This window comes from Psittacula echo (assembly GCF_963264785.1).
Source record: "Psittacula echo genome assembly, chromosome: 6".
Classification (NCBI taxonomy): Eukaryota; Metazoa; Chordata; class Aves; order Psittaciformes; family Psittacidae; genus Psittacula; species Psittacula echo.
In genome coordinates, this window is record NC_137743.1 from 77,615,377 (window position 1) to 77,759,555 (window position 144,179).

Sequence of the window (144,179 nt, forward strand, 5' to 3'; positions counted from 1 at the left end):
ACGAACAGCAGCTATCTCGGCTTTTTTAGCTTCTCGTGCGACTCCCTGTGTGCAGTGTATGGGAAATGTATGCCGGTATGCGCTGTACCCGGCACCGTTACAAAACCTCCATTTACAAACTGTCCACACGTGTGAGCATCCCTGTACGCTGGTACATAGAAGGCTGAAGTGGGTTGCAGCCTGCACAGGATCTTGCCTTTTTCCCTGTCTTTTCTTTAGGTAATAATACTGAGTTTTCTTACTAATTTTTTTAGGATATCACATTCACCAGAAATTGCAATTAAAGTCACACTAAATGTGAACAGGCTTACAGATCTTCATTTTATTTCTGAGTGTTATTAATGCACCATGACTTGGTTCCTTGCACCTCAAGAAATGAGGCCTGTGGTTCTTTATAACTCCCAGTATAGCAAGGCAGACAGTGAAACACTGCTATATACTACTCCTTTTCAGCAATGCAAAGAAATGGGGTAAATGTTAGGCAATATATTTTCCTCTCTCAATTGAGCTAATAAAGAGGAGAGAAATGTCACTGGGCACATTCCCACTGATGTTATATACAGTGTCCTTCATACCACACACAGAATGATCCCATTCAGCCTTCGTTAAGGAGAAACTGAAACCTGTCACCTTTACTTTTGCATGAGTAAGTACTGAGGACACTGTTACACCTTGATGTATTTAATGATTTTATTTTTTTTTCCCCTCTCACTTAAGGAAAAGCAAAATGAAAGACCACAGCATTAAAAATGTGATGTATTCTCTACTTCAAACTGTTGACATTCTGAAACTATGATTCAGAGTTGGAAATAGAAAAGCTGTTTATGGAAAGGTCAGCTTTCCATAAAAATGTCAATTTTGATGAAATCTCATCTTATTTTTTTCTCCAGAAAAATTCCTATGAGAAGCGTTCAAACAGATGTAATATATTTGGACAGAGCCTTGGGTGACATGGTTTAGTGTGAGGTGTCCCTGCCCACGGCAGGCGGGTTGGAACTTGATGATCTCAAGGTCCTTTCCAACCCTAACTGTTCTATGATTCTATGTTGACCTACTGCAGTGCAATCTTTAGACTATAACTGGATTCCGTGTAGTTTGTTAACACAAACACCCTAATTAAAGGGAATACAACCTCTGGCATGGGGGTCAGGGTGGGCAGAGCTCACTGGAGGACTGAGATCCCAGGGCACAGGCCTTAGGGCATCCCTCTCCTCTGCTCATCCGTGATGGACTGTTCTCAGCTCTGACTTTTTATCTGCAAGCCACATCTAGAACTACAGCCTGGTGTTGCCTGCCCTCAGGCAATGTGTTATCTTTAGTCTTTCCTGCGTTGAAAAAATCACAGTGAAAATGGTGTCTTCACCTGTAGGATTAATGATGGGTGACCAGGTGCAACCCGAGATTGCAGGTACCAGGAAGGTAATGTTCTCCTAAGTGGAGAGTGTCATTCAGGCTGAGGTGTCCACGTGGAGAGCCTGCTCATCCAAAACAATCTACTCCATGGAGACAAACAGGTATTAATTCAGCCCAGCTAATATCTGGAGCAACCAAACTCCTAACTCCAGTGTCTCAGTGAACAGTCAAAACTTGCTTGGGATAGTTTTTCCAGTAGAATTTCAGAGCCTGTCACTGGGCTATTTATGCTACGCTTAGTACAATGCTGCTCTTGCTTTTCTTAGTTTTCATATGACTTCACATTTCTCTTTTCTTTTTCTTTCTGTAACTTCAAATCTCAGAATTCTGTGGCAATTAAAAATGGAAAAGATGTACTAGATAAACAATTTACGTTGGAAAACGAACAGTACTCTCCAAACAGAATCTGTGGAGTTCGAGGAACAGCACAGTAACATACAACTTTTATGGCTTCAGGAAAAAATGGAGTAATATCACTATATCGCAATGGAGTAATATCACTAGGAAGGGTGCAAATTTGTTGCTTTCTACTACTCTTTCATAAGAATAGTTTTACCTGGATTTGAGGAGTACAATCTTAACCTTTTTCTCTTGGTGAGAGATGCTGTATAAATCTCCCTGTTTTATAAGCATCATACAGTACCCCAAAATATTTGCGTTAAGGAAGGAAATAGGCAGAGGTGCCCATTCAAGTGTAAGAGCTAGAACTTCTGTTAATGGTCTTACTCCCTCTTCTCTCTCTTTTTTTCCCTCTCTTCTCCCTCTTCCCTCTCTTTTTTTCCCTATTTTCTCCCTCTTCCCTCTCTTTTTTTCCCTCTTTTCTCCCTCTTCCCTTTATCTGGGTAACTTTATTCAAGTACTGTCTGTTTCGAAAGACAGAATAAACAGAAACATTAAAATATATAACAAGAACTACCATGAAAGCGATTAATGCACTTTGGATTATTAATTCATATTCACCTTTCAATGGCAAAGATGTTTTATCTTCTCTTTTGCAGTATGTCCCAATGGAGTCAAGTTCAGCAACTGGAAATAAAGTTTTTGGAGCAGGTAGACCAGTTCTATGACGATAACTTCCCTATGGAAATCCGGCACTTACTAGCACAATGGATAGAAAGCCAAGATTGGTAGGATTCAGTTTATTCCCTCTCATATGACTTCAGTCAAGACTAATTCTTTCATTATCTGCCAGATTTTAGGGTGCTCATTTGTGAACTGTGCAGGCCTCTGCACCCCAAGAATAGTATTCCACTAGCAATGGATTTAGCCCATTGAACTGTCAAGGTTTAAATCTAAGGAATGTCTGGAGGGGAGGTTTCATTTGAACTTAATCCTAAACAAAATCCAGTAAAAATTGTCTAGCAAATTAATGACGTTACAGGTTTCTCATAGGAAAAAAAAAAAACCCACCAAAACCAACTCAAGTTAGTTTTCAATGGAAATGTTATATATTAACCTCTTACAGCATAAAACTCCTCACTTGTCTCTGCTGAAAGCTGGACGTCTAATCTCGGAGAACAAGCCAGCCATTCGCAGGAATTGTTCTCTAGAAGATGAATTTATGAACAAGTTTGCATCAATGGATAGATATCTTGAGAAAATTCTGAACTACATGTCCAAACAAAGTTTATATTAGTCATGCCAGAAAGACGCATCTTAATTCTTCATGCTAAATCCACAAGACTATTGGAGGACTATTGCAAAAAAGGCAAAAAATCTGGGAAGGAATATAGTCTTTCCTTACTGTTTATAGCTCAGTGTTTATGGGGCTATAGAAACATGGGAAACATTAAAATCTCCTTTTCGACAGATTTAGCATGCATATCTCAGAACCAGACATCTGCCATTTGTGGAGCAAGGAGACAGACTATCCCAAGGACAAGGATGCCATGCAGTCCAAAGTCTATCTTCCTCTATTTAGCTCACTAATGTTATTGCCTTTCATGTTCCATAAACAGCAGAACCAGTAAAGCCTGATTCTTTGTGTGTTTGTGTCCTTTGTCCCCTACACACCCTTCACCAGTAGCTGCTGAGTCTTTCCTGTATCCCCAAATATTTTGGCCGGGCGAAGGCTCATCTGGTGCCTGGTGTGAAGATCTATATCTGCTGACTGGCCATCTGGCTGTTGCCTCCTGCATCAAGTTATTACTGCCATTTTCCTCAGTGGAGGCACTAATTTGGATTCCTCCCCTCTACCAACCTGCCAGTTTTACATGAAATCTGTGAGAACATACTATCTTTTGGACTTCGAGCCCACTGTCAACTTTGAAATGGTATCTGTGTGATTGGCAGAGGCAGAGGGACAGCATGCATAAGCCCCACGTCCTCTGAGAAGTGGGCTAAAAATAATTGAATATTCACTGGACCAGAGACTAGAAAACCCTGGTTGTCTCCCCTCTGGCTGACTCCATAGGCTGTGCTAAGAACATCCTCACCCTGTCTTTATAGCTGCATATCTACATGAATACAAATAAAAATCATAAAGATCATAAAGTCAGTCATTCACAAACCCTTAACTATATGCAAGTCACCATATATTTAAAGCCTTTCTTTTCCTGCCTAGGTTTCTGAATAGATTGTAGTTTTCTGTACAGATAGATTGACACTCGATGACATATTAAACATGCGTGGTTCTCAATTGTTGATTCTTTAGGGAGGCTGCATCCAACAATGAAGCAATGGCAACCATCCTGTTGCAGAATTTGCTGATACAAGTGGATGAACAGCTGGACCGGGTTTCACAGGAGAAGAATCTTCTCTTAATACACAACCTGAAAAGAATCAGGAAGCTGCTGCAGGTGGGTCATTACTGCAGATGACAAATTACACACTGATTTCTAAAGGCAGTGCCCAGCCTCTGCTGAGCAGTGTGTTCCTATGCACAGCTCAGAGCTGTCCTGATTGCTATGGACTCCCAGCAGCTATGGGAAGACCGAGCCTTCAACAAGATAATGCAAAATAATAATTCCACTGGCTGTTACTTTGTGGAACAATCATTCACATTTTAATGCATGCTGCTCATTTGCAAGCGCTGTGGCTTCTTAGCTCTGTGTGTGTCTGTTTCAATGAGACTCTGCAGTGCTTATGGATGTTCGTGTTTATCACCAATGTAGTTACCACCTTTCAGACACAGATACTTAACTGTGGAAGAAAAATACAATATTTGGGGCTTAAAGCAGCAGCCTGAAAAAGGAACCCCTGTAAATCATTAGCATGTTTGCTGTTTTATGCTTAGCAGGGATTATTTGTTATGAATAGCTTAAAGGATTTTCCGTTAGGCTTCTGCAAAATGATATTTATTTTGATTGGCTGAATGTTTCTCTAATAATTGTTTATCTAAGGCAAGGATTCTCAGAGTTCCACTTCATTAGTCACTTACTTCCTGACATCTATCTGTCTTCTGCATAAAACAGATATTCATCTAAGCTTAATGAAAGTTTGGGGTTTTTTCTCTCCTTTGATGGTGTTTTCCATACGTACTTAAATGACAATTATATTGCTTGCAAAATATTTTCTTTATTTGAGAGAGATATATATACTGGTCTGGAAAATCTTAGCATAACCTTACCAGTTTTGTTTTCTTTATGGCTCTGTGTCTTTCTATTCTTCATCCCTAATGGAGGTCTCTTAAAAATGTGACAGTATTTCCATTGTTACCACTATTTCTTCTGGTGTTATGCAAGCACTCTCATGAAACTTAAAACTAAAGTTGCTTTTGTTTCTTTTCTGATTTGCGCAGCAGCACTATCCATGATTTCAATCCTGCTCAAACACCAGATTTACTTAACTGCTTCTGGAGCTAACTGCACAAAAGGTTAATCCTGTTATTTCTGGCATGGTCTTGGCATGCTTTACCACAGTAGGGCTAAGAGAGAGCTGTATCGCCTTAGTAGAGGCATCCTCCCACAGCAGCATACACATAGAAAGAGCATTTCAGGTCACTGAATTGCATTGGTGTATTCCTGGCTTAAAACATTGTGCATTTATGATTATACCACCACAATGTGCACCAGCAAAAGGACTGGTATATATTTACCTACAGGCTCCACAAAATTAAGGTCTCTCACTGTTCCTTCTTCTCTTCACACCATTTATTTTACCCTAAAACTTTTACTAAAGCTTGAAGTGGCAGCTCTGCATGCCCTGTGAGATTGGGCATACCAATGCAAGTAATCAGGCCTTGGGCACACATGGCCAAGTTTACACAATAGGCAGTGTGAAAATGGACAGAATGAAAACCATTTCCTTTAAGTCCTGGCACGTTTGGAAGTTGTATTGTGATGTGCTTCCCAAAAAGCATGAAGCAAAGCAGGCTTATTCCAGAAAAACAAAAGAAGGGGAGTTTTAAGTGATTTCTGAGTAAGTGGTTACTCAGGTGGCAAGGACCTGAGCACAGAACAAGCCAAAACACTCAGGTGTCTCCATCACAACTGTACAGCTATAGTATACAACAGAGCTAGTTCTCTAGATAAAGCAACAGAAAAGGTCTACATGGGGTGTCCTAACCCATAATTTCACTTGATTGCTGGCTCTGGAAAGAAATGCCACACAAGTTGCAACGTGCACCAACGTGCTCTATCACCTTATATCACTGCAAAGCCCTGATTTAGCAAGGTTTCTCAAGCAGCAAGGTCTCTCTGCTGCCTTGGGTAGCACAGGTCTGTAGCTTTGCAATCTAAAGCATGATGAACTTCCTGACAGGACGTGTGTTATGCTGGAATTACACCACTTATTAAAAAGGATCTCAGTCTTGAGAGAAAAATAATGCAACAGCTCTCTCCATCGCTAATAATGTTGGCTTTTCTCTATTAGATCAAGACAGCAGATAACCTGTATTTAGATAAAAAGCTAGTCCTTCAGTTTCAAAATACGGGTGCGAACCACCAGATACTGAACAGCACTTTCACTATTAGAGCTTTTCCTGATTTCCTATGACCTTTCATGCTATCACCCACAGTCTGTTCTTATTGCCAAATAATTTCTATAAGCTGGAGTAGGGCCAGATTGGGTTTTTTTATTGTTATTTTAGAAAAGACAAATCACTTAAACTTTGTCTTAAGACATCCGTGACACAGGTATTTTGGATTTCTGTGTAAAATATTATGTTATGACTTCTAATTCGTAGAACATAGATGGTAAATGCATTTTTAGCTGAAGTATCACAGTATCACAGTATGTTAGAGATTGGAAGGGACCTCAAAAGATCATCTAGTCCAATCCCCCTGCCGGAGCAGGAACACCTAGATAAGGTTACATAGGAATGTGTCCAGGCGGGTTTTGAATGTCTCCAGAGAAGGAGACTCCACAACCTCCCTGGGCAGCCTGTTCCAGTGTTCCGTCACCCTCACTGAGAAGAAGTTTCTTCTCAGGTTTAAGTGGAACCTCTTGTGTTCCAGTTTATACCCATTACCCCTTGTCCTATCATTGTTTGCCATTGAGAAGAGCCTGGCTCCATCCTCGTGACGCTCCCCCTTTATATATTTATATACACTAATGAGGTCACCCCGCAGTCTCCTCTTCTCCAAACTACAGAGACCCAGCTCCCTCAGCCTCTCCTCATAAGGGAGATGCTCCACTCCCTTAATCATCTTAGTTGCCCTGCGCTGGACTCTCTCCAGCAGGTCCCTGTCCTTCTTGAACTGAGGGGCCCAGAACTGGACACAATATTCCAGATGCGGTCTCACCAGGGCAGAGTAGAGGGGAAGGAGGACCTCTCTCGACCTACTGACCACCCCCCTTCTAATACACCCCAGGATGCCATTGGCCTTCTTGGCCACAAGGGCACAGTGTTGGCTCATGGTCATCCTGCCGTCCACTAGGACCCCCAGGTCCCTCTCCCCTACACTACTCTCTAACAGGTCGTTCCCCAACCTATATTGGGACCTGGGGTTGTTCCTGCCCAGATGCAGTATGGGCTGTGTGTTCTACAGGGTTGCACAGGAAGTCTCCTAAGCTTCAGCTGTCAAAATTATTTCTTTATTGGTTAGGGAAGTACATCAGGAAAAAAATGCTATAGTGGTTGTAATCAGCTGACATCCTATTCTTGTTATTAACTATCATTACTGTGAGGGTGCTGAGGCACTGGAATGGGTTGCCCAGGGAGGTTGTGAATGCTCCATCCTTGGCAGTGTTCAAGGCCAGGTTGGATGAGGCCTTGGGTGGCATGGTTTAGTGTGGGGTGTCCCTGCCCATGGCAGGGGGGTTGGAACTGGATGATCTTAAGGTCCTTTCCAACCCTAACTATTCTATGATTCTATGAGTCTAAGTATTATTAATGGAGTACGTATGAGCTGTACATGACATAATATAGACAGTATCTGCTGTAATGTCCTCAAATTTGGGTATGCAAATTATGTATTTTTTTTAATGCATCACTGATTGTATTTTATTGCTGGAACTGGGAATTTGGGACTGGGCATTTGGCTCCCGCCCACAGCTGGATGCAGGTACCCAACTCTTGCAATCTGAGCTAGTTTGTGACTGTTTCATGAGACCACACCTTTAAAAGGTGACTGATGCACACAGTACAGTGCCATGGTCCCTTTCGTCCCAACACGCCATCTAGAGAAAGGGAGACTGGTAGGGTACGCTGTAAAACTAGTGAGATATTTCACAGTCTTGGATGGAGGGAAGACCGAGTTCCTAAGAAGAGAAGAAAGCCGCATTTGTGAACACCTTTTCCTTTCTGGTGGCTCTGCGAACAGCGGTGGTTTGATTTTCTCTGAAGGTGAGTTACCGTGAGCCCACCTTTATCTCTGCTCTCTAGCGCAAGCACTTCTTTGAAATTTCACAGTTCACTCCCCTTCCTTCCCCTCCGTTACCACACGCACACACACATACAGACACATGTACAGCATGCACACACACACACACAGCTGTTTCACCTCAATACGTGACCTGAGTGCAATATTTGCTCGTTTATTTTGAGCCCAGTTGTGTTACCGTATTGAGTAATACTTGTCAAACTAGATAATGCTGGAAACCAGTGTTTATCACTATTGCAGAGCAGTATGTTGAGCTCTGGTATAGGTTCTTAAATACTATGACAATAGCAATAATGCAGTAATTAAAATTGGAGAACACACAAAAGCCATTCAGAATGTGTGCTAAACCAGGACAGACACAATCTGTAGTTCTTTACAAAAGGCAAAGTGAGGGACTAATGTTTAATTAGAAATATATCTAGATTATTAAGAGCAGCCTCAGAAGAGGAAGCAATGCACACTTTATAAATGGCTTGTGCAGCTGTTTTCTAGACAGCAAAGGACTCATTAAAAACAACGTTCCTGATGCTGTTATTGAATCTGGAGAGAATTATGCCCATAAGTTACCAGCACCACCGCCAAGGACACCCCATTTAAAAGACCTCTCTGGGATTAATTTCTGTTATAAAATGGAGAAAACATTCCGTTCTGAACTTCACCTGAAGCATCTTTACATGAACACCTTAGTTGCTCCATGAAAATAATGATGGAAATAATGGAAGAAGTGAGAATTTGCCTGCTCATACTTGCAACACAGCTTTGGGCCATTTTAGGTGTTGTGAAGGGCAAAGAGTAGAAATCTTAGCAGGAAGACTACTCTGCCTGGCATCGTTGCTTTTAGACCACAGGGACCATCCCTATTCTCTCACCATTAGAGAGTAACTATGGAACATGGCACTTCTGCTCAGGCTGCTGACATTCCAAGATTATCTTGAGGCAAAAAGAAGACATGCGATTTGACGAAGTTATGAGAACTTGAAAACAGTGCTGAGAAACTTAGCTGAGCAGCTGAGGTTGCTGCTAGCTCTCAGTAATTTGCTTCTCTATGTCTTGCTTTCATTGAAATATCGCTTCTTGACATTAACCTGGTATAAATGCACATATTCTGTTAAAATCAGGGCCAGCATTTTAGGTTAAAATCCTTAATATTTACTTCTTACATTACTATTCCTTCTTTAGTTAGTAGATGGGATTCATTTTTATAGCAAGCAGCCTTTTGTTGCTGTGCTTTTCCGTGGGAAACGGTACAGCGCAGTCACTTGCTAAGGTTAAATCTTCTGTCCATCTTCCTACAGAACTCCTGCCTCTCCCGCAGCACCGGTTCTGGAAAGGGATGAGGAGAGAACATGTTTGGAGGCAGTGGGGAAAAGAGGGGGGAAATTATGCCTGTGGTTCTTTCTCCTGCTTAAAACCTAGATGGAGAAAAGCAAAGCAGCTTAGTGCTGTGCAAGGCAACGGTTTGTGCTGATGCCATGACAACAAAATGTGAAGGGCAAATGTTCAGCTTGGATGAGCTGCCTACCACTTCTAGGAGCCAAACTGCAGCTGCAACAGTCTGTGCAGCCTTAGCTCATGAACAGTTTCATCTTAGTTTTCAGAAGAAATGTTTTTAAATGACAGCTAACCTGTCCCTGATGTAAGCGCCTGTGCAATACAGGAGTAGACTTGGCACTGAGGGACAGCCCGTGTCATATAGAGACACACGTGTAAGATGGGCGCTGTCCATCTTCCTGAGCGACGTGCCAAGATCTTTGGTTAGGGGATTGCAGCTGGGCTGCAGCACACCAGGGGAGGTTTGGAGTAGCCTGGGAATCAGAGGTGGTCACCAGACCCCGGTGTCCCACCGCTCCATTTAGGATCAGTGCTAGTGGGCGATTGCCTGTCAGTCTCTGTGTAATCCCGGATGTCCACCTCAAGGATGTTCTCCCCCTTTCACACTCCAAGCTGGAAATCGGGAGCACTCAGCAGGTACCTGCTAGAGAAGACGTAGCCCTGTGGAAGCAGCCTGCCCTGTGCGAGGGCTCAGGTGAGCTCCCAGGAGCTGAAGAGCCATGGGCTGTTCTGCACACCCCAATGGGTGCATGGCAACGACAGCAGGAAAAAGCAGGAATTCCCAGAATCGTCCTACTCATAATCGAAGCTGTCATTTATACTGCGGCCTCAAGACAGCTTTTGAAAGCAATCCCTTCTCATTAATGGCAACATGCATCCGTGTCACATCACTGTTTACGGTATTCAGGGGAAAATCTGATTACATAAATCTTCTTTTATAAAAGTGAAATAACAGATTTCAGGAATAATAAGAAGGGCTGCTCTGCTCATTTGCTATTGAAGCCTGAGTTAATGAGTCTACTGTGTGCTCTGGGGAACAATTTGCTGTAAATGATGTATATTCATGATATTCATTTAATACTCACAGCAGATTCTCAGGTACTGGTGAACTTTACCCACTCACAGCCCTGCTAGAGCCTAGGATGAGGGGAGGGAAGGCAAGAGGGATTCTGCCTGAGCGAGCAGGTCTGAATGATACCATTAGTACCTCGGGGTGTGCTTACAAAGGGAGAGATGAGGCAGAATAACCGAATTTGCCAATTCACATCACCAGTTATATCATAACAAGCTTTTGGAAGCACTATAGTTACACTATGAAGTTAGGAAATAATACTTTAGTCATATTTCCTTCTCCTATACAGCCCTAACTTTTTTATGGAAAGGTCCTGAATAGCACCTGAAAGTATCTTCTGTTATCTTAATCAACGTATATTAACATTATGGCACTTATTTCTAGATAAAATTTACCCTGTTTTGAAGTAGTACAAACAAATAGCACCTTACTTTACACAATGCTGTTTGAAACATGAACACACTAGTGTGTTCCTGTTTCTGTTTCAGATTCCTAGTTACACTACCCAGCTTGTTTCCATCTGAAATGAGAACAGACCATCTTTGTGCTTCTCCGGATAGATCTAAAACAAACACATACAGGCTTTTAGTTCACATGACTGTTTACGCAAGTCACTGTACTGGAAAGGTACATGCATGAGGGATCCTAATATATATCAAAGAAAAACGACAGAATAGCATTAGATCTGAAACAGGACATTCCAGTCGGTACTTTAACAAACAATTCTAATAAGCACTGTGCTGAGAAACAGTTGCAAAGAATGGAAACATAGCCATTGATGTTAAAGTTGCAGTTTCCTGTTAAAGCTTACAACAGGGTGAGAATGGAACAAAACAGAGAAAGTTTCTAATACGCCACAGGAGATCCATTTCAAAATGTTATTTACACGTACTTGGTGCTCAGGTTACCTGCCAGATCAACAAAGCAACAACTTATAGTAGGAAATGTGTTTTGAACCAATTGTCTAATGCAATTCAGATTGATTTAGTATTAGCTTCTTGCCCCCAGTGAGTTTTCCAGTTCAACCATTAAAACTGATCACAGAAAATTCTGGCCTACGAATGGGAAACTCCACACAGAAGTCTGTGCTAAAGCAGCTGTCTGCTGTTTGCCTTCACGGGCTGGAAACTGCACATCAGCTAGTAAGGATTTGTAAAAATTACTGCTACAAGAGCCCAAAAAAGGTCACTTATTAAAAGCAATGTATTTTTGAGTTCCTAGTTATTATGTAAAGAACACAACTCTAACAGTGTATAAATATTTCAGTTTGGTTTTGTAGAACAAATTAAGTGTTAACTTCGAAACAGAAGTAAAAACACAAGCAGACAAATTAAACAACCTCTTGTGGGCTTTGTTCATTGTGGAGTATTAAGGGCCCAGTTGCAGTCAAACATGTGCCTGAGAGGTTAGTTAATAATACCCAGCTCTTTGTGTCCAGAAGATGGAGTGGGAGGGGGAAATCAGTCCTCTGTCTTTTCTGCTGTTTTATGCTTTTTCATAGGAAACACTCTACTTGTATTTATGCTGAAACAGATCTCATTTAAATAAGAAGCATCACTGCATTGTTCATCCCCCCCCGGCAGCGCAGCTCTGCTATGTGATGATCAGGCCTATAGGCATATATTTTCTATAGCTGTGTCTCACCCTATGCTTAGAAATCTGCTGTTTCTATAGACCGTTCCCTGACTGGGTTTAGTGTCTGCTGGGAGGGACTCAGCAGTGGAATCTGGGGGCAAACTGGGAGATGGGAGAAATATCTCCGTCTTCACAGCTCATTCACTGTGCTTTTATAGCTCTGCCTATTGCAATTTGGTTGCACGTGCCCTAAAGGTATGAACTTTTGGAAATTACGTAGTATACGATACCAAAAAAGCAAAGTACAACACTACAGACCTATGTGTTAGGACTTCCCACACATCACAGGAGTTGTCTAAAACAATGAGGTTTAATGCCTTTAAGTTCTCTCACGTATTTTGAGAGGAGGAAGGGGAAATCTAAAAATAAAAGTCAACAACAGCAGTCTAAACAGTGTCACAGTCACTTCCTCTTAAAGACCTAGATAAAACAGAGCCATCTTCCTAGTAGAAAAAAGATCTTTTAGTAAGAGTATTACTCTTAATAAATCTTAGTTAAATCTCTTCATAAAGATTTTTTTAGTATTTAATCCTGTTTAAATACAGGATTTCAAAAAACTCCCAAGCACTTTACCTATATCAGGGTAACACAAGGACAGACTCTGTATTCTAGTACTGTCTTCACTGGACTTTCTGCCTGGATGCATAAACAAAGGTAGAAAACAAATCAAGGCAAGATGTTTGTCATATTTGATGGTAAATAAGAGAAATAAGTGTGGATGGAGGATGGACATGTCTTACCACCCACACTCTTCTTTGAGATACCCAACTATAGCAAAGTCTTTTTTCTTTCAAAAATAATAGATAAAAGGGGTTTTTTCTCCCCCCCCCCTTTTTTAATTACATGAAAGATGAAATATCTGCTTATCTAGAAAGGTGCGCAGTATCAGACTTAGTAAAACAACAAGCATGTTACAACTGAGCAAGAGGGGTGGAAATGTAGTTTTGCTTGACTTTGTAATCCTGTCTCCTATCTCTCTGTGCTCCGTCTGCCTTCTATCAGCTGCTTTAAATACTTGCTCAACTTCAACAAAAATACATCAACAGTCATACTAGTTAACAGTTCCATGCCTCCTTACTGTATACAAGTAAAAGGCTCAAGCAGGGTTTTTCTAGCAGAAACAAGAAAAAAATACAGCTGATGTTTTTCACAGCTTAAAAAAAAAAGGGGGGGGGACTGAATAAAGAGAAAATAGGGGGAAAATAACTGAATTCTGAAGAGCTTTTTCAGAATTAGAAAGCACTAAAACCTACTCAAGTTCCTTTTAGGTCATCTTGAAAAGCAGGGGGTAACCAGGTAAACCCCTGACTGACTTTCTAAAGGTTGCACAGCACATACTTCTACATTAAAGCATCTTAACATATTCCAAGTAGCTCAAGCTGCTTTAAAAATTTGGCTAAAGGGCCTAAACTGGGCACATTACAATGCATAGGTTGTTTTTTGCAGAAATGCCTCTTTGTTGTTCTTCACGATCTAGTCAGATAGTACGGCAGCAGATGTCTTTGGGGTAGAGAGAGCGCATGTTGCACGGTGATAGGGAGGTTTTCTCCCAAGGAAATGTCATCAGCATTCAGAGAAAATCTTCAGCTGTTCAGAATGAAAGCTTAACCTCCCCGTTTGCTTGAATTCAGTGTCATGCTGGCAGTTATTGAGAAGAAGCAAGTCCAGAATAAGAGCATTGTTGTTTGTTGTGAATCGTGGTATGAAAGACCTCATCAAAACTGAAGGGAGGAAAAAGAAAATTTCTAAGAACCACAGAATTACAGTAATGTTTGTTAGCAGATAAGACTGATGCTTCCAATTGAAACTTCAGATGAAAAGTGAATCCTCAATTTCTCTTTATTGGTGTTTATCGAAACACAGTTATAAGTTTTCTGCCTAAATATGTAAACTTATTAATACAATTCTGCGTAACTACAGAATTCTCACCCTTCCCTCCTTTCCTGGCTGTCAATGCTCATGTCACATTAAGTTAGGATTCCTTCATCCCAAGCTTTTTTGCTGTTAAATTTCCTTTATATTCCAAATGATACTGTCTTTCAACGATAGGAAATAATTTTCAATTAGTAATTCAGAAGTGAAGGTCATCTTGAAAAAATTCTGCCCTCCATCAAAGACAAAATGGAAGTGCAGAAGAGCAGCAGCTGGCAGAAGATGGATAAAGGAATACGAAGTGGCATGTTCTGAAGTGTAATTACCTTTGAGAAGCATAAAACACAGGGGGAAGATACTCAGTATTATTCTTTTGACAGTCGGTTACTGTGGCTTTTAGTAATTACTGATATGTAATAAGTTACAATTATTGAGATATTTAATGTTACAGTAGATTATCTATCAATTTTTATGACGGAGTTGCAATCCAACTGCTAGATTACTGCAAATGAAGCTATTGATAAGATCCACCATTATTCCAGTCTGAGAGACTTCTGCTTCAGGAGAGCAGGTGGCAGTTCTCTGTTGACCTGCTTGGTATCTGCTCAAACAGAATCATGCTGAACAAGCACTGGACAGGCACAAGTATGGGAATCACTATGGGCACAACCTGTTATTAGAGCTTTACAAGTTAGAGGAGAAATAGGGGAAAAAACCAAGTGAATATTCACTTCATCTCTGGGTTCAGATGGTTTTCTCTTAGTGAAACAAAGAAAAAAAGGAGAGAGTTTTTGCATATGAACAGTATCTAGAAATGCTAGGAAAGTCCCGCATACCTGGCATTTTTTGTGGGGGATTTTAAAACATCCCACTGTTAGAAGGTTTTATGTAAGTGTCTTTTCTACATAAACACATTTTCCAGCTCCAAGAGAGAATTTGTATTTCTTCTTGGCTTTGGTAAATAGCTTTGGCTTGACTCCTTTTGGTCACAGGGTAAAAACAAAAGGCAACCATCAGTCCTTTGAGGGCTTGAATTCTGTTGGGCAGTGGTAAGCCAGGACTAAACACTTCTCAAGCTTTGTAGCTTCAGATAGCCTACAGGTACCAGTGTGAGGTATAGTCCTCATACAGTAGCCATCCGTGTGGAAGGTGAGACCCTGTTTTACCAGCAAACAAGCAGAAATGAGCAGACATTAACTGAAGAATTAATATGCACATCCATGGATTTACACCAGATGTCTCACCACAGCTTTCATCCCAAGCCTCATTAAAAAGGTGACTTTGTCCCCTCTTTAACGTGCAGATGAGACAGGCTTAGCGATACAACTGACTGCAGAAACAAGGCAGGCCTGTTCTCCCCTCTCCCAGCAAACCTCTGCTGACTCCCCATGTGCTAGCCCTTGAGAACCACTTCATCCTTTGCTCACTGAGGAGCAGAAAACCCATTCAGCAAAAAAGCACCAGTGGTTTCCATCCCAGTTAGCAATATGGGTTGGCTTGCTAAGGAACCAGACGGGCATGAAACAAGGGCTGGCACTGCACAGCCAGGAGCATAACCATTCTTTGCAGCAGTTACTTTTCTCTGGCTGTTGCTGTTGGACCCTACCTTTACCTTACTTCGACATGAAACTCCACTCTGCTCTTAATCTTTTGCAGGAAAAGCATAGCCATCTCCCATGTTCCTGTATTCCTTTCCCAGAGTTACATCCTGACATAAATAAAGCAGGCTACGGATATATTCCTGGACCCGAAGTTGAGTTGTGCTGACGGAAGTGTGCAGTGGGAACATAATTACTGCCCCTATAGCCAAGAAGCTGGCAGGGAGCAATGAGCAACAGCAGATGTTTGGCATTGTTGTCTGACATGGAAATCAGCAGCGTACCCTTAACGTTAAAGTCCCCCCTCACTGCCCAGCAAGGGCATGCTTAGTTTCATCTGAGACTGCATGTCTTGGTGTAGTATTTATTACTCACCACTTCTTTTTTTTCCAGAGAAGTCCTAAAATCACAGTCTAGTCCATCCCTCCTGTCCTCAGGGTAACTGAAACAGACGATTGGTGGAGTAAAGCACCACCCTCAATTGCTTTTAAAGAGATCAAAGGGGGCACAGCTGTGGTTGCACTGTGGGGCATGTACTTTGTCTTGAGAAAACTTCAGAAAACCTAGAAACATTAAAGAGCGAAGTTTCATTGCCAACAGTTCCACAGCAGTCAAAGCTTCTTTACAAGCGAACATTTCGCACACTAATTACTTAGTCTTAAAAGTCCTATGGCTTTCACCTTAGTCTCTACCTGGAACCATGGTATCACCAACAGCATGGTATTTAACATATGCAGCTCTAACCAAGTCTCCATGATTAAAATTACCATTTTTAATATAATATTTCTTTACCTTATAATAGAAGTCAAAACATATTATGAAAAAGCCTTTCAGATTATATAGATATCATAGAAAAGCATCCAGGAAAAGATTCAGTTCTGTTTGTCTAGTAAAAAGTGTTAGAAATTCATGTTCACTGTCATCATTGTAGTTGGCATATAGAAGCAGTGTGTTCACATTTCTATCAATCAGATGTGTGCATACGCTTGTTTCTAATGCAACAATTGGTGTGAGATACCAAAGGAAACTATAGCATCAATATAAGTACATGCAAACTTATTTTGTCACATTTAGAGAAAGCAAAAAAAAAAAAAAAAATCAGGTTCTGAGTGGAAGCAAAATATGATGAGAATAAAAACTAATCAGAATGAGAGGGAAAAAAACCAAGTCCAAAACTGGAAAAGATTAATTCAATGAATGGCTAAAAACCGTATGAGCACTGAATAGAGGGCATCTGAATGAATATGTGAATACTGAAGAAGAGGCATGAAGAATATTGAGAAATGCTATAAGAATACATCACCATGCAAGAACCTGCTTGAGAGTCCTCAATCATTCCAATTTGATAAATACAGCACAAACCAGTATCAATTCAAATTGTGCGCAGTCCTCAGTGCATCAGCAATTCTACACCTTATTTTATGGTGGTGTAAAAATATAGACCTTTCTTGGTTCTCAGGCTAAGTTGTTCATAGACATTAAAATTGAAGTCTTCTGCTTTATGCTGAGGAAGCTTTTCTGCTTGCATCATTACCGTATTGATATGCTTACCATTTTTTGTTGGCAGAAGTGCTGCATGCCAACAGCAGCATCCTATTGACAATGGAAGACATGATAAAATCGTGCACAGAATAGGCTGACAGGAAAGCCCTTTCAAAACAGCTGTGTTAGCAGCACAGCAATTTGATCTTCAGATGATGGATCTTCACAATCTCTTGTATCTTTATAATCTCTGTAGAACACTATTAAGAATGTTTTATGGCAACAGCACTAACTAGTGCTGCACTGCAAGGCTGAACCAGCACCAACAAAGGTCGAGAACAGTAGGAGAGTCTTTTCCAACTGAACCGAACCGTAGTTCATGGACACTGAAGCACATTGTGATTTCAGAGTGACACCTTGAATCCTGAATTTTGAAATGGTGTATTTACTTGTGCTTGCAGGGCAAATATCATGGTAATCCCATGCATATAGCAGTGATCATCTCGAACTGTTTAAGAGAAGAAAGAAGAATACTGGCTGCAGCTAGCATGCCAGTACAGGTAATGAATTACATTTCACTAATCTGCTCCATGTTAATCTGCTCACATGCTTTTAGGACCAAATCCTGTCCTTTCATTTCACTAGAGTGATTTGTGTGTGCTAGGGGTTGCCAAAGGTTGCCCTTTAAACTCATATTTGTACTTCATTAGTGGCTGTACTGCTGCAAACATTGCTATAAGTGACTTCTATGTCACAGCTAATCTTCAAAGAGTCTAATCTGTGGGAAAGGCTTTAAAGAGATTATTCTTTGCAAAACAGATGTGTATATTTTAAATTATGCAGTGCATCAGTTCAGATTAATTATGCAATGTAAAAGACATTCCATCTGATTTGCAAAGGCATTGATAGGTTTTATATAATATTTCAAAGTTTTTTTCTTCAAACGACATAAAACCATCTGGGGAAATTGTTACATGATTGAGAAACAGATAGAATTTTTTAGTCATATGTATTCTTTTTAATCACCTGTGGATGTAATAAGTATTCTTATATGAGTATCAGGTCTTTTTAAGAAATCTAATCATCTACGTTTCAGTTTCTTTAATTGACTAGATATTTAATGTTTCCAGTATACCCACACCCTTTCACTTTTTGGATTTCAAAGTTAAAGCAGCATGTTCTTCAGATCAGTGGAACTGAACAGATTTGCCTGTTTACACCAGTTTCCAGCTGAGTTCCCTCTCTATGCTAGACTTGCAGTACAGTTACTGTCACTCATTAGTATTACTCATCCACCCATCATCTGGTTCAATGTGTTCCAGGGGCCGCTGGAAAAGTCTCTGCAGAACTCTGTGGTTTCAGAACGACAACGAAATGTGGAACACAAAGTTTCAGCCATCAAGAACAGCGCTCAGGTATTATGTTTGTCCTGTTTGCTGTTTACAGAGCCACGATTTTCACACAGACACACTTGAACTACCTTTAAGCTGGGTAGCTCAAATGCTTTTGCTACCAAGCTGCACCAACCATTTTCAGTTATTCTGAGGACCTCAGCACAGACTGACTATTCAGGACATACCTGAATCCCCAGGTTTTTACAGCTGCTCTGGGTCCAACCTATTTTAAAGCGATCCCACTCATGTGAGCTGCAGGCAGACCACTGAGTGCAATAAGAACATAGCTACTGTCTCTAAAAAGACATGAGGTTCAGTAAATGTATTTCTGCAACTTCACCTCTTTGAGTCAGGTCAGCACTAGCTAGCCTTTGTGACCCCTGAGTCACATACCAAGGACTTTGTAAAGCTGAAGGCTACGTGACATAATTACATGTTTAGGAGACATAAGGGGAGAACACTGGGAGCTGATGGTTAACAACTCTCCAGGAGTTTCCTATACCATTGCAGGGCAGAGCTGGGCTGAGCCAAACCTGTAGCAATGTCCCATAAAGACCTTGAAAGCTCAGTCAGAGAATACATGCCTGTTCAGTTTAAGGCAGGGTAAGGATTCAGATTACCTACAGTCTCACCTACTACAGCCCCACTTTCAGCCCTGCAGTCTTCATGTAAAAGTTACATTTGACATGCCTGTGTCTATACCATTCAAGAGCAACACTTCTTGTATAGCAGAAAGAGGTCCTAGTAGCATTTTCTCATCAGTGTCCCCCCCCACGTGGGGAAGAAGTGTTAGAGAAATTGAACCCTCATAAGGATAAAGCTAGTTTTAGAAGAATGTGATACTAGATCTCTATATATGTATTAAGCTAAAAGAGTTGCAGAGCAAAAGCAAAGCTGCAACACAGCAGGCTACCATGCTGCTCCTTCTGCCTGTGTGGGGATGCGCAGCCAGCCCTGAAGACCAGTGAAAATGAGAAGGTTTTTTAGTAGGTAATTAAGTTGGACACAGAAATCAGCCAGTTCCTTGTGTGTATAATTTCATGCCTTACACATATAATTTGAAAGTTTAGTATCCCAAATAAAAGAGGAAACCAAAATGGCTAATTCTGCGTGTCCTCATTTAGCAAACAAGTGTTTGTATTTTGACAGGCACTTGCACATCTCGGGGAACTAAAAAGTGGTTTTTTACGAGTTGTTGGCAGAAACAAGGCTTCCTATAAACAGCATAGAAAAGACCTTGGAAGTAAAACAGATGATTGCCTACAGTTTTTCCTGTTTTGATGTGTCTTTTTTTGAATTATCATTGTTCAGTTACTAGAAAACACCTCCTAAACTTTTTGCAGTACATATGGAAACAAACCCTTACAAAAAGCCAAAGCAGCAAAAATGTTTCAGTTCTTTACCCAAATTCCTAAGTAATTCTCCAAACGAAGTCTCTGAGCTCTGCTGCTGTCTCTGGCTCCATCTTACTTGGCTTTGCACACCCCATTCCAGTTCCATTGAAGTCAATGCAAAATAATCCATTTGACCCATTTTAAAGCTCCAAGAAGAGTGTTACGTTATTGGCATAATAACTTTAATTTAGATCAGGCTAAATGGAATCATTCCTACTTTCACTGTGTCACTGAACTAGTAAACAAGTGGTTAAGCTGTATCAACTACTGTTTGACTGAGGGCAAGAGAGTAATAGTTGACTTTCCGAACAAGTAAAATGAATCTGTATTTATAAATGTGCATTTATAATTCAATCAGCTTTTTTAAAGCTTACAAGATAGTAAACGAGAGTTCCGAGAACTGATTAGGGGTTTTGAAATGGTAGGAAAGGAAAAATACTACGTATGCATTTGCCCATTACGAAACAAATTCCTTTTTATGTCACTGTGAAAACCTGAATAACTTTACTTTTGTTTTCCCTGGGAAAGATGACTGACCAAGATGTCAAATACTTGGAAGACTTGCAAGAGGAATTTGACTTCAGGTATAAAACAATACAAAGCTTAGGTAAGATGTTTTGTAATAACTTTCAGCTTGTCTATGAAACGGCTGATTCTGCAGCTAGACCCCAGTATCAGGGAGGTTTTGTGTATTACTATTGTGGTTTATCAACAGCCAGCAAGTAAGCACCACACAGCTACTTACTCACTCCTCCCCCCTCCCCACCTCCCCACCCTTTAGTATGGGGAACAGAATTAGAAAAGTGAGAAAACTCATGGGTTTAAGTTTTAAAGACAGTTTAATATGTAAAACAAGAGCCATGCTCACAAGCAAAGCAGAACAAGGAATTCATTCCCCACTTCTCATGGTCAGAAGGTGTTCAGCCATCCCCAGGCAAACAGGGCTCCATCACGTGTAATGGTTACTTGGGAAGATAAATGCCATCAGTCCGAACATCGCCCCCTTCCGTCTTCCTGCAGCTCTATAGGCTGAGCATGACCTCATATGGTCTGGAACATCCCTTTGGTCAGTTGGGCTCAGCTGTGCTGCCTGTGTCCCCTCCCAGCTCCTTGTGCCCCCCATCCTGCTCGCTGCTGGGGTGGGATGAGGAGCAGAAAATGCCTTGACTCTGTAAGCTCTGCTCAACAATAACTAAAACATCTCTGTGTTATCAACACTGTTTCCAGCACAAACCCAAAATACAGCCCCATTCTAGCTACTACGAAGAAAATTAACCCTACCCCAGCCAAAACCAGCACAGTTACTCAGATAATGTATGTAAACATAAAAATGGATTTTTTTAGTGTTTATAAAGTCTTGGAACATAATAACTTTGTGGGGTTAACAAGGTAAAGAAGATCTTGTCAAACAAGTATAAATATTTTCTATAGATAAGATGCATAATGGCATGAACAGTGGTACTTTTCTTAATTTAAAGAACTTTTCCATTTTCCTCACTTTTGATGAGGCACTTCCATGGATGCAGAAAAGCCTCTTCTTTTCTCTAGTAGAGTTGTGCAGAACTGATTTTTTAGCCTCTAAAGTCTAGCTTTAGCCTCTAACTTGGGTTTCTATTCTTTTTTTGACTACAGTGGTGATAACCAGCTGGTAAGCACTCAATGCGTGTTTGATCAGCCTGTGATGGTTGAGATCTGTGCATGCCAACAGTCCTTGCATGATCTCTTTCAGAAAAGAAACTGAGGTCCACCTGTGTCTGCTCAGATATCTTCATATTATCTCCCTTTTACCATGCAAAGATATTGGGCTTGAAATGTCTGAGTCCTTAAACGTGTCAGTCCTTTATGATTAAGGCCCGATGTGGCCAGACAATCAGAAGAGATCAAGTTGATATGATTTAATGAGTTGTTAGTCACCAGGCCAATGATAATTATTGACCAAAGATAATTGAAGCCTGTCCCACTTTCAAAATGAAACGTGCTTACATAAATGACTTTCAGGGCTTAAAATTTCACTGTGTCAACAAATGCTCGACACCAGCACAGCCAGCTTGTAGTACCTTACAATTCGTGTGAGCAACTGCTGCGGCTGAGCTGACAATCGCTTACTTGTCTGCCTCTATTGAAGCATCTACCCTAACATAATAGGAAGATGTCAGTCCGGAGCTTAGTGGAGGCACAGCTGGCACCCATTTCTTTTTTGAAGGTGGCATGAAAGATGCGGAGCAGCAAAAGGTGGGGGAAGGTGAGGGTGGGGGAAGACCTGCATATGAAGAGCATGGGGCAATCTTGGGGAAGCTTGTAACTAAATGCATGATCCAGAGAAGGGAAAGAGAGGGGGAAATACCCAGTGAGATCAGTACTCTTGGGTGCTGAAATCCCCACGGTGATGAACATTATCTCTGTTTCAAATGCCTAACCTCCGTTCTCTCAGCCAGACACATAATTCACATCAAGTCCAAAGAGTTTTAGTCTGACTGCTGACACCACAGGCATATTTCAGTAGAGTACAGACCCATCACTGATCCAAGACAGATGTACATAATGCACATGCAGATGCACTGAAGACATACATAGATTTCTAGGTATCATCTGTATGCTGTCTACCTTTTCCTGTTCCACATACGCACCTAAAGTGTGGACTCATAAAACCTTACCTTAAACTTGTACTAAAGTTAGTCCATTCAAATGAAATATGCTATTACATAACCTATTGATGTCTGCAGTTTATTTTTCCACTAGCTCATGCTGCACTCTGGTCGTGGTTTCTTTCCCTCCTTTCCTTATAAACACTCACACGCAGCCACACATGCGTTTATAGTGCTTTTTTTTCATCCCCTGCAGAGCAGAGCGACAAAAACAGCGCCCTCATTAAACAGGAAATGTTGGCGTTGCAGGCGATGCTCAATACTTTAGACTACAAGAGAAAGGTTCGTGACATGTTCTGTGGTCCCTTTGCTTTCTCTCCTTATTCCTACGCCAAATACTCAAATCCGTACATGTGCCTTTTTAGATTCTCCTCTCAGAACAACAAATAACACAGGAGTTACAAATCCACATAAAGTTTGGGTGGGCATGGGTGATTTTACCTAGCACTTAAGAAACTGGCAATTTAGTAATGGCTCTATAAAGGATATGGTTCTACATACCTTAGAAGTAAAGTGAGGGCATCTCATACATGCTGTACAAAATGGATAACTTAGCTGGCAATCCGTAGCTTTTAATGTAAATAAGATACATTCAAAGTAAACGTAATCTAATAATTGCCAAGAAAAACAACAACCCACCAATGGTATTTGCTCTGTTCAGCAACTGAGACTTGCAAATATGACAAATATTCCCCTGACCACTTCTTTGCTGGCATGGAAAACTGTACGTTTAGGCAATTTGTTCAAGTCCATGTACTTTTTACGGTTAAAAGCAAGCAAGCAAAAAAACCCAATGCACTGGATGTGATGCAAATCAAAAGGAGAACTTTTTGACCTTGAAAGTGCTTGTAAGTGTCAGCTTTTTGGAGGTGTTATGCCCACAGAGAACGCAACAATCCTCCCTCCCACCCCCCAGAAAAGACGGTTTACTGAGGAAGAGTTCATGAAGATTCAGGATTTGTTTCAGTTACAGTGAGTAATGAATCCAGTCATCTCTGAGTTACAGACTGAAGTGTGAGAGAACAAACACAGTTACGTCCAAAATAATTGCAAACAAATGCAATCAGCCTTTACGATACTTGCTGAATGCTGTGGCTGCTCCCTGTGGTCAGTTAGTGACACCTCTCCTATTTTACAGGAAGTACTCAGTAAAATAGGGCGTGTGATTCATGAAATCGATATGCTTATGAGCAACATGCTGACTGAAGAGCTGCTGGACTGGAAGAGACGGCAGCAGATTGCCTGCATTGGGGGTCCTCTCCACGGCGGGCTTGATCAGCTCCAGAACTGGTAAACGTGCCTTGAGCTTTTGTTTCCACTGAAAACCACAGGAAGTCTGCTGCACGTGAAATGATCATTCCTTTAGATCAGCTGCAACAGCAGCAAATTCATGAGTAGCTAAGAAAGTAAATAGCTAAAAAGACATTTTGTTCTGGTGGACAGTATTTGCTATCCAGAATTAATAATATTAGTGAACTGTTGAGGCTGACCCACAGCTATCACTCATTTTTTGGCTTGACAGTTGTTCCAGATCAGTGATACATGCCCTCCTGGGGGTTTTGCTTGAGTAAGAACTGCGCTGACTGAGTTTATCACTGAGGACAGTGAGAGTTTTGTCTAGGCAGGAGCCGGGTAGACACTTTATGCTTTGAGTCACTAGGTACATCACTTCTCCAGACTTCAAGCTATGCAGAAATTGAATGGCATTAGTGTCTGATGGCAACTTGCACTTTTGATTGCAAATCAAAAGAAAATAGCATTATGTTTAAAAAGATAATGCGGCCAGGGAACGTCAATGTCCTGATCATTTCTTTCCCATCAAAATTCTCTCCTGGCAAAGGTGAGGTAAAAAGAAAAGAAGGAAAACAACCAAAAACCTTTTTAGGTTGGAAGAAAGAAGTAAATTTTGCCTCCCTTCTTTTTTTCCAGTTAAGACATTAAGAATATATTTTAAAATGTGATTTTATACACACATACCCATTAAACTGTTAGCAAGTGTGTTTGCATTTGATTCTCCTCACTGTTTTTACATTTCCTCAGTCTTGGTAACTTGCGCATATTATATAAATATTATCCTTTTAAATAAGAGTGCATTTCCCAAAACTACTGAGCTACAGGAAAGCGTTACATTGGCACAGTTTCTCGGCATGTAAAACATCAGCAGCATGTATAGATTTCTTCCGGATTATCACACAACATAGCATTGCTGTTGGTGACACCCAGTGCGTAACTATTTCCTTTTGGAATGAAGGAGTTACTTTGCCTGATTTATCCATATACTCCCGTGAACAAAAGATGAACGGACGTGAGTTTGGATAAAGCTAGAAAGCACCAGTCAGCACTGATTCTGATTTCCCCAAGCAAGAACTTCAGTGGCCATTATGTTCTAAGAAATGGTTTACATGGAAGATTGCAAACTAATCCTTTGTCTTGCTGTAGTTTCACGCTGTTGGCAGAAAGTCTCTTTCAAGTCAGAAGGCAGCTAGAAAAACTGGATGAACTGCTGACCAGACTGACTTACGATGGGGACCCAATCCCAGTGCAAAGACCTCAGCTGCTGGAAAAAGTCAACTTTCTGCTGTACAATCTCTTCAGGAAGTACGTAAGCTATTGTCAATGTACCTAAGTTTATTTGACTTGACTCAGATTTATTGGCAACAGTGAGACCATATGGTTAAGAAGGAAGAAAATGAAACAAGTTTGGGTCCCTAAGGATCTTGCAGACCAAGTTTCCAATATAAAAAGTATGTACAACCATCATCAAAACTCCTAGGAGCTGAAGGTGCCAGGCAGATTCTCATGTTCAGCAGTTAAAGGTTTGTGATCAAGTTCTGCCTCTAAGTGAACACACAAAATCCACTTATTTCAGTATGAGTTATGTACATAGTGCTGAGAAAAGCTGTGGTTGTTGGCTGTGGTTTTTCAAAGTGGCAGGTGCCAATTTGTTTCTTGTCTTTCCTCTTCCCCACCAAGACATTCTTCCGCGCCCAAATCACCCTTCTATGAATAGGTAAATTATCATCATCCCTCTCACCTTTTTTACTGGCTATACTGGAGATCCACCACAAATGACTATCTGAAAACAAAACATGGCTAACTTTTTTTATAGAAAATGAAAAAAGAGAAAATGATTGTTTAATCCCATTGGAGCCAGGCGCTGTATTTTCATGCTCTGCTTTATGGTTCTGTTAAAAGTCTTGGTCTTCCAGACATTTATCAGCCTGGTACTTTAGGACTACGGAATTGTTGGTTTGGGGGTTTATTTTTTAATGTATACAACAAGTCAACTCTAAGTTAGACCACTGGATCATTCTGAGAACTGGGAGTTGGAATGCATACCTCCCGCTCCACATCTGTGGAGAAATAATCTCTAAGAGATACAAGCACTTCCCTCCCTACCCCACCTGATACAGCTCCGTGTTTATGCATATTCCTCACAATCTACTGCTTCACTTCTTTTCACGCAGTTCATTCGTGGTTGAAAGGCAGCCCTGCATGCCAACACATCCCCAGAGGCCAATGGTTCTTAAAACATTAATACAGTTCACCGTTAAATTAAGGTAAGGAAGGGAAATCTGATATAAACTCTTTCATTTGCATACTGCATTTTATGCTAGTTGAATCTAGAAAGCAAAGCAGACCAACTTGTGCTAGAGACCCTTTTGACTCCATGGAGATTTTCTGGAATGGGGATATAAGGGCCACAGGACTTGTCACTCGTAAAAGTGGCAATAAAGAGTAAATCAGTGAGGAAGGAAGGCAGATTGTGGCCAAAAGTCAGCAATTTCAGGGTTCTGTAGGCACTGAAATCTTGTTTTAATGACTTTGCACAACCCACATCGTACAAGCCAACATCAGAATACTCAGAGCCACTTTTGAGAAATTTCTGCGTTTTGGGGGGCTCGGGTGAATCAATGACAAGTTATTTCTCCCCCACTACCTCCTTGCCTGACTTTGTGAAAAGAGTGAAGACTGGAGAACTCGCATTGTCACCTCACAGCAAGAATGCATGGAGGGTTGGGTGGTGTGGAAAGGGTACATGAAGGAAAATACTTGTACATCTACAGTGCAGTCAAATTAGATAAATCCATTCCTTAATGTTACTTCTTTGTTGTCTCTCTAGCCATTCACTCAAACACGTACTTGCAGGGAGGGTAGAACGCCTGCCACTGGAACAGCCCAGCTCCTCTTATTGAGTGTACAACCCTGTAAATCACAATATAACACTGTATGCCTGATCTGTTTTCAGATTATAATAATTCCAGACACTTTAGTGAGAAGCAGCTGGTCTCCAATATCTTCTGGTGAGAATTTTATTCTATTAATATTCACTTTTACATTTTCTGTTTTGAAGGTTGCTGATTAAATTGCCAGAGCTGAACTACCAGATCAGAGTGAAGGCAACTATTGACAAGTAAGGAACTTTAAAGTGAAGATATTCTCTCCCTCCCTAAGGAAACATGGGTTTTTTAATTGCTACTGGATCAGATTTAGAAGTTGCTCTAAAAAGGAAAAAAACAAAACAAAAACACCCCCCCAAAAATAGTTAAAACACCAAGGTAATGTGTTTCTGGTTTTAACGTGGAAGACTTGTCTTTTTCTAAAAAAAGCTGCTATGTCTAATTGGTATTTTCAAGTTGGAGGCAGGAAGTCATTTAAGATTTGTTTCAAGACTTTGATAAAATTCATTGGTCTGAAATAGTAGCATCACACAAAGTTTTAAATTAAACCATATTGCATAGTTAGCTTTGAAATACGACTTAATTCTACTCGTGTTAATAGGCCCAGTAGCTTCGATTCAGCTGCTCCAAGCAGCATCCAAATCTCGTGCTTGAAAAGCTAATGCTGTTATTAGTAACTGGCAGCTTACAGTTTTACCCCTGCTTGAAATTAAGGCTGCTACATAAACTCCTCCTTCCTAAAGTGTTTGGTTCTCCTTTGTGTTCCCATTATTTCTTACAGTAGACCCAAATGAACAGGATCCTCAGCTTCTTTGATTATAATTTCCTAAGTAAAAAGCATCTCAGAGCCTGTCTATACTATGTGAAAGTAGTGTTAATGCTGCCTGGTGTCTCTTTGAGTTGATGCATCTTCTCTCAGCAAGGTGTATTATTTTCAGCAATACCCCGTACCGTAGAGCAAGCTTTGTGACAGATAGGTCACGGCACCCTAGCATGGTAAAACACAGGACAGAAGACTTGCTGTCAAGGTATGATTTCAAAATCAGCAAAGGTGATCCAAAAGGCCACTAAAAACCACCGTGACCACATGAACATAGATGTTGGCCCAAAAGAAGGAAGGAAGACAGTAGGAGAGAAGCCAGGACTGTTTCTCTCAAAAGCTGTGTACTGCCTACTTTGCTGCTATGCACACATTCTCCCCATACACCATGAGCTAAATACATAGGCTTGTACTGTCCCAGAACACAGGCATGCAGGTAGTTAGATAGTACTGCAGCTTTGAATACCCACATATCATTTCGGTAGGAGGCAAAAGCTAGATAAAATATACTACTTGCATCTGGCCAGGTGCAAATTTCAGTTCTTTAGTTCAGAAATTGTTGCTTGGTTTTAGTGGTGCTACAAGTTAACTTTGACAAGGCAAAATCTACCACCTCAAGATATATTTCTCAGTACAAGTTACGGCTTATATATTTACTGATTCGCAATCTGTTCTCCCCTCTCCCCCTGCCCCTCTTCTATTTTAGGAACGTTTCAACAGTAAGGTAAGAATATAAAACATCATATTTCTTAGATTAACCAGTATTACATCATTGGAGTACGTAACTGTAATGTCCCCCATAGTAACCGTAGATTCATTCTGTGTGGAACACACATGAAAGCAATGAACATGGATGAATCTGCAAATGGAAGCCTGTCCGTAGAATTTCGACATTTGGTAAGTTTGACTTCTTTTCCTGTCGTGTACCTTTGGTATAGAAATAAAAGAGTCTTTAAAAACTACGCAGGGAGAACAGTATTACTGTCAAGTATACACACTCATTTTCCTTATACAGAAAGTTTACCCCTAGAACCTCTTTATCCCATTCCATACTTTATACATTCCATGAAATAAGACTGTATATTTCCACTGAAATGACAAAGCAAATCCTAACTAATACCAGAAAAGGAGAAGCCTAATTATGCTGAACTACAGTTTCTCAGAAACTGGGTTTTATTTATAAGAAAAAAACCCCAAACCAAACATCACCACTGTCTAGGGGAAATTATAATTGAATGCTCTAGATCTAGTTGAAACTAATGCCTGCCTGCAATAACTGTCTTTTGAGAGACTACAGCACTGCTTCTGTAGCTTCTCTAATATCCCGTTGAGCCATGCTTTCTGACTGTACTCGCTCCCCTATGGTATTTTCTAGAGCTTAACCACAGATGCAGTGAGTCAGTGTAGGTTTGCAACGGGAGATGGAAAGTGACAGTCATTGGTGCTTTTTCTACTATGCATTTTGCAAGCACCCTAATTAACACTTTGTTACATTAAGTTAATTACTTAAAAAATTCTTTAAAAATATCAAAAGCCTATTCACTGAATAGACTTCCCAAGGCATAGTGTCAGAGCCTTTGTCACGGAGTATGTGTACATTGTAAATAAAACCTTATCACATGAAGAACATCATGGTTAAATATGTTAAATATTAAAATTTAAATAATTAGAATGTGTTAAATATGAATATGGCCTTTATATGTATTTCTGTCTATAGCTTCTTTGGCACATAAACATTGTTTTGCTTTATACAGCAACCCAAAGAAATGAAATCAAGTGCTGGCAGCAAAGGAAATGAGGTTTGTGCATTTATTTTTCATGTTATTCTTGATTACTGTCACAAATATTTAAGATTGAATTTTATTTAAATCAAAGATCAACCATAGGTCTTTTCCAACCTAGTTGATTCTGTGATTCTATTCTATTCATATGTTGTTAGATTTTGAAATATATATTATCCTTATAATAAGTATAGGACTCAATTGTCATATGATAGTATAATGAGAACTTTTCAGAACTACTCAGAAATTTTAATTACATGCCTTAGTATTGTATATTTTAAAAGTTACAATAGAAGGTAAGAAGTAATAATCTGAATATATGCATTCCTCTTGCAGGCTTCCTTTTCAGTCACTTACGTTTTGGGAAAAAGAAGCTTTTTGAGTTTTTTGTTGAAACAATTTCTCCTATAGGAATGGTTCTTTTTCTGTTCTGTTGGCCAAGTTTACAGCTGAAGTAAGGGTATAAATATATTTGCCCCAACCAGGACCAAAAGTGTGCTTAGTTTACCAATACTCATTCGACTCTGGTCGTAGGTTCCCCTCTTGTGGTGACACATATACTATGACATGTCAGCCCTAACAAACCAGCAGATACTTTGCAGTACCCAGATTTCAGAGATATGCACGTACCACCCGACACGCAAGGTGAAAAGGTATTGCAAGTGCTTGCTTTCTAGCTGGGGAGTTTAAAATGCACACATTCTTGCTTTGCGGAGAGCAGAAACCAGAAGTATTGACATCAACACACCCAGAACACTGTGTCCTTGCGATCACCTGTATCGTAGAGCACTCTTTCCGTTCCTGTGTTACCTTTTAGCATCCCTATGCATCTTCCCCTGTCCAACTCCTAACCTCTTCCCCTTCCTCAGCATCTGCACAGCTCTACTATGCGTCCTTCTTCTCTGCTCTGGGGTTGGAACTAGATGATCTTAAGGTCCTTTCCAACCCTAACTATTCTATGATTCCCGAGTGCCTCAGGTGTCACAGACAAAACCAGAATCCCAGTTAGTGCATGCCTTCATTCACCTTCTGCATCTCTGCCAGGAGGGGAAAGGAGAACCACCCCAGCAGGGGAGAAGGCAGGATTATTCTCATCCATGCCATGCTGGAGGCAGCAGGCAGGGAGGGGGAATGCACAAGGACACACAAGCACTAGGGTGGCCCATCACTGGAAATTTAGCATGGCTCTTTGACAGTGAAAATATGCACATAAATCTCTTACTGAAGCAAGAGTCAGAAGCCTGCAGCCAATGATACAGTCTCTGCCAGTGCTACCACAACTGTGTTTCCCAAGGTAACTGCAGCCATAAAATGCTTCTATGAATGCCACCTACTTACCTAGGAAGGCAAGTAGCCTATACTGGTTTAAGGTATCTCTGTACACTTTTTTGCAGAGTGGAAGTGCCGAGGGGAAAGTTGTACTGACAAGTTAAAAAAAAATATTTAATAATAAAATCACTCATCACAGATGTAGTTGTACAAACATAAAAGTTATTACAAGTAGTCTTTAAATACAAAGCAAAGGTGTGATCAGAATGGAGAATTTTAAGCAAGAACCTAAAGCAGAAGATACTTGTGCATCCTTCACATGGTGTTTCTGAATGGAATAACTTGCAACCTGATTAGCAAGACTGAAACTCAAAGCTGGCCTCCCAATTGCTTTGACCAAGTCATTTGCATCAAGACAAGCAAATGCAAAAATGTAGGTGTAGAAAACTGTTAGTGTTCTACTTCTGGTAGCATTTTACTCCCACTTTCACATACTGTGCCTTTATAACTATGTAAAACACAGAGCTGTGGAGAATTAGGACAGCTGAGCTGCCACACTGCTGACTTCCTCAACCAGAGCTTCTCCTTGGTCAAAATCAGTCTGTGAAGTCATTGCTAACATAAGCATTGGATTGATTTTACCTGTTTTAAAACATTTGAGTTCACTAGATGGATAATTATCTCGTGTAAAAGCCCTCAGCTCTAAGCTGGATTTTCCCTTTGCAAGGCAGATTTATTATTCAGATACCTGAGGATCTCCTGCGGTCTCAATCCCTTATTTATACAAGTACCTTTGGTTGCAGTGGCCTGCATGTGTCTTGGAGGAGGTGTTCCATGGGAAAGATAAGGCCACAAGGCACTTTCCCAAGGAATAGTTTTATTTTACCTTGACTGAAACCAGAGTAGTACAATAACTGGGAGCGTCTTGATATGGGATTTTTGATTCTTTTTACAAGTCTGATAAAACAATTATGTGATGGGGAAGGGGAAAACAACAACACAGGAAAAGGATTTTACTTATGGGGATGGAAATGTATTTCAAAAGACTTGTTTCCCAAGGGGCAGAGATTTGGATCTTTACAGAGTTATGCTGGTTTGTAATCAAAATAAAATGCTTGTATTACAAACTTTAATCAACAGATTCCCTACCCGGAAAAGCTTGGCATTTTAATACCAGATTTACATTGGATTAGTGATTTAGGGCTCTACTCCTTCAGCTAGTACCATCTAAGTATACTTATGACAGGCCTGTGTTCCCAGAGGCAGCCTACTTGTCTGCCTGTCATTCAAGTTGTGGCTTATTGTTTCATTTCGAGGTTGTTTCTCCTTGAAGTTTAACCTCTCTTTTTAAATTGGAATTGTTATTCAGTAAAGAAACTTTAGGAAAAGAAAAGTTGGAGACAATCTTTATCAGACACAAAAAATAATCCGTTAACATCTTGGTAACAATCTGTGTTTAAAAGCACCCTTTTAGAAAAAATTAAGGGCAAAAGTTTAAAGTTTAAAAGTGTTGCTTTAACAATGTCAAGGGGGTTTTTTAGATTCATCAGGAAAAAACACCCCAGACTTCTGGACTAATTTAACATCAGACTTTAACAAACAAATGATTTCCTTCACTGCCTTCTTTTCCTGTTCTACTTGTATCTTGGATATGTGTTTTCTTGCGAAGTTGTGTCATGTCAGCAGTCAGATCACTAGAACAGTGTTAAATGCCATCTGTGCATTCACAGTTTTATAACCTATTTACTCCCTCAGGGCCCTCACATGGTGACTGAGGAGCTGCATTCCATCAGCTTTGAAACACAGGTCTGCCTGTATGGATTGACTATAAACTTGGAAGTGAGTATTCGAGCCAGATTTTTTGAGGCAAGAATAAAAAGGGTTTTCCAGCAGCTTACAGAAGAACAATCGTGTTGGGCCAAACCACAGGTCTCTATCCTAGATGTTATCTTCAGCGGTGAGCAGAGGCAGACATAATATTCCAGAACTTCTGGACAGAACTGTATGCTTAAGCAAGAAAGAGGAGGCTAAAAAACCAAAGTATAACACAGCACTAAAACTTTCCTTGGCAGCATTTACATACTGCACTCATTCTTTCCACCAGACCAGCTCCTTGCCTGTGGTGATGATTTCCAATGTCAGCCAGCTACCCAATGCGTGGGCTTCTATTATTTGGTACAATCTGTCGACCAACGATCCTCAGGTAGGTTTTCAGTGTGCAAGTACTGACTTGCTGCATTTTCACATTCCTATTAGTCAGTTACCAAATATATTCATTATAAAAAGGCTCTGTTTCCCTCAAACTGGACCTATTTTCTTCACATACACTGTTATAAACATCATAGGTTTATGTTTGCTTTATCCTTTGTTCCCTGCCCAGATACAAAACCATATGCATGCTTAGCCTTCCTTTTTGTAGGCTAAAGTAGTAGTTCTTAAACTAAAGACAGGCGATAGCCTTTCTGCACAACTTAGTTTCAATTTGTCTTTTTTGGATGTGATTGACCAAAGTTGTAGATGGTACAAAATAATTCTACTAGTACAATTCAAAACTGTCAAAGTAGGTGCATAGGTGGGTCTGCAATGTACTCAAGTACTGCTTTCCCACATACCTTTTATAGCAGCTTTCTGTGGGGAAGATAAATGTCAAGTAGCATCTTTTAGGGGCTCTAACTGTGAACAAAAGCAGAGTTTCAGGCTCTAGACTCAGTCTACAGTGTTTGCAGACTGTAGAATAGTACTGTCAGCAGCTCTCATGCTTTCAGTCAGGGATTAGTGGCAATCACAGAGTGTTTGGAGGAGAGAAAGGGTGAGAGCTGACCACGGAGGGTGCCTAAGGATGATGGCAGGCCAGCCTACCAGCAGCCTGGGCTTCATTATCACTCTGTGACGCTCCCAAAGAGCTTTTGCACAGTCTTTAGTATGTTTATGGCATGTACCAGAAACCAAATGAAAAACTAAGATGAGCCAAATGATTCAACAGCATATCACTAGGAGTACATGATGGTTTAAGATTTCCATGCACCAAACATACTAAAGTACGAGACTATCTGCATTAATTGGACAAGATTTAAGCATATTTTCACTGTCTTAATATACAATGCTATCAGAAGCATAGCAAGAAATTTTATCATCCAAGATGCACACACGGACTCTCTCTCTCTCTAGGAGTTTCCCCCTACAACTCTCCTCAGGCACCAAAGTGGTCCTTGCTGGGTGGCTGCAGGAGGAAGGGTCAGCCTTTTGGCCAATTTGCCCCAATATATCCCCCTCTGCACACCTCACTTTTAACACTTCCAGATTCTGCTCAAGTACTTGCAGCCTCTTTCACAGCCTGCAGTGTATTTCATGCTTGCTAACTGTCTAAACAAAGCACTAATTCCATTGCAGAATTTGTCTTTCTTCAATAATCCTCCTGCTGCCACTTTAAGTCAGCTCTTAGAAGTACTGAGCTGGCAGTTTTCCTCGTATGTTGGTCGTGGACTCAATTCTGAGCAGCTCAACATGCTGGCAGAGAAACTTACAGGTAAGAGTGTAGAAACATACAGGTTTTGTTTGCTCTTGAGCTCTTATATTTGACAGTTGCAGGTAATGACTTCAAGCATATGTTGTAGCCTAATGCCAGGCAGCAGCTAAGCTCACCACTTCAGGAAGGTGTTCAGCCATCCCCAGGCAAGCAGGGCTGCATCACACATAAATGGTTCCTTGGGAAGACAAACACCATCACTGCAAACATCCCCCCCTTCCTTCTTCTTTCAGCAGCTCTATAGGCTGAGCATGACCCCACAGAGTAGGGAACATCCCTTTGGTCAGTTGGGCTCAGCTGTGCTGCCTGTGTCCCCTCCCAGCTCCTTGTGCCCCCCATCCTGCTCACTGTTGGGGAGGGGTGAGAAGCAGAAAAGGCCTTGGCTCTGTATAAGCTCTGCTCAGCAATAACTAAAACATCTCTGTGTTATCAACACTTTTTCCAACACAAATCCAAAACAGCCCCATTGTAGCTACTATGAAGAAACCGATCCCAGCTAACCCAGACAGCATGACCTCCACTTCCAGAGCTGACATCAAGAATGCCACAGAGACATTTGTTTCTTTAAAGAAAAGCATATGTCAGCTTATTGTCACCACAAACTGATTCAACTTCTGAACTTCCAGACTGCTAAACTGAAGAGGGCATCAGCGTCATGCTGAACTGTGATGTTATTTTGTTACCTTAGCAAGTAATTATCTCATGCATCTGAAATCAAAAGGAAGTCTTTTTGCTTGCTTATGTGGTTTGGTTTAGGTTTTGCTTCAGTTTTAGTACCTGTCTGTGCGGCCCTGTTTAGTTCCGGGACCCATCCTTCACCAGTGTCAGCATAGCAAGGGGGCCCTGTAGCTTCAGAGAGATGGACTACTGAACACTTTGATCTGACTGTCCCCCAGAAGAGAAAGGCCTTAGAAGAAAGCTGGCAGAAGGAAAGAAAGCTTTATCTGTTTCTGGAGAAGAAACAGGTATAAAACATGTGGTGAGCTGTAAGAAACTCCACACTGAGGGTGTAATAATATGTCTAATGTCAGGCAAGAACAGAAGCATTTGTCAAAGATCAGGGGGAATCTTTACTTCTATTGTTTCAAAGCTGTAAGCAAGGACTGGTTTCCCTGTGTAACGGTCACTTCCCCTGCTGGTTTCTTGGAGATTCCTTGCTTAGTGGAGGTAGCAGAGTTCAGAGGTGCCATTGTAAATTCACAGAAATCATAAGAAAAAATAGCCTTAAAATGTGGAGGTTCAAGGCAGGGCAAATGCCAAGAGAAGTAACGCTTGGGCTAAAAACTGAAACTGAGCATAGTGTTGCAAAAACAAAGTCTCACACTACTTCAGGCAAATATTCCCAAAACTACTATTACGAGCTGCTTCAAAAGAATACAGAAAATCTGATCTACATCCCCTTAGCACACCCCTCTCAACCCATCTCCAGGTCTGGATGTACTGTACTTCTCCCCCCCCAACCATACAGAATATCAAGGTTTATCTGTTTCAAGACTTCAGAAACACAGGCTCACCGTTTGTTTTTTCCCTCTCAGGACAACAAGTTAGTTACAATGATTATCAGCTATCGTGGGCAAAGTTCTGCAAGGTAGGGTTCCAAAAGTAAAACTTAATTCTTCTTTCTCTTACCGCTCGTGTGTGTGCCTGGCTCCCAGATGCTACTGATAAGATTCCCACTTGCGGTATGTGGGACTTACAGCACAATCACATTCCTTGTAAAAGTTTAACTAGGAAAATAGTATTTCCAAAAGTTTAAAGTTTGGGCTAAGAGACATATTTACAATGTAGAGTTACATTGCTACGGATATTGGAAACTGTCATTATAGCATGCCCTATATACTTCTGAAAATGGCCAATAGATTGTGCTGGCAAACCATACAATATATTCTCATAATATATTTTTCATATATATAACCACACAATATATTTTTCATAAAGCACACAGTAATTTTTTTTCATATGGTCAGCTGTGACCTAAATTATTTCAAGTCAGGTGATATATTCAGCAACTTTGATGAAGAACAGATAAATTGTTGAGAAAGAAGGGTAAAACCATTTTATTCTCATTAACTATATTATTTAAATAAGTATGGAACCTTGGAAGAAAGCTCAACTTTCTCGTCATCATTTCTGTCAAAATGGAATTTCATAACCAGGAAGAAACAATGACTGTGATTTTTTTTTTTCTTGCAAAACAAGGTGCTTCCAATGCATATCTTAAAAATCAATTGGGTTTATGTCAGGCTGAAAGAGAGACATTACTCAAAACAGCAGTTCGAATTGGTAATTCTGGCTTGAACAAACTAGATTATTCTTAAACTACTGAGACAGCCATGTCATACGGATGCTGGGTAACACCTCTCACTTCTCTCGTGGTTGGTTTTTTTTTACCATCAGGAACATTTGCCTGGAAAGTCTTTCACCTTTTGGGTTTGGCTTGAAGCTATCCTGGACTTAATTAAAAAGCACATTCTTCCTCTTTGGATTGATGGGTGAGCAACAAGGAAACTGCTCTATATTGATCTCTCCCTGCTTTGTCTTTTTTTCTCTTTGCTAATCTCAGTTTTACCTATGCAGAAGAGAATTTACAGAGTTTAAAACTTCTCCCTCTTCCCATTTATAACTTCTGGAACATTTTGCCAACAGGGAACACCACTGAATCTCTTAGAAACAGCAGAGATAAATTGCATCATGCTTCATAGTACTCTGCACTCAATGCCATTGAGCTCCACCTATAAATCACATGAAGCTTTTGTCATAGTTTCAAGACCTTGTAAAGCTTTTGTAACCAGCCTTTGAACATCTATATAAAGTTTGGCCAGTTGCACTGAACAGACTGAAATCTATACTTTTTTCCCAATAGTAAACCCATGATTTTTTTTTTTTGTTATACTTCAGGTACATAATGGGATTTGTAAGCAAAGAAAAGGAGCGAATTTTGCTCAAAGACAAGACACCAGGAACATTTTTGTTAAGGTTTAGTGAAAGCAATCTAGGTGGAATTACCTTTACTTGGGTGGATCAGTTAGAAAATGGTAAGTATAGTTTTCTAAAAAATAACATAAACCTCAAACTTTGTGATACACCTGTAATACAGAAGCTATGGTTTCTTCAGTTTGAAAGTAAAATTCATGAGTATCATATCTTAGTATGGTTTTGGGCAAGATACAAGTATCATATTTTCTGAAACATAAAACTCTGAAAATCTACCTCTCGGTTCTTAACTATCTTAAGTTCCTTAGGAAATGAACTTCCTTACTGCAGGCTTTAAATTTGCATACACATGCGCAGAATGCGTATCTTGAAAGCTGATCTGAACAGGTAAAACCCACACCAGTGTAAATTGCAAGAGAAAGGCAAAAAATACATTCCAACAATAGATGCTGATCTACCAGTTATCAGTGGTCGCGATGCCTTTGTATTTTTACAGGAGATGTTACATTTCATTCGGTGGAACCCTATAACAAAGGTCGCTTATCTGCACTGCCTTTTGCTGACATACTGCGTGATTATAAAGTTATTATGGCAGACAACGTTCCTGAAAATCCTCTGAAGTATCTGTATCCAGACATACCCAAAGATAAGGCGTTCGGCAAACACTACAGCTGTCAGCCAAATGAAGGTTAGGCTCTATTTCTCTATTTACCCTTTCTGCAAAGCAGCTGTAAAGTCAAGAGGCAATTTGAGGAATGTGGGGAGGGGAGAAAGAGAACAGATTAAGATGCCTCCTGTAATTGGCATCAAGATAAGTGTTTTAACATGTGTCTATCATTTAGACAGCTTCATTTTGTAAATACATTCCTGGTCTTAGAGGTTATATTGGAGGAGACAACAACAATATTTCAGAGAAGCTAGGAAATAGATCTTAGGGTACAAACAGTCAAAAAAATCAGGATTATTTCTTTTCCTGACCAATGCACTACAAAATTCAGTGCTCGAGTGTTCAAAGGAGAAGAAACTGAAAAGTCATTCTGCTGATTGGCTTTGTAATTATGTTACAGTAGTATGCAGTCTCTTCAATTTCAAGGGAATTCTGTATTTTCCAAACAGCTTGGAAGACCCGTTTTATTTCATTTCATTAGGTGGAACTCTATAGCAAAAGGTCACTTACCTACACTGCCTTTTGCTGACCTACTTTGCAATTACAAAGTTATTATGGCAGACAATGTTCTTGAAAAACCCTGGCAACTGAACTGGAAAATACAAAAAGGTTAGACAAGAATGGCTTCAAAGATGTCCAGGCCCACACTCACTCTTGCCTAAGTTACAAGTTAGGCCATTTTTAGACCGAACTTGCTCTCGCTCAAAAAGCCCTCAAAGCCTTGATTTTTTTAGTAGATAATACACATCCTTCTAGACTTCCAATATTAAAGGTTACAATTCCATCTGAGTTCAAATTCCTACTCTACCCAAAAATATGTGGAGGCTACAAGTGGTTTTCCTCTTCATTTTAATTCAGTTTTTGCCTAATGCTCTAATCCTCTAAAAATTTATGTGTGTGCTTCATTTCATGCAAAAGACATTGCTGAAGCCGTATCTGTAGAGAGCGAGTTCCACACAAGCATTTGCAGAACTGAAATCTAGAGGCTCAAAATTACCAAGCTTGTAGAATTATGGTATATTTGCTTTTGAAACCCTACCAGGACCTCTTTCACCAGTTGTGGTCTTATATTCTGATATGGAAATTCATATAAAGGGAGCACAGTCAATTATGTGACTAAGACCTGAACCCAAAGACCAATCTCAGGAATTCCCCTCATTTTTATGGCTGTTTATTCAAACATGAACAGCAACATTTCTGTGTTAATATATTATGGTCTGCAGCACTTAAAGCAGATATCTAATTTCAAATAAATAATAAAACTACTAGGCAATATTTAATTTCTAACTTTTTTTTTTCAGTCTCAAAGCCCTCAGATGGAGGCGGCAAAGGTTACGTTCCTTCTGTATTTATCCCAGTCTCCAAAATGTAAGTATTCTTATGGATGTATTACATTTCAAATTATCTTTATTACATTTACATACTGCTTCAAAGTTATCCCTGCCTCCCTTCTCCCATTCTAATAGTTCAGGAAAGCAACACATTGCATGTTTTTGTTTGGCCAAGGACTGCTAAAGACAAGAAAGGGAGGTAAAGAACTTCACTTTGACGGTGCTTTTCGCATCCATGTGGCAAACCATTGTAAAAATTGAATGAAGGCTTTACAGTACTCTGATCTACTAATCTTTCATTGCCTACTTTTTCTCTCCAGCAACTGATATTACAGTCAGGTTTATCCTCTCTTCCCTTGGTCCTATCTCTTACATTTTTAAGTGTACACCAGCTTGTTAGAATGTGCTTATAGGGCAACCAGCAAGCCCAAGTATAAGCTTAACTTAAGCTTAACTCCACTGCTGTGCATTAAGCTAGAGGGATTTAGGTTGCTTTTAAGATTATTTTTGTGGTTTGTTCTTTTTCCTTTTTTTTTAAGCTTAAATGATTCTACAGATCCACATTCTCCATCAGATCTTCTTCCAATGTCTCCAAGTGTTTACGCTGTGCTGAGAGAACACCTGAGTCCCACTGTGATCGAAACTGCTGTATGTTGTAAACTTTTCCATTCATAATACTGTACATACATAAGCAAGTTGAACATGTACAGCATAGATGCTGTTTATAAAAAAGGCTGCTTGTAAAATTAGTAGAAAAATCAGTGCTCTTTCATCACTCAATGCAGACATTTCCTATTTTGAATGGGACAGGATGTACAAGCATATTTGGAATCCCTGTATTATATGAAATTGTCTGACACTCTGGCCAGTGAATCCTGAATGTCATAATTCAAAGATCCCAGAGTTCTTGCACAAATGAAACCTTTACACTGACAAATACATAATGATTACACTAATTCTGTAGATAGCACAAAGGACTTGATTTGCGTAGGGAAGCTGCACAAGGAATACAAAAATTTGTGATTCAGCAAACTTGCATAACTTTTCTGTGCTGCAAGTTTCTGCTTGAGGTACCAAAGTCAGAAATTAGAAGTCAACTAAAATCTTCTTAGCAAATAAAACTAATATTCACTAAGTATATAGAAGGATTGGGAAAATACTGTACTAACATCCTATGTGAAATATTTCCCTCTTCTACCTACTGACTAGAAATTGTGTTCTGAATCACTGCAGTCTAGAATACTTCGAGCACTGATGTGTAGCCACTGGAGATTTGCCCAGCAGACTTCTATCAGGAAACAAAGTAGTGGTTTGGCTTTGACAGCTTTAAAAGAATACCTCCTTTTTTAATACTAGGTCTTGGTTTTCTCTATGCTCAATGATTTATGGTCTTAAAATACTTACGCATTTAAATGCCTGTCAACTCCCCTTCAAATGCCTCTCTGTAAACACTCCTCCTCACCCACAGACCAAAACTAAACAAGAATCCTGACTGCTGACGATTTGCAGCACAGTTAAACTTCATATACAAATAGAAGAGTTCTTTAATATACACCAAGCTGAAGATCTGTTCAAGAGCAAAGTATCTTTTTCTTGCTTCTTCACCTTTTTCTCCAATAGCAAACTAGTTCTTCACTTAAAACTGAAATATGACCCTGAATGGAAATTCTGTGTTAAAACATACACACCCAATTTGAGACATGACCCCACTCGCTTGTTGTTTGGTTTATGCCGTATGAAAACAGTTCTGATCTAAACTGCATTTGTGAACTAGTATGCATTGGCCTTTCCCAAAGTTTAGGGAGTGCAAGTAACAGTTGGCTTCACTTCTGTTTATCATCAGGCTCCAAATGTTTTTGGTTTCTTTTAGCATTCAACAGTAATTCTCAAACCACCTCTTTCCAGAGCTTATAAATGAGCTGTGACCATTGCCATCTTTTGGAGTCATAACTGTACAAAAAACCCCATGTTTGGTGATGAACTGGGAGGGTCAAATACAATCACATTGCAGTTTTTAAGGGTACTAGAGAAGTGGTTCAGTGCTGCTAAATGGTAGGTGATCTTCTAGAGGCTCTTAACTAGAAATATTTTCTAGAAATTAGTTGAGAAAATAGTTTTAGAGGATTTTAAGTATTCCCTCCTTACTTTTAACATTCTATTTAACTTGATAAATGGAAAAGAGGAAAATACGGAGGTTTTTTCTTTATCGTCCCAAATTCACATAACAAACTACCCTAGTGAAGAGCTGGCCAAGTAGAGCAAGCAGACAATCTGCATTATTAAAGCAATACGTTCTCTCACTGAGATGCCAGTGAAAAAGCACTGTGTGAGATGCGGAGAACACGGGTGCAATCTGCAGTGGGACAAATTATCCTGTAACTCCGTAACTCAGTCTTAGCAAGATACACTTTCTGTAGTCTTGCTGAATTCCCTTCTAGTTCCCACCTCTCCAGGTTTCCCTACACATCAGGAAAACAAGACTCCACTAAAACCCCTGCAATACATAATCCGTAGGCTGCAAGAATCACAAAAGTTCATATAAAAATGTCTCTTTTATTGCAACTACCACACAGTGTTTTCTAATGAGCATTCCAATATTTTGTGAAGAACCAGAAAGGGGATCCTCAGTTTGTATTATGTTGTCAAAATGACACTGCAATTACATGGAGCCAAAGAAGGTGTAATGTGCGGTTACTTTTGAATGAACAGCAGTAACTGCCATGAGACTAATCTTTTCCTTCTTTTCTTGCAGCTGAGTTCTCCTTACTCAACTGACTGAAGTTCACAAGCCAGAAAAATCAGTAATCATGTGTGGGTTAAAGATGCAGTAATTTTTATAGTCTTCCCCTCCATCATGTTTGTAAATCAGCATTTCCCGGAAACCATTAGAATGTTATTCTTGGGCCCCTGTTACCAGTATCACGTAAACCAGGAATCTTCTCCCTAGGGATTACAGATAGCCTCCTGCAAGTCAGAATTCCCCTTCTCACTGATAAAAGGCCAAATCCTTTCTGGCTTGGAGGTCATTTGACTTCAGCAAGATCCAGCAGAGATAATTCTGCAAGTAAAATTTAGCATCTATAGAACTGCTGTAAATAAGAGTACAAGAACAGAATGTTTTCTTCTGAAAATAGCAGGTAAGGATAACTAAAGACATTAATGTGAGGAAATGATGATTTATTGTTCTAAGTAGTTTCTGTTTAATCATCATCTTGCACACTATTGGTTTAGCGACTATTTTAAAGCAAAGATTCTCATCCCCCTGAGTTGAGATTTCCCGTAGGTGTTTGGGATTTGCTTTTTCCAGAGATGAACTAGCTTCAGCATAGATTTTTATGTGCCACCACAGCACAGTTTGTGGAAAAAAAAAAGGTCTGCAAGACAAGGGTGTCCCAGAAAGGAAACAGACACAAAACTTGTGGTGTCAAAAGGCTGTCTCCATTTTGCTGCTGAAGTGCAGAAGTAAATCTATTTGTGCATAAAGCACTCAGATACTTCAGCAAGAACTATCAGAGTTTAACATGGAAAAAACCTGATCTGTCAGAGTCTGGATGCTATCTGGTAAATGTGGACTGAGAAGCAGTTTTAAAGAAATAGTTACTGAAGAGCTGCAACATTTGCTGATCACTGGACAATTTGTGCTACACGACAAAGTATTACATGCCTGTCAGACTCATTTAATAAGCAGAATAACTAGCTTTTGTATAAATGGTAAAGTGCCTTTTTAAAATATTCTCTTTAGTTATTATTTCAGGCACTGTGTAGTGCTGGGTTTGGGTTGTTTGGTTTTGTTGTTGGTTTTGGGTTTTTTCATTTTCCTACCAATATTATCGCCAAAACCCCTGTTAATAATAAACATGCAATTCCAAGGCTGCTGTATTTCATGTATACAGTCTCATTCAAGATTTAAATCTTGTCTGCAGAATACGTGGTTAATGCATGCAATGTTCTTAAAATACATGCAAACACTTGCACGTTTGCATCTTGCGATCTTCTGCAAATTAGGTTCAAATTAGAGATCTGGGATGAAAACAACCTCCTTGAATCAGTAAGTCCTGAATTTTGCTTTCATTTTGCCTTTTTTACTCACTCCTCTCATGCATACTATTAACGTTAGTCGAAAGCAAGTGAATGGAAACAGAGTAATGAGATATTTCTGTGCTACATAGGACCATGAACGAACATGTCTCTGTTCATCAGAATGAATTAAAGCAAGCTGCAGATAAGAAGTCATTTTCCCCTCAGAAAGCATCATGTATAAATAATTTTCCAAAACAACCATTGTGTATATAGTTTGGTAACATCTGTAATTTATATGATCAGCATAAATAAAAATGGATTTTAGCTTAAAGTTGGATACCTGGGCTTCTGTGGAAATTTTTCCAGATAGAACAAAAAAGAGTCAAGCCTTCCTTGTGCTGACCTCAAGTCTGAACTACAAGTAGTAACAGACTTCTAAAGCAGCAAACATAACTTTACCTCACACTGGCTAATTGAATGCCTCTTCATTCTAACCTCAATACAAATGAAGTGGGGGGTAACCTCTCCTTTTGACCTTCTAAACTTCATGGTGAGTACGGTGAGTACTGTTTCATGTGCTATGGCACATGAAACAATCTTCCCTCTCCTTCTTCCCTGCTCCCTGTGCAATGCAACTCTTCAAGCCTCTCAAGTCTTGACTTCAACACAATACACTTTGTGTTACTGAATAGCATTGTGGATAAGGTTTTGGCATTACAGTTCCTATTATTAAAATCAGATTTCACAAGGGGTAGGTTTAACATTTAATTGAAAGCCACGTGACTTTAAATCAGTCCACTTCTTTAAAGGAACCCTGGGGTTATTTTCTGTAAGATATACAGTCCAAGCCTCCTTCCATTAAAAAAGTGAGAATTTTGTCCTTATGCCACTTTGAGTAAGAACAGGGTTCTCTAGTGAAATGATGGGGGGAGAGAGAGGGAGGAGAGAAAAAATCATACTGAAAGGGATGCCTCAAACACTGCCAGATGAAATGAAACATCTGCTTTTAAGTACTTCTACTGCGGTTATGCTTTCACTGTGTTTTGCAACAGTAGAGTCAAAAATAACAGGAAAATAAAAAAAAAACCACCCATGTGATTGTTCTGCATGTTTTGCCTTGCCACATCACAGTAATGATTCCAATCAAAAAAATGTGAAAACAGTTAGTTACCTTCTGCTACAGCTTTCATTTTCAGCCACATTTATACCCACTACTTGGTAGCATTTCATACCATACAAAAGATACCAAAAAGGATCTAAGTATCTTGCAGACCTGCATCAAATCCTGGACTTAATTCCTTACCGCCTTTGTTGACACATCATACACAAGACAAAACTTGTCACAGCAAAGTAGCACCAAGCATCCTAGCAAATAACACAGTTGCAAGAAAGGTGACATGAAGGAAACCGAAACTACTTTTGTCAGGTTTCCTTCCTGGGAATGAAACTCTCAACTGACAAACGCTGGGAACTGTTAAAAGACACTCAGCCACCTGCAGTTTATAGGCATTCTTAGTTTCTGTAACTTGGATGAAAATCTGGGTTACAGTTCATAATGGTTTCAGCTGTGCCTGTACATCCCTGATCGCACTGGCATGCCTTCCTTCGGCGCAGTCGAGACCATGGCCGCCCTCACAGGCCTCTGCCTCAGCTCCCGCTTTCCAGAGCCAGCCCACTGCTCCGCCAGCGAATATCCCACCAGCAGCACTTGCAAAAGGGTAATTTTCTCACTGCCACAGACGGAAGGGGTGGCGAGGGGATGGCCGGGGCTGGAGCGGTGGAGGCCCGGCCGCCTCTCGTTTCAGTTTCGACTTCCCCTCAGCCGGCCTTTCCGGACACTTCGCTGCCTTCTCAGAAGTCACGTGGCGCGGCTGTTCCCAGCTCGCGCTCCCCTCCCGCCTCCGCCGCGCCTGCGCACTAGGCCAGGCAGCCCCGGAGGCGGCGGTGGTCGGAGCCCTTACTCGGGAGGCGAGGGGAGGCGAGGAACGGCGCTGGGAGCTTTGAGGCGGTGCGATAACTGCACCTCAGGGGATAAGCCCGGTGTAACTAACCGGCGGCTCCCTGAGACCAGCCACCGCTGGTCAGCTCGCCGTCCTTGGTGCTGTGTAGGGATCGCCCTTTGAGCTTTATGCTTTACTGTCTCTCTTGCTGGGGAAACGGGAGCCGTCTGCTAAGAGTCTTCACTACAGACAGGGTCACCTCCTTCCTGCGGGGACACTGTAGCAACATCGCCACCCTCCCAGGCGGCGGCCCGTGCTTTCCTTTCACCGTTACACCTGCTCATAGCTCCTGCTGCTTAAACGTCCTGTAGCCGCTCGGCGGCTGCACGTTCCCTCGCACGCTTCCACACAGCTCCCCGGGCGGGCCGGCGAGGACCCGGCGGAGACCCCCGGCACAGCTCAACGGCGGACGGGGCATAGCGCAGGGCCGGGACCATCCCCTCCCCAACGCGGAAGGGAAAGGGCTGTGGGCGGGGCATGCCGGCATCCCCGCGAGCCCATTGGCCAAGGCCGCAGGGGGCTGGGCTCTGATTGGCCCCGCGGCCAGCAGCCGGTCCGCGGCTTCCCGGGTATTTCTGGACCCAAGCGAGGGTCGCGAGTGGAGTTTGGGTGTAGCCTCGCCTCACGGGTAAGTGCGGGCGGTCGAGGGCGGACCGCGGAGAGCTTTCCGGCCCGTGGAGCCGCGGTGGCGGGGCGGGGAGGGGAAGGCATGGCATGCGAGCTGCTAGGCGGTGGGGCCGGCCGTCCCCCGGCCTTTGCTCCCGAACTGCCGTCGCAAGGCTGGGCTGCGATCACCCGGGAGGGACGTGAACTATTAGGAGACGGCGGGGTTAAGTATGGTTAAAGGGCAGCCAGGAGCGAGTGCGAGCTTGGTGCACGGGTGTTACCGAGGCCCCTACAGCTACAGATGAGACACCCATTTAGGGGCTTCCAGCAGGGGCCCTTCTCTCCAGAGACTGCAGTTACATTGCTCTTACCCAGGGCAAGGCAGACCAGCAAGGTGTCCATCCTGCACCACCTCACGTGTCAGTGGCAGCCTGTATCTCAGTGTCATATACTGGGATCCCTATATCCCAGTACTGGTCTCGCTAGTGCCATCTCCACAGAAGGTGCCGTCTTCCTGCTTTTTAAGTGTTTCTCTGCTTGCGTCCTCAGGGATCACACTTGCTGCATTATCGTATTGCTCTGTAACCACCTCTTTGGATGGTTTCTGCCACCAACCCTAAGTCCTTTCCCAGTCTGATTGCTTTAAGACACAGGAAGATTGGAGTACATTTTCATTTAAGCACTAGAAGAAGAATAATCAAGTTCATGCATTTAGACAAAAGCTTCCAGCTTAGCTTTCCTTGCCAATGTCACATTAAACTGTTTGCTTTTGTGCTGCTACAGTATAATCAAATGCTGTGTTACTTGTAATCCGAATCCCATGCTCAGTCTCAATCCCGTATCGAAATCTTCGGAGCCCTCCCTCACATTAAACATAATTGCATTTCAAACTCTCATTTACTTCTCGCACTTAGCATGTGCCACTCAGCAGCTGAGGGAACTGGCATGGAAGCACGGACTGGCAGGAAGCTGCATGCAAGTTAGCCCTTTACCCCCATGCTGCCCTGTTCTTTGAATAGGTCTTATCACCCTTTTAAGAAAAAGTTGTGGATGGGAGAGAACTTGCATCCCACCACCCATGTTCTCATCCTGGACTTTTCCTTGGACATATCTTTATATGCCATTTCCACTACAGAATGCTAACCTGCAGCCCAGTGAGAGGTCTGTAACTGGTCTGCAGCTAGAGACATATATCAGAACATAAAGCCACTCTATCATAGAAGTGTCATTGTATAGCTTGGCTTCTGTCAGTCATGTTGATATTAAGTAACCTTTGTCTGCTGCACAGATTACTTGAATTTAACCTGAAAATTTGATCTTGGGACCTACGTATCAGAAAAAACATCTTCCCCGTGCTTCTCCATTTTAGGTGATTTGAGATCGGGTCCATATTCAGAGCAGCAAATAGGGCACAAATAGTACCTAAAAAAGGGCTCCCTAGAGGTTTGGGTTTTGTTTTTTTTTCCCACTCACACTCTTGGTGGTCGGGAGTTCATCTGCACCAACGGAAAGTGAAATTCCACGTACAGGATCTCAAGTCAGTCAGTGTACAGGATCCTGGTAGGATTGGGAGGAGAATTCAAGGAGTGAAAAAAAGAAAACTAATGGGTTGGGATAAGGCAGTTAATAAGTAAAGCAAAAGCCATGCTCGCAAGCAAAGCAGAGGAAGGAATTCATTCCCCACTTCCCATGGTCAGGCAAGGGTTCAGCCATCCCCAGGCAAGCAGGGCTCCATCATGTGTAATGGTTACTTGAGAAGACAACTGTTTACACTGTTCTTACTCCCACTTCTCTTCAGGATGGCTCAGTGGTATCAGCTACAGCAACTTGATTCCAAGTTTTTGGAGCAAGTTCACCAGCTATACGATGACAGCTTTCCTATGGAGATCAGGCAGTACTTGGCACAGTGGCTGGAAAACCAGGATTGGTAAGCATAGAAACTGGCCTTCAGATTATGTGCTAAGCAGTGTTCTCATACACTCAATTACAGGCAGCAGAAGAATACTGGGGAAGCAAGCTGCTAGATTAAGCTTTGCTAGTAGGACACTTCAGTAGCTGCGTGGGTGCTATAGCCTCTGTTCCTGCCCCTTTTCAAGCCCCCTTTCTAGAGGGGACTGACACCTAGAATAACAAGTGTACTATCTATCTCATATTTCCCTTGGTTGTTCTGTAACAAAAGTGGCTGTTTTAAGACCCATCAGTGACTACCTTGGCAGTTCACTCTCTTGCTGTTCACAGACTTTGAACTTTTTGCCAAGATTTTGTGGAGTGTCTTCTCTTTAGATGTGCATGGAATGAGTAAATGAAGTTGCACAGAACATGGCAAGAATAGAGCAGACAGCATTTTGTATTAAGGAAAGTCAATGAAACTGGTTTATATTGGGAGGTAATTGTTACTGCTTGCATATACTACAACTGGAGTTGGGGATTAAAAATAATTTACTCCTCTATGTGTTTCTTGAATGCTGTATTAAAAGTGTATTTAACACAAGCATGCCTTAAACTATTATAGGGAACATGCAGCCAACAACGTTTCTTTTGCTACGGTGTTATTCCATGACCTGCTGTCACAGCTTGATGATCAATTTAGCAGATTCTTGATAGAAAACAACTTTCTGCTGCAACACAACATAAGGAAAAGCAAACGTAACCTTCAGGTATGCCTGGGTTATATTCCTATACATTTGCTTGAATTGCTTCAGTAGTGCAATTGGATGCCTCTAGGCAAATTACAGTGCGATGAGGGATCTTCACAGAGAAGGTGGGAATCCTAATTTAAAAACCAGAATCCAAGTGTTGTCCTACTTTCGGTTTAATTTGCTACAGTTAGAAAGTTAGTTTCGTTACCAGTACAATTACAGTTTCTGAGAACACGAGGAAAAAGAAAGTTCTAGTTTTTACAGTGTTTACTGTATGCATGTGGAGCACTTACTTGAATGTAGTTTCACTTTTTCCACCCCTTCCTCAGTCAGTTTCCTGAGCATCCTAATAAGCTTCTGATGCAAAACAAACACAGGGTAAGAAATCCTTCAGATGTAACCACAGAACTACAGTTAATAGCAAAGGACTTGTCGTTAGACAGCACTTCTGTGCCTTGTATTGTACTGACAAAGAAAAGGGCCAAAGCAGTTGGCAGTGAGTGGCAGTGCAGAACTTAATCCTTAGTGACTTACCTACTTCTGTTAGTTGGTCCTCCCCTCCTCCCTTTCGGGCTCTACGCCAGATGGTCTTCCATAGAGTCACTTTCTCCACAGCCTATATTCCCACACACCTAGCTTCTCCTCACCACAAATTGGTGACTAGGGACTGTTTTCTGAACAAACATGACCAGGCTGTACTTACCTGATAGTAACTACAGACCACCAGTGAAAGATCAGTCAAGAAGGCTGCTACAGCTCAGCAGCACCATCCCAAGGGGAGCAGGGTAGTACTCAATCCAGAGCATGTTTCAACTTTGTATGCATGTAAAACCCTAAGGTTGAATTTGTGTCCAGCCTTGACTGTGTGTTCATAAATGGCAGCTTCACACATCTCCTTTACATTACTGAGCAAGAGCTATACCTGCCAAACTAGAACCACTGCCCTTCAAAACCAGCAGCTGTACTTCAAAGGTGTGGGGTGGCTCTCAAGAGAAGATACGCTCTCTCTGGGACTGTAGGGTAGTATCTCACTTCTCCCAGTAATATCTCTGACCCTTTCCTGTTGTTTTGTGCCAAGTTCCATCTCTTCATACACTGATGAACTAAAATAGAAACTCATTCTTTGAGATGGTTGCAGCTGTCACACCCCCTGTAATGTTGGAGCATGTTATGCTATGACCAGTGTGTTTCCTCACACACACAGTCACCCACTAATCTTTTTGCCAGTCCTTTTACTGAAGTATAAGAAATTACAGGTATGAATTTTAACAACAGACTGTCTCTAATGCCAGGATAATTTCCAAGAAGACCCAATACAAATGGCAATGATCATCTGTAGCTGTCTGAAAGAAGAGAGAAAAATTCTAAGCAGTGCCCAGCTGTCAAATCAGGTAACAGTCTTGGAACATACTGCGGTTGTATCTACCCTTTTCTATTGTTTGGGACAGAGGGAGTGGAAGAAAACTGAAAGAAGAAACAGGCTGTCTTCTCTGCCCAGCAATATGTTTCTGAGAGATGAAAGAGTGAACACTGATACATGCCAGCTGGACAGTGTGCCTTGTTTGTGCTGTATGAAGCATTTGGAGGGGAAATGGCCAGGAAGTAGTTGCACTCTAGTGATATAAAAGCTATGCTTTTTTTTTTCCTTAATTCTTCTGTATAGTCTAATCTACTCATCAGATTTTATTAGAATTTAATAATTAGTGCTTGCCTTGTTTCTCCAGCAACATTCTAGCTTTTCTCTCCTAAATTTCACGCCTGCATTTACTCCGTATTAAGCAGCTGAGCCTTGGTGTTCTCTGGACTGTCGCTGTGGGAAAATGATGCATCATTCCCCTTTCCAGTTACCTCCAAGTATTTATTTATTATTTTTTTATTAAGTGGAGCCCATTTCTTTCCTCTGAACTATGGGTATATTCTTCTCCTTCCTCATTTACTCTCTTACTTTTCATCTTTGTTTTTATCTTTGCAAGGAGAGCTGTTTTGCAATAAAAAAAATTCTGAAGTTGGGAAAGGCATGTAAGCAATATAGCTAGATGTAATCTACTTCTGTAGTAATAAAGTGATGACTGACTGAGCATGACAAGTTCTGATACCAAAATACTTCTCCTTAGGGCAGGTTTTTGAACGTGTGTTGGTAGAGCGAGAACATTAAGGCATAGGGTTTCAACAAGGGGCCTAATGCAACTCTGTCCAAAGCAGCTCCTCTAAAAATGTGACTCTTACAGAGCCCTTGTAGCTGCAGCACAGCCATTCAGTTTCTGTTTTGGCCAATGATACATAGCACTCACAACTGCCAACTGCATGCGATACATTCAGGTCATCGAAAAGGGAAATAAGTCATCCTATACTAACTGTTGGCACTAGGTAAAACACCATGCCTTACCTCTGCTTTTTGGTAAGTGTTCTCATTTCCCAAAGCTGAGAAGATAAAATGCAGAGCAAGCACAATTATAAGCATCATAAAAAATAAAGGAGAATCCCAAATGCACGAGTATGCTCAGATTGCCTTCATAGTCTGACTTAAATCTATGATGGGGGACCTTTGGCAATTTACCAAATAAGCTAAGGTTATCTGAAGTATTTAAGTTGAAGCGTTAGAGCAACAATGCATTTGTGACTGTCCTGTAGTGGAGGAACAGCAAGTTTCTAACACCAATAGTACTGTTAACATGCAGAATGAAAAAATCCTGCCTTTTAAATTACTGCAGCTCTCTCCAAGTGATGTCATGTAATAAAATTCCTGAATGTTACTGGGGTCGGCTTTCAAAAAGCCTATACAGAGATCAAAAATGTGCTTGAATGCTCAGTAGGAAAGAAATTACGTACCAAGTTACCCCATTTGCCTGTACACAGACATATCATGTTCTCTTAGCCCATTTCTCTCCATATGCCGTATGGATGAATGTAATACTTGATGTAGATGTCATCCAGCCTTCAGGGCTGCTGTTTCCTTGAAATTCATTTAGAAGATACATGAAGATGAGAAGACTGTATTTGTGCAGAGATAAAATATGTTTATAGGTTTATATTGCTATGATGAAAATGCATCATCACCACACAACTGGCAGTTTTTAATCCTCCCTTGTTTCTGCAGATTCATCTGAACCCAATTCTGTATTATGAAGCCTTAGCATGATCTGTCAGAACCAGCCAGCTTCATCAGGTTGATTGTCAACAAAAGCCACTAACTTACATTAATGAAAAAGTATTTGCTGTCATCAGTCACTCTGGTTTGACTTCTGTTATTGTTCTGTTTGTTTCTCAGATGGAGGTAGGGGGCATACAGAACACTGTGATTGGGATGCTGGACAAACAGAAGGAGCTTGATGCAGAAGTTAAAGGTGTAAAAAACCGTGTTATAGTAAGTATAGTATAACTTTTTTAAGTAGTGTTTGTTGATTCACGGATGTTGAAAAACTTTCAGTACATAAGTTATTTTAAAATAAAAATAATGAAAAAATGGTTTGGTTTTCAAGTTATAACCAGTGATTGAAAATAGAAAGTGATCATTTGTTAGTAGTACCATAATACGGGTTGGGATTTGACTGGTTTAGCCAGATCAAATCTCTTGTGCCTAAATTTTAACAACAACATTTTACCCATCTGAAATACTAGCGACTGAGGAAAAACTCTGAAGAAGTGATATAATGACTAATTTGGGATTAACTAGAAAATAGATTTTCATTTAGCATATGTATTTATGGTCTTGTCATGACAGATATTGCTTGGAGAAAAGATTTCTAAGAATTTGAGGTTTTGTTTAAAATGCTGTGTACTGTTCCAAGGTTTTCCACTGTAGCTTAGGTTCTCATGAACTCCATATTTTCCATACTTTATTAATAACAATTATAGTTAGCTAAGAAGAGGAAGGGAGAGTCAGTAAAAGGTTGTCAAGTTTAGGCATATTTCCTGTTAGGGAGGTCCAGGAAAAGCCATTGCTGCAAAATTAGACTTCATCTCTGTAAAGGGTTGATACCATGCAGTTCCTAATCACAAGTTACGCATTGCATAAAGGTATTGAATAATTGTGGCCACCTTAATTTGTGCTTTGTAGGATGTGGAGCAAGACATCAAGACATTAGAAGATATGCAAGATGAATATGACTTCAAATGTAAAACCTTGCAGAATAGAGGTGAGTAATTTATCAAGGACATATCCCATTGCATATACTTTGTCACAGTAAACTGCTGTCTTATGTCAGGATTCTAAACCTAATGAGATGTAGCCAAACTTATTGGCAGTGTACCTTCTTTATTAATTCTGCTTTCATAATGTCCCTCCTTCATTAATTCTGCTTTATGCTGAAACCTAAATTCCTGAAAATACATTCTCTGCATCTGTCCTGACAAGTAAAAGAGCCTCTTTATTAATGCAGTGTTCTTTCGTCCTTTACATCCTTTTGGTACTAGAAGTAGCAAACCCTATAGACTCTGTGATCATTCAGCCATACGCCTGAATATTCAAGTTTAGGCTTCTCTTTGCTATCTTGTATTTCACAAATGCCTTCCTGCTTCAAGTTTTGTAGGCTTTCGTCTACCAAGAGAAGCGCATGCAGCTGTAGTCCACGCTGGTTTCATTATATAGGTCTGTCTTTTTGACTTTGTTCTGGAAAAGGCTTCAGTTTCCAACACAAATTGGCAGTTGACTGTCCCTCAGAACAGGGATGTGTTCAGAAGATATTAAGGGGAGCATTGAGCCACGATCTTGCTCTTTGTGTCTGTGGGCAGGTAGCACTTCCATGAGGCAGATGGGAACCTCTAACCTAAGGTCATTGGCAGCAGAGGTAATAACTAGAGTGACTGCAGGATCTGTGAGCCTGGGCTATCCTCAGGAGGCTGTAAACATCCTCCCTTAAAATAACAGTTAGCTGCTGTTGCAAGGTTAAATACTAATTATTCATGTCTGAAGTCAGCATGAAAACAGATTGCTCAGCATGTATCTTTATGCAATATAATTATTTTAGATTAGTTTCTTGCTCTAAGAAGTAAGCAAACTCAAATCTCAATTACTTCACTAGGATAACAGTTTTCCCTTGCATTAGTGCTTCAGGTGTAGACTGTCCTTTCAGAAGGAAAGGAGGAACCAAAATAACCTAGAAAGCAGTAAACATTTCCTCCCTCAAGCTTTAAAGGTATACCTTCACTTGACATTAGCCAGGCAGGTCGCCTCCTCCCCTCAGTGTTTTTCCCACTCATACTTCAGCACTCCACCAGGCTCGCCTTCTCAATTTGGACTTATTTTACAGAGCACGAGTCCAACAGTACATCGCAGGAGGAATATAAGAAAGAACAGATGAATCTCAATAAGATGTTCTTATCGCTTGACCTGAAGAGAAAGGTAGCACTCGAGTTTTCTTTCAGGAGGCACCAAGACTTCATTTTGACTGCATTTTCATTGGATTTTCATTGGCTTGACATACATTACGTAAAAGAAAACTCTTCTACTACTATTAATTGTATTAAGATTTCATTCTTTCCACCCTGACTGAAAATCTGGGATCTCTGTAAGCAATTATAATTCTCTTCAAGGAACCTTTATCAAACTCTCAGGTAAAGCTAAACAATAAGAGGGAAAAGGTGTCCTATCAATAACATTAGAGTTAAAAGTGCCCACTCTTCTTGTAATGCTCAGAACTACAGCAGACACTGGGTAATCCCAGATATACACCTGGGACATCCATAAAACATTGGCTCTTCAGAATTCAGCAATACTGAATATGCTTTGTTTCTCCATTGTTCCTTCACTTAATCTAGCAACTCCAGTTAAAACGAAGTGGGTGTTTTCTAAAAACCTCTGTTGACATAAGTTAGTACTTTGAGATGCTTGCAGAGTTTTGCAAGACAGAGCATTAGCTAAAACAGTACTTAGTTTTCCTGTATGAAGTATTTTTAATAAACAGGGTAATTTTATACTCTCTGTAGGAAGTGGTGAACAAGATAATACAGCTGCTGAATGCCACAGAGCACACACAGACTGCTCTTATTAATGAGGAGCTGGTGGAGTGGAAACGCAGGCAACAGACAGCGTGCATTGGTGGCCCACCCAACGCCTGTCTTGACCAGCTACAGAACTGGTAAGCCTGTATGTAGTCAAGGGCTGCATTGGACGAGAACTTGTAATGTTTTACGAGAACACCAGATCTGTGAAATACCCTGGTGATTTGTATTATACCCTTTCGTTCTGTCACAGTATAACTACACTTCATTGATTTTATTACCTTACCACATTTCCAGTGAGAAAGAAGTGTTCTCTGTACACTGCCTAGTCCTTAGCACAATCACCTGCTGTCTCAGCATTATTACACTGCAAAAACATGCTCAAAGTAATAAGATTGTGTAACTGTAGGTTCACCATTGTTGCTGAAAGCCTACAGCAAGTTCGTCAGCAGCTCAAAAAGCTTGAGGAGCTGGAACAGAAGTTTACCTATGACCCTGATCCCATCACAAAAAATAAGCAAGTTCTGCAGGACCGAACACACAGTCTTTTCAAACAACTCATCCAGAGGTAACAGACAAGAAGTGTCTTTTTGTATGAATAAATGGATGGAGAGCACCTTCTCTTCCGTTCCCTCAGTATTTCCTGCATGCTACCTTTGCATTTTCTGAGGTTTTCCTAGGGTTGTCACAAGCATTAAACTAAATGACCATTTTTGAGATTTACTCCATCTAGGGTTTCCACAGGTTTAGGCCCATGGAAAGGGTTGTGATCAGTCATCATGTAACTTGGCAGGAGCTATGCTACAACATGCATTGATTACAGAATCAAACTCCTAGGCTGCTAGTCCTTTTCATGCTTTAAGCTTCAGCCCTGCAAAGCTCCAGTAAATGGAGGCAGGAAACTATCTGCACCAACCTATGCCCAAGGTAAATGCACACTAGATTCTCCCTTTGTCTCTGGGCTTTTCCTTCAGCTTAGGGAGATCAGCCCTATTTCTACCATCTCCATGACGCAAAATACTGTAGCTGCTAGTTGTGCCACATAAGATCGAAGTCCCATTCTGTAAACATACAGTAGACAAATTGATGCTGCGGAAGACTTGAATCTAGCAGATAAGAGAGGGGCTTTGATACAGTAGGTAACACTCTGTTATGGGATGCTAGAACTCAGGTTTTCTGAGTCCCATTCAGATGCCTTGACCCCTAATCTTCAATTGGAAAACATAGGTACTGTGTTTTAAATGAAGTGAAGGCAATGAGGAAGAGCTGTAGAAATCCAGCTGCTGTTTAGTTACCTGTAAGCTACTATTTCGTTATCTTGCCTGTAAGTGTAGTTGAAGGAAAGGTCTCCATGCTGCATAGGGCTAGGTAACAATTTCAGGATATAGATCTGTGCAGCACAGTGCTACACAGAAGGGCACCTAAAAGAGCATCAGTTTGGAGTATCAGAACAGGTTAGCCTCAGGAGGTTCCTTCATGGGGTTAGCTAGCCATTATCAAATCCCCAGCTACTTTATCTGGCTCTTGGGCATGTTGTTACATAGCACTGTAGCTAAGTGTAGCAGGCACTGGGATTGGCAAACAAAGCAACACTCTCCTCACTTGGGTTATGCTGAGTTGCATCAGAGTGTTTATACGCCGTTTGATTTTAGGGAAGTTTGAGGTAGTGCTGTCCTTCCACAAGCCATCGGGATATTTAGGAAAAGCCAATCCTTATGAAGTCACTTTATACTTGCAATATTTGTAGCCCCATTGATACAAGTGAAAGAAACCAACACACATCCCTCTGTAGATTGACACTGAATAAACAAAGTGTGTAGTACTACTGGTAATTCACTGTTCTTTTGAAGTTCACTTTTTACCTAACTTCTTATTCCTTGAGTACAACATTGATAAATAAGAGTTCTTTTAATCTGTTCTTTCCATAGCTCCTTTGTGGTAGAGAGGCAGCCCTGCATGCCAACACATCCTCAGAGGCCACTAGTCCTGAAGACAGGAGTACAGTTCACTGTAAAGCTAAGGTATGTTTTCCCCTTCCCCCTTCCTGTTTTGTGGTAAGCCTTTTGGGTCACCAGCTTCCTACAGCCGAGAGGATTGCATATCTTACGCTGTAGCCCCGGTGCTATGGTCAAGAGGAGGAAAGTGCCATGTGGCAGGGTGTCTATCTTCTAGCAAAGCTTAACTTGCATTAACAGAATTGAGGGACATTGAATATACAAGAAGCACAACCAGAGACAAGAACGTGCAGACAACACAATGTGCAGACAACTTTGCCAGCAAAACCAGTAACTTGTCCATCTGCTTTCCTCTCTAAACGCTATCTTGTATGGAGCAAGCTTGGAGCTTGTATGCAACCCTGAGTTGTGCATCTTAAACATGTATCTGTGATAAGTAACATAATAGAAGAGAACCTGTCTTTTGCAGTTGCAGTCACTTAAAAAAAAATTCTCTTTCCAGATTGCTGGTGAAATTGCAGGAATTGAACTACAACTTGAAAGTGAAAGTCTTATTCGATAAGTACGTTGCATTTTTCTCATCCCTGTGTACATTAATGGTAAGCAGTCCCCATCTTCAGACATCCAAAAGGCAGTGATATTTTAAGTGTTGAGTTGACCAGGAGCCGGCTGGTTCTCCACGGCAGCAGGTATACCCTCCATTTTTTATGCTCATGCCCTTACTCTAAATCTCTCTGTCATTGGAGACATGTCACAGAGTACAGACAACCTCATCTCACCACTAGCTCCACTCAGGTGCACCAAGGAGAAGCTCACTGCAGCTAAATCAGTCTAGGCACAGAGCAGCACTTGTGGTGTTGCAGAGCACATGCTGCCCTTCTCTGTTGTGGGAGTTTCACTTGGGCTAGCACTAGATGAAAGCAGAGAATTGAGCTCCAGTTTCCAGTTGCATGGAATTCAGTCATGTCTTTAAAAAGTCTTACTTTTTGGGTAGTCCCTAGTGAATAATAGCTATTCTAAAGCTATCTCTGAATTAAGAGTATAAGCAGTCTACCATTAACATATCACATGTTCCCAGTTAGTGAAAAACTTAAAGCAGTCTAAGCTGATTACTACCAATGTTTTGTAAGCAAGTTGAGTTTTTTATAAGCAATACAGTTCAGATGAATTTAACACTTACTGTAAGGACAGGGAAAGAAATGTAACAGGCTATCAAAATAATGACAGTGGCCATGCTTTTAAGAAAGTAGGTGGGTTTTTTGTCTTGCCATTCAAGCCTTTTGGGGGCATTCTGTTCATTTGAAACACCCCTGGGGTCCAGAAACTTGCATGGAGTGGGGAAAAGGAAACCAAAAAGGAATTCTTATGTGGGTGGATGTGGGGGCTGAGGCTTTGAGAAGTGCAGATAAAATGCAACTCAGTAAAATCCCAAGGGTTGCGAAAACAGATTGAAGTGACACAGCAATTTATTCGGTAAGTTGTATGGCTTGAAAGCAGATTTAGAATAACAGTACTATATAATTTCTCAGACCAAGAGTTAAAACCTATCCAGTGAAAGAAAGGACTTTGATTATAAACCTCCCATACCAAAATTCAAGCCTCAGTACAAGACACCCTGTGTAGCACAATATTGATGTTGATTGCATGAACCAGTTGCTGCTTCTTTTACACTTTGTGCACTTTTCACAGAAGCATTTACCAGTTCTCAGTCTGCTCTGTCAGTCACTAACACACTCACACACATTTCCTGTCTGTGGCAGAACCATTACTTTGTCTTTTTTTCTTTTTGACAGAGATGTAAGCGAGAAGAACTCAGTCAAAGGGTACGTGGCATCAGTTTGGTGTGTTCGTGTTGGGTTCTTTCAATGAACTTGAGGCTCAAATCGTTTCTCTCTCTTTGTGAAGGTTCAGGAAATTTAATATTTTGGGAACAAGCACGAAAGTAATGAACATGGAAGAATCCACTAATGGAAGTCTAGCAGCAGAATTCAGGCACTTGGTAGGGGATTTTTTGCCTTTTATTAACACATCCATTTAATTGTGTGGGTAGAGGGTGTGGTAGGAAGGAGACAAATAGTTTTTATTGTTGAAGTTATAGTTTCCTTTTGCTTTAGAGGAACTGTGGTCATCTCTGCTTTTCTTTGTTCTTCTCTTTTCAAAATCTTTAGCCTGTTTCAATTGAAAAGCTACTGCTTTTGTCACTGAAATAGGGCCAGAAATGAAAACAAGAGTATTTGCTGCCGTACAGTTTATGTTGCAATGAGTTCTTTGGAGGAGTAAGAAAAAGCCTAGAAATGCTTTTCTGGGTCCTTAAGAGGAAGGGTCATAGGTAGGAAAGCTTGGAGTAGTTTAAAGAGCTTTGGATCTGGAAGATGAAATGGACAGCTACAAGAGAGTCAGTGCTTTCAGCGAACTATACAACACTTCTGATCTGCAGATTGTGAAATAAGTCAAATTGGTTCCACCATTACAACATGAAAGGAAGAATGCAAGTCCTGACAAGTGAACATGGAATTTCCCCTTTCTCCCTTCATTGCCCAGGACGGATGCTGTGTGGAGCTTATTGTCCATTTCAGAGGGGTACTTCGATAAACCAGTATTACATCTAATCCTTCCCAATTTCACACTACTTCTGTTCTTATAAGGCCTCTTACATAAAGACATCACATCATAATGGTGCAATATCTATTTTCACAGCTGAATGGTTTATAAAATAGTAGTTACCTACAATTTAATCCTTTGGCTTCCACAGCTGAGAACCAAATAGAGTCAGACACTAGTGCAGCAAGTTTGCATACAGTTGAACTACCAGAGCATGCAAACATTTCCATCCTCTACCACTTTCATTTGTGGCTGACATAAATGATAGGGTTGGTTTTTTCTGTCTGTTTGCAGCAACTGAAAGAACAGAAGAACGCAGGAAGCAGAACAAATGAGGTAAGCAGCACTCACCTTGTTTGTAAAGCTTTTGCATAAAACTAAAAAGGCATTTAAGACAGTGCTCTGCTCAACCCCACAAGGAACCACACGGGATGACAGATTAATGGGAGACAAGTTGAGTGTCTTAAGAAATTGTCTGTGTAGAAGGTGCCTACCAATGAGAACTGCTGCCAGAATGGTGTCACCTCAGGGCTCTCCCTCACTGGCATCTAGCTTTAGCAGGACTTTCAGGCAAAGACAGATTTCTCTATGGCTTCCAGGTAGGAGCAAAAAAGTGCCTAGAGAGTACCCATTCTAACGGGCAGTTTTAGGAAGTCAGCATCGTCACTTGACTTTGACCTGTAAACTGTTTCTGAGGTCTAGAGCAAGTCATCTTCATCAGAAAAGGTTTTTCCCTTGTGATAAATCCTCTTACCTTCCCCATAAACTATTTTCAGTCCCTGAAAGGTTTGTTGGCTTTGTTTCTTTTAAAGGGTCCTCTCATTGTAACAGAAGAACTTCATTCTCTGAGTTTTGAGACACAGCTGTGCCAGCCCGGCTTGGTAATAGACCTAGAGGTATGTCTTAGGTGATGCAAATGGACTTAAATTCCTGTATGTCAGTCATGCTGACAATCTAAACTTTCTTTTTCTTTTGTTTTTTTGAAGTACTGGGGTATCAAGCACTTTCAGTTATTTCAAATATATGAATGACACTTCACAACATCTCTGTATAGACAGGTACACTGAGAATGCTGTCAAAACTCTGGGTAGATAGGAGTAGATGTTCTTTGTAAAGTGTCTGATAACCAACCCTGTGTCTTAAGCTCTCTAAATATCAGTTTTAATTTATTTCAGAAGCAATAGGCTATGAACTTTACCATTACTGTCAGTGCTGTCATAACTGACACTAAATGAAAGTCGATCAGACAAAACCATGTCTTTCTAATAATTCATCATAGTAACATTTTCACTCCTACACACAGACTTTGAAAAGTTAAGATGATGCAAGCAAGGAATTGCAATGGAATTGAGTTTGTAGGTAGTCTAGAGGAGGACTGCAGGAGCAGTACAGGGTAGCCCAACATGTTTCCTTTCGTGTCCCTTTCAGACCACATCCCTCCCCATTGTTGTGATCTCAAATGTGAGCCAGCTTCCAAGTGGATGGGCTTCTATCTTATGGTTCAACATGCTGTCTACTGATCCCAAGGTATTTAAAAAGAAAATGTATGAGAAATACTATTTGCTGTTTTCAAGCATTGTCTGTATACAAGTGGCTGCTGCGTTTTTTTCCATGCACATGACTTTTAATGGCTTTTAGGTACAAAGAGCAGCACAGTGACTTACTTCCCTATGCTAAACAGAGCAGTGTTTGAAACCCACATAAGGATACTACTATACATTGTATTCAGCATATACAATACACAGTGAGAAGCCAAATAAACATCCAGGAATTCAAATATAGCACACTTGAGTGATCTAGGAGTTCTGCCCACTGTGAGAAGGCAAGTCCAAAGCAGAATCATCATCCCAGAAGTTGCTTTTCCTGGTAAAGAGTAAGAATAGCAACTTGCTTTTGCAGAGTTGTCTATGACTGACATCTATTCTTAAGCCTGCATTTTGTTTCAGCATTACGCTTCTGTAAATTCAAATGCCATTCCAAAGTTAATGTTTATTGACTATAGTTTGTATTTTTCCCTTCCATTCCAGAACTTGTCCTTCTTTCTGAATCCACCTTATGCAAAGTGGTCTAAACTTTCTGAAGTTCTGAGTTGGCAGTTTTCATCTGTAACAAAGAGAGGACTTAACGCAGATCAGCTGAGCATGTTGGGAGAGAAGCTACTTGGTACGGTCTGCTTCCGTCACACATGGCCTGTTCGAACTGAAGCTAGTTCTCTGTCTTTTCTGCAATCTATTTTAAGTTGTCATTTCCTCTCATACCTTTTCCCCCTCATACAATATCACTTTATAGGACTGAAGTGTTTTCGGTATGGTAGAGTTTGTAAAGGAAGCTCAGGTCATGACAAAATCTGCAGTTGTAACTCATGAGCTCTGTTCATTAGGGAGTGCAGACTGGGGATACTTTTGCCTTTGGAAAAGCTACTGCATGTGTTTAGCCAATCTTTGAGGTGGCTGTTTGATGTCTTTATATTTTGGGTTGTTTTTTTTAAAATCGATCTCCATTCATTTTAACTTTATGCATGCCTTCAGCTACAGTAGAGCTTTTCTCTGCGTAAACAGAGTTGCGGTATCAAAATGCAAACAAACACTATGAAACTGTTGAAGGATATAGAATTTATCATCTCCCAGATAAAGCCTAACCATCCATGAGTTGTTTCCAAGCTCTTTGTCAGTTTGCCTTATAGGCAGGGCACTTGACACTGCTACTGAGTGTGCACAGTAGACTCTAGATAAAAATGCTGTTGATTCGGTATATTCCACTAACCTTAAGTTTCAGGAAACATTTATACTTTAAAGAGATTTGACATTAGTGGGTCTAGGTGGCAAGTACAGCATTCCAGTGTCTAATTCCCTTCCTCTGATTTCCCCAGGACACAAGATGTGACAAAAAGCTTACTGATTTAATAGATTACTTGTCAAAATTCCACAGGGAAAGTAATTTTTTGTTTAATTAGCCATCATGAAGACAAAGTGACCACTGACATATTTTGTGGTCAGCTTGCATTTCAGAGCTTCAGAGATTTTGTCAAGCTCTGGTAACAGTAGGGATGCTATTTAAATCTTATCTCTACAGCCAGAAGTATTTCACTACTGAAAAAAATCCAGTATTTGAACATGACATATTTGGGACTCCTTAACGGAAGCTAACAGGGTGCCAGCATACAACTCACTGTTGTTGTAATGTGAAAGTTGACAGAATCTTGGTCTCTTAAATTAGCAGCATCAGAAACAAGCTTCCCTAACCCAGTTTACTTCTAGAGAGATGAGAGGAGAAAGCGGCGTATTTCTGACTTACTGAAATCCATAGCATGATCTGTAATGGAAGGAATCTGGCTCCAAATACAATCAGGGTCTGCAAAGCTTTATCTACTGTAGTCACAGCATAGTATTCTCTTTGTGGTTTGGCTGTGGTTTATGAAACACTGTTGGCATAAAAACAAGGCAGGGAGGAAACGATTGCAACAGGAGCAAGATGAGTCTGTGGTAGGGCAGACCTAGGAGTCAAGAGTTACTGGGGCAAAAGCCTACAAGTCACTGGAATTGAGACAGTAGAGTGCTTAATCTAATAAAGCTATTGTAGGGTCTGCTGAGCTCCTACAGAAGAGCTTACAGGTTGCAGTTTTCTTGTTTTGCTGGAGAGATGTGCAAGATTTCAGTCCCCTTTCCATTTCAAAATGGAAGTGGTTTGTAAGTGGCAAGTGTTAGGTATAGTGCAGTGTAGAGAGTGTCAGAATGAATTGGTGCCCATAATCAATACATTTGTATTGGAATGCGTACATTTGATTATTCTCATGCCGTGAACTCCAGAGGGGAACTTTGCAAGCTCTCCATGCATGAGCTGTGAAAATACAGTAGCCTTCCATTTCATTTTAGCCCAACAGCTCAGAGTTGTAAATTAAGTCGGAACTTGCTTCTCCAAGTACTTTCCCTTCAGCTTTACTAAGTAACTTATGGAACATGACTGAAGTCAATTTATTCTGTCCAGGACCAACAAGTGGAGGATCTCACGATTGCCTTATTCCTTGGACAAGATTCTGCAAGGTATGAACACAATTTAAACATTGAGATGGAAGAGGGAGCTTTGTCTTGGTTTGTTTGGGGTTTTTTTCCCCGGGTGCTTTCTCACTAGTGTACCCTAACTATTCTGGAGCTTACATGGCTGTGGGAGGTTTTGGTGGTGAGGTTAAGGTAGCAGCAGAAAGAGGAAAAAGGGCTCATAATAGCAAGGAGTAGATGATTTTGAGATTGCTTTTGAGCCATGTAAACTACCCTGAAAGATGCATTTTCCTAACACAATTATTTTAATTACAGTTAAATTACTTTTAATACTTTTAAAGTTAAATACAGTTAATTACTTTTAATGCAGTTGCTCCATTTTAGCTGTTACAGAAAATGTAAAACCAACCAAACCAAAACCAAACAGCAAGATGGTCATAGGGAAGGATGCTTGTGAGACTAGGGACAACGGGACTAGGGTGAGAATTAGCACAGGATGGTGAGGGGGGTCAGCACAATGACAGAAAAACACATCATTAGATTTCATAACCCCAGCTACATCAAGACAGGATGACAATTCACATTTTCTTTGGCTTTAGATCCTAAACTGGTATAGATAAACAGGTGATGGCAGCAGGCAGGAGCAGACTGGGGAAAGAGCAAGGCTCTTGTGACCTACAAGCATTCAAATGCATTAATACAGGTGTCTCATGGGGAATTGAAATCAGGAGTGTGAACAGAAAGTGTCTCTAAGCTGTTCTGCTAGCCAGCCTCGTTGAAAGTCCCGTGGGATGGTTTGGATGTCCAAGAACTGTGATAAGGCCCAGGCCTTTGCTTTTAAACCAGAGGTTTTGCATGAGAAGGGATGGATCACGTTTGTGGGTACCGTAGGCTTAAACAGGCATTTCTGTCACACTGCCTCTTGCCTTAAGATTCAGTACATGCTTCATTCCCAATAGCTTCTGCCCTGGAGTAGAGAAACAGAAAGTGAGGGGGGAAATTGTAAGAGAATATGGGGAGGGTGGGACAGAAGAAAGAGGGAAGAAAAACGCTAGAAAAGTAGATGCTGGCAGGATCGAGAGCTTGCGTCCTCTCTGCTTACCAAAACTCATGTTTCGTTACCTTTGTTCTTCCACCCTTATCTTGCCATATTCTGAATTCCAGGAAAATATAAATGATAAAAATTTCCCCTTTTGGCTGTGGATTGAGGGAATCCTGGAGCTTATTAAGAAACACCTCCTGTGTCTCTGGAATGATGGGTAAGACCTGACTGAAGTTAAAGATCCGGTCATTGCCTCCTATCTCCATTTAGGCTAGAAATTGCATTATTTCTAGGTTATTTATGCAGATCCAATAAAGGGGAGCTTGGAACTAGGAAAGTCTGAGGCAAATGAATTCTAGTAGTGAGGAAGCTCTAATGAGGCAGCTGCTTCAAGCAAAACCAGCAGATGACCAAGCTGTCGCATCTAAGTCACAGAGCAGGGCTTTGAATGTTAGCTATTGTTTTGCCTCGGCTCCCACTGTAAGTAGGGTCTTTTCACACCCTAGAACCCTCTTCTCTGACGGGGAAGACTGAAGTACAAAGTCGTAAAGTCATCATCCGCGTTTAAACCGAAACAAAAACCTTACCCACAGGCCTACTGTGAGCGTCCTGTAGGTGGCAGCAGCCACACTGAACATCTGCGTCTGCAGTGAGTCCAGGAAGTAGTCTGTATTGGTGTAATAGAGTATTATTCATTAGTAAGACCCTGCCAGAAGGAAAACCAGTTCCATTTGCCCTTTACTACAGGTTTAGTAAACTTTCAGTTTGGTATTGCCGATTTCAGAAGTAACTGCTGCCAAAACCAGGACAAGCCAAGGTCACAATCCTGCATTTTAGGTTTAGCCACATTATGAAACCCTGTCAATAGCACACTCACCGTGGAGCATCCTTGCATCCCACAGTTTTCAGGATCTACAACAGCAGGGTTCTGTCTTGCTACGTTCAGCTGCAAATGATTACCCCCTAGTTTTGTCAAAGCCTCTTTGCACTGCCTAAACCCTACATATTTCTTAGCTAAGCGGACTCCAGTGCAGCAGAAGCTTTTGTCAGCATTACTGAAGCAGAGTTGCAGTTCTGTCTTATTCAGTGTTCTGCCTCAGCATGGCTGCGTGCCTACAGGATTGGTTTTGCATGTGGCTTTCACAGCATACAGTCTTGAGTAGAGCTCATTTCTCTCAGGTGTGAGGAAAATCCCCTGCTTAGGGTTTAACAGAAAGAGGTGGTGCAAGTCAAATCCTGAATGTAATCAAAACCAGAGATTTAGTGCTGTTTGTTTTTCCTCTCTCAGCTGGCTTTGTTGGATAGAGATCTTTATTGCCTAGAAAGGCAAAAAGGGAAACTGAAGGGAAAACTTGTCAACTGCAAGGATACTTTAGTGGGAAAGAGACAAATCTATATTATTAACTAGGATAGAGACTCCCTTTCTTTACAAAAGGGTAAGTACTACAGCCTTAAGAACTTGCAAGATGGGAAGGCAAGAGACTTTCATTATACATAGGATATTTCCTACTGAACACATTTATTACCTGAAGCATACCATTAAAAACCAAAACAAACAAGACCCCATAGAACAGGCCCCCGGAAGTTCTAAGCAAAACCATGATTTAGTAGTTTTTGTGCAGAAAGCACTTTCCTTAATTCAATGCACAGAAGGCCAGCATCAGCACTCAAAACTTCATTATTGATAGAGTATTTTGAGGAATAAGCAGCATTATAAATAAATTCTGGCCGTTTATAGAAGCAGTTGGGATATGAGCAGGGTTATGCCCTAGTGCTGCTGGCTTGTACAGCTCCCTCCCCAATACCTGTTCAGACCAATAATCCATTCCTTACAGTAACCACACTGGCCGCCTTGCCCACACAGTTACATCTGCTGACCATAGCGATCCTGGGGGGTTGGAGTCACACAAACAAAACAGTTCACCTACAGAATATGAACCATACCTGTATGAATGCAGTCTGGTAGCTAGCAAAGATTGTATCAGCCAAAGAGAAACGACTTGTGAAGTTAAAAGTGCTGGCTGGGATCTGACTGTATTACATACGTATAGCTTGACTTCTGCTTCTACCTCCCAGCTTTTATTCTGAGCTCAGAAAAACATCTGTATAAAGCCACCAGACTGAAGGAGGAGTGCAAGGGGAAGCTGTGGCAACTCATGGCTTCCACACAGCAGCTCAAGCTCTCGATCCTACTGCTAGATTTCCAGCCATTCCCAAGACAATGCCTTCTGTGAGGCTGTCACAAGTACTTCAGCACTTTAAAGTGACAAAAGCTTTTTAGTTCTCCTAGCTAGCCCAGCATAGGTTTTACATTGAGGAGTAAACTGAGCTTTGTTTTCAACGTTACAGTTGCATCATGGGTTTCATCAGCAAAGAGAAAGAACGTACTTTATTGAAGGACCAGAGTCCAGGAACATTTTTGCTAAGGTTCAGTGAAAGCAGCAGAGAGGGAGCAATCACGTTTACCTGGGTAGAAGGATCTCAAATTGGTAAGTCAGCAACAGAGAGAACATCTTTGTCTTCAAAATACAAGCTTACATCAGAAGAAGTCATGTTTATGCTCTTCTCTTTCACACTGAGAACCAATACAATGCACCACCCTAGCAGTCCCAACCCTTATAAGCAACAAGCTGCAAGCAACAGCAGGCACATACCTTAGTGTAGCTCGTAAGCCACACTGTCAATTAATTGTTCAAAGTTTCAGCTAGGACTAGTACCACTTCTCAGGTACTGCTTCTGGCCTAGAAGTCTGTTGAGGACATACACTGCGTAGGCAGCCTCTCCTGCATCCACGGGTTTTTTCTTAGCAAGACACCTTTAGTACATGTGCACCTGCATCTCCCTCCAAACGCATAGCACCTTATCCCTCAGATTCATTTTGTCATTCCAAACACAAATTACACCAAGAGCAATAGCAATAGCACTGTATGCTATCCCTGCATGTGCCTTCCTCTCCCACATTGAACAATTTTGCTTCCTTTGATGGTCATTAAATACTGATCTGCAGCACGAGTAGTTTGTGGAAGTGGCTGCAGCTTTACTGGACAGTTACAGAAAACAACTTTGAAACCACCTTTAAGAGTTGCTGCTTCTCTCACCTGCAGAGCCCCAGTTCCACTCGGTGGAACCATACACCAAGAAGGAGCTCTCTGCTGTTACGTTCCCCGACATCATCCGCAACTACAAAGTGATGGCAGCTGAAAACATTCCTGAAAATCCACTGAGATTTCTGTACCCAGATATACCCAAAGACAATGCCTTTGGCAAATATTACTCCAGGCCTAAGGAGGGTAAGTGCTATAAATGACTCACACAGTGTAAGTGCGATGTTTGTTCTGGAGGTACTTGTGCACTGTGTAATAGAAAGAAAGGGTGGCAATCGGAGTGAGTGTCTTGGCAGCCTATCCCATGTGTCCCTTGAGAGCTGCTCAGCTGAAAGGTGAGAACAGGCACCCAAGCTTTAGTAGGTTAAGGAAAGGTCTGGTTTTAAAGAGGCACAACATGAGATCTAGTCAGATCAAAACCTGAAAACGTTTGCTGCCGCTGGCCCTCTGATTCAGCTTTCAAGTGAGGCTGTGAGACACTTCAGAGATGCAGGTTCCCACTAACAGCTGGACCCGTGATTCATGTTTGACTGTTACACAGGACTGATCCTGGCTGTGTGGGCCTGGCAGGATGTGTTGATGCAGCTTCATCAAACTTAAGGAGAGGTTTTGTTCTCCATTTTCTATAGGGGAAAAGCAGACTAAAACATGGAATAAAGTCATCTTAGTGCTGTACAATGCATAAGGGAGAGACTTGCACGTTATCTGGGTCACAGGCTTTATTTTTGGTACAATAAAGATGGCAATGTGAAGTAAACTTGCTAAAAAAAGCCACCCAAAACCAAGCTTTTTTTTGTTTTTCCCCTCCTTGAAGCACCAGAGCCTATGGATTTGGATGGTCCCAAGGGAAATGGCTACATCAAGACTGAGTTAATCTCTGTATCTGAAGTGTAAGTTTCTACAGAAATGCTGGGATTCTAGGAGCTGATCATAACTTTTTTGCTATAGTTTATGTCTCTTCACAGTGTTTAAAGTGAAGGTGCCCCTGTCAAATCTGTCCTCTTTCCCTTTGAGGATCTGATCACACCACATTCATGCAATGCTGTGTTTGAAAGACCATTTTTAGGTAAAACCCCAAGAAACTTCCAGGTAGTTGTACTGGCAAATAATTTCATGAAAAGCAAGTTCTTAAAGACTTGTTGGATTTGCTTGATCAGAATGTAGATCACTGAGTAGTCCCAGGTTTCTTTTAAATCCATGCTGGCTTTGCAAAGCATGGCGTATTGCTCACAGGCTAGGTCTTCTTCACAGGAGACATCATTAGTAGCCCTTCTGGACTCCGAGCTAGACATGATAGCTCAGCTGTGTCTCACTTCTTTAGTGAAGGTTTGTCCTTACCCTTCTCCTTCTGTTAGCCACCCGTCCAGGCTCCAGTCCCCAGAAAATCTGCTCCCCATGTCTCCTGAAGAGTTTGATGAGGTGTCTCGGATGGTGGGCCCAGCAGAGATTGACACCGTGGTATGTATCAGAACCCAGCCTTTTGCAGGAGGGCGCAGCCAGAATTTGCTTTCTCCTTTTGGTGTTTCTTTCAAATGCATAGGAAAAGCTGGGAATCCAGAGTTAGGCTGGGATTGCTATCAGTTGTTGTTTCCACTTGTTTGTGAGGATGGGGATAGGGATGAAGAACAAGAGAACAAAGCTACCAGTGTATATCTTGCAGGGGGAGGGAAGGCAGGAAGGGATGAAGGAATAATGCTGTGGTCCTTCTTGCAGGGTCTGGGTGAGGAGGAAAGCTGGAGGAGGTGTGCAGCTTGGCAGTGTTGCCTTGCCAGTACTGCCTGTTAACAGAGCAAAGCAATCCCTTCGGGGTGCGCTTCAGAAAAAAACCCAAATCAAAGCTTCCTCCCTCCATGGTAGTTTGATCCTAAGACGCAAACCTGGTGCTACTTGGTGAAGACTGTGGTTAGCAAAAACGAGAGCATTAGAGCTTTACTTGGCTTCTTTAGTTGACATTTACTTTTCTTGTTGCAGATGTGTTCAGCGTATTCAAGTTAGAGGTTGAGCTTCTTACTGCATCATTAACACTGCTGATCAGCTTATGCATCCTGCTTTGCAGCCAGTCACTTGGTGACATGCTTCACTTCAGTTCTTTGGTTTCTCCACCTGAAGGTCCAGTAGCAATTTTTAACTTAACAAGAATGTAGACAGCAGTCTGAGTAGCCTCCTTCCATGCACTTCTTTTGTTTAGAAATTCTCTGTTAAAAGACTTTCCAGTTGGTGAGATACCATACCAGAGTGAAGACAGGAATGAGAGGTCCTCAGCAAGAGTGAGAAGAGTAACATGCATTTTTTATGTAATAGAATTAGTTAAATACAGTGTTTAAAACAGCTGGCTGTACCTAGAAGGCTTCAAAGGAAAGCTAGTTCTTTTGCAGAGGTTCTGTTCACAGAGCTTGCACCTTTTGCGTAACTGCGTTTGAAGGACTTTCATAGCTTTGAATTTTCATCTGTGTCACAGAAAGGAGAAGAGAAACACTCTGCAGGTGTATGCCACACCGAATCCATCTGGCTGGAGTTTCTCCTGATTTTACCTTTTCTGAGGGCATGGCATACTGAAAAAACATAAGCCAGATCATTAGAGAATCCCAGACTGGTTTGGGTTGGAAGGGACCTTAAAGCTCAGTTCCAACCCCCCTGCCACAAGCAGGGACACCTTCTACTAGCCTAGGCTGCACAAAGCCCCATCCAACCTGGCCTTGAACACTGCCAGGGATGGGGCAGCCACAGCTTCTCTGGGCAACTGGCTCTGGTGTCCCACCACTGTCACAATACAGAGTTTCTTCCTAATATCTAACCTAAATCTTCCTTCTTTCAGGTTACAGCCGTTCCCCCTTGCCCTGTCACTATATGCCCTTGTAAAAAGCCCCTCTCCAGCATATCCTTGTAGCCCCCCTTTAGGTACTGGAAGTCTGTTAAAAGGTCTCCCCTTCAGGAGCCTTCTCTTGTCCAGGCTGCCCCAGCCCAGCTCTCTCAGCCTGGCTCCAGAGCAGAGCTGCTCCAGCCCTCGCAGCATCTCCATGGCCTCCTCTGGACTTGGTCCAGCAGCTCCACATCCCTCTTGTGTTTGAGATCCCAGAGCTGCACACAGGACTGCAGTGGGGGTGGGGGGTGTCTCATGAGAGTGAGATTCCATTTTTGTTTGCTTCTTAAGGCAAGGTCTTCTTGCATAGGATGTTCAGCACAATCTTCCCTAGAAAAAGCACTTCTTAGGACATCACCTTAAAGCTGCATTGTCACATGCTGAGACTGCAGCTCCACGTGTACAATCAAGACTAAGGCCTCTGTAGTCTGCAGTTGTGCTCTCTTGCACGTGCAGTACCAGACAAAATGAAAAACTACTCTTACAGTGCAAAAGGGGTCGATGTATGTTTTTACTCACTGTGCTTAATCTACCAAGGTGAGGATCTGGTGTATTTGTTATCTTTTACGATAAGACGTGCTCCATTAGGTTGTAACAAGTGGAATGGAACTTAATTTTCTAATGCACTATGCAACAGGGCATTTATTTAACTGTTGATTTGAATAGCTGCAAGACCCTACAGGTTTTGATACCGAACTGGTTTTGCAGTTAGGAATAAGGCCCAGGAAAGTGAAGGAAGTTCAATTTAAATGGAGTAATGGCTGCAGGATATGCAGTCTTTAGTACTTAAAGGATGAAGTTGTGCTTCCATCAGAGGAGGAACAGGTTTGTTTCTCCGCATGCTTAAAGATAATTAACAACTCACAGTTAAGAGGCGAGGTTGTCTTAAGTAGCTGAGCTCTCGGACTAAGGGCATATATTAGTCCAGACTGCTAACTAGCACACAGCTGAGCAGAGGGACTCCAGAACCTTGGTACTGGATCCCATACGTTCAGGTACAGGCCCTGCTTGAGCTTGGGGTTGGACAAGATTACCTCCAGCAGTCCCTCCAACCTCAGCCCCTCTGTGCCACAGTGCTGCTGCCGTGGCAGACCCCGCTGCTGTCTATTCCCCATGCTGGGGAGGGCAGCAGTGGCCAGTGAGGCTCAGGGGTGGCAGAGCTGAGAGCTGCTTCTGCACCACTCAGAAATGCCAGATTGATCACCTGCTGCTTACACCTTAAACAACTGGTTCAGTTTAATGTTGCGTGCAGGAAGACTGATGTGCCCCCTGCAACACTCCAGAGAAAGAAAAGCAAAAGGACCTAGAGCACGTTAACATACATATTTAAATGGAAAGCGTTGCTAAACCGACTTGGTTTTGGTGCCTTGTGTTACAGAGGTTACAGTGCTGCAGAATATCACGTGGTGACCGAATGTGTTTATCTTTCTGTAACTAGCTGAATGTGTATCTCTATTGTAATACAAAAATCAAACACTTGTTTCTTGAGCTACACTTGTATTCACGTTCTAGATGCAGCAGTTTGTTTTCATTACTTTATACTTCAATTTTACCAATCAGGGTGACATTTTCTGGTGAGATTTAAAGCCATAGCCTTATTCATGGCTTTGTCTTTACGCAGCCAATAGTTCTAAAAACCATGGGTTTTCCCCCCTGCTGGAATAGCCTTTTGCCATTTTAAATAAATGGAACTGTCACAGTTGACACTTTTGTCCTTTCTCTTGTGTTTTGGCTACTTCTGTTGCAACGATGATGTGTCTGCCAGTAGATTACTGTATTCATAATGTTTAAAATGTACTCATTTTGAACTTGTTTGTGCAATGCAACAGTTAGAGCTGTGAAGTCCAAAGGCAGTGCACTGCACTGTTCTGCCCGTCTGTGTTACAGGGTTCTTGAAAGGTGGCTGTTGGAATAATTTACTATTCTTATTTTCCCTCCCTAGCCAAACTTTAATAAACCAAACTTGCATTTCTAACTGGAGTTCGTCACTAGGATATAACTGACCTACAGCTAAACCTGGTGAGCTGCCAAGCTGGCCCTCTCCTGCACCGCTTCTCTCTCGGGCTGTTGAGTGTCTCACACTCGTCAGCCAGAAGTATAATAAAGGAAAAGAATCAGTTGGTGCAGTGAAGGATAGCGGGGGCGAAGAGTAGGCACGAGAAAGGTAGAGCTGTTGAGGGCACTGGGCCAATCGATGTAAGAATCCCTGTCGTGGTTTAAGCCCCGGCTGTAAATTAGAACCACACAGTCTACTTCCCCCCCCCCCCCACTCCCCAGAGGGATGGGGAGGAGAATCGAAAGAATGTAACTCCCACGGGTTGAGATAAGAACAGTCCAGTAACTCAGGTATAACACAAATCACTGCTGCTGCCACCAATAATAATAATGATAAGGGAAATAACAAGGGAAGAAAATATGATACCGCTCGCCGGAAAAGAGCCCAACCGAAAGGAGGACGTGCCCTTCCGGGTAGCTCCCAGTTACATCCCCGGGCATGACGTGCTGTGGTATGGAATACCTCTTTGGCTAGTTTGGGTCAGGCGTCCTGTCCCTGCTTCCTCCCGGCCCCTCCTCCTCCCTGGCAGAGCATGAGACTCACAAAGTCCTTGGTCAGTCTAAACATCAGTTGTTATCAGCTCTTCCCAGGCCGAAAGTCAAAAACACAGTGCTGCAGCAGCTACTAAGAAGGAGAAAAACTGACTGCTACTGCTGAACCCAGGACAGTATCCACCCCTTATTCCATACCATTCACGTCATGCTCAGATCCCACATTTTCCATATACCCTCACTCTCATCTCAGTGCACTGTTATCTTAGTGCACAGACCAATTCCTATAAAGCTACTGAGTCCGTTCGATTCATGATGTTGGGCTCCATCTCTTGTAACAGTCTTTCAGGGCAGGAGAGGCTGTGTGCAGTGTTGGATCGTTGTCTGCTGATGCTGATCATTCCTTTACTGTAAAACTCATCCGGTTCTATCAAAGTTCATTCTCTGTTGGGATGATGGTCGGAGGGAAGTCAGGGCCAGTCGCTGGTGCCCTGCAGACTTCTAGTTGATGGCTATAGCAGGCAACAGAGTACAATTGAGTTCATTGTCTGTTTTCCCCTAAAATGAAATCCCCTTGAGGTACACATCGGACTTCCCCATCTTCCTGCATTACCCACCAAGTATATCCAGGTCCCTGAGCAAAAGCAATCCCACGAGTGGGTTTGCCTTTACCTGAAGCAGGAATAACCCAGACTGTCTTCCCCAGCAAATTCTTCATGTGCACCACAGGAACTTTGTCCCCCTCTACAATATGTAAAAGTTCCGACTGGGCTGGGCGAGCCCTGTTGGCAGATCCTCTGGTGTTGACCAACCAGGTGGCCTTTGGTAAGTGTGTATCCCAATGCTTGAAAGTTCCCCCACCCATTGCTCTCAGTGTAGTTTTTAACAGCTCATTGTACCGTTCGATTTTCCCAGAGGCTGGTGCATGGTAGGGGATGTGATATAGCCACTCAGTGCCATGCTCTTTGGCCCAAGTGTCTATAAGGTTATTCCGGAAATGAGTCCCATTGTCTGATTCAATTCTTTCTGGGGTGCCATGTCGCCACAAAATCTGGTTCTCAAGGCCCAGGATAGTGTTCCGGGCAGTGGCATGGGGCACAGCGTATGTTTCCAGCCATCCGGTGGTTGCTTCCACCATGGTAAGCACATGGCGCTTGCCTTGGCGGGTTGGTGGGAGTGTGATATAATCAATCTGCCAGGCCTCCCCATATTTGTACTTCAGCCATCGTCCTCCATACCAAAGAGGCTTTAACCGTTTGGCTTGTTTAATTGCAGCACATGTTTCACACTCATGAATAACCTGGGCAATAGTGTCCATTGTTAAGTCCACCCCTCGATCACGGGCCCATCTGTGTGTTGCATCTCTGCCCTGATGGCCTGAAGTGTCATGGGCCCACCGAGCCAAAAATAATTCACCTTTATGTTGCCAATCTAAGTCCATCTGAGCCACTTCAATCTTAGCAGCTTTATCCACTTGTTGGTTGTTCTGGTGTTCCTCAGTGGCCCGACTCTTGGGTACATGGGCGTCTACATGGCGTACCTTCACCACCAGGTTCTGCACCCGGGCAGCGATATCTTGCCACAGTGCAGCAGCCCAGATGGGTTTACCTCTGCGTTGCCAGTTGCTCTGCTTCCATTGCTGCAACCACCCCCACAGGGCATTTGCCACCATCCATGAGTCAGTATAGAGATAAAGTACTGGCCACTTTTCTCGTTCAGCAATGTCCAGGGCCAGCTGGATGGCTTTCACCTCGGCAAACTGACTCGATTCACCCTCCCCTGCAGCAGTTTCTGCAACTTGTCGTTGAGGACTCCATACAGCTGCCTTCCATCTCTGATGCTTTCCCACAATACGGCAGGACCCATCAGTAAACAAGGCATACTGCTTTTCACTTTCTGATAGTTTATTATATGGTGGGGCCTCTTCAGCACGCATCACCTCCTCCTCTGGTGACATTCCAAAATCTTTGCCCTCTGGCCAGTCCATGATGACTTCTAGAATGCCTGGACGACTGGGATTTCCTATTCGAGCTCGTTGTGTAATTAGTGCAGCCCATGTACTCCATGTCGCATCGGTTGCATGATGTGTAGAGGAGACCCTGCCTTTGAACATCCAGCCCAGAACGGGCAACCTGGGTGCCAGGAGGAGCTGTGCTTCAGTGCCAATCACCTCCGAAGCAGCTCGAACCCCTTCATAGGCTGCCAGTATCTCTTTCTCAGTTGGGGTATAGCTGGCCTCAGATCCTTTGTATCCCCGACTCCAAAAGCCGAGGGGTCGACCTCGAGTCTCCTCTGGAGCTTTCTGCCAGAGGCTCCAGGTAGGACCATTCTCCCCGGCTGCGGTGTACAGGACATTTTTTACATCTGGCCCATTCCGGACTGGTCCAAGGGCTACTGCATGAACTATCTCACGTTTAATTTGCTCAAAGGCTTGTTGTTGCTCAGGGCCCCATTTAAAATCGTTCTTCTTCCGGGTCACGTGATAGAGAGGGCTTACAATCGAACTGTAATTTGGGATGTGCATTCTCCAGAACCCCACAGCACCCAAGAAAGCTTGTGTTTCTTTCTTATTAGTTGGTGGAGACATTGCTGTTATTTTGTTGATCACATCTGTGGGGATCTGGCGACGTCCATCTTGCCATTTTATTCCCAAAAACTGAATCTCCTGTGCAGGTCCCTTGACCTTACTCCGTTTTATGGCAAAACCAGCTTTCAGCAGGATTTGGATTATTTCCCTCCCTTTCTCAAAGACTTCTTCCGCTGTATCACCCCACACAATAATGTCATCAATGTACTGCAGGTGTTCTGGAGCTTGCCCCTGTTCCACTGCATTCTGGATCAGTCCATGGCAGATGGTAGGGCTGTGTTTCCACCCCTGGGGCAGTCGGTTCCAAGTGTACTGGACGCCCCTCCAAGTAAAAGCAAACTGTGGCCTGCACTCTGCTGCCAAAGGAATTGAGAAGAATGCATTGGCAATATCAATCGTGGCATACCACTTGGCTGCCTTTGACTCTAGTTCATACTGAAGGTCTAGCATGTCCGGTACAGCAGCACTCAATGGTGGTGTGACTTCATTCAGGCCACGATAGTCTACTGTTAGTCTCCACTCTCCGTTAGACTTTCGCACTGGCCATATGGGGCTATTAAAGGGTGAACGAGTCCTGCTGATCACTCCCTGACTCTCCAGACTACGGATCAGCTTATGGATGGGAATCAGGGAGTCTCGATTGGTGCGATATTGCCGCCGGTGCACTGTTGCGGTCGCGATTGGCACTTGTTGTTCTTCGACCTTCAGCAACCCCACAACAGAAGGATCCTCTGAGAGACCAGGCAAGGTGGACAGCTGCTCATTTTCCTCAGTCTCCAAAGCAGCAATACCAAAAGCCCATCGGTACCCTTTTGGGTCTTTGAAGTACCCTCTCCTGAGGTAATCTATGCCGAGGATGCATGGAGCCTCTGGACCAGTCACAATGGGGTGCTTTTGCCATTTCCTTCCAGTCAGGCTGATCTCAGCCTCCAGTACAGTCAACTCTTGGGATCCTCCTGTCACTCCAGAGATATAGATGGGTTCCACCCCTTGACAGCTTGACGGCATCAGGATACACTGTGCACCGGTATCTACGAGAGCTTTATACTTCTGTGGGACTGATGTGCCAGGCCATCTGACCCACACAGTCCAGTAAATCCGATTGTCCCCTACCGCCACCTGGCTGGAGGCAGGGTCCCTCTAACAGTCATCACAACGTTGGACACCTAAGTCGTATTGAAAGGGATTATTCTTCGTTATCATAGGAGCTGGAGTAAAATCAGCTCTTCCGCTCCATCTGGGAACCTGCTCACCAGAGACTGAAGCCGCAGCTCTCATGGGATGATTAGTCTTGACCCTTGTTCCTATTTTCAATTCATGCACCCGTTCCTCCAAAGCTGAAGTAGGTTTTCCATCCCACTTCGTCATGTCTTCTCCATGATCCCGCAGGTAAAACCATAGGGTGGCCCGTGGTGTTTGCCTTCTATATCTTCTGTCTCGAACAATAGGACGTCTTTTGTTAACAGCTGAGACGTGTGTTGGTACACGTGAGGAGCTGGATAAATCAGATAGATCGTCCCTCAATTGTTTGACATCCTGGGACAGTTTTTCCACAGCTGAGATGATGGAAGGGGTGAGATTGTCTTCGAACTCTCGGAGTTTATGAATCATTTCATCCACTGTTGGTGTTACTATGTCACCCCAGGTTACTGTTGCCAATGAATGGGCATACGATGACGGTGCATTCCGTGTAAGTTTTCGCCACATGGGTCGTGTACATTCGACTTCATCTGGGTCTATGGGTATATCTCCGTTATTCGGTTTGATGTGATAAATCATCTCTACGATGGCTGATTCCCTCAGAGACTGGATGCCTTTGTCTAAAGTAGTCCACTTGGCCGAACGACTCGTAACATCGTCCTTGTATGGAAACCTTTCTTTCACAGCTGCCAAGAGCCGCCTCCAAAGACTGAGGGACTTTTTCTCTCTTGCAATTGCTTTGTCAATTCCCCCTTCTCTAGCAAGTGATCCCAGCTGCTTGGCTTCCGTACCTCCTAGTTCGTGACCATCGGCCCCATTGTCCCAGCATCGGAGCAACCAGGTGATGATGTGCTCCCCTGGTTGACGGGTAAAATCTTTTCGCATATTCCGTAGCTCGGTTGAGGTCCGAGGTCGAGAAGTCACCTCTTCTTCTTCTTCGTCATGTGATGATGACTCCTGACCAGATGCTGTCCTGAGTGGTGAATACATTGTTTCTTCATCTCGCTTCACCCTTCTTGCCTCTTTTTTGCTTTTTCTCTTGCGTAGAGGGGCAATCGATATTGGTACGAATTGGTCCTCTGGTTTAGCTGCAGTCATCACTGTGGTTTGAGTAGCAACAGTACTTGTCGCTGGGGGTGGTGTAGCTGCTGTGGTTGGAGCTGGGGTAGCTGCACTGTCTGTTGCAGTCGAAGTTTGAGTAGTGGCTGTACTTGTCACTGGGGTAGCTGCACTGTCTGTTGCAGTCGAAGTTTGAGTAGTGGCTGTACTTGTCGCTGGGGGTGGTGTAGCTGCTGTGCTCGGAGCTGGAGTAGCTGCGCTGTCTGTTGCTTCGCCCTCAGATCCAGGGACATTTTTTCCCTTTTGAAGGTGCTGGATAGCGTTGAACAAGGCCCGGTAAGCATAGGCCAAGCCCCAGCACGTTGACATGATTTGTCCCTCTCTGGTATGACCAGGATGACAACACACCTCATTTAAGTGTTTTACTAATTCTTCTGGATTTTGCACTTGTTCGGTGGTGAAATTCCAAAACACTGGAGGGGCCCACTGACCTAGATACTTGCCCATACTATCCCACACACCCTGCCACTCATGGCTGTCCAACCTCGGGGAAAATCTCTCGGTCCCCCTAATTTGTCGTCTAACCCCAGACAAGACCCAAACCCGACTCTGCTTAACTCTTGAGATCAGACGTAATGGTTGTGGACAAAACACACTCTGTATGCGTGCCAACATAGTGACCCCCATCACAATCAGCAAACAGGTCTCAACAATATTAAAAGGCCACTCAAAAATTTCAAAACTCTCAAACGATGCTGTAAACGGTCTGGGAGGGGCACTGGGAAGGTAAAAGAATGTCTCCTTCATAGGTTGACCACCCAGGAAGGAGAAAAAAGATGTATAGTTGCTAAGCATTTGTATTATATACCTCCCAAAGTATAAAGGTGGTGACCACACTGGGAACACAAGCCAGATCAGTTTCATGATCAATCCTTCTATTGTATTACAAGTCATTGCCACAAAATACAACGAGACAACAACCTTAGCCCAAGCCCCACACTTGAAAAACACCAACACAGCAAATACCGGCTCTAAGTAACCTACGGCATATTGAGACTGTGAGATCAAAAACAACAACTTTGAGAGCCAATAAATCAGCATTGTGACGAGTGACTATTAATCTAAAACACTGAATGCTTATCACAAATACGATTAGACACACTCCGGTCAGATCTGTCGTTATCTCAACCCTTCGTGCCCCACGTTGGGCGCCAAAAAGAACTGTCGTGGTTTAAGCCCCGGCTGTAAATTAGAACCACGCAGTCTACTTCCCCCCCCCACTCCCCAGAGGGATGGGGAGGAGAATCGAAAGAATGTAACTCCCACGGGTTGAGATAAGAACAGTCCAGTAACTCAGGTATAACACAAATCACTACTGCCGCCACCAATAACAACAATGATAAGAGAAATAACAAGGGAAGAAAATATGATACCGCTCGCCGGAAAAGAGCCCGACCGAAAGGAGGACGTGCCCTTCCGGGTAGCTCCCAGTTACATCCCTGGGCATGACGTGCTGTGGTATGGAATACCTCTTTGGCTAGTTTGGGTCAGGCGTCCTGTCCCTGCTTCCTCCCGGCCCCTCCTCCTCCCTGGCAGAGCATGAGACTCACAAAGTCCTTGGTCAGTCTAAACATCACTGTTATCAGCTCTTCCCAGGCCAAAAGTCAAAACCACAGCGCTGCACCAGCTACTAAGAAGGAGAAAAACTGACTGCTACTGCTGAACCCAGGACAATCCCTTTAACAAAAAGCAACCAGTGAAAGGACATAGGGAAACAAAGCAAAACTAGATCAGATAAACTCATTCTGACTTCCTGTAAGCCTTGCACAACAGAAATGGCCAAAGAAGGTTTTCCTGGACAGCCTTCCCCATGACGGAAGGCTTTATTTCAACATCGGCCGCACAGATAGACCAGTGAAACCCACCACAACCATCATCTTGGTATTTCCATTTATTATGCTGTAAAAAGCAACACTATCTGGATTTTATTTCTTAAAATAAATAACTTTCATTTTCAGAACCAGTACAGCTCAAGTTTAGATTCATTCATGGGAAACTGCTAGAAATACATTCATCACTGTCTATTCCCCACAATACTGAATCTAAGAGTCAAGATCAGCCCCGTCAGTTACAATGACCAGAAGTACACTGCCAATAAGTATAGTCACTGATAGTCCAGCTCCGAAGCAAAAAAATCTGGTACAATACGTTTTGTTCACAAAGAGAGGCCTAATTAATGCTAAGACTATCACAATATTTCTGAGCACAAAGCATTAAGTTAGCTTGACGATTTTAGGTTGTGATACAGAAGAAACATACATGACATAAAAACAAAGGAGTGGGGGAATCCTCTTTGGAGCATAAGGAAGTCAGCGGTTGATAAGATAACCAAAAGCTGTTTACAATAAAATCTACATGTCAGTGTCATGAATGCTAAACAGCCAAACCAATGTACTGCATCTACTGATATTTATAAATATAACGCCATGTCTAAATAGCTGCATCTCTGAATTGGACATTACAAAATAATCCATCTTCTCACAATGAGAAAATACTAGAACTAACCAGCAAAAATGCACTGAAGCAAGGACCGGCTAAAAGCACTCAGTATGATTCAGAAAAGCATGAAGTTTAGGGACAGCCATGATCCTTAAATGTTAACCCAGTTAAAAACCTTCTTTTGGGTTGGTTTGGTTTTTAATACACATGTATTCTGTAATATACCTCTATTTTAAAAATGCCAGTTCAAGCAATGCAAGTTTCAGTTAAATAAAGCTGAATCAGGTATTTTTCTGAGAAGCTAAAGGATGTGTCTTAATAGGAAATAAAATGTGGAAGAAGTCAGATTAGCACTGAGACAAGGAATACTTCACTAGAATCCATCTGAAAATATTCCTCTACACTGAATTTGACAGAGAAAACATGCTGGGATTTAGTTCAGGGTGCAGCAGGGCAGACGCCTTGTGCTACTCTATGACGGATGTGGCTCAAAGAGCCAGAGGCCATTTCGTGTAGTTCTCGGTTAGAAGTGGGGTGGCTGTGATACAGGATGTGGAAAGAATGGGTTAAAAGCCTTCAGAAAAATAGCTGATCTCCAGGAAAAAAAAAGGAGAAAAAAACCCCCAAAAACCCAGCTTAAGAACAGTAAGATTGATGAGAAGTGTTTGATAACCATACCAGTCAGCTTCAAAATGCTATGTTGGGCCTTTAGACTTTGAGACTCTTCCAAGATTCCACCATCATGAGGACAGTCGCTGCTCGTGATGAGTATCAAGCACTTTTCCCTGCCGGGAGGCAGTATGGCATATACCAACCAGAGCCTGTACAGGAACGCGAGAGGATTTACTCTCAGCCACGCTAACCTGCTGGGTCACTCTGGAGAAGTTACTTCTCTCTATGCCTTAGTGTACTCATTTGCAACAGGAGGATAATGTGGTTCAGAACATCTCTATAAAGTGCTTGGGCCATTCCAGAAAGGATTTGGGCATTATTTCAGGCGGATTTTGGTGCCTCAACACATAAAATTTTGACTTTGAGATCTACTGCTGGCTTGTACACTATGTGCTAGAATAAAAACAGCCGCACACACAACTCTCAAACACAATCTCCTTTTCCATGTGCTAAACGATTCTTGCCTATAATTCTTGTGCTAAAACTCTTGCCTATGTGCACACCTGTGGTGGTTTGTGAATATCCAGCTCTTCAGTGACTGCTCACTTCAGAGGTTCCGTGCCACGGTTATCAGCAGAAGCAACTGCACGTCGGATAGGGAACAAGTAACATACTCCTGCAAACAACAAGTATCTGCAGCAACGTTTCCCATGATGGGGCACATGCTGAGCTGGCTTCAGTGGCAAGGCAGGAGGTGCCACCATTCACCACAAAAGGCATCACCTGCTTGTGCTCCTGATGCTGAACAACGTGTTCTGCACCAGCGGAACCCCACTGGTGCAATACCCTGCTCCCTGGTTGATGGTAGTGCAAGAAGAGAACATACCCAAACATTTGGCTTATCTCCTGCTCTGCTCACGCTTTGATTAGCTCTATGCTCGTTAAAGCTGTTTGACTCTGTCCGTGTTCCTTATCGCAAGCCTAAAGTAAGTCCGATCTACATGCAATATTTGGTTCGGTATTTTGCCTTTCACGTATTTCCATACCCCTCTCTGGTTCCTGGTGCAAGCACCAAGAACAGCACACATGAGCCCCACTGCGGGGTTCTGCAGCTTGCCAAGGCTTGCTGTAGTGCAAAGGTACCTGCTAGGAACACAACTGCATAGAGTGGAAGCACCCGCTTTCCCCAGTGACAGGGGAAGTACTTTAGCAGCTGAACATGGAGAGAGAGGAGGGAGGCGAGACAAAGGGAACTGAAAGAAACTCTTCCGAAACAAAAACCTCACTAAACACTCTTTGATGCCCCATTCCCCTATGCCATTTGGTCAAAAAAACCTTAAAACAAATTCCGTGACAAGACTACCTAAGAACAAGTCTAGACCATTGACAACTCATCTATATACTCTGTTGATATTTATATTATGTAAACAAGGTGGACTTTTTTACTTAGGTTTATTTTCCCAGCGGTAAGTGCAGATCCTAACTTAACACACCCAGCCTAAATCTACATCAGCATCCTCAGCTTGTGAAAAACCTCACTGACGCTCAGACCTGACAGCACTCTGGCTCACCTTGGCCATACTGGAAACAGAGGCTATAGGAAACAAAAACTCAGCAGAAGAAATCCTGACCACAGACTAGAGTTCACACAGAACACAAAAATAAATTAAGTAGTGCACAGTAAAGCCAACAACAGCTAAATATTTTTATACATCGATTATATGCAGCATGAGGTAATATTGCTCACATTATGGAGGGAGATTCTTAGTTGGTTTTGTTTCTTTAGAGAGAGATTGGATTTGTCCTGTGCGTATAGAAACTCCTTGTAACATAACACTGAAGTAACAGAGACTTCTGTAAAATATATACCACTGTCAGATAGAAACACACACGCTCTTCATTACTTATGTATACCACAATTAAATAGGTGACTTGATTCTTAGGACCTAGCTGAAGATGATTATAGTAAGCCATCTAGATTTTTATGAACCGTTCGGTTCTCCTTCCCGTTGTTGGAATCCTCTGATGGCGTGTATTGGACCTGATATTCTTGAAGAATTTTGAACACATCGTGGTGTCCGAAATGTAAAGCTTCGTCCATAGGAGTGTTATTCCACCTACAAGAAGGAGCACAGCATTTCCAAGATCAGCACCTAAGCACAGAGCCAAAAGCACCAACAATCTAGTCCTTTACATACTGTGCTAGTAATTCTGAATACATTCCCATCTGACCTGACAGACACTTCTCCTCAGGGGTGCTAAAGCACCTCAGAGAGATGCTATCAGTGTTCTTCCTCCAAACTTTCAATAAGATCACTCACCTGTCTTTGGGGAAAGGATTCACTTTGCATGCTTCCAATAGGAATTTAACAACATCCACGTGTCCTGTAAGAAAAACAGGCTTGTGAGCGTATATACAAAGTTTTTAAAAGCAGGTACGCATATAGAGCGAAGATAACGCAAGCTGATGATGCTCCATTAACAGACAGCAAACAAGGTCCGAGGAGACGTTACCTTCTGCAGCTGCTACATGCAGGGCTGTTCGTGAGTCGTAGTCTCTTTGTTCCATATCCATTCCTGACAGAGCAAATCTAGAAAAATAAACATATATTACAAAAAAAGAGTCTTACATAACTAAAACAAGCTACAGAACTAGCATGGAACAATACAACAATGGAACTTCCACTGCAAGAGGACATCAGCGGTATCAAGAGCCCATCCTACCTTCAGTTATAAAGAAAGGGGTCCTGACTGCTTTGGCTTTACCTTTCCGTTCTCTAGTTGTTAAAAAGAAACGTAAAGTGTCTTTACAGGAAACTTCATAGTTAATGTATCTGGTTTAAAGTCTTACATGGACAAGCTAACCCATACAAGGCAAAGTACTTTTATGCCACCTGAGGAAATCCAGGGAGGGCTCCCCAGTCTGAAAACCCCAAATCTAGAGTTATGCTATTGGCAGGGTTCTTTCATCACACTACAGTGCTCTGGGACAGCAGAGCTAAACTATACGTGGTTTTCCATCCACTAGCTATATTTAGGTATATCCTAGCAGAATTAATACATTCATTTAGTCTTTTACCACCATTACTTTAAACGTTGCCAGATTCCATTCCAGATTTACAAAGCAAAGCCAGTTTTTCTAAGCTCTACAACAGCAATGCCTGAATCCTTGCGCCAATTTCAGAACTGAATTATAAAGCAGGCGAGAGCATAGCTAGGGTTTTCTGCCATGACGGCAAAAAACATGGTTAAGGAAACATATTTCACCGTGATCCAAAGAAACATAAAGCAATGGGGCTGCAGCATAGCATGAGGATACCTCTGCGATGGTTTCAGTTGAGTTTGGTTGGTTGGCGTTTGGGTGAACATAGTCAGCCTCCAGCAGAGCTGAGATGTTCCCAACATAGACACAGGGCATATGCATATCCATAAACAATAACAGCAGGTACCAAACAAGCAGCATTCCTATTCCCAACCCCACACTGATTTTTTACCTCCGGAGTGCAGACACATCCCCGGTGTAGGCAGCAAACAGCAGATTTATCACAGACTTCACCTACAAAGAGAGATGAGATCCTGTTTATTTAGCTTCTTTCCTCAAAAAGAAAACTGATGGAAAACCCAGAAAACTCCAGCGTGGCCAGAGTTGATCCAGTGCTTATGAACTCGTTAATCTGATCTTGGCCGCATTTTGCAGTATAGTGTTAAACACCAGGAGAATTCGTTTCAGCTTGCTTTGCTACCAGTGCTTTCAGGTCTGTCTTTCCAAGGTTGAAGTCATAAGGACAATAAAAGAACCATAAAACGTGCATTTTTACCCTGCTGTGGTAAAAAGTATGAGCCTTGCCGTATGAACAAACCAGATTTCACTCTGATTACCCGATGATACCGAATGGCAAAGACAGTGTCACTTTGCATAATGCAAAAAAGCACAAATAACTCGTAAGACAAACCCATTCCAGAAAATAAACTGGGTTTGGGCTTTTAGGAGGGTTTTTTGTTTTGATTTTTGTGTGTGGGTTTGTTTTTCCAGAGAAGACTCCTAATGCTAGACAAAATCTGTGTTCGCAGACAAGAAGAATGGCACTGGGCTTGCTTTATATTACAGATTTTCTTTACAAACATCTAACACAGAGGCTTTCTTCAAATAAACCATTTAGAGCTGCTGCAAAAACAGCAAGGTTTTGAGGCAGATAGAAGCAGAATCTTCCTAGATCAAGTAACACGGGTAAAGTCTCAGGCAAAGCAGTGTCTTTTCCAGCTGTATTAATTACTCTAATAAGAAATGCCACTGTTCAGCTACCCCAACTTTGTCTCACGCACATTTTTAACACATCTTTGCTGTACCAACTCCGCAAGTTTTAAGAACCCAAACTGACAAAAAGAGATGGTTTTAAGCATCCCACATTAGCATCTTTCATAAACAGACACAGCCACTTCTAGGCACCATTTCACAGTCATTTCCAGTCAACTTCCCAAATGCTGCACTACTTGTCGAGCCTGCAAAGTTCTGTCGCTGGTACGAGCCAAGTAACAGAGATAAAGGAGAAAACTGATGCTGCGTTGACCTTCTACAACAAGGAGGAGAAACAAAGCAAGAATCACGACCCACAAACAAGCCTCCTACAGACTTCTGCAGAAACACTGGCATATCTTCACAGGGCCACAGATGAGCCAACATCTGCGTCTCCTGTAAACCCAAGCCGAGGAACTGCTTGGTATCCTTTACACCTCAAATGTGCACTGACGCAAAGAGGGACTGAAGCAAAAGGAGATGGAGGCACAAAGGCCGGGATGGATACACAGGGAGGACACGGAGCCACTCTCTCTGGTATCCACAAACTCCTGCAGCTCCTTTCCAGCTTGCACTCCGAGGCTCCTCAGGCTTACCAGCCCTGCACAGCGAGTGTGAGACCTGCTGGGCAGGATCCGCAGGTCTCCATCCCTCCTCAGGAGGCTCAGTATCCCCCAGGAGGCTCCTAAACCTGACTGGCTCCCAAGGCTGGGCCCTGGGCTCTATCTCAGCACTGACCCAAAAGCACCCGCATCACCTTTAACTGCGGCAACCCTGACATCATGCCCCAGACCCGCCCCCCCAACAAGCACTGCAGAGGACAGGTCTGGAGCAATTCCGCTCCTCTTATGGAGATCATTTTAGTTTCAAGCTTCTGAAAAAGACAAACCCAAACCCAGTGACAACACTACAGCACGTCAGCATGGGCTTTGCTCTGGATGCAGAATCAGCCATCCCTGCCTGAGCTCACTCACCCCTATGGCCGTTCTCCCCCCGACACAGGCAGCTCCCTCCAGGCTGCCCCTGCCTTCTCCCAACCCCTGGCTCAGCACAGGAGTTACAGGAACAAACCATTACAAGCCCCATTCAGGGCTGCTGTGTCTCATCCTTTCTGTGGCAAACTTCTGTGGCTGGGATGCGGAGACTTCCATCACCAAGGCTGGTTAAGGGCAGCAAATACCCAACAGTGCTCTCATTAGGCTTCAGTAGAAGATACCACACTTGCACCAAAATATTAAAGCCTCCTAAAAGAATGTACATCTTTTACAGCCATTGGGCTGCAAACTGTATTTACACACAGGCATGAAAGGGGAATTTAGTCTGATCATCTCTAGGTTTCACCAATATGATTCAGGAGCTCTCCTTGCTGAGAAAGAAGGTGAGCATCGCTCTACTGCTGGTGCCATGCAGACAGGACAGGGCTGGTTGCGCTCAGACATTGCAGGTTCTTCAGGTGCTGAACACTGATCCTTTTCAGGATCGAGGATGTGCAAAGGACATTCTGTCTTTAATAAAAAGCCATTTCAGAGGTAAATGATAATTTTGGCTGGGCTCCCTTACGTTTCTGGGAAATGCAAATCTGTATTAAAATAACAACATAAAAATAACACACATTCCTTCCTCACACAAAATAACCTTCAAGTGCAGCTGGGGCCAAGAATCCCCCTGGATTCCACTGAGCATTTTGCTAACAGGACATTTTCATTTCCTAGAACGATGTGACAGAAGTGCAGTCTGGAGATTCCTGAGGCTTTCTAACACAATAACCTTGGGCCAGATCTCCCAGCAATCTGGGAAACGTTAAAGCGTAAATGTAAAATCCAAGGTCACATTTGATGAAACTGAACTTCTTGACAGATCAAAAGGAAATGCAAGTCCAGACAGAAAGAAAAAACATAAATCTCTGCTTCTTTAGTTCAGAAAAGAAAAATTGAGAGGAAATACGACTGCCCTCTGTGTAACAGTAAAGGTAATGGGATACAAAAGGCAGGACACAAACAGATTTAGGAGGACAATTATTAGCAGAATAATTATCCAAAACTGGTCAGGAATGAACTCAAGCTGGAAAGAAAAGCAGACAGAGTTCAGACACATCATAGCTGAAACAACCCCCACAGGGCTACCTGCCCGTGCTTCAAGTGAGACTTCAGTGATTTTATGGGAGACTTAGGCTGGATTTGCTAGCAATACAACACACTCCAACTCTGTAACTGCACCCTGCCCTACCAACAGCATAGTTATTTTTCGGCCAGCACGTATTCTATAAGAAACAAAATTAAACTGCTCAAAAGGCAGCAGGAAGAGCAAAGATGGACGTAAAAAGTGAATTCAAGAATAAAATTTAAAAATTTTAAAATTTAAAAATAAAAAATTTAAAAATCCACTCTGAATTCAAAGGAAGAAGATACAGTTTCCATCAACTGTCTCTAGAATATCTCTTCTTTTTCAAGAGAATGTTAACCTAAGCAGCAGATAAATTAAACCATGATGTAAGAGGCTATTTACACTGAGAAAGTTATCATTTGAAAACAACTTGCTGCCAGAAGCTTTATAACTGCATCAAGTCCCACCTGGGCTGCCATGAAGTCACACACAATCAAGGCTTCAAAAGCGCAAGTAAAAGTTCTCTACCCCCAAACTCGCAGCCCACCAGCCCAAAATAACAGATCCATTGCAAAAATCAGGAGCCAAAGAAACTCAGAGTGGGAGCAGCAAACATATGACTGTGTTTTGGGGCTCTCTACTGTAGAGGAGGAAAAAACAAGATCGAAGACAACAAATGAGCTGTATCCATTTAAACTAAGTAGGGCGCAAGAGACAAGGCAACTCATTTAAGTGTTTAGGGACTGCCATGGGGTTTCTCACCAAGTGGTTCCTTATCTTCTATATGCCACATTCAGTGCTGGTGTTTCTGTTAACTGTACTGATGAACACAGGTTTTCCCTCATCTTCAGAAGCAAGAACCAAAAGTTTACCTTCGACCTAACAGCCATAAATTACAGTTTTCTACCACGCTGAATTCCTTAACTATGAAAGTTTAGTAACAGGATAAGGGATGTGGTCCCTTTGCTATAGATGAGTTGGATCAAGCATTACCAAACAGCTATACAGTAGTATCAAACCCAGAGCAAAAACTGTTCCATCTTTTGTCAAATGGGAAATAACCTGCAAGCACCATGCCAGAGGAACTTAACAGCTCTCTTGTTGTTGTGCCAGAAATGCACAGCGCTACTCACTCAACTATGATGAAACCCTCTGTACAACACTCTTTCCCAAGTGCTGGGCATAATCCTTGTTATCCAAAGTGGTGAAACCAGCAAGGAAAGCTTTTCCTCAGGGATATCTGCATCACTCAACACTCAGATCAGAAGTCCCAGACCACACACACCTTGTACTTTCACCTTCAGGGTAGGTGCTAGAGGTCTCAGGCTCAGCTGGATGAAGCCATGATGGACTCAAGCTAATGCTGGCAACTGTCCTGCTTCACGCTGGAAGTGGCCAAATGACCATGACCTCCGGAGGTCCTTTCCAACAAACAGCTCTGTGAGTCCATGGGCAAGAACGTGAGCAGCACAAGAAATCAAAACCAAAACTGCTGTTGCTGAAGAAGCGAGGTCAAGTTAGAGGAAGGCAACACTCGGAGTTCGGACCAGCAGGAAGCCACAGACAGCTCCGATAAACATATGCAAGGTAAAAGGAAAAAGAAGTAAAACACTCAACCCAAACCCCAAACCAAGTGAGATACAGCACTGAAAGATAGAAAGGATAACTCAATGTTACAGTGACTCCTAGCCCAAAGCTCTCATACTGCAGTTATTTTAAGTATCTCCTGAGCCTGACTGTGCTAGAAGTCTCAAACTACTCTCCTTCAAGCAGCAGGATTGCGGTGGGAAGCCAACTGCACAGGAATGGAAGAAGAGCAGCAAAACATGCTCGTCACCCTGGTGTTTCAGGAAGCACGTGCCCAGCAAGTGCATCGCTGTCCCCCATTTCTCTGTGAACACATTATCGAAGTACTCTGGTAGGACACAATAGTCTTTGGGTTTCGGTTCTCAGGGTACCAACCTGAAAACCCCAGTGAAAATATCAGTTTAACTTCAGCATTAATGTGCTGAGGTTACTTATCACAAGCGAAATTTCAATACATTAATTGATCTGAAAGGCTTGACTGGTACGTGGGAACAGCCTTGGTGGAGTATTTGTAACCAATCAGTCTTTCCTAGCTGAGCTGCACACCCAAATCCAGCCCACACAAGATGACCTACTTCAATAGTCTCAGTCTCCGGATGGCTAACAGCCCATACAAGGCTGAGATGAGACTCATTTCTCTCAACACAGACCGGTTCAGAGGACTTTAAATGTACAAGAACAGAACATGTATCACTGCCTACTCTACTGCTATCAACACAAGATCTCTTCAAACACTTCACAAGAGAACCAGCTGCTCTCATTAACAGCACTAGAATGGGAAACTGAGGCCCAGAGATGAAACTGAACTGTTGGGGTCCTGCTGCGAACAAACAGCAACCTGGCACCTTCTGCCCACTGGCTCAGATGCTTCAGTGTTGCTATAAAACAACCAAACCTTAAGCAGGAACCAAACCCAAGCAAGCTGACCCTGCCAGCCCATGCTCTGTACCTTCCCACGTGTCCCTTCTGCTACAGGGCCATCCATCCTGCACTGCTACCACTGCCATGGCTCCAGCGAGCCACTGCTCTGTATGCTGCTTGGGTCAGGAGAGGGAGAATCCAGACAGCTGTGCACGCAAAGAACACAAATCCTTCAGAAAAATTAATTTAGCTTAGAGCAGGACTAATTCCATGGGAAGCTCTTGGCTAAAAAGGTCACGGAATCTGGATTTTAATTTCCTACCGTGTCCCACTTCCTGGGAGAGCTCACACGCAATTCCTTTGAAAACATCACAGAATTTACAGCCTAAAAAAGGATTAACTCCAACTTTTCTGTTTCTCCAGGTGGCGAACAAATACAGTGGAGCACAACAGTTTACAGGCAGTGCTGCTAAAGGTAATGCAAACAGGAATAAACAAACAACCGCCCCTAATCTTTCCAGTGCGCTTTCCATAATGTTTAGGGACTACACCACAGGTTAGCAGTCAGAAAAGATATTCAAAATACTGGAGAAAACAGGCTGTTTGAATGCATATTGTTTCTCAAGAACTTTGCCATATTGAACTTTACCATGCACCAGACCCAGTGTGCCAACAGGCTCAAATACAACAAGGGGAGGTAAAAAAGAGATAGTAGAGCTAGTTCAGATAAAAAGCCACCACTCTCTTATGTCTTATGTTTTTGTGCTTACATTGGGATGCAGTGTTTCCTTTTGGGAACCTTGTTCTCCTTGCTAAATGGCTTGAAGAGCGGTTTTAAACATTCCCCAGCACAGCACAGAGGCGTGGAGATAAATCGGGATATAAGCTTCAGCTCTTGCAGCTCAGGACTTTCCTAATGACAAGCAACCATCATACTGATGCCAGGTTCTGATGCCCTGAGATCTCAGCGCAGGTCCCAGATAAGCAGGAGTCTTGGCGCACAACACCCCACCACCCAGACCCTGACAAATGCTTCCAGCGGCAGGAGAGGTGGAATACCCACTCAAGTGGGAATGAAGTTCTGCAGCACTTCATCAGTGCACAAGGCACCAGAGAAACGAGACTGACTTGTCTGGATGTGTCTGAGGCACAGCTCTCCACACCACTAAAACCTCCCAATGCTGCAGCACACACAGTCTGCATTTACGATACCGTGGCTATCTTCCTTCGGCACCAGCACCGACAGCCAAGGATGATGGAGCACAATTTGCTTCTCATATAAATAATGTGAGAAGCCGGTCCAAAATTATTCTTCACTGAGGGTGGTGAGGGTTGCCCAGAGAAGCTGTGGCTGCCCCATCCCTGACAGTGTTCAAGGCCAGGTTGGACACAGGGGCTTGGAGCAACCTGCTCTAGTGGAAGGGGTCCCTGTCCGTGGCAAGGGGTTGGAGCTGGGTGAGGTTTAAAGTCCCTTCCTACCCAAACTATCCTATGATTCTATGGTGATTCTATCCTATTCCAAACCTGCAGATCCTGGCAGCACACTGTGACAAGAAGGAGAAAGACAAGAGCACCAAGTGCTCAGTAACTTCTCTTACACGGTCTCCCCTCTGCCACTCCATTTGGCAGCTGGGTCATACTGATGCAGTGGACACACGAGTGAGGGCCCTGCTTGCCAAGAGACCTTGAGGTGCTCCTGCACCCACAGCCACAGCCGCTGCTGTGCGCGCTGAGCTCGCGCACCCATTGTTATCAGCACATGGCATCACTAATCCAGCTCAGTGCCGGATTAATGCTGAAAGGCAGAAAATAGATTTTTAAGCCATCCAAGGTGCGTGTTTGTCCAGTGAACAAGGATTAACGTTTCATACTGGGAAGAAACCACCTGCTATAAACTCTTCCTGTTCTCCTGACCTGTGCGAATGACCAAGTACCAACAAGCAAGGCAGGAGCACAGAGTTTACATGAGACAAAAGGGTTTGCACGGAGTAATAAAAGCTCCAAAATCAACCAAAATTCAACTTCACTGTCACTGCTCTGCTACTTTTCCTAAAGATGATCTCCTGATGACGGTCACCTGAGTATGCAGCAAAAAGCAATCACATTCCTGCCGCTCTGCAGAAAAACTGCAGCTTTTCAGAAACTTATCAAAAGGAAAAAAATTCCTGAAATCCAAGACGCCAACATAAATTCTGGAACAGCAGCGGTGACCTATATAAACAAACAGAGGAAGTCAATCTAGAGCACAAATTAAACAACTCAGTCAACCCAGTTCTTCACACTGAACCTATAATTCAGCCACACTGAAGCACAGCCCATTGGTTACTTTCTCCCTCCATGTAAGGTTTCAAAATAGAATCGAAAAGAACCAGAAGCCAAACCTGCCCACAATGAATTTTGAAGCTTCAACTTCGAAATTAAACCTAGAATGCAAATAATCCCTGAAAGGACAAAAATAAACCAGGGATGAATCTCAGAGTGTCAGTAAATAGGACCACTTACTTCAAAGCAATTGCCCACTTTTTGTATTCACAATTAACATGCAGTAAGCTGGCATCTGCTCTCCAGGATCTGCTAACAAGGCAGATCCATTTCTTGTTCAGGACTTTCTCCCCCCACACACCTCTTTAGCCTATTTTCCACACTACCGATCCTTGTTTTTTCACGCAGTTTGAGGAAGGTGCAAAAATAACTCTAGAATCTGCAAATATTTACCCTCGTGTGTTGGGGAAAAAATAAATCACCTTTCAAGTCCAGAGGAGACAGCCACAGTTTGCCTTTAAAACTATTCCTCACCATGAAGGTAAGCTGTATTTTGTAGGGAAAGAAAACTTAACTGTAAGTCAGTATCTCTGCAACTGAGCTGCTGCTTTGTAGCCCATGAAATAAAGCAACGGTTACTACTTAAGTAGTTAGTACTTAACGGTTACTACTTAAGGGCAAAACGTTTACTTTTAACAGTAAAAACTATGACTGAACTGTAAAGAAGTATCTAAGCAAAACAGCATGAGTTTGTCAAAAGCACTTAAGCATTACTCTACCCTCCCACCGAAGTCTCTTAGAGCTTTTAAAACAGCCAGTTTTCAGTCTGGCACAAACAGATCTCTAACATCCAGCATATCTGAAGAACTGATACTGGTATTCAGATGTCCATGGTGCGCTGGAGGAGTGCAGGCGTACCAGCTCTCAGCAGAGATCTCCCAGTACAGTTAAGCATCACCTCCACAGCTGAGATGCAAACACCATACTTACGCCATGTCCCACCCCAGTGCCAGCATCCTGCCAGGATACAACACCCAAACCTACGTGCTGTGCTTTATTCACCCAATCCCAGACTAGTTTAGGTGCCACCCAGGCAAGGGCCAGCTCTGAAGCATCCCTGAGAGGGTGCCTGGGGAGGTTCTGCCCCCGAGTACTTGTAAGGATGGGCAGTGGATGAAGGCACTCTCAGCAGCCTCTGCATTAAGCCACAAAACTACCTGATTCTAAGCTATGTAAGGCAATTTCTCTGACTTTCCGAAGCATGCAAAAGTAAGTCTTTCAGCTTGAGTAAAAGTGATCCAGACCCCACCTGGCTCTACAGCAACCTAACGCCAACTACCTCTAACACAGCCTCTTGCTCCAACTTTAAACTGACACAAGGATAGTAACAAGTTTATAAAGCCGGAATTCCTTGGGAAAATCTCTGTTCCCATTATAGGATAAGTAATGAGAGGATATGTGAATAAATTAATGCATACACGTACACACACTAATGACACAGAGAAATACTTGAAAACACAAACAAGGCTAGCTGTTCCATAAAACTTCCATTTCATCTTCAGGACTCTCTCCCCCCCCCCCCTTTAGCCTATTTTCCGCACTACTGGGCCTTGTTTCCTCACGCAGTTTGAGGAACCTGCAAATGTTTACTCTTCCGTGCTTTGAAACTAACTCAGAAACAAGATCCTGCCATTTTTTCACCGCAGTCCATTTTGTGACACCTCAACTATCATTTCTTCTCCTCTAGGTGGTGCAAGCTCCTCCTCACAACCCGGGACAGAGGATGCTGATGATACCCAGCTCCTTCGGTTTTACGAGCTGCGGGTGCTTGCACTTATTTTTGGAGCCAAAGCTGCAACAGTGACTTTCAAACTACCACGGAGTTTATTTCTGGAGTCTCTCTGGTGGAATTAGCTTGAAATGCCACTTGCACAGCAATTACCCACATAGCTTGTGCTGCTGGGGAGAAAACTAAGACTCATAAAACATTTATTCCTCGGTAACTGCCTTAGTTCTCAGCAGCCATGTTCAAACACCATCTGTGTATACACTGAAAGCTGCATGTCCCATGCAAGTTACATCTAAACTGCAGCCACACAAGAGGCTGTGTTTTCACATGAATGCACCTAAAGTAGCTTCAAACCAACTCCACTGCAATAGCTGCAAAAACCTCAAGCAAGCCAGTGAGCCAGGTATTTATTGCCCTGGGTTCATAGAGGAGCTTCCCTGTCTCCCTGTGGCCATATCAGATGGCAGTACAGCACTAACAGCTTCCAGTGTGGCATCACTTAGATGCATTAACTGCATTTATGACTGCAAGACCTGTTACAGTGCTCTGTAAAACTACATACAGACCCTTACTGCGTCTGGATAGTTGAGCTGATCAAACAGAAACACAAGGAACACGTTGTTTTAGGTAATATTCCTGCTTTTTCGTGAATTTACACTTTATTAAAAATGATACAATGTGCTGGATCATTTTCTACGTTGAAAGGGTTTTTTGACCTTTAAAGTACTGATCAATGGCAGATCAGGACGGTGTCAGGCAGCAGCTGCTAAAAGCAGCTAAGCAGGTTATGGGAAATGAACTGATGCCCGGTTAGCAGGCAGCAAGTAAGGGCATGAGAAAGAAGGGCATGAGAGAACTCCCAGAGAATTTCCAGAGAAGAGAATTCAAAAGGCTAGCACTGCAGCTACCACCTCTGCCCTCAGCATCAGAGCGCACTTTGGATAGAGCGAGAAGGCGGCAGGGAAAGTTACGGGACAGGTACTTTTGCTAACAAACAGATCAATTCAGCAGGAAAACTATGTGATCCTGAGATTTATCTTTTTTGAATCAAGGATCAAGCTGGGGAAAATCCCAGTAGGATTTTACATGTCTTATTGCAATTCAGCTTTTAGAACTGTTTCAAATCCAAATTCAATCTTTCAGAATGAAGCTGGTCATTTTCTTCTTCTGACTTCGTACATTTCTGAATTGGCTTGTACACACTGACGAAAGAGACTTCTATGATCCTAAAAGTGTCTGTTTAAATCTGAGAACAGAGCAAGGAGTACTGACTAAGTTCAATTCAGACACAGCAGCACTAACGTACAAACACGCTTGTACTGATAGCTCAATCTTAGTACTTGTTGCAGAAGCTGTGTATGTAGCTGAATATAAGAAACATTTAATTAAATCAAATATATACATTGACGATTTCTCTCAACACCAGGAAAAAAGCAAAAGCAAAATAAAAAAAATAGAAATCATAAATTCCTTCCTTCAACCTACGAACAACTGTTAACCTCCTTTCCTGGAAAACACATAGGCTGAAGTCACAAAAGGCAAAGGGCAGCCTTCCTGCAGTTGAAGGCTGAGCAGAGATGGTTCCCCTCTCACTCACTACTCACCTACTGGTTTCAAATGGATTTCGACTATTCATACTTCCTTCAGAACCAAACCTTTTAGAGATGGCTCAGAAAGTTTAGAATGCTAGATTATGCCACCCAAAATTGCAAAACAATGCCTCATTTTGGTCTTTCAGGTGCCTTCCTCCCTTCCAACCCTAACCATCCTATGATTTTACAGTAAACAGCATTTCTTCTCTGCCTGAAGTCCTTTTTGTAGGAAAACTTTAAATTACTCTAGGTATTTAAAAGCATCTAAAAATGATACTTCCTACAAACTAGCCCAGTACCCTGTTTGCGCACCTTTTCTGGTCTGTTACTGTGCTATTTTGCCTAAAATGTTAAAAGCCTAAAAAGTTCAGAGGAAGCAGTAATTGGGAGCAAAAGGTACTTTTTATTTCAATCACCTCTGGAGCCATGAAAGACCAGAATTCACCTCTTCCAATATAAACCTCTTGCTCATAGGCGGCCATCAAGCGGACACGTATTTCTGGAAAGAGTATCTCTCACTTGCATTCCTCAAAACAACATCTCTCTAGCTGTGAAAAGGCTCATTAATCTTAAATACTAACAGGCAGGAGATGCAAGATCTTCAAAGGGTCAAACAAACATCCTTTTAACTCAGACGGGAAAAAAAGCAAGAATCATAGACAGGACTGAGCTCAGTTCTACAACTGACTGCATACTCAGATCATTACATTTAATTCTCAGAATTTTAAGTGATAAAGGAGATTTAGTATCTTGCAAATGAAGCTTAAAATACTATACATTTCCAATATAGCTTTTGAATCCATAAGTAATAGCCTACTTTATAACATGTTTGGTTTAGCTCAAGTGCCTGAAAGACAGTAACAACAGCACTGAACTGTCCTTGAAGATGTCAAGCTACAGAAGTAGAGCCCTAATTTCATCACAACAAACACTGTGAATTTGCAGTGACTTATTATTTATAGTTACAGCTATCGATTAATTCTGAAGTACTAGCAAGCTGACTGTTAGAATTACAGATAAGACTACTGAATTAAAACAAATTGAGTTACACGACTTAACAAAATGTTTACCAGATTAAGAGAAACATCTACTTACCTTCAGGAACTGAGATTCTTTCAAAAAGACCATGCCCATCTAATTCCATTCCTGAGATGCGCAAACCCCAAGGGGTGAGCCAAGGCTGTTTTGCCCAGTCATGTTTCTAAGCTCACACACTCCCACCCCGGCCTCCCCCAGCGGAGGCAGAAGAATCGATCCGTCATCAGTACTGACTCCAGAGGTGGACAGTGGGTCACATGAACCAAAGTTTAGTTGAACCCCTGCATACAAGCTTTTCCCACAGGAATCGGGGCATTCAAACTAATACTAAGCTAGAAAACCTTACATAATATTGTGAGAACATTCAGGCTGCATGGATGAGGCAGCTTCTCCCGTCCTGTACAGAGGCAGGGGGAACTCAGCACGACAGCAGGAAACACTGTGGTAGGACCACTGCATGACTGGTTTGTCTTTCCCCCTCCTAACAGATAGGACCATCATTAAACATGAACTGCTTCAAGGGGTACACAGAAAACCCACACAAGTCAGAGCTTAAGATTAAGAGCCACTGCCTCCATTAGTATCAGACTGCAAGATTCCAGGAACAGAAACCTTTGTAGCTGGAAGACAATTCCTGCAAAAAAGCCTCAAGATTCCCTTATACACAACTATGATACACAGTATTAAGAACAGGTACTACGACGGACACAGCTGATATCACTCTGTCACAGATAGCCCTGAAAAACTGATAGATGGTCCTAAATTCTTCAACACTGGAGGTCTTCAGTAACTAATGAAGCTTCATCAGGGATTAGATGATGATGTACTGACTAGAGAGCTTCCTCCCTCATGCACATGCGTGTTCAGACAAATAGACAAGTCTGGCAGATGAGCAGCTTATCTCAAGTGCTCCTCACTGACAATTACTTTCAGATGTGTTATCCTTTGTTTTATACCTATGAACTTTGCTTTGGGGATGATTATGTTGACTTCAAAAGGTTTGAATACTGGGAAGAGGAGAGTAACTTGAGTATCAAAACTGCCCTGACTAGATTACAATTAGCATGGTCACGCTTGGTTCCACCTGCTGTTTCTGATTTCTTCTGGTATAAATGAATTAACACACGTTTTACTCTTGGAGACAACAGAATTAGGCATATTACTGACAAGACTCCCCAAAAAGATGAAGATTTAATGATCTTTCACCAGACTGAAGACCTAAAGTTGGCTGATTCCACTTAAAAAAAACCCGAACAAAACCACGAGACTCAAATTTCATGAACATTAATCAACTCATAAATCACACCAGCAAGCAAAATAAAACCTAATAAGGAAAACCGAGTAAGAGTAACTGCAGTCAATCAGGCAGTTCCAGAGAACCATGACTTAACAAGAGGAAGTAACAGAAAAATCCAACCTGGCTCCTGTTCTGATGATGTTACTGCTGTGCTGTTTGCCATGAAAGGCATGACAAAGGAATAGGAGGTAGACAAATTATTTCAACAAAAAGCTTTACTAGATCAAGTGGAACATTTAAGGCATAGAGAGGCATAACAACTTTCCACCCTCCGAGACAGAAGATGGAGAGCTGGCTAATTTTCAAGTTTAGGTGGTCTGCATTTGCCATCAGTAGCTCGGATGGGAATGTATGAATCTTGCTGCCATGTTTAAAGCATCAAGCTTACATGGAAGGAAATGAATGATCCTCTCAAAGGCTTTAACTTACTCTGCTGTCAAACTTTTCCAGCACTCCTTATCACAATGAAATAATGTTTTGTCAGTAAATTATGATGACTGCTAGCTCCAAAAGGGTAGAATAATAATTCTTGCAGTAAGTAAACCATAAAAGGAATCTTAGGGTCATCACCATCTCCTGATATACGCTTTGGTAGTTCCTATTCAGTCCTTTTTCATGGGCTAACCCATGCAAACAATTCTGTAAGAAAAAGCATATAGAATACATACAGAAACCTTAGCAGTGGGAATGAGGACTGACTAGTTAACTCTGGATGCAGGAAAACAAAACCCAAGAGCCTTTGAAGTAGTGGATACAGACATTACTTACACTGCAAGATTTGGAAGATTTGGAACCAAAGGACTGGATCAACACTAATCACACAAATAAAGCAGAACAGATGGGTGCTTTAGCGACACTAGTTGTATTAAGCTGATAGGACAAAAGAATGTCTGCCTTTCCAAGGCCCTATTGACTACAACCGATATACACACAACCCAGTACAGCAGTGCTCCCGCTTCCCTGGCTATAGGTATTTCACAATTTATGGACAACAGTTTACTCCTAACTGTGGGACCTGGAGCTGGAATTATTCCCCAAATAGAGGAGGATGTTCTCAAAAGATATTTCCTGGAACTTTGCTAGCAAGAGACTGACTATACCCTACAGGCTGACAGGAGATTAGGGGAAATCTTACCAGAAATTCGTACTCTATTCTTGCTGGGAGGGTTGTTTCTAAACTATTAGGAACAAGCTTCTAGAATATTTAGACTATTTATTCAGTATCTACTTTTGTTGCATCAGATATATTCATTAGCTTAAACAGATGTTCTGCCTCCATGGTTTTATCTCTAGATTGTATTATTCCCCATCAGCCTTTGGTATATGGGGTAAAATATACTCAGCTGTTTTCGCTGCTTTTCCATGTCCTCATTCCCAACTCTTAACTCTTTTTTGCAGCGGCATAGGTGGGGTTATGTTGAACATGCTTGATCTGAACAGTTTAGTCTCAGAGAGAGGGGACATTTTCATTAGTTGTCTTGCAATAACTAGATGCTGGAGAAGCTTCATAATCCTTTAAAAGTGTGAAATGCACTTCCCATACAGAAAGCCTAAGCTGCGCATAAAAGCAAAACCTCATCTATCAGGCCAAAAGGCAGATATTGAATGAATTCCTGAACAAACAATAAAGCTGCCTGCCTCAAGGAAAAAGCTGGACTAGTGAATGACATCAACAGGAAGCAAGCAACATTATCTCTTCCTATCACTCGTGTTCTCAGTTCATTGTTTTGATAAGCGCTCTGGATCACAAGGGGTCCTAATAGTAACATGCTGTCCCTCAGCAAATAACATACTTCTATGTTTGCACTTAGCCTGTCACGCTTTAGTAGAAAAATAAAAAGGGAAGCTGGCCTTTTCAAATCCTTAAATCACTCTGTTTTCAGTGATATAAAGAGCATAAAAAAAATTAGGATCCAGGAGAAAAATACAGCAGGAGGTGAAAATGTTAGTTATTACTGACCAAAAGCCATTTTTAGCTACACCGCTTCTAGGACTCCCTGAAGGCCATTAGATTTCCACATGACTGTAAGCTCATCACGCACAGTGAAAAGATGGGAGTCATCATCCCAAGCTGCAGAAAGGGAAAATTCCAACTGGAGGTTAGCGAAAAAGATTCTTTGATGGAAGTGGTAAAGCCCTGGGAACGTTACCCAGGGAGATTACAGAAACCCCATCCTTGGGGGTGTTCAACACTTGACCGGCAAAGTCCCTGAGCAACATGATCTAACCGACTAGATCCTGCTGTAAGCATGAGGTTGGAGTAGATGATTTCTGGAGATCCCTTCCAAGCTCTACGATCTTATGGTTTCATTCTTAGGCTGATGATAGTCAGTAGAACCTCCTGCAGTGGGTCATGTGATTGCACCAGGTGAAGTACAACTGATGTAAGACAGCGTATGAAGGTAAAACACCAATTTGCAGCGTGCACAAGAATCTTGCAATAACATCTGAATATTTCAAATTCTGCATACCAGCTCTTTGGCAACCAAAGTAAAAGGCCTCATTAACAACAGCACTTTGCTACTGAAGACCATTCCAAAGAAAACAACAGATATTTGTTGACTGTATCAGCAAAACAATTACTTCAAATTTCCAGAATATTAAACAATGTAAAAGTAAGAACCAAGTTCAAGCAATTTCACTGAAAAATCATGCCGGATTAACAGAAGGGCAAATATGGGGTGGGATGAGAGGGCACGTCAGACTTTATTCCAAGTCTGACCAAATAACAATGAAACGAATGCACACTGACCTCTAAGGGGAGAAGCACTACCTGCTGCCCAAAATTTACAGAATAATAGTGCTACTTAACTGATGAACATCCGCTGTAACTGATCAGATAAAGGGGTCAAAGGAAATCTGGAAGGAAGATATGCAGAAGACAGCTTTTGCCTTCTGCAAGCATAACTGGTATCAGGAAAGCATGCAGATGACAGCACGGAAAGCACCAGCTATGTGCCAGCTGGGTCAAAACCAGAGCAGAGCAGCAGCTAACACAGGAAGCGTTACTTCACAAGAGATCTACTCCCTCACATGCCCGCTGCATAAATGAAATACATGAAAGTACGGCTGGGGCTGGAACATTTTTGAGGGCAGAAAAGCATTCAGAATTATCTCCTTTTCCACTTGTCCTTCCTCCAACCCTGTTTTCCTCATCAGCCTTAGTGCAGAGGTGTCAAAATGCCTGTTATTCTCTCAACATGCACACACGCCTGTCTCTTCCTTTTGGAAAATCTGCATGGTCCAGTTAACTAACAGCCTTGCTCTAGCTCTAGATCCTGCATCCATGTCAGCTTCATTACCCAAGTAAGCTCTGTTTAAACTAGTTCAACCGGTGGGAGAAAACAAGCAAGCAAACAAAACCATCACATGAAAAAAACCCTCCCAAACCCCCACAGAAACACACCAACAAGCTTGCCACCACCACACTTCTGCCATCCTAAATTCTATTGTAGGCCTTTATCTAGTTAAACTGCAGCTTCAGATGTAACCATTACGCTTCTGCTACGCGCAGAAGAAATGCATGTGAATTCTGCGAATTAACTGAACTGTAGGTCTTGAAAGAGAAACCACAACCAACTTCCAAATTGCAAGTGTTCAAGTGATAACAACATCTGCATAAAGCAATATTAAATACTAGTAATAATGTAACTTCTACTTGCATGAAAACCAGAGGGAAACAGGCCATTTCTATTTTGAGCCCAACAGTCTCTAGAATGAGGAAATGGTAATTCGAAAAGCACACTTGATTCAAAGTAGGTAATTTAGGTTGCAAGCAACTATTCAACACACAACAGGACAAATAACAGAAAGAAAATGGGGTTGTTCATGATCCACCCTTTAAAAGCACATCATTATACATACTACTTAGTCATGCATTTTCTAGACTGGATAAAAGGTGCGGAACAGACAAGACACTAGCATGATAAAAACTAACTAAACTTCAGATTACGTTAGATTTCTACCGGATTAAAAGCTTCTTACCATCCCTGCAAGTGCTACAGGCATTTGTGACATTCAAATTCCTCAAGGGACCCTGCACTAAAGAAAAATCATTAGCTGTATTCAGCCAACCCAGGAAGAACTCTGCTGGAAAAATGTCTGTTTTCACTGGAATAACTGCTCCTGAACTCCTGCCAGAGAACTACGGAAATATTTAAAGAAAATTAGAAACATAAAATAGTAAAAGCCTACAAACAATGTTTTGGGTACTAAAACAATAGATATAAATTATAATAAACCATGACACTCATAATTTACTACTTTGCTCACAGCTAACGACCATGCATCAATGACATGTATGTATCAAGACCAAGAGAAATAAGAACAACTAGAAACCCAACATTCTTTATCCCCTTCCCGCCCACCCCCTTCTGACTCCATTGCCTTTTATTCGTCTACCCACCCACTGGTCTTTTGACACAAATGCACAATGAAAACCAGTAAGAGCCAAACTAATTCAGTAAATCACCCATGGTTCTCTCTTTGCACTCACTACTCTTCTACTTTTCCTTTTCTTTATGGCTTTTAGAGAATAAACTCTTCTGATATGTGATATTTTATGTACAATAAAACATACGGCTACCTTTAGAAATGTCTTACAAGTAACTGCAGTTTCTAAACCAACCTACCAGAAAAGCTAAATTAATAGTTACGGCCACGCTCAGTATAGGCATGATTCTAGTGAAAAAAATCTTGCCTTGGACCCATCACATTATAAATATGTCTACTATTTAGTATCTCAAATAAATTTGCATGGGAAAAAAAGTAATCCTGTGACAAAGGGCAAGTGCTTTGCCAGGAACCCACATTCAACTAACTGTTGTTCAGACCCCACTGTTGCTACTACAAGGCTGTGGTTTTGGGCCATTCTTGCTAAGCGTGACTTATTACAAGCTATACTGCTCAAGTCATGATGCTCAGGATCAACAGTCACTACCATGTCACTGATACCATTAACCATGTATTCTCCCAGTGACTGAATTAGTATCTTCAAAACCACACAAATGCACAGTGACATTAATATCCTACCGCATCACGACATTTATAATCAGAAAAGTAATGGTGAGAAAGTTTTCCTACTTTTGACTTCTGCTTTCAACTTTCTAAGGTAATAGTTCAAATTTTTCAAAGAGAAAAATAATTATTGTACAAGATGTTTACGAAATCTTAGGAAGGTTTTCAGTGGCTGGTTTAACCAAATCTGCTTATTCCACCTACTTCTTCAGAACTTTTATCTTTTTTAGAAAGCAGTGCTCACTATCTTACCACCTCCAGTCTCAAAAATGTGTTTGAGCAAATCTGTTCTCCATTGAGAGAAAAAAAATACAATAAAAATCAGCTTAAAATAAATTTATTAAACAATACAAAAATAAGCATGCTGGAAATTGAGATACATAAATAACGTACAATGCAAATGAAAAATGGAAAACGAGACAGGTAACTTAACAACTGAGCCAAAAGGTACAACACAAACGCTAAAGTAAAATTTTAAAAAGCATTTACATTTCTAATGAAATGTTAATGATGCTGACAAAGGAAAACAAACAAACAGCTAAAATGCTTGAATATCAAGAATTGCTATTACTGTAGCACAGGTGAACACTAAAACCGTTGCAGACTTCAAACATTCAATGACTAGCCTCTATCACCGCATTCTTTCAGACCCGCTCACCAAACACAACGTAGACATGGGTAAGTTGTCATGGCAGGCCTAACCACGGTCCCCCGCTTCCTGTGTACCCTGCCACCAGTACAAGCCATCTGCAGGCACGGCAGGCCAGAACAAGAAACTGAGTGGGGGCAAGTTACACAATAAGGAACCTCCTCCTGATCCCTTCTGGCTAGAGGCTGGCTTAAATTCTAAGACAGGCTCCAAAAGCATGCATTACAGAACTGTAATATATACATACACATATCTATCTCTAAAGTAAAGATTGTGTAAGGTGTACCCTAAATATTCTTATTATGCGTATTAAAGAGCTAGTAGTTTCCTTAATTTTGGATCTCCCATGCAGGACTTGTCTCTACCACAAGTTTTGTATATAACTGATAAGTATAAATACGATAAGATCTTTAAGTGGAAGGTGGAAAATTATTCCATCTGGGTTTCAACCACGTTTTTAGAATTAGCTTCAAACAGCACTAAAAACCAGAAAATGATGTGTGTAGAATTAGAGCACGCAAGTCCTGCATCATACACTTTCCTTTTTTAATTGAATCAGTAATTTAACTAGCAACAGGTAATCACTGTAAATACTTTCCAGTATCAGCAGACACTTTATTTTCCCTCTTGCAGTTGAGGGTATTTCAGGTAAAGACATGTTGTTTTGCAGGATCTGTATGCTTGCTTTGTCTCTGTGACTACTAGCTTACTGTAAAATCTTCAAACAGGTGAGACATTTTTGTAATTTAAGACTTTGCCTTTACTTCAGTTTATTTTCAAGATAAGCACTGACAAACCTGACCTTATCATCAGCGATAAGATTATAAAACAGCGATTACTCAGCAATTTATTACTGACAATATTACAGACATCTGCACCGCAGATTTACCTCTTCATCTCAGTAAGACTTCAAATTCACTGAAAATTGACGTTCTGTATTGTTTTGCTTAAACATTTTAATCCTAGGCTTCAAAGACAGGAAGTCCATCCTTTTACAACACACTACTAGATGAAGACTATTCAGGGCTTAATCAGAGCTTATTTCAAATGCTTATGCAGGACTAACAATACCTAAACAGAGCAATTGAGAACAGCCTGCTTTCTCAGAGAACATTAGCTTTGCTTTATGCATCTTTCTGAATTCATAAACATTCAGATGGGTCAGAAAAGGGGCAGGAAAAAAACATAACTCTCCCCTTACGCAAAACTCTTACATAAATGCACTCTGCAGTTTTAGATAACTAAGACAGGCAAGAGGGCAGGGAGAAGGGGTGGAGGTGTTATTAAGGAATTATCTGTCTTCGTCTTTTAAAATCCTCGACAAATACCATTTATCATTACTTGGATGAGTTTTCTGCGGTTGTATAAACCAGGACTCTGCACGATGTGTACTGGGGGTGGTGTCTAGCAAGTTATCTGCAAACTTATAAAGCGGAAAGCTTTACAGAGAATAACTTTCTAAGATTTTTAGCATCATTAAGAATGTCAAGAATTTAGCAAGTCTGTGCCCTCTGTCCAGCATTGCCTATTGAGCCTATCTGAAGCCTACATACACCATGCCAAACTACACCCTACTCAAGAGACTAAAAATGATTATCAAGTGCAGATGAACAGATGCGTTGCCTGTAGAAGAATGCAAGTCCTGTTTCTCAGCAAGTTAACAGAGGTGCAAACTAACACTTTAAAAAGTAGCAGTTATGGATAACTCTTAAAAAATTTGCTCATGTGATAACTTTTAAAAATATTGCTGTCATATATGAACAAGCACACACATAAGCAGTTGAAAAATAAGTTAACTGTAAACAATTTTAATAGCATCTACCTATCTGCTTTACTCGGAATATACTTCCCGTTCACTACTCGGTTGGTTGCTGCTCTAAACCCAAGATTGGTGACATTCCTCTCTAGGGTGGAGCACAGCATTATTAGTAAGGCAGACTTCTGAGTCATAGCTACCAGCTGGCAGTATAAGCAGCTAGCAAGACACTCAAATAGTTTGGTCAGAAATCTTTCTGCTGCATTAGTCAACTTGCAAACAAGGCAGGGGTTTTTCCCCCCCTCCTTCTCACAATCCTCCCCAGCCATTTTTGTTCTTTTTATTTAAGTTTTAGCATTAATAATTATTAAAGGTTTGATAAAAAAAAACCCAAACAAGATATTAACCTCACTAGCATGGCCTATGCAAAGGATCCATTTCTGATCATAACAATCTGAAAGCTCGTATTAAAAAAAAGCTAATACCATGACTCAGAATCTATCTCCATTTAATATACAACTATTTAGAGATCCATGAACTTCCTGTATGTTGCTGACATCATTTTACTTTGTATTTTAATTCAAATTCTTCTCTCTTTACATTCTGACCCTGATCACAGGACACATCACAAGTTCTTGCTTATCCTTTAAAGTTAATTTACTTAAAATTCTCACATATAAACAAAAATAAACAGATATACACAAAAGTAGTATATCTTTGAAAACATTCAGATTTACCTTTTCATTTTCTTCCTTTTCTTCTTGTTTTTTGTTTTTAAGCAAACGTGTTTTACGTAACTACAACAGTCAGTTAACAGCTTTGGGTTTTGTTGTTTGTATGTGCTTCCCCCCACGCTTAAGCTTTGACAGTCTTTTTGGTATAGCATACAGAATTTACACAAAATGTATATATAAATGAAACACCAGGCAAACAATATTCAAATCAAAGTTAAATCTAGAGATGCTTGAGGGTTTTTAAAATGAAGATTTGAGTGAAACTAGAACCCATTCGTTTAGTTTTGCTCTCCCCGACCTTCCATTCTATACACTACGGTTCTGGAGATGTCCTCGTTTGATTCAGGTGACACTTTTTTCCATACTGTTTCTTTTAAAGCAAGTTCTTGCTGGAGATTCTCATAGTCCATTGGTCCAAAGGAATGCTAGTTGTTCAAGCAACATACATTATTTATTAGTGTATTTGAAGGAAAAAAATCCATACTTGCAGTCAAAGCTAACAGACTCAAGTTTCTCATCTCTTCACATAAAACTCCTATTTTCTCTTTTCCAGTTATAAAAAATTCAAATTCCAAATTGGCTATTTTTTAGATGCACACATGCAAACAGAAGCACTTTAAAAATCATTCTACTGTGTCTTCTCCCACTGAAATCTTCATGCCTTAGTTAAAACATTAATGATAATAAAAGCAGAGCTTTTCCTTATCTCAAGCTCCCTCACACTTTCCTCTTTTGTACTGTAGCTGGAGCGGATTCAGTTCATTCCCAGAGATTGCTTATACTGCTTCCTTAGAAACAGGCACTTATCCACAGCACTGTAACACCTGAATTCACTGCCTGTGCAACTCTCAGCAAGATTTGTGGTCTCAGAGATATCACTGCAAAAAAATGCTCAACACATCTCATGCACTGCAGCACAGCACAGAAAGGTTAAGCCCACCAGCTGGTCAAATCTTTATTAAAGGCAACCAGTACAGTAAGACTCTGCAACTTTTATCAGATACCACATACTTAGTCTAGCAAGGGAGATGAACTGCATGATATGGAGTTACAAATCTAGTATGAAATTCGACTATACAAAACCCCGTGATAGTGTGGCCCACCCAGGTAAGTGTCCACTAATAATGTAAACTAGGTAGGTTATATGAAAGCTTTGATGCAATACATGTCATTGAGCAGTTTTGCATTTAGAGAAGAACTTTAGATATTTCTTCTAATGCCTACAAGCAACGCTCACTAAACACACATATTAACTTACCCGCTGATCACCACCTTCTCTGCGAGGATCAAGCTTTTTTGCAAAGTGTCTCAAGTTATCGTAGTTATGGAAATTGCACAGAGAAACCAGATCCTGCAAATATTTAAAGAACATGTATTATTATTTGCACGACAGTCAAATGCATATTAAGATTATAATGCTGCTACCAGTTGCATTTTACATCATAACCTAGTAACTTAAACCATTAATGAGAAGCTTATTTAGTAAGTCAATACCAATGACTACAAGCCCCTCAAACATGATACAATGATATGATTAAGTTCAAACAAAACCATTAAACTCGTTTTTAAAGAAGTACCAAGCAAGTAGCAATTTGCAGAACACCCATTTTAATATATTTCTACTCCAGCTTTTTCAAACACTTCAGGAACAGGAAGAACAGCCTGGGCCAGTGCAGTTCATAAAACTTTAATCAAAAGGATGAAACAAGAAAATGTGTGACATAATGGACTTTAATTTAGTTTTAATTACTACATTAAACACTATAATTACAGGACTTTGCCATGCTGTTGTATTTTTAAATGTGAATGTTATATTCATGTTACTTGTATGCCATGCTCATCAGTTTTTAGGTGCCATTCTAACACAAAATAAAAGCAGTAAGTCCTTTGCTTACCTATTGTTCTAAGATTCGGTATTAAATTATATTTTACATCAAATTTTATATTAAATTATCAAGACTATTTCATATGAACCTTTAATATATTTAAACTAGAATTAGTGATTTCTTAGTACTCTTAATTGGCAGCTGTACAGTTAGATAAACAGAAATATTAACAGTTAACTGCTGCTTATCCACTTAAACGACACCCTTGAAGAGCCTCGTTTGAACATTAGCAATCATCTTATGTTTCCTATAGGGTTCTAAATAGCCTACCATTCTCTTTTGGAGATTCTTTCCCCAGGTTATAATTACTTAATTTGTATTACAAGGTAATTTTAGGGGAGAAAATAAAGACAATTTTTTACATTCTTCTCTCCCACAAAACATCTTTATTCATTGCTACAAAGTACTCAACAAAATCTTTCCTGCATCTAAGGCTGCTATAAACAGACCGTCCACAGCCCGTTCCAAAGCAAGAGATGAAGCTAGAAACACCTTGTCCAACTGGGTCTGATCTATGAAGACGTTTCATGTCAGATTGTTTATAAAAATCACTGAAAAATACATCAGAACTACTGTATTTCATTAGAATCTTTTCCTTTTATTGTAATGAGAGTTGCATTTCCAGTGTTTTGAAAACTGTTTACTTTATGACTGGAAAGGAAAATGAGTCTGTAAATAGAGGTCTGCACCTTCTCATGCAGTACACAAACACCAGCTCTTTCATTACTTCATGCAGTGTTCCTTTCAAAAGCCTTTCCACAGTAAGTTTCTCCAATGTTTCTGGCATCATATTTTCTTACTGCCCACTGAATTAAAAGTGTTATTTGTTACTAAGATGAAAAGCCTCTTCTTGGACTTTGACCCTTGGATCAGATGAAACTTGCTATGCAAGAAGAGTGACAAATAAGTATTTAATTCACTCAGATCTCAGCTATACTAACTGAAGCTCCGTAAGCATCAGCTGCAAAAGGAAAAAACCAAAAAACACACAGAAAAACACCCAACAAAACCCATACACACCCCCAAAAGGCACTAAAAGCAATGCAGCTTACATGACAAAAGTGAATTCCTTTAACACTGTTGCCCATCTTGTCCAAAGGAGGTGACCAGCACATCAAGCCCATGACATTAGGAACAACCAGAAGAATCCCACCAGCAACTCCAGATTTTGCAGGAAGACCAACCTATAGAATAATCAGAGAATTGCTGTCCTCTGTGAACATTCTTCACTATTGTAACCCAATGTATCAGGCATTTTACTGAAGATTATGATGCAGCATTATAAAATGTAGATCCGGAAAGCACCTGAAGCTAGGAAAGCATTATTACTCATCTCTTTTTAGATAGACAACAACCTGAAGCACAGTTTGTGGCAATTCAAAGTACATGATCATAAAAATTATTCGCTCTGAGTAACAAGAGTCAGTAATACAGTGAAAAACACAATTAAATCCTCATAAAAAAGCAATTATGACTAAGCAGCAGAACACAAGTATATCTGTCATGAACAGTTTGCAAGAAGGTAATAATACAAAGCTATACAAATAAAAAAATACTGACTGGGAAAAACAAAACCTCAAGAAAACAAAAGAGTCCATCCAGGAAATCACACGATAACCTACTTATTTATATTCTAGATAAAGATATTCCTTTTTCAAATAAGAATTAACATGTCACATATCCTCACAGCTCTGTGAGCAGTAGCTTTCAGGTCACAAAAAGCATCATAATCAAGTTTATGTATATGAAGTAAGGAAAACTTTAAAAATGCTCAAAACAGAATGCTGAAAACAAGTAAGATGCAGTATATCTTGAAATACTTATATGTAAGAAACGTACTGCTGGAAAACAGGATGGTATATATGTTGTGTACGACAGCCACTTTTACAACATGAGGACAATTCATGAGCCCAAGTTAGTGAAGAAAAAGCAATTATCTGCAAAGGCTTTTTGCTATTCTTTAGTCCCATGTAACAGGATTTCTCCAGTTGTTTCCATTTACTTCTGTATCATGAGCTGTCTCTCAGGAACAGCCTTTCTTAAGGGACAGTATTTATGTTTCAACATGAAAAGTATGCCCAAATGTGAAGTGGCAGAGAATAGTAAGTGCCGTAAGATATGCTGTACTAGTAGTGCCATGAATACTAGGTGAGATTTTCCTATATGGAGCATTTAAATTTCTAAACAATTTATGCAACACCCTCTCCTCTTCCCCAGAAGCAAGCAGCAAACAAGCCCTAGAACATGGAGAACACCAGCACAGATTAACCTTCCTGGTCAGCTATAACACGTATCTGAAAACTACTTACATGGAAGGCAAACTGCCCTGAGAAGTCATACATGCCACAGGAATGCATTAAACTCAAGGTATTCCGGACTGCTTCAGGACTCAGTACTCTCTCACCAGTGATTGGGCAAAAGCCACCATTAGCCAAAGTTGCTGCCATCACACTTGCCGATTCACATGTTACCTCTATTGAGCAAAGCTTATGAAAAAGAAACAGAGATTATAAGAACTGACACTTCTAGCACAGTAAGGCCAACTATAGCAGGATCAACTATACGTCTCTAAAGAAATAACATCTCAAAATAACATGTACCTTAACAATCATTACAGATTATGCTAGCCGCATCAATTAATATGGTCTGAATCTTCCTACTATAAAGATCCCAGCAACAGTGTTTGTAAGCCCTCTTAATAGTCTGGGACAGCATTTTTCATAGGTTAGTGTTTTGTTCAATTCCTCCCCCCACCCCCCTTATGTTCCTTTGACAGGAAGAAGTGTGGAAAGCTATTTCAGTATTTTGCATCTGCTTAAATGGCAAAGCCACAGAATGACTGGGTTTGGTGGTTTTTCAGTTTGAGTTTGTTTTGTGTGGTTTGGCGTTTTATTCTATTTTTTAAGCCTTAGAAGACCCCACACATTATTAAAAGTACATTTGAAAGCTGCAAACTCTAGCACATGCAAATCTTAATGCCAGCACTTCCTGCTGATGCAGCCTCATTTCACCTTTCTCTCATATATACTTAATGATATGTTAATGATACAACCACACGATAGTTTCTCCCAGGATCCCTGCTTCAGTACAGACTATACATACTTTGGTGACAGATCAGGAAATGTGATATGATGCCATCACCTGATGCTGCCTCATTTCTGCAGAAACCAAAAGATAAGCTGGTTTCAACCTGAAGCTGAAATGCTACTCTGAAAAGTAAACAATCTAGTGCTTGTATTCTTGCTTTTGCCAAACAGACATTACATGATACTTCATGAAGTTACCTAAGCCAAGTTTGCATGAGTAGTTACTACCTGGAATTCTTATTTTCCGGGTGCCAAACTCAATACATCCTAGTCCAATCAACTGGAGTTGCAAATCAAGAGATTGTCAGAGACGCATCTAAAATGGCAACTGTGTTTTAAACATATGAAGTATTACATAATATCACCTACTTTGAAAAAAAAGTGTTTCTAGGTTCTCAGTTTAAGCACCTGCATTTTGTACCTCGGTTCTCTAAAATGAAAATTATCCATCCTCACTTTACAGAGATAATAGGGAAAAAAAGTTTATTCCTGCTCAGAAAGGTCACAACTTACACGAGGGAGGGAGGAGCATCACACAAAACCCAAAGAAAAGGAATAACTAGCCTTTTAAGTTGCATCTGAGTAAAGTGTTGGAAAGCAAGCACTGTACAGGGAGAAGGAAACAGAACTGCTGCTCATGTATGAGCTGTCCTTTTTCTGAGGATGGAGCAAAAAGGGGATTTTGCAAGGGTTAAAAGACAAAATGACACACAGTCGTGAAATTAGACGTTATAATGCACTAAATGAGGTCACATTAAAACACACAGAAGAGTTAGTTTGGGCATTTTGTAACTTATTAATAAGCTTTACACTCAGAAGCCCATCAGGACTTGAGGCAGTGGGACAGGAAGCATTTAAAAAGCAAGTTAAGCAGTAAATTCAGATAAATTACGTTTTGTTCTGTAAGAACAGAAGCTCACAGTAGACTACTAACTTGCGCCTAGTTTCCAATTCAATAAAAGGTCAATTAAGGCTAATCACATGCACCTTATTTCATAAACAGTCATTCCATCTGAAGATGCATCCCGATACAAAAACCTCAGATAAAACTTGCATTTAAAAAAATGTTGTTTGTCATTTGCATCAGTATGAGCAAGTCTCATGAACCAAAACCAGATTCATTTGATAGCTAAATTCAGGTGGGTTTGGGGTTTTCTGGGGGAGGATTTGGGGGTTTTTTTGTTAGTTTGTTCCGTTTTGGGGGTTTTTAAAAAACTATCCCAGACTCAATCAGTACCACAACTTGAACTGCCTCTTGATCAATACATGCAGCAGACCTGAGCTGTGAATGTTTTAACGTTCGGAAACCCTTACTGAGGAAATATCTCACACTTGCCAAGTTCTCACTTTGTGACAGTTGCAAGTAACTTGCTGAAAGTCAAAAAGGAAAAAAAAATGGGGAGGGGGAACACATATGACTAGATTCTTTGTTTTACTCATAAGCACCAAATTAAACAAAAAAGAGGAGATACTCATTTCTCATTTCATTTATAACACTACCCTTGAGCTTGCAATAGAGCATGCATATACTATTCTAGTTACACACAGAGTTTAAAGTACTTCACAATACATTAAAGAGCAGCAACCCCAAGAAACAAAAATATTTTGTCAAACTCACTGAATACAAGACGTTTTAAAACAGTAGGAGTTAGGAACTTCAAGATTATTGCTAATTAGCATTAGTAGTAAAGACACCTAATTACATCACATAAACAAAACCAAATCTGGATACATCAAGTGTACATCATTCATTTCTAGAGTTTAGCAGAACCTGACAAGTTTTAACTATAAGCCATTAAAGCCTTCACATCTATGAACAAATCAGCTTCTACTGCTTGTAATAATAATAATTCTAAGTCTATAACGAGTCTCAGTTTTCAAGTCAGTTACCTGAAAATAGAAGTCTAGTATAGCAACCATATCCGTGCCTTCAGGAAAGCACTAAGAAAAATAGAAGAGTCTTTAGGTAAAATTATGATTATTATTTTTAAATAAGACTTTCAGGGAAACAATCTATATTCTTGTCAGCATATTAAGCACTAGGCAGATTTTAAATATTTATTTCAGTTTAACACTAGAAATATTAAATCTCATCAGATTTAAAAATAACAGTGCAGTGAGGTCAATACACTAGGTATTAAAATATTTTTAGTACAGCTTTCAACATCTTTAGATGAGAAAACTGCATTTAAGAGTTTTATAAAGTCATCTGTACAGCACAGATTATGCATTTTACGACAAATAAAACTATCATGGCTATGATGCAGAAAAAAGATAACCAGCATTCTATTAGAATGACTGCATTTTGAGTAGCGGTATAAAGCATATACAACATTGGAATAATTTATGCCATACTGTACATTGAATAAATAAAACATCTTCACTGACTATGAAAAGAACCCCACCACACAGTCTTCAAAATACAATGAACAAAAGAGATCAACCTTTTTTTCTTTCAAGTAATAGCCGATTGCAAAATTTCTATCTCCACTCTCTCTTTCGGACTGGAACCTTAAAATAAAGAAATCAAAAATGAAAATAGGCAACACATCAAATTTTCAAAGAAAACCAGTGAATTTCAGAGACACATCATGTAATTCACTAAAACTGCATGTAAAAGATACGCTACTGCTGAACACGAACATCCTACTAACAGGACAGACACTGCCTTAGAAGCTCATCCCAGTACACCCAACTGGAGTGAATTAGCTTTGACACCTGAATACACACAGTACTGGTTACCTACACATATATAGCTGACTTTGGCATAAGACAAAGCAGCGTTAAGATCCTGATGTTCAAAGCATTATCTAAAAAGGCCACAGTGGAATGAAACATTCCTCAAGAGCTGCAGAGAATGGGTAATTCACTTTCAACACCGACCAAACTAGAGAGGAACCTGAAGATCAAGTTGCAGGTCAGGTAACTATCGACTGATAGCTGCATAGTTTATCATGATGATTAATAAGGATGAAACCTGAAGGAGGAATCTGTATGATAAAAGCATAGGTAATCCTCTCCTGTCTGCTTCTTTCCATGGCGAGGATTTTTATATTAACAAAGCTCAGGAAAAACACTATTTGATCTCTTTCTACTTCTCTGCAACCTGGAAGCAATTCTGCTATATGGAATCTTTATGATTTTCCTAGTGCTGTCTCAAAATGATCTCAAGATTTCTGGAATGACATACATTGAGTTAACGAAGGGAATTGTTTTAGAAAATAATTTAAATGTGCAAAAAAGAATTACAGAATGATTAGGGTTGGAAAAGACCTTAAGAGCATCTATTTTCAATCATGAAGAGTCCCAGCTATAAAAAGTATGATTGCTAAACATTTGATATGCAGCTTTCAGCTTGCAGAGTTTAATTTTTAATATGAATGCCAGTAAGAGCTGCACTTACAGCTCTCACTCACATAGCACCAAGAGAGCATTCAGAGTAATGCAAACTGGAAGAGATAACCAACACTTCCACGTGACATTTAGCCACAGTGATGTCAGAAACATGCGCAACTTTAGTTCTTGTAAATTTTAAGCCAAAGACACCCCCTAATATTAAAGATTAAGTGATAGCTTCAGTGTAAATATCTAACTTTGCCATAAGATCAATAGGTTAACTATCAGTTGAGGCATTTTCCACCTAACTTCATTAAATAAATAAAAATACTTACGTAGCATTACTGAATCCAACATACTCATTACCAGCCATTTTATTCATGAATTGCATTACCTGTTAGAGACAGAGAGGATGGGGGAAAAGCATGCTACCATTTTCAGACATTTAAAAGCGATAACTAACAAACTTTTAATCCAGCTTTACCCTAAAAATCTCTTAACACACGTTTACAAATGCAGTTCACATCGCTATACTTGTATACAACCAAGTGCACACAAAAAGACAAAACACCTGAAATTACTAAAACTTCACTTGCAATCCCTTTGCCATCTTGAAACGTTTACCACTGAGTTGAGTTAGAAAAGGAATGTTGTAACATTAACTTACGTAGTCAAACTTTTCTGCATTATTTGCTCCTTGCTGCAAGAAAAGAAAAAATAATTTACAAAAATTGTTAACATAAGAAAGTAGTTAGTTCACTTAACAGTATTAGGAATTTTAATGCAAATAACTAAGGCATGAGGCTAATTAAGAATAAGGTACTACAGTAACTTCATATATTAATGAAAAAATTAAAGTGTTAGATAAGTAAAGATTTAATTATCATTTAAATTACAAAATACAATAAGAGTCTTATCAAACAACCTATATGTTGAAAATCAATTTAAACTGAAAAAGGTATGCTTTATTTTAAGTGCTCTCTATTCAACTTTACGTGTTTAGCACAAAGTAAATGTAAAAAAATACCAAAGGAACTACTACTAGAATAATTATAGTGAAAACACTAACTTTTTATAGATTAGTAACCCAAAGGTATTGATGTATTACCAACAGAGCTGAGCACAGGAAAAGTTCAGGCTACTGAAGTTAAAGTATTTCCATGGCTAGCACTCATTCTAAGAATTTAGATGAACGACTTAAAGTTTTACTACAAAAGTTTTTTTTACTACAAAAGTTTTTACTACAAAAATAATTGCACTGAATCAAAAATATCTGATTTGATTAATATCTGATTAATGTCCTACCTATTAAAAACAGCTAGAAAAATAGAATTTTACATCATGTAAGGGGAAAAAAAATCTGAATCCCACTTAAGGATGATAGCGAAACTTAATTCTCAGGGTTGGCTGGTTTGTTTTTTCATGGAGGAGGAGGGGTGGATTCTGGGGCTTCCCCCCAGTTTAATAACAATTTAATAGCTGCTAGTTAAAGACTGTATTAATTCTTTACAGGTCTCTGATAAGTGACCTTTCACCAATTTCCGTAGCAAGATGCTTAAAGAGGTGGGAGGTAAATAACAGCACATGGTGTTCCTGGGGGAGTTTTTAACTTTTTGAAATAGCCAACCAGAATTTTTAAGTAAGTTTAAATAATAATGGCACCACATCCACAAATGGAAATAATGTATGTGGAGAAGATGCTTTTATAAATAATTTTAGCATTGAAGATACTCTATTTAGGTAACATAATTCTGTTTCACACATCTCAAGCAAACTCAAGACACTACTTGCACTGTGTTTGGTATGGGAATGGGGAAGGACGTGGAAAAAAACTGAAGCTTTGTATCAACCAGTATTTTACTTAATGAAACACATAAAGCCAGTCTCATTTCCCACTCTGTATGTGGATTATGGTGTTGCAGATAATCTTTGAAGCCCATGCATCAGCTCAGCTACAAGAGGATGTGCAGGCACACACGTACAATCACTAGCTGAAAGGAACACCACACTGTTTGGTCAAAATTATATGCCAGTGGTTACCTTAAGCTTAAAGGCTAATAACCTTACTCTTAAAGGCAATACTAAATTGCAGTAAGATAGAAAAAAAAAATCATGATACATTTCATCAAAATGTTTCTGTATATTATACCAGAACACAAGTCTTAAAAATTTATCTCCAAATCTGTTCAATGAAAAATAATTAAAAGAAGAAATTACCAACTTCATTGAACTGTTGCAGTTGTCAAAATATTCCATAGATCCTAATGCTGTAAAATATGTAACAACATTTAAACCACAAAAACCTTTTCAACCTTTCAAATGCACAATGAACATCTTTTTTTCTGGGAAAGTGGGTCAGCATTAGTCATGGGATGCTGCATTGATAACTGTATGGTTAGACACATATAATAAATTGAAACAAGTGTTTTTTGTTAAAAAAAAGGAAGAGGGAGAAAGGGATCATGCTTTCTGCAAAAATATAAACACATAATGCTTCACTTTTGTGTGTAGTTGAAAAAAAATTCCTATCCCTTCAACAAAAACCTGCTTTTCCCAGCAGCGTATAAAACTGGTGGGCAAAAGACTCTGTGCAAACTTTTTCCACATTAACTTGTTATAAAAAAGTTTTCCTTTTAAAATTTACATCTCATCTTGTATTTTCGGAAGAAAATCTTCTATATGCTAACTCAGATGATGCACTTTAAGTCTCTGAGGTTCCACACGTTTGTATACGTACTCTGTATCAAACACAAAAGCATCGTTACCAACATGAGACTGCTCGTATAGCTAAAATATCTGCCTAAGTAATGACATGACCAAGACCTCGGTAGGGATTTAACATAATGCAGGACTAAGCCAGGAAACTTTGCTTCCATACATGACAACTAAAAAACCCAACATACTAGGTTCCCTCTTTCAGCAGCTGACAGAGGTATGCTGCTCCTCCTAAAAAGCTGAAGAGACACAGACGCAACACATATTCTATGATTAAAATTCAATTGCAAATACAAAATCCTAACATTCAGGGTACTGAGCAATGTTTCCATACCAATTTAAACAAGAGACAAGAAAACCTCTGTTCTTGCACAAGTGCTTCTTATTTTTAGCTTGATCCTATAAGATTGGGGGCACTGTGACAGTATTTCTCAAAAAGCATTTTATTTAAGTTCAGATGCAAACATCTGTTTAGAACAGCAAAGGAAACATTCCATGCACTAACTCCACAAACACTTAGTACACTTACAGGAACATATGTTCATATACACACTTACGTACACATGCTCGTGTGTATACGCATATGGGAAAAACACTTCTAAATGAACACAAAATGAAATTGAAAATGTTAAGATTGAAGCAGTTTGAGAGGCAGAAAATTCAAACTTGCAGAAGACAGCTCAATACAGTTTTGCAAATACTTACAGCCACAATGGACACTACAGCTGTCAACCATAAATTTGAATTTTTTTGACTGTGTCAGGTTCTAGTGATCTTCTCTTTTTCCATTTTAAACAAGGTACTTTCATTATCTGTATTTCTACTAGAAAAATATAAGCAGTTGCATAGGTTGCATGCCTACATGTACATAGGAAAGAAGAGACCCATGGATACTCACCAGAGCTTGCAACAACAAAATCAGGCAGTATTTATTAGAAAAGTAGTTAATATTAGCCACTTTTCATTGATCAACATTGACTTTACACAATTAGACCACATAAGCTCTTACCATGTGTCTCTTGTTAAAGTAATTTTTCAATTCTGAATCGAAACCAAGCTAATAAAAACATCTGGATCATAAGTTTATAATCTTCTAATAACATAAGATTATTTAAAAAATAATTTCTAGGGTGTTTGTGTTTTTTTTAAGCCAAATTTATAACCTATCACTGTATGAAAAACATCCAGGGGAAATAAAATAATCTTAATACTATGTCAAGGATGCAAGAAAACATTTTTTACATTTGTGCATTTTACATTAACTTAACTAATAATGTGTTTAGTCTTCTGTACTTACATATGTTTTTAATTATATGTGTTAATCTGGGCCTTTTCTGTGAGAACTGGTGTCTTGACTGCTTAGCGTGCCACTGCAGCTCTGAAATACTTGAGAGCACACTGTCACCGGCAGCATTTGACCCACTAAGACCAGTACTATTACTATTTGAAATACATGTAGGAATTATTTGTGTCCTTCAGGTATTAAAATATTTGCATGTGACCATTCAACATATGTCATTTTAAACATCACTACTACATATTCTACGTCAAACAATGTTCAATACACTGAAGTTATAATAAAAGGCAAGTGCAGAATGACATGAAAGTATATTCTACCCAAAATTAGTTACTACAGGAAAATGAATAACTCAGGAAGAGAGGAAACTTCACCAAAATAAAGACAAGTATCTGGCAGAGAAGATCACAACACCAACACATGTTTTAAGGTGGTACATATGTACATTTACACATCAGTCTATCAGGAAGGGAAAAATGGGTAGCATACAGCAATTAAGCTAAACCTGTACTATTTATTGTAACTATATTATCAAACCCAATAAACCATGTGCTTTTCCCACTTCTCACATATTAAGCCATAACTGTATAGGTTTCCCAGTAACCATCCTGACCGCAAACAGATTCTTGGCACAAATGGACAGGTTTTTCTACCACACTTTGCCTCATTTATTTTATGACTTAGCATATTCAGAAAGCTCTTAAATATATCATAGAATCAATCACGTTGGAAAAGACATTTAAGATCAAGTCCAACTGTTAGATCAGATACACCTCTATGTTTTATACAAAAAAAAAAACCAACAAAAAGCTTTCATTGAATTAAGTTTCTTCAGGGTAAGATCAGCATTTTCATTTTCTTATACAACACCTTTTCTGCAACGACTATGATTACTGCTATGCCACCCCAACATGTCTAAATGCTTCCCACATTAATTTGCCACCACAGAATACCTCCCCCTTCACTGAGCATTCTAGTCTGTCACAGTTTGTGTAAGATTGCGTGTGTGGCTGTCAGCACTGGGAGGATTTATAAACACCGTATTTGCTCTTTTACTAGGAAAACTTCTATCTACAGATGGAATCTTGAATCTCTGGTGATCCCTTCCACAGCCATTTGCCTCCTTCTACATATTTCACTCTGAACCCTCTTCTCTTCATCTCATTTGCATCTCTAACGCGCTATCCTCCTCAGTCAGGAAAGATACGTGTAAGGGGCAACTGCTGACACGAACACTGATATTTCTGGAGTTATCAGGCTTTGAGAACTGAGTTTGAGCTTTAAGGAAAGAAACAACAGCTCAAACACTAAATACCTACTCATACTACAGGCAATGAAGACTTTTCCCAGTCAATGTGATATACAGAAAGCTGAGTGGTTACAGAGCACTGAATCTGCACTAAATCTGAATCTTCTGATTTCAAGCAGCTGTATTTCCTTGGAGAGGTGGAAGAATTTACCATTTTATCAAATATCACTTTTCCACAAACTTCTGTAATTGCCACTACAATTTTCTTTCTGGTAAGAGTTATTTGAAAATTGTTGCAACTATGCAATTTATGTAAGTAGTAATAAAGGCAAATGGCTGTTGAACTACAAACAAAGGAAAAGGTTCTTAGGCGGGTTGAAAATTTTATTTCCTTAAAACTGGCCCACAGGAGGTCCTTTTGCTAAAGCATTTTTATTGTAGATACATGCTTTAAATTGCTGTAAAGCCTGTGGAGTGCAATGCAAGTACAGTTAGAACAGAGCCATGAGCTAAAGCATCAAAACGTAAATATATCGTAGTTCCAAGCACATGACAACAGAAGAATCATGTAAGCCCGTAAAAGTATGACGTAGTCATGCCTAAGTAAGCCAAACAAACGTTGTACTAAACATGCACACACACTTCCTTATGAATAGCAAGGACTAAATGTAACGTTATAGTTTAGGTCTATGCTCTGTTCCAAGGTGTGTATACCAAATTCTTAAATTTGGAGCTGGGGATATGATGCTAAGAACCCTTCCTCCCCCACACTAAAATGTTGTATTAACATTACGTATGCTGACAAAAAGCATCATCTCTTAGTAATTGTAATTTGTGTCAGATACTAAGGACAGTTGTGTGCAGGAGCATGCATGCTCACAGCTGCTAAATTCAGTGTGATGCACGTAAATTTTGGAAGACTTCTTGAATCAATTTCTCAGAAAGGTAAAATAATGAGCATCAAAGGAGTAAAAGTATTCTTAACAGTGAAATACAGCAACAATCTCTCCATAGCTATCAACATGTTACCATTGGACAAAGGTCATACATGCTGAATGCAACCATGTTTAAGAATCTCTTAATTTTCTTGGACTCTAAGTGCCATACAGAGTCTTCAAGATATGCAAGCAACACCTTAATAGACAGAATGAATGCACAGGAACTGAGGGCAAAACATGGGTTAACGAAGCCACCTTTTCCAGAAAAATAAAAACAAAGACTTAGATTAGATCAAATATGGATGCCAATTACTTAAATTGCTGAATAGTTAGTATGAATTTTGTTAAGTTGGAGACTGAGAAGTTATTTCACAAACAAATGCAACTATTAAGTAACTTTGTACCTGTGACCCTCTATGTAATTTTCCTCAGAATACGTTTACTTTGGTTAGTTATTCAAAGGATAAATGGTATCTAAGTGTAAGCAGTACATAATATAATCTACATTTTAATCACACTGGAAACAAATAATGGGGTGTGATAAGATATGCGTCCATTAGACGTGCAGTTACCACATGCAGAAAATGTTAGTGCAATGCAACAGTCTTCGTAAGAACATTACAGGAAAAAAGAAATTTAAAACAACAAAACAACCACCCAGCAAAACCAACCCCCCAACCTTCTAACAAATACCACAACGCATGCAGTAAACAAATCCATGTTATCTATTCAGAAGTACACCATTTATCAAGAACTGTGTGCCTTCAAGAGGCACATGCTTGGGTCTTGCCTTCTGACCAGTAGGGCATGTTGTAGTAGGACTAACATTTCAGACAAATGTGTTGAGTCAGGTTTTTAAAATTCACTATTATCCAAAGTGAATTTCAATGCTCAGTCAACCTTTAAAAAGATATTAAACGTGAATAAATTTACCTGTCATACTTAAGGCCATTTTCGTTCACCTACAGCTATTAAAGATAAATGTCTTTAAGCAGGAGTTCTTACACCTTCTTTAAATATAAAATAACAGAAAATCATGATCTAAGTAACTTTAAAAATCAACAATTTGGAAATAGGAAGTAGGAAACACACTGATGGACCTTGAAACATAAAAACAAGATTTTCAGACCTCTGAAGTAACAGTATTAAGTTTTCTACTTCAAAACTCCAGGGGACTGACATGTTCCCTACAATTCTATGCAGGTACCCTCAGGAAAAATAAAAATAAATAGTATTTTTATTGTACCAGTGGCTATCAATAAAAGGCAGAAAATACAAGTAAAGTATCTGGCAAACATTAGCATTACATGGAATTTGTGCCACTTACAACTTCAAGAGATATATACAGCTATACTACAGAAAAAATCAAATACAGTTTTCTAGAAATCTCAAGATCATGGACTAAAGAGGTTATGTCATTATTCAGCTATGCTTTACTCTATAAAACACAAGTAACTGTTTCCAAACATACTTATTTAAGAAAGCACATTTAACATCCCAACAGAAACTATGTAGCTTCAAAGTTAAACATGATTTAGTTGTAGAGTATGTTAACAGCAGACAAATTCAGTATTAACACTGACATATAGCTGCATTGCTCCTGTACAGATTATAGTCTCTTGCATTTCTTCTGCACAGCAAGAAATATTCTTCTAACTTTACACTATATAAGAGCATTAGACATTCAGAAACATGTTTCTGAGTGCCATAGAGTATACTCCTGAGGATATATTCTTAGCATTTAACAAGTATGAGGCAATTCTCTCAAGAGAGTATCAAGTACTGTGCAGTTGAAGAAGGAAACAAAACTAAAAACTCTAAGGAAAAAGAGAGTCTTTCAGCTGCACTGTTACTTTTAAAAACCTACTAATCTAATACTGCATTTGTTTGGAAGTGTTACTGTTTCCAAAACATCAGAGCCTGTCTACCTGCTCATGAGTAAACTGCCACAATGCGCACACAACATGAGAACAGTTCATAATCTGCACAAAATACTTCTTCTACCTTCTATTAAAATACTCCGAGAAAAACTAGAAATTAAGTTTTTACCTTGATTAAAGATGTGATCACGATTGCTCCAGCATTCACCATAGGGTTATGAGGCCTGTCTGTGAAATAACGTTTTCAATTACAAATACATGCCAAGACACATCTGTCAAACAAAACTAGAAAAGCGATTAAGAGAAAAATTGTAAGTATTAACTAGTGTTTAAGAGAAAAATTATAAATATTAAGGTAAAAACTAGTGTTAATGTATGACTTAAAGTTACGATTATGAAATACCATCCTAAATTAAAAACATTTTAGTCCAACATTATACAGTTTTTGTAATTGTGAGCAAAGTATTTTTACACTTTAGAACACACTTAACCTTACACTAATAGCCCAGTAAATCTGTTTGTTGTCATTTCTTTTCTTGAATATTTTGAATCCTCCTCAGCGTTTCAAGATTTGATCAATGCAACACATCCAAGTAGAACAATCCCTAAAGGACTTTCCAATTTTTCCTGCAAGTTACCAAGTCTCAGTGATTGTAAGCATTCAGACAGGTCCTTAAACAGAAAGAATTCCAGTTCTTGAATTTCTCTACTGCTGCACGTGAATACAAAATCCTATTTCTTTTCAGAAATCACGAGGTTCCTATTGGCAGTTCCTGAAATACAACAATTTACTCATCCTCACTAGAACTTACTTTATAATTGACTTGGGTGTACCTAATACACTGAAGTTTAACACTAACCTCCCTATTAACAGTGTTTTTGCATTCCCAATCATTCTACCTGCTCATGTGAATGAATCTTTCTTTTCCAAAAGCTTTCCTTATCAGCCATTTTCCAAAATACTTTCATTCATCAACATCTACCTCTTAATTATCTTCTTTTGTTGTTGTATTAACTAACATTTTTGCTGTGCCTTTAAACTAGGATGTTAATTCTTGAGAGTTCTGATGTTTTAAAACCTCAACCAATTCTCAATGCATTAAAATTGCGACAAGTTTGAATTCTTCCTTTTATTTGCCACTACTTTATCTCCAAAATATATATTTTAAAAACACACACAGAATTCACTATTCCTATATAACACACACACATTTTAAAAGGAACTTGAGATAATTGCTTTTTGGAGATTAGTCTGATACTCACAGCATATAGACAGACATGTATTTTGCCATGAAAACTGCACTGGTCATGGTCAATAGCACTTAGCCATATATGACTATCAGATACTCTTAAAAAACTAATCATCTCAAGTTCCTTTTAATATTTTTCAGAAAACCAGTATTAAAAGGAACTTTTTAAAAAGAAAAAAATCAAGTTACTCTATTAGTGAAAAGACCAATACCTTGAGTCAAATATATTTAACTTTTGATTAAAACCAGATTTTGAGTAGGAAAAATGTAGCGCTTCCATAGCTTCCTAACTCTCTCTCTCTCTCTCTTTAGGGACTACTAACCTGAACACCAGTCAAAGCCATTTCAAGTCAAATGACAAACCCCAGCATCGCAGACTGCTGGTCAGAAGGAACATCTGGAGGTCATCTCCTCCACCCTCCTACTCAAAGCCAAGCTACTGACAAGGTTTCATCAGGTCAGTCATGCCTTTATTCGAGTCTTGAAAACCACCAAACACGGCAAATCCTCTAACTCTCCAGCAATCCTCTTCCTCCTAGAGTTTACCCCAACATCCAGCCTGCATGTCCTAAGCCACAGTGGGGAGGCCACCGGCCCTTTTTATATCACCTGCCACTACCAAGAAGAGTTACACAAACCTTCACCTTTGCAATTGGTCCTCAAGAGTTTTAAGTGGCTCCCAGGGGAGCCCCTAACCTCCCCTTTCAATTGCTCCTTGGGAGTTACATGCGCAGGTCAGCACAGCTCTTTGGTAGTCCTTCACTGAAGCCCTCTCCAGTTTTTCAACCGGACATCCCAACTCCAGACACGCAGTCCAACACCAATACTGGCTTTGTGCATTTCTTGCTCTAGCTACGCTTAGGGTATACCGTTTCCTCTCATCAACATCAGGCATCATTCCAGTCCATAAACACATTAATGACTTAAATCGCACACAACCCTCTACACATCACATGTATATTTTATTAAAAATGATATATAATGTTTATTCAGCATTTGGCAACTCAAAAGCTTATCAATGTGATATGTCCACACAGAGCACATGCCCTCAGAAATTGTACGGCCATCTCATTTCCTTCAAGACTTCTCCACTTACCTTCAGTGTCACAAGGCATTCTTGGTTCCCTTTTCCTCTGCTCTGCAGATTCCCACCTCTCACTGCTTAGAATCTCAAACTACACATACTAGTTCTGGCCCCTTTACAACCAACACGCCTCTATATGCTGCCCTGGCATAAGAATGGCAAGAACCTTCTGATGAAATTAAACATGGGCTTTTCTGAATGTGCTTCTGAAATTCTGATGCTGTATTTTGTTCCCGCCGTGGTAAGTCAGCAAGGAAAAATCACTGTGGAAGCCTTCTCAGCTACAGGGATATACAGCAATCTGGCTTACCACACACTAACAAAAGCTCTTCTCTGAGGGTCTCCTACTGCTGCCTAAAACCAGCACATCACAGCTCTGAGTAGGACACCCTCCATTAATCCACTGCTGCCTCTTCTAAGCAGAATAAACCCTGTCAGGGTATCTAGGTCCCAGGAAAGCAATTTTCACTATTATTCCTAGATAGTGATAGTGAAAGCACCAGATAATACCATTTAACACCTCCCCTAGATAGATAACTGTAATTGACAGATAACCCTTCTATCTTGCCACAATAGCTACACAGGCATCCTAGAGAGATGGCTGATGCTCTAAGCCTGTCAGCCTTTAAAATGCATTTGGACAACACCTTTAATAACATGCTTTAACTTTTGGCCAACCTTGCAGCAGTCAGGCAGTTGAACTAGATGACTGTTGTAGGTCACTCCCAACAGAAATATTCTATTCTATTCTACAATGAAGAAACTCTCCACAGACTTACTAGATACTGGCCTTTACTAAGGGCCAGGATGCCTAAATAAAATCTTCTGAAAGATTCCTGCTTATTTCAAAGAAGAGCTGTCTTCCACTCTCATCAATAACACTTCCATCCCCAGGTACTTTTTCACCTTTTAGGGATGTACAGGTTCTGACACTACATTAATGTTTAAGCAACCTCATATACAGGTCTCTTTTCTAAAGCGGCAGCAGCTACTGACTTACTGCACAGCGGGTACCATCAGCAAGGGGATTTCACATTGTACAACAACAACGAATGAAGGTTGATACCATAATTGCAACAAAAAGGTGAACAAATGCATCTATTAATTGTTAGAAAGAGATATCAAACTCTGCAAAGCTGACACGCATCATAAACACGCACACATACATTATATATAATCGACAATGATCTGCTCAGACTGAAAAAAATCTTTGATGAGACTTGCAGAGAAGTTGTGTATTGCTGTATCATTACACTCTGGACTAAATTCATGGTTTTAGCCTTAATGAAAAGCACAAGTCTTAATAACCCTTAGCCTTTACCTGGGGTGCCCTGATTAAGTTTACCACTGATTCAACAATTTGCCTCTTGCATAAACCACCCACCTAATAGCCTCTGAATAAGAAATGTATTCTTCACCAATACAGCACTGTGCTCCCTGTGGGAAGGAGATACTTGTCTGGAACAGCCTTTTACCTAGACAGCTGCAACATATTTAATAGGTACATCTAAATTCAAAATAAGAGAAAATATATTATATTTAGTTACCAGAAAACCTCCCCACTGAACATCACTACTGAAATGGTGAAAAATACGTAACTTTTAATATCCCAAAACTGTTTGCCAGTTCACACAACTGCTCTAGCAACCTGCCATGCAATTATGCCATAGACAAACCAGACCTTTCCCCTAATAAGCTCAAGCTACAGTGCTTTTCCTCTGCCAGTGCGTCTGACCTTTTTTGTTCATCATTTGCCTTAGGCCTTTCTTGTACAACTGGCTCACAGTCTTTGAGCACAGAAAGCCAAGGCTGCCACACATACATAATACAGACATTTTTAATGCCCACCATGGCAAGTTCTTCCTGATATGACATCAAAATGTGTTTGTCCAAGACAATAACTTAAAGAATGACGTCTTCAGCTACCAAATCCTTCAGCAGAATAAACAGTTTCCTAGTGATCCCTCATTTAATTACAATGCAACATTTATTACTGCACTAAGTTCCACAAAATTGCATTACAGCACCAATGTTACAGATTATCAGCAAGAGAAGGTCATGTGTATGGATAAGAGATATTAACTGTACACGCATACAGGTATTGTCAGACATGTTGCATCATAAACTCAATAGTCACAAAAAAACCTGCAAACTGCTCAATGGCCATAACCAGGAAAATTATTCCTGATGATACCTACTTCAGACACATTTTACTACGTAAGATTCTTGATCTACTTCAATCAACTGTAATAATCTCGTTTTAATTAACATGGGAATTGCTTTATTCCTCCAGAACTCTGAACTGTTTGATGTGTTCCTTTTGATTAGAAGAAAGTTTTAAAATTTAGTATTCATAAAGTTGCAGAAATTCCCAAATTTCCATTGTGCACCACAGATTTTTATTCAAAACTTATAACAAAACAATGTTACTAAGAATCACGTAAGTTGGCATTTTTACCTATGACTTAAAATTGCCTTGTAATAGTCTTGCTTGAATCTCAATAGTAGTAAACAAAGAAATCGAAGAACATCCTGTTTTAGGAATCTTTAATGCAGCAAGTATAAATAAAATAGCTAACCAGTTTTCAAATACCTGTACATCACTTCATCAAATCCTGATTACAAAAATGAAATTCAACTACTATATCAGAGTCAGAAAGCAAATAAATATCATTTTTTATTTTCAAATCTGACCTTCAAAGTAGTTACGTATGTTCAAACTGCCAAATACTCCACATATCCAAACTTCATACATGAATTTAAATCTTCATACATTAATTTAAGTGTAATCCCTTCCTCCCTCCTCTTCCTTCACTCACAGAAACTCAACTTCTCTATCTCCCTATAACTGAAATGTTCCTATTTATTAGACTCCTACCTTCTGCTTTAAATCTGTTATTTAAAAAGCTTTTCAGGTTATATTCTAATGTATTTTTCTCATGTCAATTATATCAGCCACACAAGCACACACTTAAAAACTACAACTTTTACCATGTGAATTAGTCTTCTCTATTAATTTCACGCACACTGGTAAAACTTTCAATAATCCCAATTCTCTTATAGCATAAGTCTCATAAGCACTCTTGAAGTCTAACCGTAATATAAAATACGCTAGCCTAACAATTAACCTCCTCATAGCTCAATTTTAAAAGTAGCAATAAAAAAGAAATTATTACACTGTCTATAATTCCATTAACCAAAGAACACCTATACTGAGCCAAAGACAAAACGAGCAATTTTCAGCACCAAAGCTTTTTTTATCTGAAAGTTTTCTTAGGGCATGAAAGGTAGTCATCTTCACACTCTATGACACTGTATTTGGAAAAATGAGGAAAGCAAAAACAAGACAGCAAAGCTTGACAAAATGCTTCATTCCCTCTTGGTCATATATATGCATGTTGGTATTTCGTTACCACTTACTAATAAAAAAGAAGGAAAAAATCGCTATTATCTATTTTATGTTTAAGTTTGGAAAGACGATCGTAAGGTATGTACTAAATATAATTATGTACCATGAATATATTTAATAATGCAGATATTTAAGTCAGAATTCAATAGAGTCCCTGCCAAAATATAATCCAAGACCTATGCTGTTAATTAAATATTAATTTCAATACCATGGCAACGGAAACATTGCCTGTTCTCCACTAGAAGAAACATTTGTGTTTCAGAGATAACACCCAGTATTTCCTCTAAGGCTACATGAGTCACCCAACTCAGATTTTTGCCACAATGTTTTTTAAAACAATATTTTCATGCTTGAGAATTAGTATAACATGAACAAGAAATAATCTAGGTAAGTAACGTATGAGAAATTCACGCTAAAGCACTCCTGCCACAGGGAAAAAATACAGCGCTTTGAATCGGTAGCCAAATTCAGTTTAGAATAATCTGTGGGAAGATGCGTTCAGTTTTGCCTTCTGGAAACTGCCCAGTGCTGGCCTTTGGCACCAGCACCTGCTTCTCAGAGGGCTGAGAAAGGAAGGAATATAGATGCTTCTTAAAATCAGTTTAACATCTTTGATGTTAAGGAAATGTGAAGGAACACATGCTATCAACTCATCTAAATAAATATACATTTCAAATACTTGCATTATCAAAATTCACTGTTTTTTCCTACAGCTGGATAACTACCAGATAGAACAGAAGTAATAAAACATCTTTTACTAGCATTCTAAATTAGGCTAAAGCAAGTGACAAAGGATAAGCCTACCTTGGCGATGGCAAAATATTTTGGGACATTTTCTACTAGTAAGACTCAAGAGGATATGGCAAAATGAACAGACTGAAACAAAAAAAAACCTGCACAGCTTGTTTCATAATTTTCTAAAATCATTTGCATTATTAAGTATTACATATCTCTTACCATCTTCATTCAGGAACAACTTGTTGAATCTTAATCCACTAGGCTCTTTACCAACATATCTGTGCACGTATTCTGTGCCAAGATCATTAACAGCAATAGCATATTTCAAAGGCTTTACACAGGACTGGAGACAAAATGGAACTTTGGTATCGCCAACAGAATGCCTGGGAAAAACAAAACGAAGAGATTTTGAAGTTCTTGTTTGCCAGCTGTAGCGAGTGGTAAATGCTTCATTCTATTCTTTAATATATTAGGACTATTAACAAAAAGACTCCAAAACCAAATGCATATTACTACTAGGTCTCATTTTAAACATGTCAAAAGGCTTTAAAGGCTTTCACAATTCCCTCCATAAGCCAAGCATAACAAAGTCAGGTGCTGGTGACTACTGCAAATATAACAAATAAACAAAATAAACAATGGGTCTGTACCAGAGAAGATAAAATCACCTCAGACCTCTAGTACACTTCCCCTACTCAACTGCAAACACATACTCCAGAGCTGACATGAATATAGCCTCTATACAAACCCATGCTTATATAAACAAAGATGAGATTCAATTCAGTTTTAGAACTTCAGGGCAATAATTAAATAGCTGTATTTACATTCCCTTTGATAATGGCATAGGTATTTGATAGCAATTATTAAATGCTATCTTTTGGACAGTTTACTTTCAACATCTAAGACTGCATCAAAGAATGACTCATACAAGCAACATATGTCCAATCTAGAGCAAAAGGCTCCAAGCAACCACTTGTTTGATGGCAAAAATCCAAAGTGTACTTCCTTTTTTTTTTTTTCAGAAAACTCACAAAACCATTTTGTCATTATAAAAACTAACATCACACACCATTAAACGTTATAAAAATTAACATCATAAAAACTTTCATTAGTATCTGTTATAGTATCCAAAACACAGCAAAGTGCCAATTTAAAATTTTGGAAAGGGAGAATATTTTTACTTTTAAAGCTGTTTTACCATTAATAGAGTAAAATTCAGACACTTAAGCAGGAAGCTGAAAAAGACTTCAGCTCACTTGTAGAACTCTTCCCCTACAGATTATTAGCCATATGCTCTACAAGAAACAAACATACAGAACGTGAAAGATAACATTAAAATGAACACCAATGCACAATCACCATAAGTAACTCTGATGTTCTTTTCAGGAATGCCTCATTCACCTAGGACGTACTCAACAGAATATCAGTCAGAATATGCAGTATGACCTGCCAAACTGCAGGCCAGCAGAGACATGCAAGCTGATGAGTATCTCATATTGCCTAGTCACACAGGCAGACATGGAATAGTTTACCTTACTTCTCAGCTAGACGGTGTGAGACAGCCCTTTACACCAGCTCACAACTATCTCTGCTACACCGAGTTACGAATGAAGGAAAAATAAAAGTAAGATGACTCTAGCTATATCCAAGACCTACATACATCCTTACATGACAAAGTTCCATGAAACTGAAAAGCAAAGTCATGTTAAGTTCTGTATAGCTTCCCTATCTTTGTTTTCTCTTTAAATATGGATCGGATTATTTTTTTTGTGACATACAGCAATCATATAAAAATGGTACAGTAAGAACATTAAAATGCAGAAAAGGTATTAACTTTCAAGTACATCGAGACCTACAGAAAAAGTAATACAGCTTGAGGCTTGCATACTGTTAGACAAATCTTCAGCCTCCAAAGATTAATACTACATAAGCATTGTCTCTATCCTGTCCTTTCATAATGATCATAATTACATACAGCTTCATTACTGTTTGGATCATAAGCACAACATATTCCAGCTTTAAATACAGTATTTACGAATACTATTTAAACAATATTTTATAAAAGCAAAATCATTCAGTTTAAACAGAAAAGCTGAAAAAAGTTAAGAAAGATGACCAAGTGTATTTTACTTCTTTAACATCTCCAGTAAAGCTTTTCCTTTGTTAAGCCATGAGGTATCATGAAGTGCTGTATATGTCAAATAGTTCAAGTAACTGAAATAGCAAAATCTAGAAGTTAGAATTATACCTCTGTCCATCCACTGTGCAAAGTGACACACCCCACAGATCAGGGCTGAACTTGGCCAGTTGTGGAATATAGTCAGCAACCTATTACATGAATAAACAGAGAGACATTACAACATCCAAAATGTTTAACTCTGTGTTAATAGATATTAATTGAAATAAATGTCAACGGAAAGGATACACAACATACAACTGCATTATTCCACTAATAACCACCTAGTGTACCTAAAATTTCATTAGAAATTATTATACTCATAATATATTACATAGATCATAATCAAACCATTTTTTTCAAAGTGCAAATTTCAGCACATTCTGCAAGGAATCCCTTCTGTGTTACAGCATGTTCACCTTTTCAAAGCACATAAAACTTTAGCTTGTGACAAAGTTCAAGGGTATTCAATTTATTTATTAGAAATAACCACTAGAATAAATGTTAATTACGAACACAGGCTGGCAATTATTTGACACACAACCTAGCCAGTTGTGTAGGGTAGCATAATATTTTTACATACTGCTTAGTCTGACAAATTGTACAGCAGTTTTATAATTTATGCATAGTTTATGTAAAATAAAGAACAATGCTATTTTCTCATTCTGACCTCAAAACTGTGAAGATTGTTAGAGTTAAGAAGCTGTATTTCTAACACAGTTTAGAAGTTGCAGACATAATTGAACTTCCAAAACTATTTAAGCACGTTATCAGTTTAACATTTTGCTAAAACGTTAAGAAAAACCTGTCCACTTAAAGAATGCATGTGGTTAATATCAAGAAATCTACAGAAGTCTGAAGTTGAATTTACAAAGAGGTTACCTTTCCTCCAGATTGCTTTTTAGCACTTTCATAGAGCTCATCAATATGTGAAGTAAATGACATAAAATCTGGAATGACAAACTTCCTCCTGAAAGCTTGAGTAAGCAACACAATATTACTTTGTACACACCTGCAAGAAGTTAAAAGTTTATTAGTATTTTTGACAAAGTACTGCCAAAAAGCCTACTTAAGCAGCAATTACATGCTATTTATAATAAGGACCATCAGTCCCTTGAAGTTATATGCCCACAAGACCAGGTCTTTTCTACTATGCAAGTTTGTTTTTAAATTATTTACAAATGTGTCATTGCATTCATTCTTACACCTTTTTACTTAAAACTCTTCTTTGAAGTTTCAACTGTGAGGCTGTCCTGCTAGATACTATCAATTTGCCTTCAAGTAGCATCTAAGCTTGCATAAGGGACCTAACCAACCCCTTCCTTAAGATCAAGACGTGAAGGTCATCTAACCCACCCCTTGCCCAAGTAAGTGCCAATTTCAGAGTCAGGTCAAACTTCCAAGGTTCAGGGTTGGTCTGTCTCATTTCCAACTAGTTTCACCATGAATGGAGTGAGAACCCTGCCAACAAACCAAACTGGGACAAGGTTCCACTCTAGTAAGAGCAAAACCTGTGGAGTTACTTGATAACATCTTCTAAACTAAGCAAAAGTTAACAGTGAGCAGTGCTACAAGTCTCTTGCTTCAAACTACTGCCAGTTAAGGCATCTTTGCTGCCTTTTAGCCCAGAACACAGTTACATTATCACCCACACCCTCCAAACATCATCCCATCTGGTACATTTAAAAAACTGAAGAAGTACAAGGGAAAAGACTTATCGAGAAGAAACAGATGAAAGGGAGGATAGAAACACAAGCTGAGGCATGCTGCTGGAAGTGGTGTGTCCGTGGGTGGGGGCTGAGTAGGAGCAGGGGTGGGAATTGGGAGCTATTATCATGTCAGTTAAAATATGACCTGATACAGGGTATTAACAGCCCCATCCCAGTGCAAGGAAGAGAAAGGGAGGTTCAACACCAAACAGTTTTGTTAACACATTCATACTCTGCTTTCCAGCAGTATTGACAAAAAGAAACAAACTGTTAATACAGACAAATGGAAAATTAAGAACATGTAAGCCTTCCAATGAAATAATCCACTAATTTTTAGGGAAATGTTTCCACTTGGAATAAATACTTATTATTAAAAGTCATTATCACTTCAAAATTAAGACGCATGAGGACCAATGAACAGACAGAATGATCTTCCCTTTGAATCCCCTCTTTTTAAACCTTCAGTCTGAAATCCTTCAAAGGACTTGGGAGACTTTATCCCAAACTCAACTGACAGCAATTTCAAATGCTGGTGGGCACTACTTTCCAAGAACGAAAAAGAAACATTAGAGAATCTTCCATTTCCATCTTCAGAATTGCTCTGTAATACACTTGTTAGTCTGTCTTAATACTGCAGTTGAGCTGGTTTTGTTGCAATTTGTTATGCTTATCCACTCCTTTTTTATTTATCTTGCAAAAAATCCTGTTAATTTTTGTTCCCAGCAGCCTCCGATTACAGTTACTTACTCCAGGTGCAACAACCCTTTTTCAACAGTAATTAGTAGCAGTTAAGGCAGCCAGATGTGCAGAAGGAGTAACAACATAACATGCTCTATGTTTAAAATTCAGATGCAGTCCTACATTGTCTGTACCACCCAGACAGCATTAAGGACTCTTCTTGGGTCACCTGCGCCTATTAGAACAACTCAGTAAAAAGCATGGAAAAGGATAAGAATGCAGTATGCACTGAAATACAACCCTCTGAAACCACATCACATTTTGAAACAGGAAGGGCATTTATGCATGTATTAACTTACAGCAAGTCTACGATGCTCACTTCCTAGAGACTGAAAATCACTGCAGAAACTGCTATGCTGGTTAAGGACACTACCTATTCCTGCAAGCAGCTGTTGTTCCCAGACTTCAGCCAAGGTCAGTGCCTGGGTATTTATCCTGGATACTTATCCTTAACCCAGGCAAATTATATGAACTCACAGACTAAACTAAATCCAGGAGTTTAACTAATCTAGGTGAGTATTCAGAACTACTACTGCATAGACAAAATAACAGAGGTCCTAGAAAACTCCAGTTAACAGGGCAGTAATACTTTCTGTCAACACAACACTAGCCTTGACAGCCTCTAACATTCTGCAACTGACATACCCTCCCCACCAGAGCTTCCAAACAGTTTATGTTCAAGGTAACCCTTCAGAGATGAATGGTCTCAGGCTGAGGGTAAGTGCAGCAGTAGGAAAAGATCAGGAAGGAATTTAAATAAATATATATATATTGATAAATAAAAATCTTTCTACAATCAAATTTGACAAACAGCTTAGGCCTTATCTCCCACATTCTTTAGTGGTGTTCAGGATTGGCAGACTAAAAACCTTCCAACCTCAAATTCTTCCATTCCTCCAAACTTTATGATCTCACCCTAAAATATAAAATCTGCCTTGTCAAATCCCAACCCAAGCATTTCTTTCTCTATTTGAAAACAGGTCTTTCAAACTACAAAACTTCCCCAATACATTTGCTTTATGAGGATTAGGAAGCGAGTCTTATCATCTATAACAACTTTCAGCAACTTTTACAACCCAGACGTAAATTTGGGGGTCGGTTGGGTTGTTTGATGTTTGGTTTGGGGCTTTTTTTTTAAACTGAATCTTTGGGCTTCAGCATAAAGATAGAACCATTTTGTTTCCTTTATCATACAACTTGTTACGTTTACTATTCTTTTTCCAGTTGTCTCACACTGCTGATTATTGCTTCCCTACACAAGTAGATACTTGCTAAAATAAAAACAAAACACAACAGCCTGAACTCCCACCAATTCTGAAGAACTGTTCAGCTATCTATATAACTGAATGGAAACCTTTTCTCATGTTCTAAGAGGTACAGTATAAGCATTATGGAAAGCAATGTAAAACTTCATTTCCAACTAGCGAGATTAGGTCTGTAGAAGTGTTCAGTATATCTATTACACATTTTAGAAGGAAAAGTGATGTCATTTTGACAAATGAAGTATTAATGTTATAGCAGAAGTCCTCTGCATCTTCTGACAAAACTTCTCTAATTGCTCAAAGAGGATGAAAACATCTATTAATATCTCAGTTAAGCATAGCTCAAATTAAGGTTTTCCTCAGGATTTGATACCTAGACTGAGAGCAGCACAGCGCCTAAGCAACAAATAGATAACCACGTCTGAGATCCAGTAACAGATTGTCTAGCTTAGAACATAAAACATATCCAGATTGCTGCTTCCTACCCACGGATCACAGGAAATTTGGCTAGCGAGACCATAGTTCTAGGTCAATAAAGCAGGACAAGCAACACCTTGTGACAAAGCCTAAGCCTACACAGCCAAGTAAATCAATATGAAAAAGAATAGGGTTTAAACCTGAGTTGTAACTGTTACTCAATAGCTATCATCTCATCCAAGTGCCTCATGCCTTCTTCTCACCCTAATATTGTCAGATCAGAAATAGGGCTTTTTGCAAGTCTTCTATTTTTGTTAGATTTCTGAAGATTAGAGTGTATAATCTTTCATATTTGTTGAGCTGCCTAAATTTCATTTAACAATAGTTAGAGAGTGCTACTACTATATTAAGTAGTACCATAAGATACCAAGAAAAGAGAAAACAATTCACAGAGCAGACTAACTAGCCTGCTGTTCTGCTTTCAGTAAACATGCTGCTTTCAGTGAGGTATCACTCATTCTATGAAGACCACGTTATGTTAAATAGATGCAATATGAACAGCTAAACCACTCTCTCCAAAACGTGCGCCACTGAAGCCTTCAACTCCAGAAACTCTGGAGATAAAAGATTAAAGTCCCAAGTTGTTGTGCCTGTAACTGGGATTATTTTTTTCCCCAAAGTTTTATTTAGGTGGAGAGCACTGTAAAGCCAAAAATCTCCAAAATAAAGCATTTTTAGCCAAATTAGTGCTTAATGTTTAGAATCACTAAAAAGATCTGAAACTTCTGTTAGAGGGATAGATGCATGAAGTAACTTCATCGATTCAGCCAAGCTTATGCTAACACTACTCCACATCATTTATCCTTAATGCTTTACACGATCTAGCAACTTTGGATTCAAATTCAACAGAACTATACCACTGACTTTTAAGTTTAGGGAACTGAAGCTTCAAAGTCCTGAGGTAAGTACAACCGAGTTAGATACATTATTATATTTCACACCTTAAATACTCGGAGAAGAATAAACAACAGAGAAATCTTGTACGAGTCTCTACATAGCAAATGCAGTGTGCCTGGGAAGAACATAAAACTGAAGTTGAGGGGGATAATTTATTAGAAAGGTTAACACCTGCTGCTGTGCAGGAAAACCTGCTATGCGGAAAGAGATTCACTTCTCCACCCTCTGTATGGCTTTGTTCAAAACCCTTCCTACACAAGAAGCAACCCATGCAAGATTCCTAAAAATTACCACAGTAACAAGCACTCCTCTAACAAAGGGGATCAAATCCTAGAGCTGTGACATAAAAATATGCTAATCTTGCTAAATTGCAATCATCTGTCTTTTTTCTTAAATGCAGAGCCTTTGCCTAAAACATAATCCATAGTTTACTACTACAAACAAGCCTTCTAGTGTAAGTGTAATGCATAATAGCAAACGCATTTTCTTTTCAGTCCAACCACAAACCCAGGAAGGTGTCTGATTGTAACAAATAACAGTTTTTACTGCACTGACAAATAACCACTGAAGACCTGGTCTTGGACTTAAATACAGGAATACAGTTAGTCTATGATGTACCTTTGAGAAGTATTCCACATTTGATTAAGGAGTTGACTGGTTTGCTATCTTGTCACACACATTTTTCTCAACGTACTTCCAAAAATGTTTTTTTATATATATATATATTAAAAACCACATGACATATATACTTTCTATTTACATAAATGATGTAAATATATAAGTATATGCTGGATACAACATACTTTATATACTTAATAAGCATATATACACTGATATATACATATATGTAATATACAATTTTATACATAAACACACTTTTTTATACACATACTTATTTCAACTTGTAACAGAGGAAACAGCACTAAACAGCATTCATTTACAAATTCAAAAAAATTATATAGAGCAAAAAAAAAGTACCATTTTGAGAACAGTATACTTTTCACAAAACAAGCAAGTTTTAGATATTATGTCATTTACCCTGCAAATGGAATAAAGATATAGACTCAAAAATATTCTACAAATATAATGCCAAGATTTAAGAGCCTCTAAACTTCCAATCTTTCAGCCCATAGAAACTGTAAGCAGGGGAGCAAAGGAGTGTGCTTGGAAGGAACTGAAGACAACCTGAACAGTGCTTATATTGTTCAGCTAACTGACCACAGACTTCTCTTAAAAAAGAAAAAGCACCACTAAAATATGGCACATAAATCTTTTCCAAAACAAACCAGAGCAGTGACTACAGTCCTAACTGCTCTCATCAATACCTATTCTGAAATCTAATGTCACTCTATTTTTCATATACTCACTTTTAGAATCTACTATGGAAGTACAGATATATACTATATCTGTGTATACATACAGATACAGTATATGCAGACATATACTATATCTGTACTCCCAACATCTCACTACAAAGAAGCAGCATCCTGAACTTCAGATTAAAAACTGGTGATGCAGCGAGAGAGAAGTTTTATGTACTCATACTAAATACTCCCTGCTGCCTCAATTTATTTGGCATCTGACCAAGAGTTGAAGGATGGGGTCAGATACACATGCAAACAACACTGATACATTAAACTCTTGTGCAGATCACACAATCCGTCTGCTGCATGAAACCAGAGAACAAACTCACATGAAAATAGCATCAGTAGGAGTGTGCGTTTGACTCCCCTTCTAGTTATGCATAGATTTATATACGCCTCTCCCAGCAGAGCAGTCAGTAACACACACACAACATTCACCCAGAATTATATGTTATTGACAGAAAGTTTACTTTTTGAAAAGGTCTTTGTCCAGCATAACACCATCTGAAGTTGTCTGAAGGGTCAATCTTAACATATCCATGCATTCTTTCAATCGGGGATCAGATGTACGCAATCCCGTGGATTTGAGTGCCTATTACAATAAAACAATAATTACTAAAATGAGAATATAAGCTTTTACAATCAAGGTCTCTATTGCTCAGCCTCATTTATCAAGATGAGAGACATCTGCTACTGCGCTCTCAACACAGAGACATTTTGACAGGTTTTTGATCCTTTCGCCATTTCCTTTTGCCATTTTGGCTGCATCTTATGTAAAAGGATTAGTCATTGAAATCCACAGTGGCCCAACTGTATTTTACACGTGTGCAAACACTACCAAGCCCTGCCACAGACACAGACGCTTTCAAGCATACTCTTTTGCACAGCAAAGAAGTAACAATATGAGTACACTCGTCTTTTAAATACAGAAACATTGGGGGGGGGGGGAAATTAGTTACATGCCTTGCTGCAGCTATCCATGTATAATAAATTCTTTGCTTTGTATCCTCACATGTAGAGTGTTAAAAAAACCTTGCAGTAGGCTTTCATACAGCACTTAAGAACGGTAAACTTACAGTTATGAATTTATGAACTGGTATTTTTTCTTGTCCTTCTGCAATAGTATAGAAAAGTAGATCTTCTAAGCTAGGAAGGAGCCCTTGCTTCACTTTACTGGAAAAAAGAAGAAGGAAGAAAAAAAAAAAAAGACAAATTAGTGCATATTTTTATTTATACACATTTTTGCATTATTTACAAGGAAGAAGCACATTTACACTACCAATATAGCTGCTATCACTAATTTCAACAAGCACTCTTATTAGTGAACTCAAAGCTTAATTTAGCTTTAAATAGGAAAACAACAGTAATATTACAAGTAGCATACATATCCTTTACAGTGGCCAGCATTCTTAACTGCAACGTAGCCATATTTTTACTAACGTGGATTTACTGCTCAGATACTATTTAGAATTTTTTTGGAGCAGATTCATCACTCTTCCCTCTTCTTGATGCCACCAAGGACAGATGTATATCTCACACAGAGAATAAAGTATTTATAAGACTCAAAGACCTACACGCCTCACAATAAATCTGTAAGAGCAGATTGACCCAATGATTCTATAAGCAAGAGGTGATAAATGCACATTATTTTCACCAAACTAGTCCTGCTTTTAGGAACTTCTAATAGGAGTCCTAAAGCCCTTCTAGAAGCTTATGTAAGCCACAGCAGTTACAGTGAAAGCAAGTAAAGCTATCTGCATAATGCAGTAACCTGAACCAGCTCAGGCAGCACATCATGCATATTTATCAAGGTTAATATGCAGTGTAGATACATCTTCAATGGTCACCATGTTTATCAAAACAAATACACTGACTTTCCAAATATTCTATGTGTTAGCTATTTTACTCCAAAATACGCTTACTGTATGTCTCTTTGTCATAACTTACATCTCCATTTTAAGTGAAATGTGAAGGAAACCTACCAGATTAAGCATCAAGATTCCTTCCAAGAGAGAAACCCTTTAATACTGACAGCTTTCCCTCAAAGCCTTTGGATGCTCTTTATTGGTTTAACCATGGAGTTTCCCCTTTCCTTGATACTCCAAAGCACCCTGCAGTACGCAGGAGCACAAGACTGCACTCAGTTATTCACACTTCCCCTGTTAAATACAGCATCATAGCATAGACTTCCGAAACGTACACTTCCAAACTGCTAGGGGCAATGACAGCAAAGGGCTTTGGAGCAACTATTTCAGTCCTTTGACCTGATTAGATTTGTTTCTAGACAAAGTCAGTTTAGAGAAAGCCAGTGTTCCAATGTTTGACAAACAAAAAATAAACAAAACCAAAACAGTTCTCTAGTAAACATAGACGTAAACTAACTGAAAAGCAGAGTATGCAGTCCTACATTATTTTAGCTAACAGTTTTAAAGTTCAATCTTATAATCTAGTAACACTGGCAATACTTTGTTACTATAGTAGATATACTTTGTTATTTAAACAATATATAAAATATTTAAATATATTTAGATTAATAAATTTTCTATTTATATAAATTAAGTATCTATTACTATAAACCAAAATATATAAAGAATTAAATAATATTTACTGTCCCAAACTAGAATGTTCAGCGGCAATTTATCTATTTTTATGCACGCATGCATGTGCGTACAGAAAGCAGGCCCGAAGTTTTCACAAGACTAGTAAATCTTTGAATATCAGTACCCAGGTTAAAACTACGAAAGTAAAATACTACAACTAAGCACAGACCCCAGGTAAGCCAGTGCAATCTCACAGACTGACATTTAATGCTCCTTCCCCACTCAAAACTACCTTATTCTATCTCAACAACTGGCCAGATTTATGACTGGTTTTGATGAAAACCTGATTACATCCAAGTACCCTTTTAAATTTAAGACAAACTCTAGATTGCATTTGCCTCCCTCCTTTCCTCATAACTAGCAGTGAAAGCCAGTAGTAAAAATCTGCCTTCTCATTTTCCAATTTATTTAAAACACTGTACTTGCATACCAAGAACAGAAGACAGCTTTGTAAGCCAACAGAACTTTCCTTGTCTTCCAGTCTGGTTTTTTTTGGGTTTTTTTTAAATGATGCTAGCTGACTAATGCACAGACAGGCTGGCACTTCAAGCAAGACAAATAACTTGCAACTACCTCGAGCAAATCACTGAACAACCTTTTTCCTAAAGAAAACTCAGGCCTTCCACGAAGCACATTGCGCTTTCAATCGTTTGAGAACAGTACATCCAGTCAAGCCAGCAGAACCAGAACTACCAACATACCAATTATAACTTCAGCCCGTACCTGCAGCCTAACTCTGCAGCTATGGACCTTTTTACAGCTATGCTGAGTTACAGCCTACACCCCTACACACAGCATTGAACGAAGTTACCCGAAATGTTGACATTCCGTGTTTTAAGGAATGCCTCTGCTACAAGACTCGTTACTGGATTGCTGAAGGTCTGACAGAGAAAACTTTCATATCTCACTTTGACAAGACAACCCAGGGAACACACTGAGTAATTTTAACTGACAACCTACTTAATTACAAGTTCCTGAGCGATTAAATTTGTTAAATTCTGAGTAATGAGGAGTTTTTATCTGGGAGGGTGCGGAACAAAGAATTTCAGACATTTCAGCAAGAGTTTTACCTGCTTCTGCATGAGATTTTAATCTATTAAAAAGAGACGTGCACCTTTCGCAGCATAAATTATCTCTTGACGTAGTTTCTGTATCTTTCACATCTGCTGCTGTTCAATATTGGGTCAGTCAGCCTAATTAAACAATGGATCTGCACTGGCTGCCAAAGCAAAGAGGATGGCATTCAATATATTTACAGAAAATTGCTCTTTGTCAAGTAGTCCATCTTTTGATAAAGTTTATCGGTTAAATAGAGGTGGAAAGGCTTGCTCTGCAGTTTATCAGGTCAGCTATGTCAGTAACTAATGTTTGCCTAACCTAAAAGCTATGTTTTGGCACCACGAGCACACTTAGCATGATAGTGCTGTCCAACAGATGTTTTTCAAGCCAGGGAACTTGCAATTTCCACAGCTGAATTAAAGTGGAAAAAATCTGGCCTATTTCACTTCATGAATTATGACTTTTGATACTTATTTCCCTTCTTAAAAAAAATAATAATAATTAATCACCAGACTATTACACAACTAGACTTCTTCAGTGATAATCCAAGCTGTGGACTAGAATGCTGGCAGACACTCCACACTGCTTTTTGAATACATATACATGTGTGTGTGTGTGTGTATATATATATATACACCAGGAATTCGAAGCACAAGGACTTTGCAATTTGTATTGTTCCCTCCTTCAGCTCCTCCTTTTGCATCAGCACAACACTTATGCCAGATTCCACGGAGGATTTAACTTTAACAAAAACTGCATCAGAATCACTACAACGTAGCAGATTAAATTCCTACCTTGTACTTCAAGATGCAACTGCTAAAATGCAGAACACGATTTATGGAACAACAGAACATATAAAGATGCGATACTGCTAATAATAGTTTCAGGTTCGATATTAAGGCAGCAGTCATTAAAATATGAGGTCACAACTGTCCCCAACAACAGTACCTCAGGGGTCCATACTGGGACCAGTACTGTTCAGTATCTTCATCAGTGGCATGGACAGTGGGATTGGAGTGCCACACTCAGCAAGCCTGCAGCTGACACACCTGAAGGAAGGAATGCCACCCAGAGGGACCCGGACAAGCTCATGAACGGAGCACACATGAACCTCGTAAGATGCAACAAGGCCAACTGCAAAGTACTGAACCTGGGTCAGTGCAACCCCCTGTATCAATACAGGCTGGGGGATGAAAGGATTAAGAGCAGCCCCGCTGAGGATGACTTGCGATATTGGTGGATGAAAAGCTGAACATGAGCCAGCAAAGTGCACTCACAGACCCGGAGGCCAACTGTATCCTGGGCTGCATCGAAAGAAGTATGATCAGCAGGTTGAGGGAGGAGATTCTGCCCCTCTACCCTGCTCTTGTGAGACCCTACCTGGAAAACTGCCTTCAGGTCTGGGAGCCCCAGCATAAAAAGGACATGGGCCTGTTGGAGTGAGTCCAGAGGAGGGCCACAAAGATGATCAGAGGGATGAAGCACCTCTCCTATGGAGAAAGGCTGACAGAGCTGGAATTGTTCAGCCTGGAGTACAGCAGGCTCCACAGAGACCTTACTGCAGCCTTTCAGTACTTAACAGCGCCCTACAGGAAAGATGGGGACAAACTCTTTCCAGGGTCTGTTGTGATAAGACAAATCATAATGGTTTTAAACTAAAAGAGGGCAGATTTAGACTAGATATAAGGAAGAAATATTTCACTATGAGGGTGGTGAAATACTAGAATAGGTTGCTCAGAGAGATGGTAGATGCCCCATCCCTGGAAACATTCAAGGTCATGTTGCACAGGGCTTTGAGCAACCTGACCTAGTCAAAGACGTCCTTGCTCACTGGAGGAAGGTGGATGAGATGACCTTTAAAGGTCCCTTCCAACTCAAACTATCCTATGATTCTACGAAAGCTGCAAGGGCTGCAACCTGCAGTTGTTAGTCACTCTATCTAAAACAGGTATCTTAAAGAAGTTGTCACCATACTACAGATAACCATCTCCAACTAAGAGATACACACACTCAAGTCACTAAATAACTATCTTCTGTCCACTTGCATAATTAGACACCGATCCCATTAACACTGGTGGGATAATCATTTATTTACCTGAGAACTTACCAAGATTCAGACAAAACTACGTATTTATAAACCTAGACCAAAGACAGACATGTTTTAGTAGATATCAAAGTGTTAACAGTAAAAACAAGAACTGTTGCTTCAAAACCTTAGCCTCTAAGGAAGTTATGAAAGGTCTACTGAAAGCGGAGTTTCTTGCATCTGCAAGTATGGCTGCCACACTCTGACAGGAGTAACAGCGAGGTGAACTGCTGCCTATACAGTTCCTATACAACTGGCTCCTTTACAGTTGAATCTGGCCTGGATGCAAAAGCAGAATTAAATTTAAAAGACACCTCCAGAATTCACCTCTGTCCTTAAAAAGGCGTGCTACCACTTCCTTGCCATTCTAAGGAAAGAGAAACAAACGAAACACCCCAACCCAAACCCACACCAACACACTTCCATCAACCATTTTGCTATATTCCATATAGTAGTACTCATCAGTATTGCAATTTAGCTATACTTTAAAAATCAGGGTTGCTCATGTTTTGCTCCCCTCTCTCACCCTAATAACACCTTTATAATTTAGAAATAGCTTATACTTAGATAAACTATGTTTGATCCTACTACTGCCCAGCATAAGATGCAAGGAACAATGCATACTTAAACTGAATGTAAAAGTGAGCAATACACAGTTATAGTGAAAGTAAGAGTAAACACTCATAAATATTATACAAGTTTACAATTTAGGACTGTACTGTGTTATTCTGTTGTAATTATTTGGGCATGAACATACAGAAATGATTGCATTTTAATCCACAGCCTTCACTAATCAAAATTACTACTGTGTGACCACTCTCAGTTTAAGCTCAAGTATTTTTCCTTTCCAAAAGGAAAGGAAATTTCCAGTTTCAGGTGGATGCACAGAGTGAAGACTGGATAGCAACGATTAGGAGGTGGTGGAAAATATTCAGGGAAAAAAAAAAAATACACAGCAGGATCTGGTTATGCAATGGGATACTAGTTATTTCATCAGCCACAGGCCTCATCATTTATTCTCTCTATGAGGAGTTAAACTGTTCTACATGTCTGGATACTTTTTGCAGAGAACATTTTAGGTTTTCACTTGTAACTCCCACTCTCTGTAGATGAGGACAGTCAGGCAAGCAAAGAAGCAAGAAAATCTTAGTGCTGCCTTTTGACACTAGGTTATTCCAGTATCCTAGAACCACATCCTCACATGCAAATAGGAGAAAGAAAGAAAAAAAAAAAAAAAAGAAGTAAACCCCCAAAACAAACAAAACAAGGAAAGCCTAAAAAGGACTACTGTCTTCCCAGTTGGGCCCACAAACCATCTGCCAAACACAGCTCAAATGTTATATACTTCTGGATGGCAAAGCGCTGGAATCAGCAGAACACAGACTGCTCTGACTTAGCTCAGCTGTCAGTTTAGAACTTTTCTTCCAAACCCTGTCTTAATACAGCAGTGATGTCCACATGCAATGTACCATTTACACATGCTTAAGGAAGACTTTCATAATTCTGCATCAAGAAAAGTCAGAACGAAGGCATCCAGCAGCCTGGCTAACATGTCACCAGGAATTCCTGCAGGGCCGGAACTGAAAAGA

General features: G+C 40.4%; 3 protein-coding genes across 7 annotated transcripts in view; 2 read left to right on the forward strand and 1 right to left on the reverse strand.

Moving 5' to 3' along the window:
* Positions 1–2,412: 2,412 nt before the first annotated feature.
* STAT4 (signal transducer and activator of transcription 4) lies at positions 2,413–44,952 on the forward strand (the record flags this gene model as incomplete). Its single annotated transcript, XM_080622143.1, has 23 exons — positions 2,413–2,540; positions 4,067–4,211; positions 17,630–17,728; positions 18,491–18,583; positions 20,485–20,563; positions 22,798–22,883; positions 23,740–23,891; positions 25,041–25,199; positions 26,069–26,161; positions 26,956–27,015; positions 28,309–28,326; positions 28,406–28,499; positions 29,357–29,401; positions 32,408–32,491; positions 32,757–32,855; positions 34,043–34,178; positions 35,714–35,766; positions 36,576–36,670; positions 37,077–37,213; positions 37,609–37,800; positions 39,081–39,147; positions 39,650–39,758; positions 41,863–44,952. 23 exons carry the CDS (start codon positions 2,413–2,415, stop codon positions 41,887–41,889), a joined length of 2,250 nt encoding a protein of 749 aa, XP_080478269.1. The 3' UTR covers positions 41,890–44,952.
* A 592-nt stretch (positions 44,953–45,544) lies between these two features.
* On the forward strand, positions 45,545–71,576 carry STAT1 (signal transducer and activator of transcription 1). 4 transcript variants are annotated; one of them, XM_080622142.1, is made up of 24 exons: positions 45,549–45,758; positions 47,535–47,663; positions 48,249–48,393; positions 49,668–49,766; positions 51,644–51,739; positions 52,433–52,511; positions 53,625–53,716; positions 54,301–54,452; positions 54,725–54,883; positions 56,244–56,336; positions 56,773–56,832; positions 58,064–58,093; positions 58,176–58,269; positions 59,166–59,207; positions 59,684–59,767; positions 60,300–60,398; positions 60,899–61,034; positions 62,856–62,911; positions 64,031–64,125; positions 66,258–66,397; positions 67,013–67,198; positions 67,827–67,902; positions 68,368–68,470; positions 68,984–71,576. In XM_080622142.1, exons 2-24 carry the CDS (start codon positions 47,536–47,538, stop codon positions 69,005–69,007), a joined length of 2,268 nt encoding a protein of 755 aa, XP_080478268.1. In that variant the 5' UTR covers positions 45,549–45,758; position 47,535; the 3' UTR covers positions 69,008–71,576. The 4 variants fall into 4 exon arrangements, 3 of the variants coding, with proteins under 3 accessions (XP_080478267.1, XP_080478266.1, XP_080478268.1); XM_080622140.1 differs by having other exon boundaries at positions 45,547–45,758; positions 68,368–71,576; XM_080622141.1 differs by lacking the exon at positions 54,725–54,883 and having other exon boundaries at positions 45,545–45,758; positions 68,368–71,576.
* A 7,651-nt stretch (positions 71,577–79,227) lies between these two features.
* GLS (glutaminase) overlaps positions 79,228–144,179 on the reverse strand; it is a 67,441-nt gene continuing 2,489 nt past the window's right edge. The window contains exons 2-18 of one of the 2 annotated variants that reach the window (XM_080620823.1): positions 137,922–138,018; positions 137,316–137,437; positions 131,281–131,410; positions 130,471–130,550; positions 128,442–128,605; positions 121,911–121,969; positions 114,330–114,362; positions 113,998–114,056; positions 112,771–112,837; positions 112,217–112,267; positions 109,550–109,726; positions 108,293–108,424; positions 106,613–106,705; positions 83,871–83,932; positions 82,891–82,967; positions 82,698–82,761; positions 79,228–82,493 (exon numbers count right to left, since the gene is read on the reverse strand). In XM_080620823.1, the coding sequence (XP_080476949.1) occupies positions 82,337–82,493; positions 82,698–82,761; positions 82,891–82,967; positions 83,871–83,932; positions 106,613–106,705; positions 108,293–108,424; positions 109,550–109,726; positions 112,217–112,267; positions 112,771–112,837; positions 113,998–114,056; positions 114,330–114,362; positions 121,911–121,969; positions 128,442–128,605; positions 130,471–130,550; positions 131,281–131,410; positions 137,316–137,437; positions 137,922–138,018 (1,624 nt within the window). In that variant the 3' untranslated portion in view covers positions 79,228–82,336. Of the gene's footprint in view, positions 82,494–82,697; positions 82,762–82,890; positions 82,968–83,870; positions 83,933–102,536; positions 105,780–106,612; positions 106,706–108,292; positions 108,425–109,549; positions 109,727–112,216; positions 112,268–112,770; positions 112,838–113,997; positions 114,057–114,329; positions 114,363–121,910; positions 121,970–128,441; positions 128,606–130,470; positions 130,551–131,280; positions 131,411–137,315; positions 137,438–137,921; positions 138,019–144,179 lie in introns of those variants that run through there. The other variant, XM_080620822.1, reaches the window with a different exon arrangement.

Excerpts from the sequence above, each read along its gene's own strand:
- STAT1 (XM_080622140.1), top strand. The coding sequence starts at position 47,536 with ATGGCTCAGTGGTATCAGCTACAGCAACTTGATTCCAAGTTTTTGGAG. Across the intron at positions 48,394-49,667 it reads AAAGCAAACGTAACCTTCAG|GATAATTTCCAAGAAGACCC; the intron begins GTATGCCTGGGT and ends CTCTAATGCCAG. Across the intron at positions 62,912-64,030 it reads CTTGGACAAGATTCTGCAAG|GAAAATATAAATGATAAAAA; the intron begins GTATGAACACAA and ends TCTGAATTCCAG.